The following is a 144,179-nucleotide window of genomic DNA, read 5'->3' as shown; positions in this document are numbered from 1 at the left end:
AGGGATGAGTGGGGAATTATTGTCTTGTTCTAACAAATTGGGATCAATCCCTGAACGTGCAAACACGACCTGCTTCAAGCAGGAATAAGTTGGAACTTGGAGAATAAAAAGCTTCTTTTTATCTTCCCACATTGTGGAGAAATGAATTAGGCATTGATAAGAGCAGTCCTGAGAAGGAAATAAATTCACATTGCATCTGTTTCAGGAGTGAAAGGAATGCTGCTCCTTCCTCAAATGTCAATTTTTAAACAAAATGTTCAATAATAGACTGGAAAGAATTGTAAGGTGACCTTGCCCTTCCTGATCTATTGAACTGGGTAAGAAAAAAAACGTTTAAGTAATGTCCAATTGCATGAGGAGGAACTGTAACTAAAATCCACAAGGGGTGAGTGGCACACAAAGCTGCAAAGTAATTTCAAATAAACCCTTCAATGGCTGGAATGAGCAGAAATCCAGGATTTCTGCTGAGGGATACATTATTTACCATGAGCCACAGCTTCCCACAGACTTCTGATGGGGAACCAAAGCAGAAAAGGGGTCACAGTTCTTCACACTTTATCTGACATTTTATTCCAATTCTAACACCAATTTTGATAATTTTTCTTGGTGGTTCATAATTCTCCAGAGTTTTGACTCGAGGAAGGGAGAGCTGGGTTTGGTTTCTATCAGCTGAGCCATGCAGGAATCCACAACTCCAGCCAGGTGCAGAACATTCCCAAAATTCTCCAGGCCCCAGGTCAGAGGAGACACAGCTTTTGGTGCAGTTTTTGGTGGTGGCATCTCATTTCCTCATCAAACTGTTTCACAATAAAACATCCTTCCAATGCCTGCCCTGACCTCCTTTCATCCTTTCCATCCTTCATCCACCAATTCCTTCTCAGCAAAACACAAAAGACAGAAGAAAAAAAAACAACCAGGGCATCACCCTAAAGATCAAAACCAATTTTTCCTCATTAAGTGCAAAAAGCTATTGAAAAAAGTATTGAAGTCCAGTTACTCCTACAGAGAGAGTTTTTATCTAAACCCAAATATTTAATAACCTCTAAATACATAAAATAAACAATCTGACCCACAAAATCCCTACTCTGCCCATAAATAGAAAAAACTTTTAAGGCCACTCAAGTTTTCTAAGCACTTGTCTTTATTTCAGGGTTGCTTTTCTCTGCAAAAGAGGAATGTGAAGTTCACTTGGAGAAAATCTCTCTCCTGGGGTTACTCTATAATGAATGACTTGGTTTCTCTCTGCTTGTACTATTTTGAGAAACAGAGATGTATTGGGGTGGTTACCAGCAGTTCCTTTTGTTGTAATTTCTGAAATGAAGCTTCTCATGTTTCAGGGAATAATTGCCTTTTTTTTTTTATTTAATTTTTTTTTTTTTAATAGGTTTCCTGTAGCTATACAACTCATTTTATTCTGGCTTTTTTTTTTTTCTTCTTTTCTTTTTTTTTTTTGTTTTGTTCCTTTTTCCTCCTCTCAGATGCTTAATTATCTTTTGTAATAGTACACAAAATCAAATTACCCAGCTGCTACAGAGGTGGTTTCCTGGTATCCATCAGCACTCACAAAAGAAAAGGATGTTTTTATAATTTTGTCAGAGACACTCCACTCATCTTTGTTTCTCTCCATTATCTTATTATTAAAATTGTGCTTTCAACTAGAGTGCTAAAACAATGCAAAAATCTTAATTTTATACAACATAAAATATTATCCCAGGATTAAAACTTTGTCTGCATTACCTCCCTTTGTGACCAGATCCTTCCCAGGCCTCAGTGCTGCAATGTAGATTAACATAAATAAAATTATTTCTATTCCTCTGAAGCACAGGAGGCTTCAGAGTGACTTGATAAAACCTCCAGACATCAAACCCATAATTTTGTATCTTCAAATCTTCAGGCTGCTGTTGTACACACCAATGAGCTTTTAGTCTCTGATATACATTTAATATCAATGCAAATAATCCATTCACAAATGCAAATAATCCATCCAGAGCTCTTACCTTTGAATAAAAAAAAAAAAAAAAAAACCAAAACAGAAGCTTTAAAGAAGCACAGGGTTTGTTTTTGCAGGTGTTTTGAGCAGAAGTGGTGATAGAAACCTGCCCACCCTCCTCTCTGCTCATTTCTCTCCCTGTCCAAAGTAGGATTTTGTCAGCATCATCTGCTGGGGAATGATTTAACCCTAATTTAAAATGTGACAAATGATGAAGGGGGCTGTCCCTGTGGGGTCACAGCACAAACCCAGAAAAAACCCAAAGAAAACTGGAGATTAACACAGTGAATGAGTTACTGAGGGTGGGACAGAGCTCTGAGCCCTGGATGTCCCCAAGTGCCACATCCCCCTGGTTTGAGACCCCTGCAGTGCCCTGGGCCACTGCTCAGCATCCCTTGCCATGAATTCCTTCCCCAAATATCCAACCTGAACCTCCCCTGCCTGCACAGACAGGGGTTTTATTCTCCCCACACATGGAGATTAAACTCAGGGAAATCTCTACTGCAGTGCTCAGCCTTTAACACAAAACCCTGGAGCAGAACCTGCCCTGCTGAGCCAAACCCCAAACATGAGGATGCAAATGGGCACAGCCATGCCCCAAACTCTGCAAATGAGAGCACAGCTGATGACTTAAATCCCCCTGGACCACCAGAGGCAGATTTTGGGTAATATTCCTGACATCACTTCTATTGTTTCTCCCTATAATGCACTGACCTAGATCTGTTGGTGTAATTTTTCAGCTCCTAATATTGCTTTTAGACAGTGGTTTCAGGGCCCTTTGGAGATGAGTTCTTCAAAGCTGGAGCTTAATCCATTCTTTATTAGCTCCTGTAAAGTGATTACTTCTTCAGGGCAGGATGGAAGTGCTTAAAGGAAATGAGCACTCTGCTCCCAAACATCACTGCTCCACTTGCAGAGCATTTGCTGGGATTTGAACACTTCAGCCTTGACTGATGGGGGCATAAAACAAGAGGAGGCACCAGCAGAGGAGTTTCAGGTGGTGAATGTGTTGCCACTGTGACATTTTTTTAGAGCAGTCCTGGGATGTGACAGGTGCTCAGGGACTGATGGCCCATGAAGGGGAAGCTGGAGGTCACTGCAGCTGCTGCTGAGATGTCATTTGATTGTTTGGTTCCAAATGAAAAAATCCCTCTCTGCATGCAGCTCATGGTGCAAGGAGATGCTGGGGAAAAGCCACACCTCACAGCATGGAGGGGGAAAAAAAAAAGAAAAAAAAAGAGGGAGATCCAAACCTGCCAGGCTGCAGTGAATGGGGAATTTTTATCTGTGTCCACTGAGTTTGTTCTGCTGATTCCATGATGGTTGTGCTCATTATCAGGCTAGGGTGGTTTCAAATTCTTTAAATAGCTATAGGAAACAAGAATTCTCTGTTGTCATGGAGAAGTGGCTGCTCCCAGGGCAAACCTGGCTGCCAAGCTGACCACAGCTCTGTCACTCCACACAGCAGATCCAGAGTAATAAAGGAAATAGGGGGGAAAAAAGAGGAAAAAATCAAATTTGTTTCAGAGCTGTTGAAAGCCAAAAATGTGAATAAAAAATGATGTAACTCCTGGATGTTAAATTTTATAAATATCTGTGTATCAGTCCAAAGCAATGGAGAATCATGGAATGGTTTGGGTTGGAAAGGACCTGAAAAATCACCCAGTGCCATGGGGACACCTTCCATTATCCCAGGCTGCTCCAATCCCAATGTCCAGCCTGGCCTGGGACAATTCCAGGAATCACAACTGCTCTGGGAATTCTGTACCAGGGCTCAGAACAGCAGAAATCACAGATTTATAAAAGATGTTTTAAAGCTGGACAAACTTTTGAACCCATTTATCAAAGTTCCTGCAATTCAAGGTGAGACAATAACAAATAGATAAAAAGTTAATTGCCTTTCCAAGCATTTTTAAGGAAAAAAAAAACTAAATTGCAGAGAATTTTTAAAGGAAAAGTTGTCATTGGGAAATCACTCTTGCAAAACTTTTCTAATTAATCATCCCCAGGAATTCAGGGAGCTGAATAAATATATTTTAGGATAAAAAAGCAGTGGACAAACCTGCTGGGGAGCTGGAACAGCTTTGTGGGGAGAGGGCTCAGCCCAGGTGGAAGGCAGAGCTCACCAGGGGGATGTTTAAAGAAAAAAATCCAGAGAAACTTGCCCAGTTTAACAAACTCTCTGCTCTTGCCCTCTCTGGCTCTAGTTTTGGTTGGCTCTGACTCTAAAATAATAATTTTAATTCCACACATATAATTTTAATTCCACTGTCTAATCTGGCAATTACAAAACATAACCCAAACATTTTCCACTTCCAATTCGACCAGAAATAATTTAAAGTTCTGTGAGAAATTAATTCACTTCTACAGGCCTCAGTCTGGGACGGCATCACATTTCTCCCTAAAATGTCAAAATTCCCTCTCTGTATCTTCTGCTGAGTCTAAGAAAAAAAAACACCAAGAAGAAGGAAATCTTAATTGAAAATCCAGCATTGTTAGTAATTTTTAATGTATTTCCTCAATTTCATATTTTGGCATCAAAGCCAAATAATGCATTATTTAATTTTAAATAAAGTGCTTTATTTTGGGGTGGTTTTATCAGCAGGGAAAACACCTCATTCTCTAGGACACAGCTTGGACACACCCCTGGATGATTATTCCAAGGAGGAAAATAAGGATTTTGCTCCTGCAGAATCCCTCAGGAGGGATGGGGAGCTTCCATCTCAATTAAACTGCATTCCTACCTCCTTCTGTCTCACCAGGGAGTTTCACAGTGGAAAATTTGGAAGTTTTCCACACCAGGCATTGAGGGGACAGAAGTGATGGATGGGCTGGATGAGCCCTGGGTTTATTCTCCTTGTAGCACTTGTAGCTGCTCCAGTTTTCTCTCTCTCTCCCCAAAACATTTTGTTCCTCACCAAAGCCCTTGGGGGGACTGGAGGCACCATCAATCAAAGGCAGACAATCCTAAAAGATCCAAACCCTGGTGAAAACGGATGGAGAAGAGCAGCTTTTGTCACTGCTGATGTGACAAATGCTGCAGTGGTTCAGTGCCAAGCCCTTCACCCCCCAGAGCTGCTCAGTCACTGCTCTGGCTCCTCAACATCCATTTGGGAATGGATCTGAGCACTTGAAACCTGAACAATTCCACATTCCTGCCAGGAGATGAGGTTGGCTCCATGCTGGGAGCAAATCTGGTGGAAATAAAACAAGCCCTAAGCAGAGGAAGCTGTGCTAACAGCGACTTTTTGATCTAAAAATAAAGTAAAAATCAGTGATGTTTACCCAGGACTTGCCACACTGTGCATGTTCCTTTCCATCTCTCCCAGCTGGATGTGACTTTTCTCATGTCAATTGTAACCCCACAAAACCACATCTCACAGAGAATCTAAAACTTCATTACTGAAATGGTGACTCCTGTGAGCCCTGCCACAAATTCTGTGCAACCAGAGAAGGGCAAAGTGCTCACAACACAAGGCAATCCACCCAAGGAGAAATTAATTACCTGATTAACAAAACAAATGCATGGATGTTTTATTCATATTTACTTTTGACAATAAAGTTAAGCCTAAATAATAATATTTCAGTTGTGTTTGGTTCACAAGGCTGGAGCCCTTATCATGCCACATCATAAACCCCAAGGTGCAATTTTTATTTAATGTATCAACCCCATAACAAAACCCAAAGCTCAGCAAATATCCATGGACATCAAATCCCACCCCATGTCTGGGAACAGGCTGGGCCAGCACAGTGGGGTTTTTATAGGATCAATGAGTGTTCTAAAAGGAAATGGTGTTTCCCAGAAGAAATTCAATTTAAAGTGGATTAGAGAACATCCCTGCTCTAAGTGCTGCACTTTGGGTGGCAATGGTATTTCAGCTTTGTATACTGAATATTCCATCCCATCTCCTCCTGTTTATAAATGCTCCAGCACAGCCTCTGCTATCCACAGTTATTAAAGCTGCTCCTTGCAATACATTAAAGAGTGGAAATGCTCTTTTAGAATAATCCTTCCTGACAGAACCAGAGGCAGACAAGAGCTCTGGGAAATACAAAGGATATGGCTGCAATGGACATGGATGCAAAGGATATGGCTGCAATGGGGATCTACCAAAAATTAGTGCAGGAATTGCCCTCAATGAGTTATTTGGCATCTGAGAGAAGCCAAACTCCTCTTGCACAGATTCCTGATAATTTGTGAGGCTGTATTTTTGTTTTCCTTCACATGATCATGTGTATCCACATATTCAGCTATTTCTTACCAAAAAATGTCTTTGATTGAACATGGAGAAAAGAAATATACCAATGGAGATCCCAATAGATATCCCAATGGAGATCCCAGTGAACATTCCAATGGAGATCCCAATGGACATTCCAGTGGAGATCCCAATGGACATCCCAATGGACATCCCAATAGAGATTCCAATGGAGATCCCAATGGACACTCCAATGGAGATCCCAATGGACACTCCAATGGAGATCCCAATGGACATTCCAATGGAGATCCCAATGGACATCCCAATAGAGATTCCAATGGAGATCCCAATGGACACTCCAATGGAGACCCCAATGGAGATCCCAGTGGAGATCCAGATTTCCTCAGTTCCCAACACTGTCCCAGAGCAAATCTTGTCAATCCTCCCAAAGAGAGCACTACTGGCTTTGTGATCCTTAATTCATGGAATCCTGGAATGGTTTGGGTTGGAATGACCTTAAAGCTCATCCCATTCCACCACTGCCATGGCAGGGACACCTCCCACTATCCCAGGTCACTCCAAGCCCCATCCAACCTGGCATTGGACACTTCCAGGGATCCAGAGGCAGCCACAGCTTCTCTGGGAATTCTATTCTATCACCAACCTCACAGGGAGCAATTCCTTCCCAAATTCGTTATCTTTTTAATCATCCTATTAATTTAAAAAATGTAGAAACTGAGCTTAAACTAACTTTTGGTTCATCACCCATGAGTTTTGATTTATGTTTACTGACTGTTAGAAAGCACCACCTCTTCAGCAGCTCTCCATCAAATAAAATCAAATTCCTGATGCTTTATTGCAGCCTGACTGTCAAAAAAAAAAGAATAAAAGTTTAAAAAAGGAAGTAAGGAAGATAAATGGGAAACTAAATGATATGCTGAAAATAGGACAGTGAGGTTTAGTTTTATTTTAAATTATCAAACTGGGATTGAGAAGATGAAGTGCACATATTTTAATGGCTTGTGACTGACAGTTTCCAGGTGGGGAAGCTCCAAGCACCTTAAGAAATAATTTAATGATTCAGTCACTGACTGCTGCAGTCAAGATATCACTTTAGCAGAGAAAATTTTATGTTAAGTTCTAAAAAAAAAGTCACAGAGCAAAAAGAAAAGTATCATTCTTCCAGGAGATTTGTTTCAAGCATCCTTCATCTTTTCTGCCCTGGGGCAAATCCATTTTTCTCCTGAGATGTTGCAGTGATCAAGTCTAAAGAACTTCCCAGGAATGCCCAGATGTTGGGAATTTCTGTGGTTTGGTTGGAAAAGGTTTGGTGGTAACTGGGCCTCTATTGACTGTTTTGGTGGGTTTGTATTTGTGAGGATTTTAATTTTTATAAAAGGAAAAATTCAACACCAGGAGTGTTGTTTTTGATTGTTCCTTTTCCCCTTTTTAATTTTTATAACTGGAATTAAGAACATTTTTACCTCCTCCATTAAACACTTTAAATATGGTCTCTCATTCATTTCTCTTGTGTTTTTACAGAATCTGCTGGGTTGGAAAAGACCTTGTAAAGTATTTTATAATATTTAAACAACTAACAGTGACTGAAACAAATTTTTTAATGGAAAGAGGGAATGGGGATGTCATAAATACTAAAATACAGGTAAGAAAGATGTTTAAAAGTGGTTTTCTTGAGGAAAAAAATCACTTTTTCTAAGCCCAAATATCACCGTTAGCATGGAAATCACAACCACCAGCATTAAATAATGTCCCTACTCAATAGATTTTACATCCTTTGTCCCTTCCACACAAGAATCTAAAATCCTGACAGCTCCAGTTTTTTATTTAATTTGTTCCTGACCTTTCTGATAATGCTGCCTGTTATCTCCTGGATTTGTCCCATGACTATCACCACAACATTGTCCTGAAAAATTTTGTTCAACCCTCTTGGAGGTGTGAATATTGAATGGAGACAAAAACTCCTCCAAGGGGTTTTCCCAGCAATGATTAAGCTACATTTTCCAGTTATGTATTTCTGCATTCAGCTCCAAAATGGGATTTTCATTAAAAAAAAAAAGAGAGTTCTTACAGGTGGATTCCTGCAATCCAGGCTTCCCCAAATCCTCCCTGGGCTGGCCTGGCCATGCTCACCAATCCCAACCCTCCTCCCCACAGTGAACACAACTCACACTTCCCACAGATCTGAGAGTTTTCAGTTATATTTCATTTTCATGCCCAAGTCCTCTCCTTATTCCATCTCAGCAATCCCACCTGTAACTCCATTTCCTTGTCTCCAAAAATCTCTGATGTCTCAAACCCCAGCATCTGCATCCCCTCCAAACCTCAGCTCCATTTCCACACCATTTTTAAGCTCATGGTTTTATCTTTGGAATGATGGAAACTTCAGCCAGATCAGACATTTCTTACCAATCCTGAGTGGTAAGAAACGTCCCCAACTTTTCCCAATCTTACTTTTAAAATTTGACTTTTTTTTCCAAGTCGCTTTTTATTTCAAACACAGCAAGAAAACAGAATTGAGGGAACATAAATGACCCTATCCACAGCTCAAGGGGTGACCAATACATAACAAAAAAAGATCTTTAAATGAAACCATTCCTCTCCTTTAATGACTTATTTGGGGCTGGTTCTGTTACAATGGCAGAATTTTAAGAGAATGGACCTGGAAAAAAGAAATCTTCCAGCCCCATGTCATGTTTTAACACCTAGAGTGCTAATATTAAATATAATAATTGTTATAAGACAAGTCATGGGTCAACCCTCATCCAAAGGGATGTTCCCTTCCTATTTCCATCAGTCTTGTTCAGGGAACAAAAGGTTTGGTTCCAGAAAACCCTGGCTGGCTGCTTCTCTCTTCAATAATGGGTTTTTCCCTGGTCAGCTTTAATTAAAGTCTCCTATGGACACAAAAGAAGGGTCAGGATTGACTTAAGAAAGCAGAAATAGTCACCTGAAAGGGACTTGAGAATGAATGCATTAAAAAGTTGGGTATGAAACATGAAACGAGTTTTGCTCTCCTTTCATTTCTCCTGGAAATATTTTATAGAAGTTGATTTTTTTTATTTTTTTTTACAGTCTTCTTCAGAAGAGGATTTCACTGAAGGACCTGACCACAGATATTTCTAATGGAAAACTAAACTATTTTCACCTTGCCTGATTTCTGCAGCTGGGCTTTAGAACTTTTTTGTGAGTTATAAAGTTATTAAAGTTTATTTCAGGAAGAAATAAAAAAAAAATAATTAAACAAGTGAAAGTTTTCAGAACTATTTTCTACTGAACTTGTTCAAATAATAAATAAATTATATAAGGAACTGGAATTTTTTTTCAGCTTTTTCTGATCCCCCATTACACATTTAGGGGTTTTTTTGATTGATCATTTACTGTGGAGTGTGGAATGAAATGATTCAGCTTTTCTCTTTAAACCATCTTCTCCCCACTCCAGATAAATGTTTGCTCCACCAAGACATGCAGAAATCTCCAGGATATTGGCATTAGTGGGATCTCCATTAAAGAAACTTTGTGGAGAATAAGGATGCAGAGCAATGAATCCATGGATTTAGAAAAGAAAATTAAACAATTTGGGAAGGATTACCACAATGGAGCAGCTGATGAAAAGCCCAGCACAGCTCTGAAAAGTAAAAATGTGCCTGATTTACATTTATATCGTGATTTTTCTTTGCAATTGTTTTTGTATTCCTCCTCATCCATTCCAGGGTTGTGTTTTATTACTCTCCATAAAGAAATAATAAAATATGGTTTCTACTTTATAATAAAAATAAATAAATAAATACATAGGGTCTGGCAACAAAATCTGTTTGCTTAAAGTGGGGAGGAAATAAATGAAATTTTAAAACTGAAAATCTCAGGTAGCTTCAAAATCTTGCTGAGTCCTTGCTCAGACTGAGATTGTGAGAAAACAAAACTGAATTTCAAGAAAAAGGGACAAAAGTGGGGTTTATTTTAAAGAACTCTCCTTGGGATGGGGATGTGCTGGACCCTGCAATCCAAGGGACACATGGAGGCACTGCCCAGGCTGGAATAAATTAATATCATTTAATTTAATATTAATACATCATTAATTTCACACAACAAGTACATTTCTCAATTTTGGAACCATGAAATATTCCCAAAAACTCTCCCTGTTATCCCTCAGCTCCTGGTGTTTTTTGGAAGCCCAATGGGAAATTTCCTGCTGGAATTAAACATGGGTGGGATTAAATCTTCCATCATTAAATCTTAAGAAAAGTTCTCTCACAGGTCCCCAAATTTTTGGGTCATTTTAAAATCAGCCACCTCCTCCCATCATGGCAACATTTGTGTTACCACCACAACTATTGCTGAGCAAAGGATGACTGGAAAGAAACTTTCTGTGTTTAAATTTAATATTTCATGGCTTGCTTTCAAGGTGGAAAGCATCATCTACAAGATGGAGCAAAAATCAGCTTTTCAGGCTTGATTTCTTCTGTCACACTTAAGGGCTTTGCCGGTGTTAAGTATCACAAGGGCTAAAAAAAATAAAAAATAACTTAAAAAATTAAAAATCCAGTTCCTGCTGCCAGCACCACATTAAGTGTTCAATCAAGCTGGGATTTACTGCTTTGGAACATATGGCTGTAAAAATAGGAGGGTGAAAAGGGCTTCTAATGTCTAGGAAAAGCAATTTTATGTCATAGCATGAGGAAATATATACAGGCCAAAATTCCTGGAGGAAAAAAAAAAAAAACAAAATATTTATGGGAGCTCTGTGACTTAGGTAGTTATATATCCGTTGTTTTTTTAAAAAAACTAGAATTGAGCCTTCAAACCTGTGGTAAGGAAGCTGAATTTTGTTATTTTGTCACTAAAAGGACTGAGAAAATGGTGCAGAAAGGAGATGGGGACAAAGCAAAATCATCCATACTTTATAATGTATATTTACAAATATCTTTATAAATATATAAGAATTTAGCAGAATTAAGTAGTGCAAGGCCCAGCCACACCTTCTGTGGGACAAAATCAGATATTCCAGGGAGGTTTCATACTCAGTGACTCCAGTTTATTTCAGGATGTTACTCTGGCAATTCTTTCCTTGTGTTTTGTTCTTTCCATGGCAAAACTCATCATGTTAAAAACCCATCCCAGTTTGGAAAGGATTCTCCTGTTCCTTCTAAAGCAGCAAAACCCCAAGGTGTCACCAGCCCACACTTCAGGTCACATCCCCTGTGTGAGTGACAGCAGGAAATGAGATAAAAGAACAAAAATACCCAGGTGGGGTGAAAGGTGAAATAATCTAAAACCCAACTGATTTCACTTCCCAGTGAGTGCAGGAATGGGAAAATCACTGAGTGAATTCCTGGACCTGCAAATCATGGTTGGGTTCCCATGCACTCAGAATTACAGCAGATAATGATGATGATTATTATTACAAATAATAAACGAATTGTTATTTGCAATGTGGATTATTGAGGGGCTGGAGCTTATCCAGGGAAGGGACCAGAGCTGGGGAAGGGGCTCAGCCTGGAGAAAAGGGGGATCAGGGGGATCCTTGTGGCTCTGCACAGCTCCCTGACAGGAGGGAGGATTTGGGATCTTATCCCAGGGGACAGGGACAGGAGGAGGGAACAGCCTCAGGCTGGGCCAGGGGAGATTTAGGCTGGATCTTAGCAAAAATTTCTAATTTATGGTGCTCAAACATTGCCCATGGAGGTGGTGGAGTGTCCAACCCTGGAGGGATTCAACAGCCCTGTGGATGTGGCACTTGGGGACACAGGACAGTGGCTGCACTCCATCCCAGAGGGTTTTTCCATCCTAAACAATTCTGTGTTTCTATTGCAGATCCATCAGACAGGTAAGAGTCACAATCTGATGTTTGAAGTTACACTTGTGGCCATCCCTGCCTGAAGGCAACACAAGGTTTCTGCAATGTTTATAAATAAAATCAGTTCTACTCTGGGTCAGGATGATTTATTCACAATTTCCTGTACCAATCTGAACTAGAGGATAAAAGTCCAGTGTCCCAGGCCAGGCTGGATGGGCTTGGAGCACCCTGGGGTAGTGGAAGGGAGAATGGGATGAGCTTTAAGGTCCTGTGATTCAAATCTTGGCCAAAGCTCAGCCTTACTGGCCCTTCCTCATGGAATTTTACTTCTCCCTGGAATGGAGCTCAGCTCACAGAATTCCAGGTGAATCCAAGCAAAGCTTGACCCATCAGGGATTTATCCCAGGATCACATCAGTGGGTTGATCAATTGGGAAGCTGCCAATTATTAATGTCTGATAATGACAGCTTGGTATTTATTTTGCAGAAGGATTTGAGGGAAGGCTTTGCCAGGGGCTGCAGGGACAGGCTGGGAAATGCAAATGGATCTTGGAATGTAATTATTGCAGTTGGAGCCCCTCACACACTGCATTGTTCACAAATTAGCTGCAGTGCCACAACTTTTAATGACCTCTTCACTTGTGTGGGAATAATTTCTGCAGCAGCCCTTTTGAGTTGCTGTAATTAAAGTAATTTAAAAGTTTTAACTAGAAAGTGCACTCAAGGCACAGGAGCTGATGAAGGGAAATGTGGCTTCAAGAGCTCTTTTTTTTTCCCCCCACCCTGTGCAGAGCTCCCACTGTGTCAGAAAATTACAGAATGTCCATCTTTCCATTTGGCTCCACAACAAAGCATTTCCACCTACTCACTCCGTGCTTTTCATATTTTTATTTTTGAATCTGGATGCTTTAATGGGGGAAGAAATGAAATCCACTGCTATGACCATGTGCCAATATTAAATGGGAACAGAGGGCTGGAAGAAAGTTTGGAGCACAAGGAAGCCAAGAAACCACAGAGGGCCCTTCCCCTGCTTCAACACCTGCAGGTTTGTGGGTTCTAATGTTATTTTTTCCTTTTCAGTCTTATGCAACTAATTAGTTTTTAATGCTGTGTTTGTTAAAAGCCCATTCCTGCTGTTAATTTGGATATTGATTGTTTTCCATATAAAGATTATTCCAAGATTCCATGGATGAGCTTGACTGTAATATCTGTTTGATTGGGCCAAGAAAACCATGGAAATGGGTAAGTTTAAAAGGGAAATGAAGCAAAGAAAAAGAGAAGAGTCAGGAACAATTCTCCAAATCTAATTCTGTACACACACTATGGGAATTGGATATTCCTGACTCCTGGCACTGACACAGAAATAACCTAAATATCCTGACAGAACTGTCCCAAAGAGCTAAATTTTGATTTTTTTGTGATGCTCCCCGTGTTCACTGTCCACCCTCCAAATGATGTTGGTCAATTCCAACCACAAACCACTCTGAAATACTTTTAAGACACAAATTTAATTTAATAAGCAAGGAAAAACCCCAGTATCCTAAAGGAGTTCTAGCACTGGGTATGACTATTGAAAAACAGAAATTCAAACTCTTAATAAAATATTTACCAGTATAAATCACAATGAAAGAATAAATTCATGACATTCTGCTGCAGCCTGCCTAAAATCCATGGATAGTTATTGTTCCCAAGGAGAGCAGCAGGTGAGGCTGGGCTGACTTTTTGGCTTTTCAATGTGTGTCTGTGAATAATCCCTCCAATTTCACAATTCTGCAGCTGCAGAGAAACCCTGAGCATCATTTTTAATAAAACATTCCATTGTAAATCAAGAAACACTCATATCCACACCATAAACGGGGGGGGGGGGGGGGGGGGGGGGGGGATAAAAAGAAAAATAACATTTCAAAAGCCAAAGAGGCCATAAAAACTGGGTTTTACTGCAGGTGGTTGACCCTGGTTCAAGTTTAATTCACTCCAGGAAGGAATTTTGGGAAGAAGAATTTCTGTCTGGTCCTTTGCAATTCAGGGGTTGTTCTGCACTTGAAAGAACAATTGCACAGCCTCTCCACACAGACAATTAAAGTGCATTCATTAGGAGATTACTGCCCTGTTAAAACCATCAACCTCTGGCTGATAAATAATCAAGTTTAACTAGGTGCACTCGCCTCGTGGTTATAATTAAATGAGTTTGCAGTTGGTGGCAACCATTAAATAAAGTCAATGATGATATTCTTTTATTGGTTGGAGGCAGTAACATAGAACAAATATCAGGCAGGGGGGTATTGGCCTTGCAATCAGAATTTGGGTGATTTTACTTTTGATTTTAAAGATTTCAGTATTAAGATTTGGTCTAGAGATAGAACAGGCAGAGGCTCCTAGAATTGTTTGGGTTTAAAGGGAAGTTAAAGATCACCCAGGGTCAGGGATACCTTCCATTATCCACTTTTAAAATTTGAAAATATCAGATAATTTATCAATCAACAAAAAGTGCTGTGCTGGCAAAAAGCTGCTGAATTTATCCACAGTGTGTCCCCTAAATCACCTCAAAGAAAATCATGTAATGGGGAGACAGAGCTCCTTGTTTTCATGGTGGTTTGAATTTCTAATTTGTGTGTTAAAAATAAATAAAAATCTTCAAGTTAACCTCATGGTTGGGGTTCCATTCCAGCTAGACTACAGCCCCCACATCCCATATTAATTTGATATTTTGCTCCACTTGTTGTCTGCAGGATTTTTGTCACATCCAGGGAACACCTCCCTGTGCACCTTCCACATTAACAACTCAAATTTTCCCTTAAACACCTGATAAAAAAAAAAAAAATCTGTCAAAAGAAAGCAGCTGCATGCAGAAATATGGATTGCTCTGCCAAAAACCCAGCCTTAAAATCTTGTTTCTTTTGGATTAAATGGCTTTTTTCAAGCTGAACGAAAAGTATCTTTTTTTCTTTGAGTGATATTTCTGTATTGGGTAACTCTGCTTTTTGATTTTCAATAATATTGATTGAGCCATGGCACAGAAAAAGGTTCTGAAAGCTTTTAATTGCTCCCATTCCCATTCTGTGGATTAAAAACTGCCTGTCCCACACCAGACTCAAATATCTTCTGTATTTCAGAGCACAGTTTATGAGATTTCTCATATTTATTGCTCCAATTATCTTGGCCAGTAAACAGAGATGGTGCAGAATTCTGAAACTCAAAACTTATGGAGCCATGGAATTATTTAGGCTGGAAAAGACATTTCAGATCAGGAAATCCCAGCACAAACTGTATCCCCAAGGACCAAAAATATTTTTTAAATTCCTCCAGGGCTGGTGATTCCATTCCACTGGGGAATCTCTTCCAATCCTTGACAACATTTTCAGGGAAGAAGTTTTTCCAAACCCCAATATCAGAAATTTCACCTCTTTCCAAGGCTGTGATCTCTATTTTTAAAGCTGTTCCTCTGTCACCACTATATAGATATTTTAAGGGCAAGAACCACACAAGTTTTGATAAGAGCCATCCAAGGAAAGGAAAACCCAATATTTACAGTTTTGAAAGGCCACTGTCAGGTTTTGATTTGGGAATTTGATGCATGTTGGAGGAAATAATAAGCAAGAGAGAGCAGCAATAAAGGAAAGAAGTTAGAGATTAATTCTCAAAGCAAGACAATGAAGTGGCTGCAACATGAAATCACAGGGGTAGCAAATCTCTCTGAGATTAGAAAGGAGCCTGGTGGACAGATGGATTGGCAATCATTTGATAGGAATCAGTTCAGAACCAGATAAAACAAAAAAGAGGAAAAGGAAAGGGATGTTTATGTCTGACAGGAGCAGGTTTAGGGACAGGGAGGTACCAGCTGATTTTGGTGTTAATTTGGTGGCAATTCTTTCACCAGGCAGGGAAAAGAGATGAAAAAAAAAGAGCTTGAAAAGGCAGGAAAAGAGGTGAAACTCAGAAAATGCAGGAGAAATCAATGCCCTGCTCCATGAGGAGCCATTTAAAGGGCAAACAGGATGCCAGGAAAATCAAATGGTGGAGGAGTTGAAGCAGAGATAAGGGAACCAACAGGAAAATGGGAAGAAAAAGAAGTGATAAACTTTGTCCCTGGACAAGCCAAAGCAAACAGAGCTCATCTGCAATGGAGAGAAGGCTGGGCTCCCTCCAGCTGTGCCAGATGTGCACCCCCTGGATTTCAGCCACAATTCACACAAACCCCTTGGCTCATCTGGGATCAGCTGAGAATTTGGGAGTGGGGAATGTGCAGGCAGTGCCCTGCTGCAGGTTTGGGGTTGGGGATTTTAGTAGCAAGTGTTGACATTTCCAAGTGCTAGCAGGTCAGGGTAATATTGAATTTGCATTTATAAACTCAGAGGGGGTTTTCCCAGTGTCAACACCACAGCTATTCCCAGTGACCAGAACATTCCAGGGGAAAATCCACAATTCAAATTTATTTCTTTATCAACATGCACATTTTCAAGCAGTAATTGATGCACTATCAATTTTGATGCACTTTTGCAGTAATTGATGCACTAATCTCTTTTCTTAATATATTTTTAAAATAATGACCTGACTTTCATTCCCTGGAGACAAAACACCAAAGCCACCTCTCCACTTTCACTGCTCTTAATTTCAAACCTCTTTGCCATATCACCTAAATACATCCATCATCTTTCTGCAAGGCTCCATAATCCCTTGCCAATAACACCTCCAATTTCATTTTGTACATCCTTCCCAGGAACTCCTGATGTTTTAAATCCCCAATCACTTTTCTCATTCAGCCCTGTCTCCCTTATTCCAATAATTTCACACTTATGCTAAAACATCTGTAACTCCCATTCAGCAATCTTGTTACATAAGATATGCAGCTTTTCCCTCTTAGCTCTGCTTTGATTTACATCCTTTCCAGAGGTATTTTCCTCTGAACATTGTTAACCTTTGGATAAATTACCTTGGGATTGAGGCAGTGACATCCAAATCTCTCTCCACCCTCATTACTTCAGCTGACAAAAGATGGGGAATAATTTTTCAGTTTAGAACTCAGCTGATTTTTCCCCTGAGCTTGTGAAAGGCAGGCCTTTCATAAATATTGTTCTGATTCTTTCAGTTTGGTTTTTTTTCTGGGTTTTTTCCTATGAAAACACACCCTGCTGGAGGAACATCTACAGCATCTCCTCAGTGCTTCCATGCAGGAATATTGCTGAAAACAATCTCAGAAGGAACCCCAGGGAAAATCTCAGGTTTTCTGGTGCTGAGCTGAAATTGGAAAAAAAAAAAGCAAACCAGGAACCTGAGAGTATTTTCCAGCTCTGCTCTTCCAGTGTATCCACTGCTCCATGCAGGAGCCACTCTCTGATTCTGGAATTCCTGACAGGAATTTCCAGCTGCACTCCCTGAAATCACAGCTGAACACATCCTGCTGGCACAGGATCACCCAATGCCATAAGATTTTACAATTTAATAAAATTCTTATTTTAAATCTGGCTACTTTGCAACACTACAACAAATTCAATTAAAAAGAAAAGCTTTCAGACATGTTTTAGGACATGATTAGTGAACAACCTTACCTAGTGCAGGGATTCAGCTGAGAACATTGGGAAGAGATATTCTTTGTGTATTCTTTGTTTCCACTGGATTAAGTTCTTTTTTCTCTACAGCTCTAAAAGGGCTAGAAAAGAACCTCAAACATTCATTCACTGAAAATAAAAAAGTTTAACACAGTTATCCACTTCAAAATAGGCACCCCAGGCTATGAGGAACCCTTTTTATGCCTTCCTGGGTCACTCCCTCCTAAACTTCTGGTGATGCTCAAGCTCCTTTTCCCCAGGTGAAGCAGCCAAGAGGGATTTTCTTGATTGCAGATTAGTGCCAGGCTCTCACTCACAGGAGCAGTGATTTATGCTAAGATAACCCAAGAGCACTGCAGCTAACAGAGAAATTTTGGAGAACTCACCTCCTGTTGGGTGCACAGGACTTCTCACCTTCCCAACAGCGTATTTAATGTTCATGGAGGAGACACAAAACTCTATAATAGGCAAAAACCCCCCTAAAACTTTCTGAAAGTTAAATTCTGATTTTAATTTCAAGTGTGGAGAAGGTCAAGTCACTAATTTGGAAGTTACAGTGGGATTTGAATAAGGAAACTGTGGCAGGTAACCTGTCAGGAATGGGAGTTCACACATAATGGGTTACACATTAAATTGAATTTTAAAATAATATCAAGGATGCTGTCATCCAATGTGTCACTAGAGTCAAGGCTAAAAATAACACTGGCTTAAAGAAATGCAGTAATTATATTCATTTCTTTAATATTCCCAGTAATAATTATGTCATTATAAAAGTTATCAATTTTATCCTGCTGGATTAAAAGTCTCGCTGTGCTTTTGAAGATGGTGTTGTCAGAAGCACCAAAAATTGGTTTAAGTGCATGCAAGCAAAACATTTCTGGCAGCAGGAATGGGAAATATTCCAACCAAAATTAGGTACAAAGATGATGAAAACATTCCCATTTCTGATAGTGCACTCTGCTCCAACATGGGAAATGTAAATCTCCAACCCTGTTTTAAAGCATGGAATGAAAATACTCTACAAGGATTTCTCTGGCCCTGATGACCTTTCTCAAATCGTTTGGACACCTAAAAATTTCCTGTGTCGTGACACAGCCACAATGTCCTTCCTCTCCTCTGAGCATTTCCTGTGGGTTTTGGACTCCCACACAAAAAATCAGAGAACATTTTCTGACCTGGGTGATGTTTAACCATAAATAAAGGAGATTCTGTGGATTTTACATGGGCTCAGGGAACATTCCCCAGTGGCTGCAATATCAAGAGTGTCACAGCTCAATGTGCAAGCTGGCCCTGAACCCTTTTTCCCCATCAGGAATCCCACAGATTTGGGATGGCACCACAGGAACACAGGCTGAAAAGAGTCACAAACACATCCAGTGTTTGCTTCAACACCCAGGGAAAGCAGAACCCTTCAAAGAAGGCTGGAGGATTTCAAATGAGTGGTCAAAATGCTGCAAGTGTTTGAAGAGAGAGCTGAGCAAACATTGACTCTTGTTGAGCTAACACCAAAATCCTGCTGGGGTTTGGAGCTGCCTGTTTAGAGCCAGGCAGAAAAAAAAAAAAAAAAAAAAAAAAAAAAAAGTGGTTCCTGTAACACATAAGACACGTTGGCTTTTTGTTAATTTGGGCTTCTCCTTCTCACCTGATTTTTGACACAATAATAAAATACAGAGATGCCAACAGACTGTGTTTTCTGACTTAGAGTAGATTGAAATGGCTCAAAAAGTCTTGTTTGCTTGTGGCTTTTGTGGAAAATTGAAGTGCTCAAAGCAAAAATAAATCTCAGTGGGTTTTGTGATTATTATGGTAGGTTTATTCCTTTGCTGGTCGTACAGCTAATCAAAGTGTTCTCATACCACCAGAAACTTCTGATTTTCCATGATGTGACTGAATGAATCCATTGCTCAGTTTTTTATACAGAAAATCCCAGAGGGATTTTTCCACCCTGAGCAAGTTTGATTGAGTGGATGGAGAGTTCTTGAGCTATGAGAATCATGAAGCCCATGAGGTCACCCCTGTCCACTGTGAGGTCTGACCATCACCAAATGAGCTTCACATTTCCTAAAAGACTTCCACAGAACTCCTCAGGACCACACCAGATGCTGTGGGATGGAGTTAGGATCAATTAGGATCATCCCTAATGGGGAAGCAGCACTCTTCATTCCAGTCATGACACAGAGTTCTGTTTTCTGAGGTCACCCCACATCCAATCCCAACTCATCCCTCTGGTAGCAGTGCTGGACACACACTGGGGACAAGTATTTCTGGAATAAATATGCAAGTGGCTGTCCTGAGTCTCAGTGTTCATCTTTCACCCTCACAGCTCCCACATCCATCAGCTGGTTTATGCAAATCCTATGGAAAACCCAAATAAGGGAGGACAAAATCAAAAGTGATGACTCAACACCCACCCAGCACCTAAAAACTGAAATTTAATTGTTGGGGTGCTTTTGTTGTGCCCATGATTTTAAAACACTTGGGATTTTGTCAGTACGTGCCCTGACTGGGCTCTTGGAAGACTTCAGAAAATTCCATTTTAAACAATCTTGAACACTCTGCTATAAAACAAAGAGCTCTGGATGTTTCCCTGGGCTATTTTGAATGGGTTAGTTAAGAACCATAATGCACAGATTTTATTCTTTGCTCAAACATCATCCATCTAGCTGGAAAAAGAAAAGGAACTTGGCATTTCTTGCCTCGTGGTCATTGAAATTGGCTCTCAGGATACCTGTGCCATTGGCTTTATTGTCAGGGAGCTGCTGACATGGCAGGAAAAGCCCATCATGCAGGATTTAGCAAGGGAACATTGGCAATTGTCTGGTGGAGATGAATTTTCTGCTCCTAGGGTTATGTAAGCCTTTTTATCTCTCTGTATGTAAATGTACATCCCAAGACACTCTTATCCCATCAGATGTGGTGCTGATAAAATTTGTTTGAAGAGAGGGATGGAGATGACCTAGTTAAGGAAGTGTTGCCAGGAGGTAGGTGGGTTATTTTTGGTGACCACTGTGGAAAGAAAGTCTTAATCTGCCTCTTATTCAGTCAATGTATTTAGGAAAACTTGGCTTGGACAGCTCTTGCTTTGCTTGAACTTTCTGTCTGGTGCTCATAAAATGATCCTGACTCTTTGTAAAGTGTTTGAGCTCCAGGAAAACCCAGAGAGAAACCCAAACCCAGAGAGAAACCCAAACCGAGAGAGAAACCCAAACCAAGAGCAAAACCTAACCCAGAGAGAAACCCAAACCGAGAGAGAAACTCAAACCCAGAGAGAAACCCAAACCGAGAATGAAACCCAAACTGAGTGAAACTCAAACCAAGAATGAAACCCAAACTGAGTGAAACTCAAATCAAGAGTGGAACCCACACCAAGAGGAAACCCAAACCAAGAGTGAAATCCAAACCAAGAGTGGAACCTAAACCAAGAGTGAAACCCAAATCAAGAGTGGAACCCAAACCAAGAGGAAACCCAAACCAAGAATGAAACCCAAACCAAGAGTGGAACCCAAGCCAAGAGTTAAAACCCAAACCAAGAGTGGAACCCAAATCAAGTCCTCTCCTTTCTCATGGCACTGTTGGGTGTTACAAGTTTCCATTCAATGTTGTCCAGTGATGGGACAGGGGGAATGGCTTTGAGCTGGGTGGTGGATTTGGATGGGATTTTGGGAAGGAATTGTTCCCTCTGAGGGTGGGAGGCCCTGGCACAGGGTGCCCAGAGAAGCTGTGGCTGCCCCTGGGTCCCTGGAATTGTCCAAGGCCAGGTTGGACACTGAGGCTTGGAGCAACTGGGGTAGTGGAGAATGTCCCTTCCCATGGCAGGGGGTTGGAATTAGATGACCCAAACCATTCCATAACTCTTTACTGGGGATAATGGCATTTTTCCAGTTATTTTAAATTATTATTTTCTTCCTGCTTTACCTTGAACATCAAAGTGCTGCCTGTAGTGTCAGTCCATCCTTTCTGGCACTCTCACAGCACCTTTACCCCACAGCAGACCCTGGAGTGGCACTGACATGACTGATGAACTGGATCACCACTCACTGGGTAATATTTAACATATTTCAGAACATCTGTCCAGTTAATGTGGTTTGCAAAAGAGCTTTCTGTCTCCTCCAGATAGCAGTGACTCCCCAATTAATAAAAGGGAACTAATTTTGGAATGCTTGAAATGAACAATTAGAAGCCCCATAAAGTCATTTCTCTATATGGTATTAAATATAGCAAGAATTAATTTGCTGGAGTGGTTAAAAGGTACGTGACAGGATTTTAGTGGGAAAAGTACATTCATGTAATGCAAATAAAAATCTAATCAGAGGAGTGGGCATAAAGCAGAATTTATGGTTGGGGACTGTACTCACCACACACAAACTGTGTACTTGCAAAAGTGGTCTCAATTAAATACACTATATAAAATTAGACCAGCAGGGGGTTTGCTGTAAGGCACATAAAACACGTTTAAATGAATCAAAACTCATTAAAAAGCTGTATAATTACATTTAACTAGCAGAGGGGAAAAAAATTTAAAAAGAGAGTCTGGACAGAAAGAATAGGATGTTAAAACAAAGAGGTGAAGTGGCTGTGACTGGACAGAAAGGAAAAAAAATAGGTCATGGGAGCAGAAAAATGAGCCCAGAGAGGATCAGCATGATGGAAATACCTGCAGAAGGCACTGCTGAGTGTCTGGTTAGTGGGAAGCGTGCCCAGATGGGAGGGTGACATGTCTGGGATTTTTGTCAAGGTGTCACTGAATTATTCTGCTCTCCCTCAGTGTTTTACTGATCCCTCTGGGCACATATCAGTGAGGAGAGCAGCCCCACCAATAGCAGGGAGAGCTCACAGCAGCAGGCAGGAGCTGTGCCCTCCTGAGCTCCCTTCCACCCTCAGTTTATTTTTATTTTATTTTATTTTATTTTATTTTATTTTATTTTATTTTATTTTATTTTATTATTCTATTCTATTCTATTCTATTCTATTCTATTCTATTCTATTCTATTCTATTCTATTCTATTCTATATTTTATTTTATTTTCTGGTCCTGCACATCCCAGCAGGATCCTTCCCCAGCTGGTCCATCTCAGCTGGGCTGGGGACAGGAGCTCAGCCCCTGGTGGGACACAGCACAGCCTTAGTCTGGGATGTGGCCACATCTTTTTTTAAGAAAAAAGCACAAAAGCTTTAGGATCACCACTGGCCATGACATAGCAGTAACTCCCCAACCATTGATGAAACTGCCAGCACTGGTTTTATCACCACTGATAATTATCACACCCTCACTGGGGCTGGAAATGCTCTCCCAGACCATCAAATCCAGCTGTGCCTCATCCCCACCTTGTCCCCATCCCAGAGCACACCCAGGCATTCCTTGGACCCTTCCAGGGATGGGAACTCCAAACCTCCCTCTTCCATTATTTTTCCATGAAGAAATGCATCCTGACAGCCAAGAAGGATCCCTCTGTTTATAAAAAACCCATCTAAATCCAGGCAGCCACCTCCTGATCCACATCTAATGCCACATCTGTTCTGCACCATGAAAAGACTGAGGTTACCTTGGATATAAAACCATGCTGGCCTCAGGAGCCTGAGTTTCCCTGCCTGCTCCTTGGATTTTCAGCAGGCTGAGTTACAGACCCCACACAAATGGCCACACACAGCTCTGTGTTAAACCAAACTAAAAACCAGAGCTGCCTTTTGAGGGTCTCTCACACTCACAGCAGCTGCCAAGGTCACTCCAGCTCCCTGCCTGGCTGGCAAAGATGAATTTGAGTTCTGTTCCTGCTCCAAACTAATTTCTCCCTTAGTTAACTCCATGCTTTTACTTAGCTCTATCTTTCTGGTCCAGCAGCTGATTCCAAATTTAATCAAACCTCTCATGTAGATCTCATTTTCCTCTATTTATCTACATTACTGGATTTCTCTCCCTTTTCTTCCTTTTTTTTCCCCCAAGACTCACAGCACTGCATCTCGAGATTCTTAGTGCACAATTTGAAATTCACACCTTCAGGCAAAATGCTTCTCAGTGATGTAAAAAATAACATTTTCCAGAGAGCATTCCCAAGGCAAACTGTCACATTTCCTCTGATCTGCAGAGCAGAATCAAACACCTTCAAAGACACTTGATTTTCCTGGAGATTCCAGCAGGCAGCAGCAATTCCTGGGTTAAAAGAACCTTCTGGTCCTGCCTCCAAGGCTCTCATCCTGCAGTCCATGGAATCTCCATCAATAATTCCCAGTGCTGCTCAGGATCTAAGGAGAAGAGCTTTGCAGGACCACTCATCTTCCCAATTGGGTTGTGGGGAGGGCAAGGCTTTGCCATTCATTTTTTGGGGATTTCAGGCCTGAGCTGTGAGCAGTTCTCTCTGCCTGCAGTGATTTTTTTGCCTGCATTGTTAAATAACCCAGTGCAATCCATGTTTTCCCCGTGGATGGACTCAGAGCTGCGTGGCACTTCAGCAAGGACATCAATTAAGGGAGATGCACCAGGACTTACTCTGAATTTATGGAACTGAGAGTCTATTTCTCATTACAGCTCTCAGTAAATCATCCTCCTCTTGCTTTTCCTTTGAAACTGCTTCAGCTGCTGCCTGTGTTTCCATTCTTTTATGTATATAAAACCTTTATGAAGTGCCAAACCAGTAAAGCAAAACAAACCAAAAGGAATAGTGCCTTAAAAATATAGAAAAGATTTGCAAGAGACCCTGAGAACTTTGCATGTGGACCACAAAGATGCAGTTTCCCACAAGATTTTTCTAAGTAATTTCAAATTAATTTATTTTTCTTCAGGAAGATGGTTTGGAAAAGTTGGTGACCATGATGGTCTATTAAATAAAAGGATGTTTTCACATTTGAGGAAGAGAGATCTCTTTGACCTAGCAGAGCTTCTAATCACATTTCACTGTGAGCAGAGCTGGTCTGAGCCAGGCTCCTGGAGAGGTAATGGGGGCATCAGATTCCCTCCTGTTATCAAAATGGATAGAAAGGAACCCACCTGTCCTACAGGACAAACTGATTTGTAACAGTTCTACACAACCTGGAAGCAGAAATCAGTGTAATTTCAAAAATCAAAGTGTCTTTGAACTATAATTTTTGATGTAATTTCCCTTTAGTAAAGGGAAACTTCAGTGGGGATGTGCCCAGGCAAATCTTGCTCCCTCCTCTTCCCCTGCTGTGCATCCCTCAGCCCTGCCAGGTTGAAAATCTCTAATTTTACTGCTGAGCCAGGTTGGTTTCTTTCCTTCCTGTGTGTTTCCCAGAGCAGTTTGTACCAGCCCATGCACTCATCTCCTTTTGGGCTGGAGCTCTCCTTGTTCCATGGGTGTGCTGGTCCCACAGGGACACCTCACTTGGATGGGAGCTGCCACCCCCAGCCCGAGCTCTGAACAGGTTTTAATTCACTTTCCATGCACAGCTGGCCTCAGAAATTACTCCCTGAGCATCCCTTTGCACAGGGATCCTGTGCCCTTGGCTTTTAAACCTTGTTCTAAACTACAAGGGAAGCACCACTTACCTCAAACATCCTTCCTGCCCAGCAGCTGACACACCATTCTCCAAATCTCACCTGGATTTGGAGCAGGGCTTTTCAGAGCTCTCCATTTTCAGCCTTGCTTGCAGGCTGGTATGAAAGTTCCAGTGGAACCAGCACGAGCCTTTGTGGAATCAGTGCTAAGAGGAAATTGGAAAAGAGTAAGGCTGGAGAGTACAATCCTGTTTTAAAAAGTATTTTAGAATCTCTGAGTCAAAAAATTAGAAAAAAAGTTAATTAAAAAAAAAAAAAAAAGGTAAAGAGAAAGAAAAACTTCACAGATTCTTTCTACTTTATCTGAAAAAAAAAAAACAAAACAAAACAAAAAAAAAACCTAATAGTTTTCATTTCAGTTCTGTGTCTTTTAAGCACATTAAGAAGTAATAATTTGCTCACATCCTAAAGACATTTTGACAGTTCCTTGGCTTCCTCCTCCCTGTTCTCTCCAGCTGTCTGTCCTTTTATTCTTCTCTGCCATGGAGAGTGACCTCTTGGCCCACAGGAGGGTCACCCTCACAAAGGACTCCAGCTTCAGCAGAGAGTGTTCCAGCAGGGCTGGTGTTATTTAAAACCTCAGCCCTGGTCAGCAAACATCTCCCCTTGCTCCTGAAGGCTGCACATGGCCAGGGTCTGACAGGATCAGGTTGCCACCAGGTCACAAAACATTGCCCTTCACATCTCACTGGGCTGCAGGAGCTGCTGGAAAGTTTTCCAAATGGAACTGAAATGCAGCATGAATAATAAAGGGGGAAAGGGCTTAAAGAAAATTATAATAGAGATGTACCCAGAATAGAAAAGGAAGAAACCCCCACCCTCACCAGCACTGAAAAACCTTTCCCCATTCCTCTTCACTGAACTATGAACACTTGGATCCACAAGGATGTTGGGGGAGCAGGACACCAAATAAAAGAAAGTTTTCTTATATATTAATTTTGAGTGTTTTATTGATAAACATTCCTGTATGGATTTTAAAGTGTTAGCATTATTAGAACTGGACTAATAGTTGTGTCTTGAAATATAAAATGGACATAATATCATTGATAGAGTGAATACTTTCCTCCTCTGCAAATAACAACAGAAAACACAGAGGTGAAAAGCACTTTTTGAGTTTAATTATTTACCCCTTGGCAATAAATATCTGCCACAGCAAATCACCTCCACGGTGGAGCAAATGAGGGGAAATGTTAATGCGAGACAATGACAGGAAGAAAATCATATTGGACACAAACCAAATAAATTATTCAGGCCATCCTACAGCAAATGAGGGTGGCAGGTTAGCCCTGGGAGATGGCCCAGCCTTGGCAGGTGATGGTTTTGGTGGGGTGTGATAAAGGAGAGGCTGCGGGTGAGCCATTCACCACTCACCCTGAAAACTGACAGCAAGATTCCTGAGCTGCAGAATGGGGCACTTGACATTTGGAGTGCCATCTGATGGCATTCATGAGATGATAACGACTCTGTGTCAGCAGTGACCTACACTGGATTTGGAGTGGTGACCTAGAAGTAAAAATCTTTCTGAGGCGTTACCTCACCTTAGACATGCCACCAAATTTCACCTGCACTCCTCCCTTTGGATGGATCCCCACATGAGGAGATCCTGCTCTCCACAGAGGTTAAAACTTTGATTTAAACAGGAGCAGATCTAAGCCAATATAAGAATTTCCATTATTCCCTCCTGCTCTGTGCTGCCCTTTTTCCATAACCTTGCTGATGAGTGACCCCCCCCCTCCTCCCTCCATGCTGACAAATTTTATGATCTGCTCTCCTTGCACCTTTTGTTGCTGACAGGATGGGAAGTAAAATAAAATATGTGGTCTAATTAAATCTCAGTATTATTATATTAATAAAGAGGGATAATCTCTGGCAAGAGCAAATCAAGAGCAATGTCCAGTGATCTGCTGGAATGAAAGAGAGATAAAATAAAATGAGGCCTCTTGCCCCAGAAAAACCTCATTTTACCCAGATTTTTGAGACTCAGCAACATTCTTTTGCACAATAAAATTAAAGCTGGCAATTTGGAAGGAAATGATTATATGGGACACACTAAACAATCCTAATAGTGTGAAACCACAATAACTTGGGTTTACTCCTTTTTGGGATATCCTTAATCCTAAATCCAGTCCCAGTTTACTCAGGGGCTGGCTGGACATTTATGAACTGGTTTGCATTATTGGCCTAACTGGTTTAACTGGAGCTGGGGGTGTTTGAGAACAACTTTTAAAGCAAAAAGTCTGGAAAACCCCACAGAACTTTTCCTCCACTTTTGGCACAGGATACCACTGCCAAGCACAGACCACACCTTCAACCCAACATAAAGCCAATACTAAAATGCTCATTAATAAGAATTAAATAATTAATATTTATATTTCTATATTATATAGATACTTCCCTCTATCACACAAGACATCTATTTCCATGTTCCTTCCACTGAAAACCACAAATGCAATTTTAAAGAATAACCAAAACACAGTTTTTGGCACAAGATTCTTTTTTCCTATCTTTTGAAAATGGTTGTGGAATTATTGTCACAGCCTGTATTTGTTTTTGGATAAGTATTTTGATCAGACTGCTGATTTAATTTACATGCTACACATTATTTGGCCATCTGGCCTCTTCCAGAATAACATCAGAACAGATTTTTAAATCATTAGGAATATTAAAATCATAAAAGCAATAAAAAATATTTATTATAGTCAAGGACAAGTCTTGAGTCATTCTTATTCCCTTGCTTGGTTTTTTTGCAAAGCATTAAAAATGAAAACCAGGGCTACACCAAGATGTTCAGACTCCTCCAGTCTAAAAGTACACAAATAATTATGAACTTCGTATTAGGTTCATTTTTAAAGATGCCATCAGATTTTTCTCTTATTTTTTCTGTCACTTTAAACCTATGTTCATTGGAACAGGTTTGCTGCATTAACAGTGGTAAACAGCTACTGAGTAACTGTTAGTTCTATTAAATTAGACTATTCATTTTATTAAATGAATGTAGTTTAACCTGAGTCACTCAGTAAAGAAGAAATTCTTGTGAGGAGTGAGCTGAACAGTGGGGGACAAAGCTGCAGGAATGGCACAACCATAACATTAAAAATCAACATGTGAATTAACAAAACTATTCCAACACAAACATTGCATCACATTTCATTCACCCACTCCTGAAAGGGGCAATTTGTGGAGTCACAGTGCAGAAAGAACTCAAGAAAACCCCTCCACAATCCACTTTGCTTGGAGGGAAGCTGAAGAGGTTTATTCCCTAATCCCCCTGGCCCTGCTGATCCCCAGCAGGGCTGACACTGATCCTGGGGAGATCAGCAGCTTAATCCCAGCTCAGCTTGGCTGCCCACAGCCCTGCACTGGCAGCCAAGGGGCAGAACTGGCAGCCAGAGCTCTTCCATCCCCTCTGGCATCCCTGGCTGCCTGTCAGTGCTGCTTTCCCCAGCCCTGGCTGCTGACAGGCAGCTGGAGCCACAGCAAGGGGGGTTCTGCAGGATGGGTGTTCCCTCAAAAGCTGGTGACAGCACCTGCAGGGACACAGGTGACAAGCAGATCCTTAATTTCCCCCTTCATCACTGCATAATTATTAATCTTCAAACCTCTTTCCCACCTCCAGACCACTAATTTTAAGCAGCAGAGATCACAATTTCCAGCACATCTTTGCTGCTGCAAAGGCTCTGGGTAATTTTTACAGAAACAGAGTTCAACCCTCAGCTGGCACAGACACAGCCCTGCTGTACTTGTCAGGGGTTTGCTGCATTCCAGCAGCTCAGCACCTCTCCCAGACATCAAACTTCAAGATATTACCTGGAAAACAACCTGTGTGTGATTTTGGGATGGGAACTTGGAGCCACATTGCCAAAGGCAGATGGAGCAGGAAACCCTCAGAGGGGCTGGTAGGAGAAATGCAGGGAAACAGACCCTGGGCAGACTTTGAACATTTTAAAAACTGTGATCCCTTCACAGGGATGTGCCCAGAATATCACCCAGCCTTTGGCACACCCTGCAGGGGTGTGGAACAGGCAGGGCATGCCCCAGATGGGGAAAGCAGCAGGAAGCATCAGGGGCATGTCCAGGTGTCATTTTTTGGCTTCAGAGGATTCCTTTGGATGATCCCCTCCATGACCTGCAGATCTCCAGCACAGCAGAGCCCAAGCAGCTTTTTGTGCAGTTAACCACCTGAGGCTCTCACTTCTCCATAGTTCTCCAGCTAAACTCACATGAAAACACCCAACACAAAGCTTAGAAACAAAAAAAGAGTCAAAAGGCTGTGTTCTGTGCTTCAGAGATATAAACTACACTCCAAAACCTGAAATATGACTTTTTGCCAAATCTTTAGGAGCAACACATTGCTCTGGAGGTTTAATTTGATTTATTCCTGGCTAGTCCAACCTAGGGGTGTGTGAAGAGCAACATCCAGCATGACCAGGATAATTCCAGTTTCCAGTTCCTGGGGAAGAATCCCAGCCCTAGAGTTGGATAAACACCCTCATCTCCCTTCATTACAGATTGATCCTGTTATTGATGCAGGACAAGGAAATCACATCTCACTGCTCCAAAGGAGCTGACACAATGGAGCCTCCAGATCCAAATTCAGAAGTGCCCTGCCTTGTCAGTTGTCCCATTACAAATCTTCTTTGGCAGGGGATAAGGGGAAAGGGCTATTTATAATTTAGCCATGCAATTTTAATTATGGGCTGAAATCAGCTGGGGTTAGAAATGAGGTTTGGCCGTGGTGCTGAGTGTGAGAGCAGCAGGGGCTTGACATTGAGGAGGCATTGGTTCAACTCATTAATAAATCAGGTAATTATTGGATTTTAAAATAAACACTTCTTTGTGAGGATAAACCTCGTTTAAAGAACATCTGAGATAGGTCAGGCGAGGTTTCACCTTTTCCACACCCATAAAAATTACTGGCATTTTGCTTTATGGTTAAGCAAAAACAAATCAGCTGGAAATCATTCCACACCTCATTTTTACACTGTCACTCGTGCAAAGGTCACACAAATCCTGCTGAAATCAAGGAAGAGATTTACTCCACTTGCCCACTGGGCACATAAAACTACCCACAGGGAGCCTCCCTTGCAGTGCAGGTGAATGCAGCCCCTCCCCTTGGGAATTCAGGACTTTAATCTCAATTTACATTCTCAAGACCTTCACATGAATCTCAATATGAATTTCAAACTAGTTGAAGATAGACCCTTCAAACCAGCAGGCAGCTCTGAGTAAGTGTGTTGGACATAAATAGGTTCTTTTAAGCAGAGGATACAGGAGCATTTTGTGTTATAGATTCTGAGCAATTTGAAGGCAGGATTAAAGCAATAATACAGGCCACAGATCGTTAATGCAAATGCTCAAGTTTGCAATTCTGGACACAGCCCTGGGCTCAGACATCAGTATTCACAAAAAGGACTTCACAAACAGAGCAGCATACTAATAAAAAAGGGGGAAAAAAGGAAAAAATATCACTCTGCAGAAGCACAGCTGCTCAATATAGATCATCTTTCCATTTGAATTTGTATCATCATCTTTCCAAGTCAAATTGACTAATACCAGGGTGCCTTATCCAAGGGCCATGTGGTCCTATCAAAGATCAATTTAAAGTGTGTTGGAAGAGATTGATTCATTTAACTCATGGACATCTGAAGCTTTAAGCTCTGCTCCCCTTGCCAAGGCATGGCTGCAGTCTCAGAGACACACAGACAACACCCAGTGGATGCAGATGAACTGAAATTAGCTTTTATTAACTCCCCTGGAAACAGAAGCCAGGGATAAATCACCCAGAGCCCATCTCATGGTGTCAGCCAGGCTAAAACTTCCCCCAGGTTTGCCTGCTGATAAATTCTGCAGTTCTGGTTTAGCCCCAGTGCTCACACCCGGCACAAAGCACAGAAAAGGGTTTTTTGGCTGTTCAGGTCCTGCTCAGCCCCAGCTCTGTGCAAATTTAATCACCTCCAGATTCCTCAGCCAGGTAGATTTGCTCACCTTGATGATTTACCTGCACCCTGGGTTATCATGAATCCCCCAGGAAAGCTTGTGGATCTCCAACCTGCAAAGCCAGGGAGCATTTGGGGCAGGCCAGTTTCTTTCTTGTTTATGTTCTGCAAAAAGGACAGAAAGCTGTGTTTGAAAATACATTTTCAGGAGATTTATAGCATGTCAGAAATTCTCTCAGCAGAGAGGTGCAGCAGCACAATCAGCAGTGCCAAGTGCTTGGGTCAGGTTAGAGCACCATAAAAATACCTCTGTCCCACTAAACTCATAAAAACCAGAGGTTTGAACAAAGAAATATGTTACAGATCCTTCATCTTCATAACCCACAGGGCCTGGGGGAGATTTGTCCTCCTTCTTTCACCTCTGGTGCCTCTTGTTCTCCACAGAGAGAAAACCCAAACCAGCCAAGGACAAAAAGAGGAATTCCCAGCCAGCCTTGATAGAAAATACCAAACCACAGATTGCATCTGGGTCCCTGAATCAAACAGCCCCAGGTAACCCTTATATAATAATTTTTACTCCCACTTGCTGGATTTTATGCTGAAATTAATGTCCTCTGCTAATGGATCTCTTCCTGATTTTCTTTAGGATGATTTGGGTTTTTTTCCCCAGAGTTTGTATTTTTTAAATTTTTCTCGGATATCAATCTCACAGCTCCTCTGGGCCAAGTTGGTCTTTCCTTTTCTGACCCCCATCTTTCAGAACTATTAAAACTCTTACAAATGTACTTTCAAAGTCTTAAAACATAATTTCAGATTATTTTTTATCCACTTTTGTAATGCAAAAATTCCTTCCAGAGGAAAATCTAATAATAAATGGGAAACAAAACATTAGAATTACTCAATACTCTCAGAGCAATGCTTTGGCTGAAAAGCTGATTTAAAACCCAAATTAGCTAATGTTTGATAATGAAATCAATAATATAATTATATCTTTCTGGCACTGCATTTAGCTGAAATTTTTCTTCTTACTTTGTTTATTTTTCCACTCCAATACCTTTTGCAAATTACTTATAATTAAGATAAAGCAGTGATTGCAGAAATACCACAGAACATGGTGATTCCATTAATTTGGGCAGCACATATCAGATTGTGGAGAAACTCATCTAAACAATCTGCACAATCCCCAAACTCTTAAATGATCCTTCTCAGGAATGTTTGCGGGGCAATGCATTCTGATTTAGTGAAATTTAGTATTTCTCCACCTTCTATTCAGATACCTGAACACACTGTGCGCACTTCTTATTTCATTTTTGGTAGAAAATTCAAATTTCTTTACATATAAATATATTTACAGTGGTTGATTGGAACAGCCTAAATTCCTCTGACATTTCACTTCTTGTCACAATAAAGATAAATTCACCCAAACAAATCCCATATTATTTATCCAGGTATGTTATATCTCTTCAGAATTCTGTATTTTAGCTTCTGTTAAAAGAAGTAAAAAAAAAGCCACCTTGGCAGAATTTAGAAAATAAAGAGATTGAAAAAAAAACAGAAATAAAGACAGATGTGAATATTATTTAATTTACACTATAAGATCCTGGGCACTTCTATTATGGCACTTAGAAAATTAAAAGTCCGTAAAATGTTTATTCAGCATAAATTCTGTGCTGCAGACTCTGATGGAGGTGCAATTCTATTAGCAGTTCATAACCTTAAATTAATGTTAGTGAGTGAGGATTTGGGGATTTTTCAGTGATCAACACTCAAAGGGTTTGAAACAAGCACAGAGGAATTGTTACATTTTAAGAGGATGATGGATTTAGAGGTCAGGTTCAATTTCCTGCTCAGTGAGAGGTTTCCTTGACAAGCTCAGAACTTTGGGGTTGGACTCCTAATGCCTCATAAAATCAAAAGTTTCTCTCTCCTCTTCATCTCTAGAAATGGAGGATGGACTAAAAGTGGAAGCTGCTGATAAGGAAGTTGAACAGAAATGTTTATTATGTTACAAATAACCCAAACTCTCCAGCAATGATGATCATTGCTAGAAATGTGATTTCCACCAAGCTGAAATGTCCCAAATTTTGACAAAAACCTCAACAACAGCAGCTGCAGGTTCACAATTTGCTATTTTAGAACCAGACTCAAATCTTGGTAAATGCATTCCCTGTTTCTCTCTGCTAGGATTCATTAATTTTGGGGGGAGGGGGAAATATTGTGGCTTGTAACATTATTATAAATCACACATTTTGCTCTCCCAGTCGTGCTCAGACAGAAGCAGAGCTTGCTAATTATGTGCCACAACAAAGATCATAATGAATGCTCTCATTAACTATTCCTTTCTGTTTGATGAACTAATAAGTAATTTCTTCCTCAGCCATTATAAAATCATTTGGCACAAAGACCCTTGATGTGCTCACAAGCCCCTCCAGGTAAGTTTTTATTCTGTATTTTTAATCACCCCTGGCTCATGATGGACTTTTCCTGACTCAGATATGTTTGCACCTTTTTCCATTGCCAGGGATGTTCTGCACCAGGAGCTGCAGCTGCAACTGGATTATTTGGATTTTGTGGGATTTTTGGGAATTCTCACTGCCCAGGGGGAGTCCCCTCTCTCCTGCTGGGTGAGGAGATGCCATGGTGGAAGTGAGGATGGGATTCTATGATTTTGAAGGGTTTTTCCAACCTCAGCAATCTGGGGATTGTCACTCTGAAATTCCCTGAAGGGAGGTTGGGGCCAGGTGGGATTGATCTCTTCTCCCAGGTAATGAGCAACAGAACAGGAGAAAACGGCTTCAAGTTGCACCAGGGAAGGGGTTTTTTTTGTATTTTAAAAAATGTCTTTACTGAAAGGGCTGCCCAGCCCTGGATTTGTCATCCCTGGGGGGAGTTTAAGCTCTGTGCATGTGGCATTTGGGGACATGGGGCAGTGGGAAGGGCTGGATTTGATGATCTCATGGGTCTCTTCCAATTTAAACCATCCTGTGCTTCCACCTCTCTGCAGCAGGGGATTTACCCACAGTGCAAAGATGGAGACGTTTCCTTCCCATTCTGCTTCCTTTTCATTTCAGACAGGAGCAAATGTGACAAATCCAGGTAGAAGAATCAGGATCTGCTTCATTCCAATGCCTCCTCTCCCTGCAAGAGCAAAGGGAGCCAGCATGAAATCAATTCCAGCTGCTATGCACAAGGGAAATCTGAAATACAAATGGGAATTTCTCCAGCTATTATAAACATTGGGTATTTTCTATGAGCAGTGTTGGCTTATCTGTGTTATTACCACAAAGCTTTTTGGAGTTCATGTGTGTAACAGCAGCCACAACAACTTGTTCCTTAAAAAAAAACACAAAAAAACCCCAACAGTGATGCAGAGCAGCTCAAACAGCAAAATTACAGATGAATCCACTCTGCTGCCCTAAGAGCCACTTGTGTGAGAGTCACTGGAGCCTGAGCAGGCTCAGAGCTGAGGGTAAGCAAGGCAGAAAATCCACAATAGGAGTGATGATTGTGTTTATTTGCACTTGGGGGGAGGGTGAGGTTGCCTGTCCTGCTGCAGGAATCAGAGATGCAAAGTGCTGCTGATATTTAAATAGGCTCCATCCCCATCCCCTGGATAAATGGAGCACCTGGGAGCAGCTCCTTGGCTCTCACAGGCACCAGGAACAGCAATCCTGCTTTGGGAAGAACTCCAGCAGAGCTTTGAGTGATGATGCCAGCCTAGATCTGTGATCCAGACCAGAAATCAGCCAAAAAATTATAATTTAGGGAGTTCTGACTCTGAACACACCCACCCTAGAGAAGCTTATCCAATGTAATGGGATTAAGTACTCACCACTTGTGTTTCTAGGAGTTCCACCCATAGCTTGCAGTGCTTGCTCAAGAGGGTTTTGGGGTTTAATGATGTGATGTTCATTAAATCAGTCACAATCTGAGCAATGCTCCCACCAGAGTCAGCACAGAGCCAAACAAATGGTGCCATTTAGCCTGAGAGGAGGAGGGAAAATGGGGAGATTGAGGTAGATTCATCATTTTAGCCATAATAAATCACAGAGGAAAGCTGAGTTGGAAGGGATCCTCAAGGATCATCGAGTCCAACTGCTGGCCCAAAAAAAAGGAAAAAACAAAAAAAGGAAAATGTTATTTGGGAAATGGTGAAGTGCCCCTTCCTAAATCAGGGGCACTGCAGATGGGACAAGGATAAAACACAGAAATACACATTTCATCAGCTCTCAGTCAACCCAAACAGGGTGTATTTGCAATAGGGTAAAAATGTATTTGTGTTTTGTACCAGAATTTTGTTCAATAAAAGTCAAATTTTCACCATGGGCTTGATACAAAAGTCACTGACAATGAGTCCATTGGCCTGCCTGGACTTTGGATGAGCTGGTCAGTAATGACAGTGATGAAGATGATGATGATGATGATGATGATGACATCATCAGATTGATGACATCACTCCATTGACTTTACTGGATTTTGGGATTTTTGACCAACAGCTGCAGAAATTCTTTCCCTGCAAACAACCCCAAGCCCAGAATTGAACACCCTTAGGTGACTGCAAGCCCCAAATGCAAAACCCCACATGGAATTTCTGGGCTTTGTTCCTTGCCTTTTAATAATTTAATGGTGCCCAAATTCCCCTTGGGCTCTTGACCCTTAGAGATATTTTTTATCACAAATCCCTTCCTTGTGTGGAGTTTGCAAAGGTCACAAATCCCACTCCCAGCTTTCCATGAAGCCAGATTTAAACCTCTAAGCACGAACCAAATGTTAAATCTGAAAAGGGTGTGAAATATCCTGAGCTAACTCATAAATATATAACACCACACAGTCAGAGGGTGGGAGTGCAGCCACGAGGGAATGGGGAACAGACCTGGTGATGTTATTTTAGCAATGTCCCAAAGAAAAATGCATTTGTTACAGCCAAGGAAAAAAAAAAAAAACCAACTTTACCAAATTAAAGCTGAATTCGCCAATATTTAAAAACAACCCACCAAATTAATTAAAATTTCAATCTAGAGTTTCCAGGCTGTGCTCCTCCTTAATTATACACACAAAAAAATACCAAAGGAGGTTGATAAAAGTAAAATATTCCTCACCTTCTCACTTCATCTTCCCCAGCCACAGGACAAACCCTGACTCCTCTTGGAAGTTGATTTTTAGTCCTGGCCATTCCAAATAACTCTTTTTTCTAGGATATTTGCAGCCTTGTCCAGCTTTTTGCTTCACATCCTTTGGTGATTTACTGAAATCAACTTGTAAATATAAATAAAATATTAAATATCTTTATATCATAAATAAAATGAATTCTAGAAATAATAAATAATAATTAAATAATAAATAAATAAATTTATACACTGAATATCAAGGGAATTCACAGGCAAACTTCAAGATCCATTAGTGACCATCTCATGGCCTGGAAGTTTTTTTGAGCTGGTTTAGTATCCTCAGCCTGGCTGAATATTTCTCCTCCTCACCAAGAAGAGCCAGGGACTGAAAGTGAAAAGAGATGTGCTTGTGAAGATGAAAATCTCCTTTACAAATTGAGTGTATTAAGCATCTGTGCTACTTGGCAGCCTGGTGCATCAATCCCAACATAAAATAGTGTTAACAGCTCTCCAAGCTTTTTATCTCTCCCAGCTCCTGCACTCTGGGTGAGTCACTTGGGCAAGAATTGGAGCTGGCCTTTCAGACAGGACAAAATAAACCCTAAAAATCCTAAATCAGACCAGCACCATGCCCAGGAAAGGCAATTTCCCTTTTTTATGCCATTTTGTTATTTGAGGAGTGTCTCTGGGCCTGGACATTTTGGGTCTGGTCATTGTTCCTGTCCCAGTGCTGGGGGATTTATTTATTTATTCTCTTCTCAGATTTGTGTCACTCTGGGTTGTTACAATCTCCTGGGGCTGAGCTGTGATCCCTCTGAATTTCTGGTATTTAGTTCAGGTGAAGGGAGGAGCTGGCAGAGCAAAGAACTCTGCTCCAGGACAATTCTGATTGGGCTAAAATACATTAGAGTTTAGATTTTTTGCACTTTATTAGCAACTATTTTTCTCTTTCAACTACAGCACCACAACTTTGCCCATTTTTTGGGAGCTCAAACCTAAGAGTGATGCACATATTGAATATACTGCAGTCATATATTCTTTTTTCAACAGATTCTACAAAATAATTAAAAATTGAAGTGCTGCTATTCCATTTTCTACAGCTTAAGTGAGCCACTTCAGAGGTGCCTTCAAACAAGAAAGTCAAAGGTCCAGCCTGATTGGTGAGGAAATAAAAGGTAAATAAAAGCAAGCATTTTCAATAGAAAAGCAGTTTTGATTCCTACTTTAAATTTGTTCTTTAAAATGATAACAGTTTAGATATACCAAAATTCTGCACTCTCTGTTTTGGAGCAAACTTGCTGCTGCACAAAGAACATTCCCAGGTGGATTGAGTGGATTTGGGTAGCACCAGGAGGAGGGCAGGACAAGGATGACAATGGAGCAATGAGCTTGACTTTGTTTTAACATCACATTGTTTGTTCTTCACCAGATCAGATTTTTAAATGCTTTTCATGATACAGATAAATGCTGGTGAGAATCACTGAGGCTCCACTGAAGCCAATTTAAAAAAAAAAAAAGAAAAAAAATCTGATTTTCTTGTTTAAGATGTAAATGCCCTGAATGAGTAGAACCCACCAAGGATCTTACTGGGGAAATTAGAGCAGCACCTCAGCTCTGAATTATTAACAAACAACATGCACTGGAATTATTCACCCAAACAAGTCATGTGTACATTAAGAAATATTCCCCACAACGAGGTTTAGATAGAAGGTGCTGTGATTAAATGGAGTTTAATTAACAGGCACAATTACCTAATCAAAAGGAAGTTCTTCCATTATTAGTCAGCACCTGCTGTAGAACAATTTTATTGTGAGCATCCACTGGATGCTGAGGAGCCACAGGGCCAAATTCTTTACTGAAACACTGATAATTGCTGAATTTACCTTCACAGAATGGTCGTGGTCTTTACAAATTTCAATTTTAAATGCTCTCATTCCACTGAAAAATAAGAGTCAGGTACAACATGTGTTGTTGGAATAGAGGAGTTGGTGATTAAAGAGAGTATTGGGAAAGTCCTGATCCCTAAAATTGGTTCAGGTAAATGAAATATATGAACTTACATTATTTGAATAACAGAATTCCAGGATGTTTTTAAATCCATTTCCTCTTGTCCAGTCACTCCAGGCCCTTGTGCTGTGCCATGGTCACAACTGGAAAAAAAGAAAATTAATAAATCAGGAAACTTCAATAACGTTTAGAAATAAACCCAATACTTTTCACAAAGGAATTATTAACTGCAACACATTTCTGTAGATCAATAAGCTGCTGCCACTCACTGAAGAATTTAATTTTGTATTAGAACCTTCATGTTCTGCAAATGAAAGCAGCCAGACAATCTCAGTGCTGCACCCCAACAAACTCCTCTGGACCAAATTCCAGCATCACAGACAAGGAGAACAAATTTTTCCAGACCATGGAAATATCTCCTGCTGGTTTGGCTTTTTTTAAGGTGAGGCTGAGACAGAATTCGGCCTGCCCTGGGCACAGAGCTGATATTTTGCTGTTTCTCTCACAGGGAGGGGGAGATCCCACATCCCCCTGGCTGAAATCAAGGAAAGCAGCTCCTGCTAGAAAGAACATCACCTCAAACATTTGTTCTACCTCTGCATTAAATTAAGAAAATGAACAAGTTCTCACCAAAACCAGCTCTCCACAAACCCCCAAGGATTGGCTCCAACTTTCCCTTGCTGAGGATCTGTTCCCATGGCCAAATCTCCTCCAAACCAGGTTTAAAATCTGGGCTTGCCTGAGCTCTGCACCACAGCTGAGTTATTTCTCTCCTTCTATCAGTCTCCCCAAATATTTGGTGGCTCTCAGTTATTTTACTGTTTCCTGTTTCTTACAATATTCTTTTGTTCTCTGCTTCACCATTAGGTCTCTTCAGCAATTTGTAGCCCTAAAATTCACTATATATTATATAGAAATGACCTTTCATTTTAGTGGGTACTCCCTGTTCCATTTACACTTCTACTTCCAGCTGCCTTAAGATCCTGAATTTTCCTCTTTTTATTGCTTGGGTGCCTCTATGGTGACTCCTGCGTGTCTCTATCACTCTTAAGAAAATAATAATCTGTTTTATAACCTTGCTTCAGCAAAGCTGTGTTTATTACAGCACAGTGAACCACAGGTATCCACAATTCCACAGGGAAAAGAAGTTTACCTGGTACAATCGTGCCTCCCTTTATTCTGATGCAAGTAAAAAATCAGAGTAAATCAAATAAATTTATTTTAGGCTGCACAACAGGAGATTTAAAGAAAAGAAGGTGCAGTGTGACCATTTCCAAATCAAAGTGGCAAAGAGGTTGAAGTCATGATCACAGTGCAATGAGATTTAGAGAACTCCCAAATTAAGGTTTTATTGATAGTAATGTTTTTATTCCTGCAGCACCAATGGCAGGGAATGGTCCCTCAGCACTCCCACAGGAGATGGGCAGCTGTGTTTTCCCCAGGAAAGCAACTGAATAACTTCATTTTTAGCATCACTAAAAACATATTTGATGATACATCTGAGTAACCACTCAAACATTTTGCAGCCCAACCTCTGATCATGGGGATTTCCAATTTCAAAAATGCAATCAAATGAAAAAAAGGACCCAAGAAATGAACTTTATACTTGAGGCAGAAACACATTCCTTTTACCACGGAATATAGGAGCTCCATACACTTTCTTTTTTTATTTTTTTTTTAATATCTCTCCTCCCCAAGTTCCAGATTTTTGGGATTAAACACATGACAGCTTTTGCTTGGATTTTACATCACTAGGAAAGATTTTCTAAGGCTGTGGAGAAAATGGAGATTAGTCCTGCCTTGCTCTACTTTTGTTCCAGACACATTTGGAGTGCACAGGGGAGGAGGGAGAGCTCCAAGGCAGTGCCAGGAAGGCTTAGCCCCATTTCACACCACTTAATCACAGATTACAAATAGCAGGGGACCAGAAATCAACTCCTTTTTCCCATTCCTAAACATTCTGGAGTTTGTTTTCCTCTGAGGAGGGAACAGCTAATTTAACATGCTTATTAAGACAAAGGGATGAGCTCTATCCTGTTTTTAATTGGGTTGTATCAAACCTAGATGGAAGGGATGTGTTTGTGGGTTTTCACTGCAGAGCAAATAATTTAATTTGCTGTTTCCATTCTGCTCATTATTAAATCCACTACAATTTAATACCTAAATTAATTAATACCTAAACAACCACGCAAAAAAAAAAAAAAAGTAAAAAGTCTATGAAGTTGAAGAATAAATAGCAGGGATGTGCATTCCACTAATGTTGGAATTCTTGTAGCATTAGCTGGTTTTCCATTGCAAGAGTTCTCAAACACAACATAGGGACCATAATGCACATTTCCAGCCACCTCCCAGCATCTCTCAGCAAAGTTTAAAACTTCTCAGAATCTGCTGCAAAATTACTTTTCACCTCCTGCTAATGCTGCACATCCAGATGTGCAAAATTCGAGGATTTCATGGCAAATAAATCCTGATTTTTTTTTTTCATCCCGATGGAATTAGGTTTGAACACAGGCAAGAATTCTTTGAATTCTGAAGCTCCTGGCCCTCAGTAAAATGCAGAATGCTGAAGAGAAGGAATTGGAACAATTCCTTATAGACAGAGAGAGAGGTTCAGGTCAAGGTAAAATTGCTGCCTCACAAAAGCTGCATTCACCAGGAGCAGAGCACGAGGAATTGCTGCTGGGAGATGAATGCATTCCCCTCATCAGATGATTAATAAAAAGATAATGACTCCTTCAAAAAAGGCAATGGTTTGATATTATTATTTTTGCCTCTGTCACACTGGAGCATGTGGGCAAAGAAAAAAAAATTCCTTACCAAGGCAGAACTCTAAATTCTTCTCCTGAATAAAAGTTCAAATACCATTAACTAACCCATTGTACAGATGAAAAAGGCCCAATTGAGACTAAGAATAAATACCTGGAATTCCCTCTCCTGCTCTTCATTTTGGAGACACATCACACTTGAGGCAAAGTAATGAGTTGCTTTTTTTGTACAGTTTAAATGCTCAAAGGGCTTTATGGATTTTATGATGCCATAATACAAAATTTGCAAATATGCAGAACATCTTTAGCATCAGGAAGAGATTTTAAATGCTGAGAATTAAGCTTAGTTCAGAAGTCCTAGGAACAAGTGCAACATCTTGTGAATGGCAATAGATAATTTATACAGCAGAATAAATGCAGATTTTGATAATTAATAACTTCCTAATTTGTTTTAGAAAAGATTAATGTCAAATAATCAATCATTTTGCTTTTTTTTTTGGAGGGATGTACACCTGTTTGGACTAGTCTGCCTGATCTGTTTTTAGCCCATAATGGATTTATTTGCATTGCTCATAAATAAAATAACACAGCCACATCTGCAGCAGATATTTTGTCACCAAGTTGTGACAGTGGCACTTCCAAAAACGTCTCCACCTCCTGCAAGCTTTACTGGAGTGCCACAGTGAAAGGTCAAAAATAGCAATAAATAATGATTCCAGGATCATCATAGCAGCCAAAGCACATCAATTTGGCATGGCAGAACCATAATTAATGGCATAATTACTCTGGTGAGCAGCAGGTGAGCACCCTTTGCTTCAGGTTGGGTTTTATAAACCAAAAGTTTCTCTGCTGTCCCCTCATAAGATTTGTCTCATTCCTTTGGGCAGAGCCAAGCTGAGACCTTGGATTGAAGATGCCAAATTTCATGGCACAGGATTTTAACTGTTATATTTCCAAATATTTGTAACCCTGTGTAACTCTGAACTCCATCCAGGGGCAGCTGCTGCTCTCCCATTTTGCTCAGACACAACAATTCCTCTCCAAGGGAATCAAGGACACCTCACTGCCTCAGACCCAGGGATGGGAACAAAAGTGAGTTGGGGAAGCAAACTTGGGGTAAATGACTTCATTACCTGGAGCTGTAATTGGGAGATTAACCCCCAGTGTGCAAATTAACCACATGGTAAACAATGGCTTTTCCATCTTATCCCAAATATATATATATATATATATATATATATATATACACACACACTCATTTTTTCCCCAGGATCTATCAAAACTCCCTTTACAGCCAGAGGAAATTTTCCCATAAATGCCAACTAAATTTTAAAAATTTTTCAAGTAGCAATTAGACTGAACCTAAATCACTTGGTAGTTTATCAGTTCTATCTAAAGTGGCCTCTCCAGATTTTTTTTTTTTTTTTTTTTTTTTTTAATGCAAAGGAATTGCTCTGTCCAGAACTTTGCTGTGGCTCTGAAAATTCACACAACAGATCCACAAGTGCTGGCTTTTAAAATTTTCTATCTTACCAGAAAGAAGATGAAGGTGGCATTAGCAGCACAATTAGCACTCAACTTGTTTCAAGCTGTTAATGCTCAGCTTATTTTTAAGTTCTTTTTATTCTCACCTCACCTGCAGCTACATAAATGAAATCCAGACAATTTCCACAACACAGACAGTGGAATGTGAGCTCTGCATTCAGCAGGCTTGGAGATAATTAAAAGCAACAAGAGACAGCTCTCAGCACTTTCAAGTTTAAGATCAGTTTGGGGAGGGATGCTGCTGATTTTAAAACACTGAACCATCAAACTCCAATTTAACTCCAATAATAAAATAATAAGTGGGGTCTGGGATGGGGAGCTCTGAGATGGAACTCAAAGCAGCAGTGACTTTGGAGATGGGATAAAATGGAATTGAGTCTATGGCTGTGCCATGGTTCACAAAACAAAATCATGGGCAGCTTTTTGTTGGAGTAAAAAAGAGGAGAAAGTGCCTTTTTCCCTCCCAATTAAATTATTGCCAGAAAATATTTCCTTGCTGACCAAGTGTGTCCTTCTAAAGGAATGAAAAGCTCTGTGCCAGTAACAAATGAGAATCCATACAGAATTTCTGATACATAACAAATTCTGTTAACCTGGAGGAGGAAGGATTTCTAATAGACAATCAGCATATTCATAAAGGAACTGGTGTTCTTTTGAAATAACCTTAAATGCCAACACATCTCAAAGCAGGAATGCTGTGTGTTGAAATAGAAAGTCTGTTTTGAGGAACTGATATTAATTGGGGGGTGTTATTTCTTCCTTTTAATTATGGGGTGGATTTTGGCCATGCAGAAATTGAACATTGGCTTAAACCTTACAGCTCCATAGTAATTCTTGTGAAAATTTATATTGCCCTGTACTGGAGGGCTTTAAATGAATGTCTTCATTACAGGAGTGGTTAATAGGATGGACATCAACAACAGCAAAATCAGCAGCACCAGGGTACAAAGCATCAATATGAAAAACAAGGATCATTCCATCTGTGTGATACATTCATCCCATTCCCACCAGAATGGAAATCTGGGACTGAATTAAAGATGAGGTTGGGAGAGTCAGAGAGTCCTGACAGATTCTGGAGCATTAACTCTTGCAATAAATGCAGCTGTCATGCCTGACAGCCATTTAACCAGGCAGAAATACCCAAATAAATTGGTGCCAGTGCTCCCCCTCTCCCACAGCCCAGGGCTGACCTTTGCAGAGCACCACAAATTCCCAGGAATATTCAAGAGTCACTTTTATGATGCTGGTACTGACACACCATCCCCAATAAAGATTTATGTCCTGCACAGCAGAAGCTGAATAAAGTTTACCTGGGAAAAGCTGAAGTGCCTGGAGGAGCACAGCAATAACATCCCACCTCCTGATGTTCCACTCATTAAAAGTATAATATAGATGATAATTACAAAAGAGGAATTTCTTTTGTACTCCTGTACTCATTTTAATTAGGGGCCATAACCCTCTTCCTGCTGTATTCACACCTCGTGGTTTTTTCTGTCACCAATATTAATTATTTCATTATAAAAAGAGCAGCCCAAGCTTTGAAGGCAATGAGGTGGAGATCCAAAGGTGGACTGTGGGGCAGGATCCACAAATCTTCAAAAGCTGAATAAACTCAACTGTAAAAACTGTGGCATCCAGCATGCACCCCTTGTTAGACCTGAAGGGGCATTTTAAAACTGAAAAAGGTGATGCAGGATAAGAGAAATGAGGGAAGAAAAATAAGGAAGCAGAATGGATTTTGGGTTTTAGCTGGAATGGGAGTGAGCCCAGAGAGGGGAGAAATGAGGAGGCTCTTGGGACCCCAGGCAGGGGCAGACACATGAACCCACAATCCTGGCCCTAAATCATCATTTTCATCATTTCCCTCCAGGCTCACAGAAAACAGCACTGCTTTGTAATTTAATGATTAATACCATTTCTGCATTATCCTTAAATAGGACACTTGGAGGAAGGAAATTCCAGTTAGGATGGGGATATTTTTTTTTTTCCTAGTGTTTATGTGTTCAACTGAGCAGGCAACACAGCAAAGTCACTTAGGATAACCCATCACTACTAGAAATCTGTAGGAACAAATCCTTTAACTGTGCCTACACAAATCCCACAGCTCACCCTTAATTATCTGACTGGCAGATGACCCAAACATGAAACTTCACAGGATTTGTGCACAGAAAGTTCATTGAAAAGTCATTTTTCTGTCTTTATCTGTTATTTATGAGCAGTTTCCAGCATTGGGAACCACAGTGTGGACAGTTTCACAGACCAGCCACCCAGTTGATTTAATGCACTCAAGAGTGCAAACAAACAAGCAGAATCCTGGTTTTGCAGATTTGAGTCTTTGAGTAATGTTTGTGGCTTGCTGAAATTCCTTTTTTTTCTTATATTGAAAATTGAATATGTCAGCTCAGCCATCACTTTAATTTGTTTTAAAAGATTTATTAGGGTTTGATGGTTTTCCTCTTGCTTGATTTTCATGTGTTTTCCTGATGAAATTAAAATCATTGGAGCTTCCACTAGAGAAGAACTTCATCAATGTGTCAGGAGGAGCACGATTTTAATGAAACACTTTGGGAAAGCTTCCCAAGGAAACATTTCTTAAACTTTTTGAGGAGGCACAAGGAGCTGGTGGGGCAGGAGAAAGGGAAAGCACTAACAAGTCACAGAGCTGGGCTTTACATTCTGTATTTACTGCAGAGCTGTAAATCTGAGTTCTGCTTCTGTTCAGCAGCAGGCACAGCTCTCCCCTGCTCCTTGTGCACATCCAGGCACTGTAAAATCTCAATATTAACCAGCTCTCCTGGCAGCATCCAGGACGTTGTTTTAACACTCACTGCAAGCCTGAAATATTCAGGCACCTGGAATAAAGCAGGTGATGAATAATAATTCATCATTCATGGTGTTGTTCAGTTTGTGTCTTTCTCAGATTTTTCCAGCTGTGGGAACTGGATGTCACCCAGCTGAGAGTGACAGAGGGTGACCTTGTTCTCCCTGTCCCACTGGCTGGGTATAAGATTTTCCATCCCAGCTGTTTTAGGATTAATTTTAGTGTGTCCCTCATCTTTTAACATGTCCTTTATGTTTTAGTTGCACTCACCATCATCATTCCACCCCTGGAATTCTCTCAGAGGAACTCTCCACCTTCAGCACTGTGGAGAATTAACAGAGTGCTCTGGAAAGTATCTGGGAATTAAATATTAAATTAAATATTGGGAAGTCAATTAAATCCTGGGAAGGATTTCTTCCCTGGGAGGGTGGGCAGCTCCTGGCACAGGTTCTCCAGAAAAGCTGTGGCTGCTCCATCCCTGGGAGTGTCCAAGGCCAGGCTGGGATGGAACAAGAGCTTTAAGATCCCTTCCAACCTTCAAAATCATCAAGTCCAGCCATGCTTCAAAATAGAATTTTCAAAAATCTAATTGAAGAGCAGCTAAAAATATCTATAAATTAAAGGTATTGTAATAAGCCCAGAAATCAAAGCTTGAAATCTTCTTTCATGAAACTTGACATAAAATACACCCCATTTATATATGTTTCAAAGTGTTTTACTTCCCTTTGGTGCTGAGCTGCAATAAAATATAACTCCACGTGCTCTCCAGGTAACTCAAGAAATATAATCTGTACCTGCAAAGGAATTCCACTTTGATTTAGAAAATTGTCTGCCCCTCACAAATTACACTCTGCCAGCAGAAACGTTTAAAAAATAAATTTGAAATATCCTTCCAGCCAGTTAAAATTACTTAAAGTGAACATTTGGGATAAACTGTGGGATAGAGGCTGGAAAACACAAGGGAGTCCCATCCAACATGGAAATGAGACACCATCACCAAAATTCAGGTGCTGTCAGGTCTGCATTCCTGAGCTTCCCTCAGATCCAGCCTAAATTAATATTCAGGAAGAGGGAAAAAGGAACTGAGTGAATACAAAGTGATGGGTACAGGGGAGGACAGTCTGAGTTCAATGTGAATTGCAGCAAAGCAGGAAAATGAATCATTTTTGCTGGAAAAGCAGCTGAAATTTTAGGATATTTAAATAGGGTGAAAAATAAACAGAAAACATTAGAATACATTAAATAAATCCCTGATTCTCTCCTGAAACCTGATGCTCAGGAACATCCCATGGGGCTGGTGCCTTTTGGAAAGAAGCAATAACAATCATTATTGACATGGAAAACTTCCTAAAGCAGCACTGTTTGCCTTGGGCACAAGGGAAATAAGAAATAAATAAAAACCCAGACTTACATCAGCAAAGGGATGATGGAATCCTGTTCTCCAGTCTCCTGATGTAAAAATTCAGGAAGAGTGTGAGGAACTGAAAGGGTACAAAGCAGGCAAGAGGATTTCTGCAAAAAATTTCATACAAGACTGAATTAGACACCTGGAATCCTCACCACAAGGAGAGCTTTACAAATCTATATTTTTTCATAAAGACAGTCAAAGTCACAATAATTTTGTTTTAATTAAAAATATTATATTAAAATTAATTTCTAACCAGTTAGGACCAGGTATTTTTAAGAGCCCAAATTATGTCATTTTGCTGAATACCTGCAATGGTTTGAAGGGAATTTGGTGTTTTCTTCATGCCAAAGCAGAGAGGGGATGGTCTGGAACCAAACTCTGCATCTCAAACCAGTTCTCTCTGCCAAAACCTCATCTCAGCAGCTCTTCAGCTGGGTTTGGTGGTTTGGAAGCTTCTGGGTGGATTTCCCATTCCAGGTTTGGTGCAGCTCCTTTCTGGAGCACCAGAAATTGATTCCCACTCATCTGAGGCCACCCTGGGGTGAGAATTAACAAAAACCAGGAGCTGCTGGAGAGAAAATTCAGTCCAAAATTCACATGGAGCAGCACTGGGAGCACAAGTCTCTGATTTAAAGTGCAGGTTTAAATTTAAAAGAGCAGGTTCAAAAGGAGCAGAACCAGAGGAACACAGAGAAGGAAAGAAAGAAAATCACTGGGAAAACAGAGTTTGAAAAAACCTTTAAACCCTCTGGGCCACTGCAGGGTTTGGCCCATCTCCTTTTCCAAAGGAGATTTCACTAATCTTAAATCAATCCTAAATCTTCATTTAAAGCATCAGCTGGCTCTAAGCTCAGCCTAAATAAATCCTGTGAGCAGCTGGAGCCACCAGCATGGTCCTGGCACACTCCTCCAATCTTTCCTTCCTCCCCTCCCAGTTCAATTCCCAGTTCTGTTCATCCCCACACAGGAGTTCGGTGCTGAGGTCTCCCTCAAAAAACAAAAAAAAGCTCATTTATCCATTCTGCCAATTTTTAAAAGTCTGAAAGTATTTAACATTTAAAAAAAATATTCTTAGCTGCAAATAAGATAAGGAAACACATGAATTTCATGTAAATACTGATCACTTTGTGATAAGGAGAAGATGGGAAAAGGCACATTATTTTTACAAAATTATTTTCTGTGTTCAGATCAATGTGCAATTGATTAATTTGGAGGCAAGGACTGAGATTTCTCTTATCTCTTATTGATGTGGTAGCTGCAATATTTCAAACTAACAGTCTAGACTTCCAATTCACATGAAAAAAAAAAGTGGATTTTTTAACCATCTCATGCATGCTACTGAGCATTTTTATTTCCATTTCTGGCTGGATATGAAAATTGGCAACTTGTCCTGTTCTGAGCTTCTCTAGTGGATGAAAGGATGATTCTTCCTCTCCAGCACAGCCAAACCCAAATGTGCAGGCTGGGATTTTGCCAGATGACAATGAACTCCCAGCTTGTGTTTAACAGAGCTCCCAGATTGATCATTAAATGATTTCTGAAAGGCAAAGGGAATGCTGTTGGGACCGACCTAAATAGGGAAGTGTCAGTGTTGATAAATTCTTCAGCAAAAGTCTAACAGGTGAAGGCTCAAATTTCAGCAATTCCCAGCCACAATAAATAATTGGGAACTGCTTTTTTGCAGTTTGTGCCCTGATCAGAGCAATTGCTGGAACAGCAGTTAAGGTGTGAACATATTTCATATTAATTTAGCTCCCTATCCCACACTCCTGCATCCTGCCAAAGCTGTGGTTTCTCTATTCCCTTGATCTTCAGCCCTAAAGATGCAGCAGCAGCTCTGACATGGATCAGAGTTTCTGGACTCCCACCTAAGCCAGCCAAAATCCAATAAGCAAAGCCCAGCCAGGAGCTGGGAGATGGAGACATTCTTGAATTTTGAGGTGAAATAACTTAGGGGAAGCTTGGTGTTATTTTACATATTCTGCATTTTTCTAGGTCACTTGTCCTGTCCACTGGCTCAGCACCCTGTAATGGCAACAACAATGAAAGGGAGGCATTAAAAATGAGTAGAAATAAAACATTTTTATGCTTTTCTTTTCCTATTAGGGAATAGTTTTCCCATGAAGTGTTTATTCCTTTTGCTGGACACAGAGTAGATATTTATCCCTGCCTCTAAAACATGGAAAGACCATTTACAAAACTTGTAGGGGCAGGACAAGGGGGAATGGTTTCAAACTGGCAGAGGGCAGGGATGTTGGGATGTTGGGATGGAATTCCCAGAGCAGCTGTGGCTGCCCCTGGATCCCTGGAAATGTCCAAGGCCAGGCTGGACATTGGGGTTGGAGCCCCTGGGACAGTGGGAGGTGTCCCTGCCATGGCAGGGGTGGAATGGGATGGGATTTAAGGTCCAACCCAAACCATCCTGGAATTCAGAGAATGAGAAATCCAAAATCACTGCAATCCCCAAACCTGAGCAAACACTTTTTGTTTGTTACATACAACAAATTCCTCACCTTCAAAAAGTCTAGAATCAAACTGAAGTAAACTTGAAAAGGAAAAAAAAAATTCAACTCTTCCATTTTAAAATATTTCCATGAAATCACTACTGATGGTTCATTTCTTGACATGGCACTCTTTCCTTTCAGCCAGCAGCAGAAGCAGCAAACTCCACTAGAAATAAATGGAAAATTTTATTGTAGGTTAACTAAACTGCATATGGAGAAATCAAAAGGAATTAACAATTAAAAAAAAAAAAAATAGTCCCTTTGTTCAGCAGACATGAGGAGCTGAAGAAGAGATTTTGGGGCACAGTGCTGGAGACTGGGGAAGGTTTCAGCAGAAAAACCATTTCCATCAAAACTCTCCCTTTGCCTGGGCTCTGGGCATGAGCATTAAAGCAGCATGGCAGTTCTCCAGAGAAACTTTCTGGGAAAATTAGGAGCTCCTTCCATCAATATTGGATTTTTTTTTTTTTCTCTCATATTCTAGCTTGGACTCAGTTCTGATAATTTTGCTCCAAACACTCTCAGCCCTCGATTCGGGCAGCTCGTGCCACGTGTACAGATGCCAAAAAAACCAGGAGAAAATCCTTTGCAATCCCCAAATGACAAAAACCAGTGGTGCAGGACAGCACTAAACACCAGCAGTTGGGCCTTGGCTCTGAATTCTCAAACAGGATCCAAAATTCAAAGAGGAATTTGGAACAAAACTCTGAAACTCAGACACCACCCTCGAAAAGCGCCGAGAGACACAGAGAAGGTTGTCAAGGTTTTTTTATTGTTATTTTTATGATTTCCCCCCCCCCCCCAAATTAAAGCTATTTTTTTTTTTTTCAGCAGAGTGTCAGCTGTGAACATGAAATCCATGGCATGAGGGATGGTTTGTTCAGGGCTGGGATTGCTCAAGAGCAGCTCAAAATGAGCCTCCCGTGGTGGCAAAGTCGGTGTCAGCTTGAATTACAGGTTACATAAATCCCAGTTACACAAGTTATAACCCTCCAGCTCCTGCCCTGAGTCATTTGCCCAAGTTTCTCTTTCTGTTTGCAAATCAGACTGGTTCATTTGATGCTTTTTTTTTTTTTTTTTTTTTTGCCCATTCTGCCATTTTCCCATTTTTTCCCTCTCTGTTTTCAGGAAGAAGCACTGACCAAACTCACCCCATCCTGCTTTTCCCTGTGGGAATTCTCCATGAATATTCCTTGTCTGGAGAAAGAAAATATCTAGAATAACATAGGGTAGGTTAATTGGGTCAAATAATTAATCTAACCCTCCTTATGTAACCATTTCTTCTAAAATCCAATCCCATTTTCTGGGAAAAAAAAAAAAATCCCTCATTAAACTACTGCTTAAATCTGTGTTCAATGTATATTTAAGTACAAGAGGGCAGGAGTTTTAGCAGAGCATCTCCACATAAGTTGGCCTAAATACTTCTAATATTGGCATTTTACTCAGTAATTAACATAATTTACACTATGGAGCTTATTTTCTTTCCAAAAAATCAATCCTCTGCTCTGATATGTTCCCGAGGAAAAGAAAAAGAATCAAAAAGAAAAACGATAAAATCTATTTCCAAAGACTTTTATAGAGTAAAGTCATTTAGTTGCTGGATGGATTTAGCTGCCTTGCTGTGAGGTCAAACCTGGGAGGCAGATAATGTCCTGATGGCTTTACAGTTCTTTTCTTTAAGCACTCTTCTCCTTATTTCACCATGAAAAGAGCATTTCATTTAACCACTCCCAGCCTCTAGGCATTGCAGGTTTGCTCTAAAGAGAAAAATTACATGTACAGTTCATAAAGATAACGTGCAAAATAGGAAAATGCAGGAAGCTGCTTAAAAATCTACACACAGAGAAATAATAGAATTTTTTAAAAGTGCAATCTGTTGAAATTCTCTGCAAAGCAAAGCATCACATCCCTCCCACACCTTCTCTCCAAGCCTCCATCATTCCTCTCACCTGCCTTGGTGACTCCTGTGCCCTTCCCAGGAGCAGGGATGGAGCTCTGGGCACAGCCAGGCTCCAGGAGTGACAAATGATGCTCTGGGCCTTGCTCTCCCTGGATTTTCCTGATTTAGCTTCGTGGAAAGGTCAATTTTTGTGTAAGACACCAGAATTTCATGGCAGATTCCTGTTTTAAACATCTCTTTGGCAGATGTTTTCACCTCAGTACATCAGAGCAGGGGAAGGAGTGAGAAATAACCTGCTCATCCCTGCAGGGTGACAAAGCTCATTTTTTGGGGACATTCAGCTCCCAAAGCATCCAAATTCCCAACCAGGAAACAAAACAAAACAAGTTTGGTTTTGTTTAATAATATTTTTTATACCAGCAAATGCAGCCATGCATTAGGGCAAAATATGATTGATTCATTAATTAATCAGAGCCCCTCAATCACAGCCAGTTTAAAAGAGGGGCTCCAAATTAATTAATTAACACATCACATTTTCCTCTAGCACATGGCTGCACTGGCCTGTAGGAAAAATATTATTATTTTCCAGCAGTGTGATCAGTCTGTCACCTGTAATAAACTGGAATTTGAAAGCCCCTGAGCTCAACAGGTGCACAAGGACAGGCTGGATCTGCATCAGGGAGATAACACACCTTGACTGCAGCAGGGCAAGGGTGAGTGCCCAGCACTGCACAGCACATTTGTGAGAGGGAAATAGAGCAGGACACTAATCCTCCAGAGTGCTGCTATTTTATTTGAGGAGATTTACTCCATGCTCTGTTTCACCCATGCAAAAAGAGTTGTTTGAATTCAAGATGTTTGTGCTCTACACTTCTTTTTTTTTTTTTTTTTTTTTTTTAATTTAGAATAAAAATAAAAGTTTTTTCTCTTTTTCCTGTGTATAATTGGCATGGCTGAAACACAAGGGGTTTTTTTGTGTGCAGTGTGTGACTATCAATGAGTTTTTGGGGTTAAATTCAGATACAGAGCATGCTCAGATTCCTCTGAAAACAGAGTGTTCACAAGAGCCCAGAAAGAATCTGTCTCCTTGTTGCTAAAAAATTGTATTTTATTGTTTAAGAGGCTCAGAATTTTGATGCAATGTTAACATTCTGTCCATTCTGGGCCTGAGGCAAAACCCTCTAAAATCAGGAGAAATTCCATTGATCCAATGGGTTTCTATCAAACCCTGCCTGAGCAATTTCAGGGTGAGATCTGAGCCCCACAGAAATGGGAAAAGTCTCATTGACTTCAAGGGAAGCAGAATTGCTCCTACAGCAGTTAAAGAACAAAAAAAACACTTTTTTTTTTGCTTATTGTGTGAGGAGAAATTCTCTGAATGACACCTCTGATCCATTTTTTACTTTCTATGATATTTTATATTAAGGACACAGGAAAACAAGAGAATTCCTGAGTGCATCTTAAAAGCATCAATTGCACTTTCAAAATATTTTTTCTCTAATTCCCCTGCTCTGTGTTTTTGAGGATAAGAGAACAGTGCTACCTTTAACCTGATTAGATTTGGGGTGATTTCCTTTTAGCAATGCCATTAGGCAGTGGCCTGTCCCCAGGAGATCACAGCCAGTGATGTACAATTCCTCTGTTGAACAAAATCAGAGTTCTTGCTTTGTTAGGATTTTTTTTTGGGGGGGGGATGTGTTTCAAAGAGCCAGATGTCAAAAAAATCCAATCTTAGGATTAACTCCAGTCACTGTCAGAGGTAAAATATGTTATTATGCTTGTACTGCATGTGTCTGTGAGTGATTTAAATGATGCCTTCCACAGACTGCTTAAACCAAATTTAAATCTCTATTTATAGTGTGTAATCAGCTGTCTGGCACCATCCTCCCTGTGGAGACATTCCCATTTTTTCTGGTGCCTCTATGGCTATTCCTGGAATGCCACCACCATCCACAGCACACTCCACCAGTGAAGCTACAGCCAAAGCAAATCTAATTTCTGCTCAGTACACACTGCAGAAATATTTAGCAAAATGCTCTTCAGAGACCATTTCCCACTGAAACACATCTGACACTTGAGAAAGCAAACAGAGCCAGGCAGGAAAAAGCCAAAAAACCCCCAAAATTATCCTTTTAGCCAACAGCTTCCTCAAAAGATGGACTGGGGAAAGGGATAATTGCTTCAAACTCACAGGGGGCAGGTTGGGATCAGTTTTGGGGAAGGAATTGTTCCCTGGGAGGGGCTGGGATGGGATTCCCAGAGCAGCTGTGGCTGCCCCTGGATCCCTGAGGTGTCCCAGGCCAGGCTGGACACTGGGATGGAGCAGCTGGGATGGTGGGAAGTGTCCCTGCCATTGCTGGGGTGGGATAATGGGATAATGGGATGGGATAATGGGATGGGATAATGGGATGGGATACTGGGATGGGATACTGGGATGATAGGATGATAGGATGATGGGATGATGGGATGATGGGATGATGGGATGGGATGGGATGATGGGATGGGATGATGGGATGATGGGATGGGATGATGGGATGATGGGATAATGGGATGGGATAATAGGATGGGATGGGATAATGGGATGGGATAATGGGATGGGATGGGATAATGGGATGGGATAATGGGATGGGATAATGGGATGGGATACTGGGATGGGATACTGGGATGGGATAATGGGATGGGATACTGGGATAATGGGATGGGATAATGGGATGGGATAATGGGATGAGATACTGGGATTTATGGTCCCTTCCAACCCAAACCTTTCCATGATTCTGTGTCCAAATCTTTGTGGTCTGTGTGGTCTAATGAGATTTTTATTTCAGCCTGCACCACCACTTTGCAGTTGTTCACCCAAACCTTGACACCACACAAAAACAACCATGGAAAGGCCCAGAAACTCCCTGAAAGCTTCAGAGCAGGAAAGGCACAGACCTGCTGCTCTTGGCTTGCTCTCACCTCCAGCACCTGAAGCTCCTCCAGGAATTTGCCAAATTTGTGGCTCCAGCTTGCCCAAAAACAGGACATTGCCAATAGTGAGAGCAGCCTGAATGTGCTGCCTCAGATTTTACCACCCAAATAAAAAAAAAAAAAAAACCAAAAACCCCAAAAACACCACACCAAGAACATCTTTGGAGACACTTCTCCCAATAACCCAACGTGCAGAATTGATAATATCACCACCAAGGACATTTTTCTACCTCATCCTGGGTACAAAATCATTTTCTGTTCTTCTGCTGCACTTCACAACATTTTAAACAGCAAACTACAGCCTTCAGAAAGTTAAAAAGCAAACCCCAACTTCCTTTCTCATTTGAATCCTGTTCTTACAGAGCAGGAGCAGATGTGCAAATGTTTGTTTACTCAGTTCTTGATAGTAGGCATTTGCCAGCAGATGCATGAAATTAATTTTTGCCCTAGTATTAAAAATCATTTCCTCCATTTAAATGTCTCCTTGATAAAGAAACAGGATCATGAAGTGATTCAGTTGATGAAGCAGCACAAATAGAAACAATAGTTCCTATTTTAGGAGTGCTATTTCTATTTGCTTAGATTGCACAGGGTGTCTTGCAGGAAAACAAATAATTATTTTTCAAGTCTCCCATCCAAACATTTTCCTTTGGAACGTGCTCCCAAGAGCACCATAGGAAAATGTGGATTTTTAACTGCAAGGAAAGGAATTTGGGTGTCAGGTTTGACAGAGTGAAAGGAGAAGGTGGATTTCATACCTTTGTTCTCCCCTCATTTTTCACTTTTGGGGAGCACTGGGAAGTTGCAAAAGAACATTTTATTCCCAGAGTACTTTTATTTTAGGATGTGTCCACAGGAAACTTTTGTGGGCTGATGGAGAGAAAATGAGGGGAGCTTGTCCTGGAACCAATTCCCCTCCTGGGCTCCTGGTTCTTTTGCAATTTCCATGTCTGCAATGGGATTTTAGAGAATTATTGATGCTCACATGCCTATACTCCATGGATTCCCAAATTCCTGATCATAATTAAAAAAAAAAAAAAAAAAAAAAAAAAAGTGATCTTACCTCCTATAAATCCATTCTTTTTAAGCAGAGCTGCCTCAAAAACTGGGAAATAAAAAAAGTGGATTTAATTTTCCCACATGAATAACTCACCCAGTCCCCAGACTGTCCCTGGGCACGGGCAGAGGTGTCACCTGTGGGCAGGTGGCCTTGCTGCAGCCACAGAAATTCCCTTGGGAGCTGTTCCCAGAGCAGGAGGGGAGCACCAGCCTGAACAATTATTTTATTATTTTCAACGTGGACTAGGATCAGCATCAAAAAATCTCCCGGAATTTCTAAAATAAGGGATCAAATTTGGTTAATTTTGTCATTACAAGCCTGCAATAACTCTGCTGTTATAATAAATAAGCAAGAAAGTAAATAAATAAAAGGTTTTGTTTTCTGCAAACATCCTTTAAACCTCAGAAAAGTGTGGCTGAAGAAAGTAGGAACTGCAGAACTGGAGCAAACAGGAAAATTGGGAAATGATGGTCTGAATTGTATCTTAAATTGGTTACTTTGAATTTTTTTGGGAATGTACCTCCCATCCCAGCTGCACTTCACACAGAACTTGGAGCTAATTTATTTGCTTAATTTGAAGTGAGAAAGGAGCAGCAGCCATCAGTCACAGGCACGTTCCCATCTGGGAGTGTCACCTGTAAATCCATCCATTGTCCCTGAGCTGGCACCAGGCTCTTGGCACTGATGGATGTTTGTGTCACCCTGAGAGGGAACATTGCAAAATGGGACAGCTTTGATACAGGCTGAGAGGTCTGGGCTTCACCATGCCCCAAAACAACCCAAAAAATCAAAAAAAAAAAAAAAAGCAAAGAACTCCCAAAAAACAGATGAGAAGTTAAAGTATGACTTGTTGTGCAGCCTTTCCATGTTGTGATCACAAAATTATTTCAGTTGGGAAAGATTTACAAAACTATCAAGGCCAACAACACCAACCCCCCCAAAAACCCATATTCCCAAAAAACACATCCTAACATTTTCTGAACATTTCCAGGACTCCAACCCTCCCTCTGCAGCCTCTTCCAATTCTTGATCTTTTGAAGGAATTTTCCTAATATCCAACCTAAACCTCCTCTGGTGTAATGTGAGGCTGTTTCCTCTTGTTCTTGGGAGAAAAGAACAATTCCCACCTGGTTACAACTTCTTTTCAAGGAGTTTTAGGGGAGAAAAAATAACTTAGTGAGATTCCACCTCAGTTCTACAAATACAACCAGAGCTCCTCTCAAGAAAAAAAAACCAAAAAAACAACAACATAGCACTTGATTAATTAACTAATTAATTTAAGCTCCACATTTGAAGACATTTTTTATCTGGGTCCCATTTCTGTTCCTGGATCGCTGGGTGCCATCCTATGGCAACACCATGGAGTAATAAATAAATCAATAAATATTCCTCTAAAAATTATCCCTGCACTGTGGAGTAATAAATAAATAAATAAGCAAATATTCCTCTAGAAAATATCCCTGCACTGTGGAGTAATAAATAAATAAATAAGCAAATATTCCTCTAAAAAATATCCCTGCTGCTCCATGCTGATCCTATCACTCCTCCAGACAGATGAGGGAGGGTGGCAGCTCAGAAATCCCGAATATTTTGGCAAACTGGTCCTTGCAACGACATCTGCAGGAAAGTCTGACACCAGTTCTGCTGTAAACAAATTAAAAATTGCTTCACTTGCCTCCATTTTATCTCAGGTGAATCTCTGCAGCGTTCAGCAGCACCTTCTATTAAAATTCTGCTTTAAAATCCAGCTTAATTAAGCAATTAAGGATGGCAAGGCTGATTTTATGGCATCATTTACTCCTGGATGATTGTGCTGTGAGGTGAATTCCACCAGCCATGTTTTATGGCCTTGTGAAAAGCTGTCTCCCTTTTCTCATTGCTTTTATAACAGATTATAATGAATTCTTCTTTATGTATTTTAAATTATTTGCTTGATAACAAAGTGGTGTTATTATTTGCCACATTAGCAGAAGGTGCTGTCAGCTGGAGTTCAGCAGTAGTTAGAGAGATATTTGCACTGGTAGCAAATTAAAGCACTCAGGATAAAAATATAACAACCTAGAAAAAACACAGCAGCAGCATTCATCACAAATTTAGAAAGAGAATGGATTTTAAAAAGCAGAAAATTCAGTGTGGGGAAGGAGATATGGATTGGTGGGCATTGCTGGGTGAGGCAAGTGGGTCAAAATTATGATTTTAGGCAGAAAATATCATTTGGACAATGCTCCAGGCACAGGGAGCATTGCTGGGGTGTCCTGGGCAGGGCCAGGAGCTGGACTGGATGATCCCTGTGCTCCCTTCCCAAGCAGGATGCTCTGTGATTCTGGGAATTTTGGGAATTTGGGGACCAAATCTGTGTGATATTTCTTATTATGAGCATTTTGCACTGAAGAACCAAACAGAAACACTCTTTAATAGAATATCATGAGCTCCAAACACACTCAGTTCCCAGTTAAATCCCAATCCAGCTAAATTGTGCAATGGACATTTCTCAAAATTAGTAATAAGGGCAAAGGGGGAAGAATATAAAATAATATTGCTTTTACTAAAAATGTGATTCACTTTACTGCTGTGCCTGTACATGGGCATAATAAATACATTAAACATGAATAATTTATCAGGATGTGTTTGGAGTAATGTGCATGCCTGGAAATATTGGTAATATTTTTAAATTCCTGTGATGCTTTAGAAGCACAACAGGACAAATGCAGCCATTACTCATCTCACACACCACCAGAACATCTAAACTCACCTTCCTTTTCTAAAAATAGAGGAAGCAGGAGTGACAGCAGGTTAGTTCTGAAAGTGTGGCAGTGGCACAGGGAGGGCAGGAATTCCAAACTCTCTGGGACAGGGGATGGGCTGAAGTGAAGCAAGAGCAGGATGGAGTTGTGTAAATAATCACCTGCACAAATCGAGCCAGGGCTTTAGCAGGGACTGTTTAATCCTCCTTTTTTGACTCCATCCTTAACTAGAATGTGTGCTGGGGGTGATGTCCCAGTGGTCCAGAGACTCCTGGAATCATTAAAGCTGGAAAAATCTCCTGGAAAATATCTGCAGCATCATCAGCTCCAACCTGTGACTGCATTCTGCCCTAAATCACATCACAAAGTGCCACATCCTCTCCCTCTTTGAACACTTCCAGGGGCTCCTCCATCACCACAGGAGTGTCCCCAGCCTGGCAGGGTGCACTAATTGGGAATTGTGTCCCTGTCCAGAGCCAGGCAGGATTATCTCAGGCTCCTGGTGCCATCTCAGCAGAAGCAACATGAACAGGAACATCCCTCCCAATGCCTTAAACAAACCTCCAGCCACGGGCAGAGCTATCCCAAGGGAGCAGAAATGGGTTTGCTGGATATTAACAGAGAGAGAGGCAGAGCAATGAGTGGCTGGGAAGGGCTGGGATGCTGCAAAGACAATCAGATCTGTAGAGAGTGTTAGTCACCAGCCAGAGATGAGCACTGATCCATCTGGGGAGCCTTTTCCTTCAAGTTCTGCTTCCTGCCCTGCTCAGAAACCCAGCAGGACTGAGGATGCCCTCCCAGCCTGGCACATCTGTGCTTTTCACTGCTCCTCGTTTGGCTTTTTCAGGCTGAGCCTGTGCCTTCAATTTGGCCATTCCCATTGTGCCCACTGCAACCATCAGCCCCTCAGACAGGGACAGGGATTGCTCCCAGCACATTCAATAAAACTGTGATTTTAGGAGATTCCAGAGGAGGCCAAGGAGCTGCTGCAGGGCTGTGCCAGGCTGGGAAATCTGGGAATGTTCACCTGGACAGGAGAAGGATCCAGGGAGAGCTCAGAGCCCCTTGCAGAGCCAAAAGGGCTCCAGGAGAGCTGGGGAGGGACTGGGGAGAAGGGAATAGGACACAGGGAATGGCTCCCACTGCCAGAGGGCAGGGCTGGATGGGATTTTGGGATGGAATTGTCACCAGCACCCCTTTCTCACTCAAGTGGACCTCTGAAAGAAATTCTCAGTGTAGCCAGGCCATCAGCTGATGAGCTTAAAACATGAGAGTCCTGCCACAACCTCACATCAAATAGAAATAATATCCTACATTTGCTCTAAAAGCAGCTGAAAAACACCTTTTAATTGTCACTGTGGCACTGGGGGTGCCCTGGGGAAGGTGGTGTGTGCACTGAGTGCATCTGAGGTTGGATTTATCTTTGAGATGAATCATTGGAGCAGGAGGATATCAGAATTCCTGACACCCTTTCAGGGCTCTTATTGCAGCTGTAGCTCACCCTGCTGAGCTGATGGTGCTGAGGAGATCCAACCTCTGGAAATGCTTGCCCAGTTTTGCCAATCCCCTTGGTCACATCCATTGGCAACTCCTCTTTAACACAGTGTTTTCTTGAACAAAATCCAATTCCATCCCATAAAGAGCCCTTCTCCTCTTTTAGGCACAGTTAGACTATAAATATCATGAATCAGAGGTCACAAGGAAAATCCAAATCCCATTTTTAAGGGTGTTATAAGCAGCATATTGTTTAAAAAAAAATTTTAATTGTGATCTGGACAGATTTCAGCCTGAAGTTCACAGAGGGAAGAGTCTTCTCCCATTTCCAAGATCAAGTACAAAGAGGTGTTCCCATTTTGAAAGAGCAAGATCCATACATTCTTTATATAGCACAAATCAATGCCTCATGACTAGATAATGGTCCAATAACTTTGTCTCCTGAAGGACTGCTGAGGATCAAATGGATACAATTAAGTGGAAAATATAAGTACTTACAGGAAGGGTTGAAAATGGATTAAATCATAAACCACCCCTAATGGCTGGTGAAATACTCTGTGCAAACCCACTGAGGTCACAGCAGTTTTCTTCTTGGAAATCTCCTGTAGGTGCTTGGGGAAAGCAGTAATTTAAATTTATGGGAAGATAAAACATCCCACAGTCACTGCAACATTGAAAAGACAGGGAAAAAAAAAATCAAACAAAGACACAGAATGTCAGAGCAGGAACTCTCAACACCAACCCAAATCACCAGCTCAGAGGGGTTTCCTGTAAAAATACCCAGAAAAACCTTTCCCAAAATCACCTTTCACCAATCCTGGCTGTCAACTCTGTGTCCTTGCAAAAACCAGCTTGGAGGAATGATGGAAAGGCCAGGGCATTAAAATATTAATATTATTAATAATAATAATAATAACATCAAAATAATATATGTTGGAAAGGCCTGGTTCTTAAAAAAATTAAAATTTACCTGCTATTTGAAAGGGAAGGAGTTTTCCAGAAATAAATGAGCATGAGCATTCTTCATTAGATAAAATATTATTGAACTTTTTTCAAAGATGACTGGGGTTTTTTCCTCAAGTATTAATGAGAGAAAAAAAAAAAAAAAAAAAAAAAAAAAAAAAAAAGATGAATTTCAGCAATTCCACACTTTGCATTTATAAAATAAAATTGCTCAGGTATCAGATTGATTGGACTTCTCTGATCCAATCTGTCTTCATGTAATGCCAAAAAAAAACCCAGCAAACAAAATTATTGCAGGAGCAACTTCACCTCATGCAACATAAGTTCCTCTTAAATATTTTAAGATTAGAGTTGGTTCAATTAGAAAAATATTTGGAGGGAGATGCATCTGCTGCTACTGAATTTCAGTCACAGCACAAAACACACCAGAAAAATGTGAAAGGAAATGAAATAATGAAATGGTTTTGGTCATTTTTTAGTTTTTTAGCTTCACTCTGACAAAGCCTTTCCCCAGCTGTGGAACAGATGTGAACCCAGGAAATCTCAGGTGTTGTTTTTGTGCCATCTTTGCTCATGAACCACCTTCTTCCAAGGATTTTGAAAATTTTGTCCCAAATTTTCAGCTGGCAGGGAAACCTCTCAATGAGGTCAGATGGGAGAGAAACACAGCCAGGAGAAAAAAAAAATAAATTAAAAAATATAATCCTCCAACTTATCACCATCTGTTTGCAATTGGATTAATAAACAAATCACTGAAGAACCCTTGTAAATTAAAAAAAAGTCTCAATTATTAGGCTGAGGGCATGTTTTTCAAATTAACCTTGCAAATTGCAGCAGTAATAAAACATTGAGATGCATGTAAATCCTCTCTAGCTCCTCAATCAGGAGAATGCTGAAATTGATTTTAGGATATACATCAGCTCCAGTAAGCATAAGCTGAATAAAATTCTTTCTTTTCCCAGCAATAGGTGTGAAATGTTCCATCAGAAAAACCTGTGAAATGGCACAGAATTCCATCCCTCACTGTGGCTGTGCCAGGAAAATAACCTCACTCAGGAAAATCTCTCAAGCATCATCTTAACTTGCCCTGGATCCCACCCAGCTGCACACTCAGAAATAAAATGTCCTTTCAGCTCTAAATATTTGGGGTGTTTAATGAAATGATTAACAAACAGAGCTGAAAGGAGAAACCACTCAATTCACACCAGATGGATTTGATTTTTTTTTTTTTTTTAACACAATAGACTGAACAAATGGACTAAATAAAAACTAGAAATTGAACCTCAGCAAATCTTCCAGCACACCTAAAAAATTACTTCTTTCCAATATAAAGGTACTGTGAGCCTGGAGTTGCTGAGGCTCATGATTGGTTTCTTATATATTTTCTTCCATAATTCAGGTTTCCAGAAGCACTTTTAACTCAGCAATCACAGAACCATTTGCTCTGCCCATAAAGCAGTTGCCTACCTGTGCTCACCTGCTGGTTCAATTTTCCAGCTCGGAATCAGAGATAATGTTTTCCACTCCAGCCATTTGGAATTGTTGCCTGAACTCCCAGAACAGCCTGAAAGGTTGCAGAACAGATGTAAAAATGGAATGAGAAAACGTGCTGAACAAACACCTGGAGGTTTGATCCTGCTTTTTTTTTTTTTTTTTGCTGGCTGTTGGTATCCCAGATTTCCAGCTCTGCACTCTTCCAGCCTGAACTTCTCATTCCACTGCAGTGAAACCCTTTTATGGGAGTGTTTTTGGGAAATCTAATCATTATTTCATAAGTAAATTACTGATTCTGGCTTTGAGTTTCTCTGCCCATCCATTTATCAATATAAACCATCACATATTTCAGCAAGAGTTTGGTTGACATGCAGACATTCATTTCTCTTTTCTGGAATAAACTCATTTTCTTAGGAACAGTTACTGGAAGGGAAAATCAATGTCTTCCATTCAATTCTTGGGTTTCATGTGCCTGAAATATCAGAACACTCTTCCAGTTATTGCTGTTTTCTAATCTAGCAAGTAGGAGATGATACTTTAATTTTTTTATAACTCACATACATTAGGAAAGAGATCAAATCTGTGAATTTGTGGCACGCTGGCTCAAAAGGAAATTTGATGAGTTTGGGTGCTTTGAAGCCTACACAATTTCATAGCTCACTGTAAACAAAATCATAATTGTTATCTTCTACAGAATTCACACCACACATCCTCCACCTTAAAGAAAAAAAAATAAAATCCAATTATCATTTTCTTATCAATTCAGGATGACTCTTCCCCACAGAAAATGGTAATAAAATTTAAAAGCATCATTTCTAAAGCCCAAAGGATAAGAGGAATTTTTGCCATGGTTCTGCAGGTTCAGCTGAAGATTTTCTACAAAACCAAACCAACCTTCTCCCTATCCCAAAAGCCACAGGACTCTTAAGGCTGGTGGAGACACAAACTTCAAGAGTTGCAGTTTTAACATTTTAACAACAAAAAGAATTGTTCAGAACAAAATATTTCAGCTCACAGGCCATGAAGAATCTGGTTTCATTTCTTCCTTAGTTTTATATCCATAGCCCAACACCTGGATGGAGGGTTTTAACCATCCCACAATGACAAACTGATTTTAAACCTGGAAAATTATTTTTTAATCTGAAGCATTTGATCTAAAATCTATACAAAAGATATTGGAAGCACCATTCTCTAAGCCAGATTTATTTTTTTGTAAAAGAAAAGTCAAAGATATTTTAAAAAGTCCCAACTGACAGGAATTATCCCACCATGGGCTCCAAGAAGCTCTGGAGAAGCACACAGATTTTTTAGCAGGAGTTTAAATGTGGTGAAGAATCTGGAACAGATTTCTGAAGATTTATTTTTAATGTCTCCAGAATAAGCCTGTGACAATCCCTTGATCTAAATCAGATCTCTCTCTTTGCTCTCTTTGATGCCAACCCCACAGTCCATTCCAGATTCTGGAATGAACTCCTTAATTCCCACTTACCCAAAATAGAATTCAAGTAGGAATTGATAATTATTACAAAACACAGAGTTCCCAGACATGGGAATTGTACAAGTCACTCTGGATTTGGGAAGATGAGGACAAGCCCTCCAACCCAGCTCTCAGGGAAGATTAATGATAAAAAAGTAGCTGCCAAGTACTTCCCAGGAATCCACTGAAAAAACTGAATTTAGAAACAGGATTGGGCAAAAGCTTTTCCTCCCACTCCTAAGAGAAATCAGGGAGAGGGAGGGCTCACAGGACATTGTTTTCCTGCAAAGGTTTGTTTTCCACAAGAGGAGAGTGACATTTCATCAAAAAGGAGACTTCAGGGTTCAATTTTTATAAAAAAAAAAAAATAAAAAGTGTTTGTTTCCATAGAGAGCAAAATCTAGAGCATTGCCAAAAACTCCACAGACCCACAGACAGATATTGGATATTTTGTTCAATGTACTGGTTTCATGATTTTTTTTTTTTTTTTGGTTTCACCTCTGTTAAAATGACCTGAGGTCTTGCATTTGACACCAGTGACAAACAAATTTTTTCTCCTCCTGTGGGTAAAGCACTGGGTTTAAATTGACAAATACAAGATTTATTTAAATTTACATTTTTTCTCTGCTTAGCCATAATACACCATTGGAAGGAAAATTATTCATAAATTCCTTGGATGCTGTTTTGTCTTTTAGGCAAGGGCTTCTCCTTTTCTTTCTTTCTGTGTTGTTTTTTTGGTTGAAACAAATTTCAGGTTTTCAAAACTGGATCTAATTCTGCTGAGATTTTGCGGTGTTATACAAGAAGTGAATAAAGCTTAGAAAGATTTAAGGAAATCCTGGCTGAGCTGTTCAAACTGAAACCCAACTTTTCCAGTCAGCAGAGTTCTGCCTGAGTCACCCCCACTGCAATTGGGGCATATCAGGGGCTAAATATGATTTAATTAAAATCAACAGGACTTTTGAGGCTGAAGAGAGGACACTGAGATTTTATCTGCAGTTATTATATTGTGGTTTTGTCCATATCTGAACCCAAGGAATGGTAGAGAGAAGGAAGAGCAGTGATAGGAAGTGTAATCTTGGCTTTACCAAACTCCAAAATTCCTTTCCTTTGCAATTTTGTGTGTTCTTACCTTGCAGGTTATGGCAGGAAAGAGAACTGAATAAATTGTGGCTAAAAGGAAAATGTGGGATCATGGAAACATCACAATGGGAATTACAGACACCATGGTCCCAACAGAGATGGCACAGGCTTAGGAAATACCATAATCATGATTTTTTTTGGCTCTAACTTCATAAAACCCACAGCAGGCACAAGAAATTGTCCCAGCTCATCAAACCAGCAGAGTTTTAATTCCCTGTGGCCTCCCATGGAAACCAATGCCCCTCCAAGCTCTCCTTCCACCCCACCCAAGTGTCCTGAAGATTCTGCAGTTCATTATGTTGTCATCATCATTTGTAATCTTTCCTGGAATTAGGCACCAGTGGGTTTCCTTGGAGAACATATGATTGAGTCTGAAATTGCTGCATGTTCCCAGCAGCATATGCCTGCAACTGGAGCAAAGCTAGGTCGTGTTTCTCAAGTGTATATTTAATATATGGAGAGTTTGGGGTTTTTATTTTTTGCTTGTGCAAGAGTCTGCCAGGAGGGTTTGCTCATTACTGAGTGTGGGTTTAATGTCTGACAGGTCTGGGGTTATTAATAAGCTGCTGGATCCTTCCTGCCATAAACTGGCACATGGAGATGGGTCCAGACTGGCCAGGAGGGAGCCCAGGGCAAGGCTGGGGTAGGAAAACCATTCTTTAGTCTCATGTTTTAATTAAATTGATCTCTGCTGCAGCTTAAGCTGTGAATAAACCAGTTTGGCTGTTGTCTGTAAAAATCATGGGGTATCCTGGGCCATCATTCCAGCTCCTTGCCCTGCACAGACCCCAAAAATCTCCCTGGGTATCCCTGTCCCAGCTCTCCTGGAGCTCTGGGACATTCCCTGGGGAGCCTGAGCAGTGCCCAGCCCCCTGTGCATCAAAACCTTTCCCTGAGCTCCAAACCTCCCCTGAAAATCAGATATTTCCATCGTGGCCCAGCCCAGGGATCCTGCACCACATTCTGCATTTTTATTTATTAGTGCACAGGCCCCAGTGCTGGCAATCTTTTCATCTCCTGTACAAACTCTGTCAGCTCTCAACAAAATCAGGATTAACACTCTCTCCATGTCCTGTGAGTGTCCCACTGGCCAGCAGCTCCAGTGGCCCCACTGGAGAACACAAAATTTAATTTTAGCAGAAATTTAAGTGAAAATTGAAGAAAACTCCCAGTGATGTCCATTCTTCTCACACTAATAGCAATGCTTTGTCTGTCATCCTTAAAACAGCAACAAAAAGTCCAGTTAAAAGTGCTCAGGGAGTGCTCCCAGCTGAGGATTCACAGGGAAAATGTGAATTTTCTGTGCTTTGCCAGGGGCCAGGAGGATGCCAGCAGAACCATCTGACACCAAGCACTTCAAGCAAGCAGTGAATGATCTCTCCCTGTTCTTGCAGAACTGAAATGGGCTGTGAAAGAAATATATAATTTTTTTTTCTCATATTGCAGCAAGAATTGCTGAAATCATGAATGCTCTAATTACCTGCATATTTATATTTATTAAATCAATTCCTGCCATGACACTGGCATCATTCTCCCACTTACACTCAGACCCTTTATCTCATCCATCTCCAAAGTTGAGTTTCTAAAAGTTTCCACCTCCTTTCTGGCTTATCTTTCCTTTCAGACAGTCGTGATAAAGTTTTTAAAAATAACTTGAAACGTCTTCTAAAATTCAAATGAAACCAAGAGATACATCTCATTACCCAGGATTGCTATTGACAAAAATAACCCTCTATCACAGGGTTTCTATCTCCCATCTCAGAGCCTGATCCTGAGCCACCAAAGTAAAAAAAAAAAAAAAAAAATATAAAAAGAGTTGCATAAAAAGGAAATATCAGACTCCTACTCGTGAAATGAGAGTTCCCAACAGTTTTGATAACAGTCCCTTAAGAGATCCATTGTAGGCAGAAATTCAAAAGACTCAAAATCTCTGAATTTTAAATATTTTTTTTAACCTTTTGCAATTTAAAATGTTAAATATATTTAGCGTAGTGATGTCTTTTTGTCACAGAAGTTGCTAATTTACAAATGTTGCCCCTAAAATCACAAACTCTAAAAGTTGCCTGGGCCTGCATGTTGAAAATCAGCAAATTTCTCTAAGGTTTTGGAAGTTGGTTTGTTTTAGTTTTTTTTGTTGCACCAAAAAAACAGAAGCCTAAAAAGACCTTTGCAAAAAAATTCCTCCAATCCTTATGTTTATGAAAGATCTTGATATTTTGCTCCTGCAAATCTTTAGCAAAAAAAAAACCAAAAAGAGAGCAGCATAAAGTTATGGCAGAGAATTTTAAGCTTTTTTTTTTTTTAATGGTCACAGGGGCCAGGAGTAGATATCTGTAATAAAGAAAAATGTTTTTAAAAATGTGGATTAAATTCAATTTTTGGCTCAGAAGGGAAGTTCTCACTTTCATCACCAGGGCTCAGAAATATTTGTTAATAGAAGTCTGAGCTCCCCTGAGTTCCCTGTCATGAGACAAAACATCTGATTTTTTTCCCCTCCAAAATGATGTCCAGCTGTTTTCTTTCTACCTCCAAGGAAACTGCTTTTGATGATAATTATAATTTGATAATTCATACAGATTTTACAATACTCCTGATACCCTTTAATTCCTGTAAGAGATATTTGACAAACTCTGCTGTACCCAGTTACTTGGGAGGGAAAACTTGGGTCATAAAAACTAAAAATAATATTACAACATCCATAGTTGATCCATCTAATTGGTTATTTTTTGAAATTTCTTTTAGATTTATATAATCCTTTATAGTTCAGTATTTAAACAACATAAGGTCACTATTTTATATATAATTATTGGTGAACAAGCAATGCATGCACACAATGGTTGGGTTGGAAGGGATTTTCAGCTCATCTTTTCCCAATCATTTATTCCCAAATGTTCCCAAACATTTTTCACCATCCCAGGTTGCTCCAAGCCCATGGAAAGGGCAAGAAAAATCACATTTCCAAGTGTTTTCCAGCACAACACCTTCCCCACAGAGTGCCTGAAATCAGAATTTAGCCCTGGCTAAATTTTTGGCTGTGGGATTTTGGCTTTTGGGTTTTTTTTTTTTCCCATTTGAGCACATGGGAAAAGCCTCTGGACCACGTGAGGTGTTTTTACAGAGATCTTGAGGATGTTCTATCAAGAAATCAATGGAGCTGATAAAACACACTAAAAGGGTAAACACATTTTTTTATTTTGTGTTCATACAAAGGAGGTTTTGTCAGCAGACAGGGAGAGGAGGTTGTGTGAGTTCACCCTGAGCTGCCACAGAGCTCTCAGCTGTGGAAAGATGAAAATTCCCTCTCTGTAAAAAAAACAAAAGCACACCCCTTCCTAATCTATGGGGTGAGAGAAAAAACCCTGTTCTGAATTGAAATTAATTTTTACCCAAGCCAAGAAAAATGACCAAAGTCAAGGTGACTTTTTAAATTCAGCATTTGCTGAAGCCAGGTCTCCTGGTTCACGTTGGTTTAATCCAAATTGCTGCTGATTTAAGCCCAGGCCCAATGAGATAATGAGATAAATCACTCTGCATTGCTGTGCCCCAAGGAATGCCACCAAAAATTTGGGAATGGCACCATTATTAACCACTGATTTTCCCCTGTGAATATAATTTTTTAATTATTTAATAACACATCTAACAAACAGAGTATTCATGACTGTTTAACAAAACATTTTAACTCAATTTTTTAAGTGTCCCAGTTTTGCACTCTCTGGAACAATGAACTCCCTGGAGTTTTTTGGAATTGCAGAAATTCCTCTGACACATTTTTCAAGGATTTTTTTTACAACAGATAGAGAACAGACCTTTTATCCTACCACACAACTTCTCAGTTAATATCCACAAATCCCAAAAGAATACAGAGAGCACCATGTGCTAATAACAAAGAGTAAAAACCCATCAGATGCACCCATGAGTAACTTCCTACTCATCCCAAATATTATTCTGTTGCACTGGAAAATCATTTGGAAATCACTGCATTTCCTCTTTTTGTTATACATCTCATTGTCCTACAGTTTGCAGATTTTCACACCTGAAATAATAACAATAGAAGGCAACAGAGACACAGAAGCAAAGTTCAATTTCAGCTAAAAATAAACTTAGCAGGGGATAAAAATAGGCCAGGATGGAGATGCCAGCAACCCTCAGTTTGAACAGTTCAGAGTTTTCCATATCTCAAATCAAGTTCAAGTGATACCTGTAAACTCTCCAGGAGGAATTTTGTGCTCCTTTTCATTTCCTTTGGGTGAAAAGGGTTAGGAATGATTTGGAAAAGTTGATTTTCCTCACTCCACTCGTGTCTTAAAATATGGAATTTAAATGTCTTTTTTATTTTTTTTTCTCCTAAAAGATCACAACCAAGAGCAAATTCTAATTGGGACAGAGCTGCTGCTTTTCACTTGTGACTGTCTTGTGACGTTTCTGAGAAGTTAATTTGAACCCAGAGAGCCAATTTACATTGATAAATCCCTGGCATTATCCTATTCTACTGGGTTTGGTTTTTCTTCTTTTTTTTTTTTTTACACAAAATTTTACACAAAAAGGACAAAACTTCCTTCTTTAAACCTAATTCTGAACATGGAGATGTTTCACTTCTCCACAGAACAGAAAAGCCAAGCATCCCTCTCTGCACACCATTAGTGAGATGCATCAAAAAAAAAAAAAAAAGGAAACATTAACATAATTAAAAATGAGCATCCCTCATTTGTGTTTATTATGGCAAAATACAATTATCAGAGGCAGACTGTGCAGCCCAGCCCTGCAAAGAGCCCCAAACCAGATTTATGTGCTCGTTTGTGAACATTTCATTTTGATCATTTTCATTGTCACTTTCTGAGGCTTTAAAGTGGTTTAATTAAAATCCACAGACTTAAAAACAATTCCCACAGTTTGGAATCTGCTCAGCAGCCAAGTTGCTCCGTGTGCCATCACCATTTTTGGGAACCATGAATTGTAAATTAATGAGAAGATTGAGGGGGGATAACTCAGAGGAAGGAAAGTGTTAAGCACACTGGTGAAGTAATTGATACCAGGAGGAAGGGAACTGACTTTGTCCCCATTTGGGGAGATTTCCAGTCCTACAGCTGCCCCAACCAAGCAGGACTGGCTGAGTTGTTGTACATTGGGACATGTGGTCAATGTCCAGTCCCAAAGGATGAAAGCTGGGTTGTGGAAATCATAGAATTCCAGGATGATTTGGGTTGGAAGGACCTTAAATCCCATTAAATCCCATCCAGTGCCACCCCTGCCATGGACAGGGACACCTCCCACTGTCCCAGGTTAGTCCCAGCCTGGCCTTGGGCACTGCCAGGGATCCAGGGGCAGCCACAGCTGCTCTGGGATTTCTATTCCTCACTAATAACAATTCCTTCCCAAATCCCATCTCAATCTCTCCTCTTTTACTTGAAAACCATTCCCCCTTTCCCCACCTGCCCAGCTCAAAAGTCACTCTCCCTTTGTCCCTGCAGGAGCAGCTCCCAGGCAGGGACATTCACTGGAGAAATAAAAGCTTTTCTGTGGCTTTTTCCAGGCATGCAGAGGTTTCCCTCTGCCCTCTCACATCCCCTTCTCCAGGTTTTTAGGAGGATAACAAGGTCAGTTCTTGCAGGGCACAACCTCTGCCCTCCAGCTCTCCTCAGGGTTAAACCACCCTGAACTCCTGCCACTCCAGCCTGACTCCTTTCCCCTCTAAACTCTCAATTTTAACACAATTTGTTGGGTAATAAAGCTCCTGGTTTGGGCTGATATTGATTTGAAGCTGCTTTGCAAATCCTGTTGCAATATTTTAAAGCCTGGGTGGGCAGCAGGACAATGGAAGTCAAAGGGGCAGAGAAGGGTTTCAAAAGGAGCTGGATGTTAAACCCAGAGCTGGGAAGCCAGAGAGGAGCCCCAGAAGGAGCAAATTTAGAGTATAAATGTTGGAGCAACCTTTTTTTCTCAGAAGTCAGCAGAGAGAGGGGGTGATAAGGAATTCTGTTACAGGCTTGAGAGACAGGGGAGCAGCAGAGGGGAAGATAAGGGTAAAGACTGAAGCAAAGGTGAAAATGTAAAGAAAATTATTGTTTTAACCACACAGGAAATCATGAAAGAGAACTTGGTTTTAATCACCTCAGCATTACAAAATAAATCCATGGAGTTTTTAAATGAAAAAACAGTTTAGAAAGGAAAATTCATCAGACTTCTCAGTCTTCCTGATTGACTGAATGAATTCCCACAGAACCAGACCCTGTCATCCCCTAAAGCATCCCACCCTCAAGACAATCCTTCAGGACAGCAAATTCCACTCATTTTTAGGGATCCTGGGCATATTGGCCAGTGCTTTGAATTTCCAGCAATGCAATTCCAAAGGAGCTCCCCTGAGATGCTCTCTGAATTTTCAGGAATTTCTGGGGGGCTCTGAGGGTGCCACATCTTTTTTGGGTCACAGCTGCCCAGGGGGATGTGGCTCACACAGAATCTGCTGGTTTGGTTTATGTGCCCATAAAGAATTTTATTATTTAAAGTTTTATATTGATCTGCCCTTCAAAATAGACACATATTTTAACATATCAACATCCTTTCCCACTGAAGAAATTCCAGTTGCCTAAATTCATTAATTTTATTATGAGAATTGTAAGTTTATCAAACACTGATTGTTATTAAGACTTCCATGATAAAGCACTAATAATTTACTGATATTAGTTACAGGTCTTAGAGAAATCATGAGAGATTTTGCTGCATCCAAAGTCAATGGAAAAAAAAAAAAAAAAAGAAATACAGATATAAAAGTAATATTGAGACAGCTCTTTAAGCTACAAGTCAACTTGAGAAATCTTGATGGCATCAATTCAGAGCTGAAATGTCATGGAGGCAATCAGGCACAGCAAAGGGAGAGCCAGGACAGGGTCAGAAAAATAGACAGAAAAATAGATTTGGGAGTTGTCAGCAAAAATGTGACACTAAAACCTGTGAGCATCAACAATAGTGCCCTAAAGAAGGAATAAATACAGGAGAGAAGAGCAAGCAAAGTGATATCTCTATGGCTATGAGCAATTTGGGACACTCTGAAAACAAAAGAACAAATATCAGATTGTCAGGATAAGAACCTGAGGAAGGCCAACATATTACAGACTAAATAAAAAAAAATAACAATCAGAAAATGCATCAATCTCAGTGCCCACAGCAGTGAATGGACAAGGAAAAACCACAAGGTGCAATTCACAGAAGTGGCAATATTGAAGTGGGAGCAGCCTGTAACCCACAGACAATATTTGGAAAGAGTTCTTGTATATTTGAACAAAAATAAAATTCATCTACAAATATGACACACTCTTGGAGCTCTTTTTCCTCTCCATGGCTTTGGAGCTGTTGGCAAATTCCCCAACAGCTCTGTGAGGGTTTGGGGCATAAAGGAAAGTGAAATGATGTTTCATTATTCAGTGAGACACAGAAGAGCCACAGAACCCTGAGCTTGCTGGGACACTGCACCAGCAGCACTCAGGAAATGTTTTAGTCTGAATTAAACCTCTGCACCCACTGGGTTTTACAAGGAAAAAATCTTCTTTTTCCACAGTGCTGCTGGAGCTAGGCTGGCTGCCCCCAAAATTCTGCAGGTGATGGAGCTGGCAATGAATAATCAGGTTTTGCACTAAAGAAGGAATTAGGTTTTAGTACTGAGCCTGAGGATTTCTTCCTTATCAAAAGTAATTAAAATGATATCTTTTTTAAAAAAATGAGTTTATAGCAAGCTGTTTTAAAGCTGTAGAAACTGAAAAAAAAATTCTAATGGAAGATGAATGTTTTGAATTAAAAATTGGTAACTTTTGAAGTTGTCTGCACTTCCAAAATCAATAATTACCAAGAGAGTGAGATGATGATAAACTCAGAGTTTCTCTTTTACTTATTGAGAGGCTGAAAAAGAAACCAGAGCCTTTGGAGCAGCAAGCTGCTGCTTTCGTGCTCCTGGGAATGGGTTCTGGTACCAGGCTCTGGAGAAGGAACACAAACTGGAGTTCTGTGCTGAGTGTGGACACAGCAGCCAGTGATGGCAAAGAGCTGAAATATGAACTTTGAGTTATATTATAACCAAGCTTTAATTGTGTTTCCTCTATTTTTATTTTATTTTTACTCTTTTATCAGCCTTCTCAACCCTTGCAGTGTTAATCTGGAGATGATTTAAACTCTTCTCACTATAATCAATTGTTTTTTCCCCTCTACAAAGTGAATTTTCTCATCACCCCAAACCTCTCTTGGAGAAAAATTTTAGTCCAGCTGGAGTATTTTGAAAACATTTTTACTCAGAGAGGGTTGTTAATGACCAAGAGAGTTTAAAAATGATTGTCACAGTAGAAGAGTCCAGCAAGGGTATCCAAGGAGTTCACAGGGTCAGAAAACCAAATTGTGATGGGAGTCTGGATTGCAAGGCTCTGTTTCTTCCACCCTTGCAGGGAGACTCTTTTCCAAGGGAAAGCAGTGAGGATCACATCCTGAATATCCAGCAGCTTTCCCATCAGTGGCAAAGGGAATAAAACCCATTCCATACTAAATGGACACGTGGAACCAAACCAAAATGTTCATTTTTACTACAGACAAAGGGTATCACACCCTGCCCAGGGCTGCTCCCACTCCAAACCTCAAACCCTCCAATCCTACCCCAACATTCCTCCCATTCATTTTCTTCCTATGACTCCCACTTTGTTGAGACACTTTCCACAACTTGGATTTAACTGACTGAAAATCGAATTACAAAGCAGAACAAGTTCTTGCTCTGATCCTGGAAGGGACATGAAACATGTACAAAGATTTCCTACAAAACCAGCAGATATTTCACTCTTTTGGGTAGACAGTAAGAGGTTGCATAAAGTTGACAGAGCCTCCTCAATTTTCCAGCTGAATTCCAACCTGTTCTGGAGTGATTTGAAGCACAGCATATGATTTCTAGCAGATGCCTGGTTTAGCAGATATTATTAGCTTTGAAACTCTGCATAAACTGCCAGAAGGTCAGAGAAGGATAAAAGCTGACAGTGAGAGGCTCGAGTAAATGAAGGTAAAGACATCAAACAATCTGTTTAACACCACATGAGGCAGAGGTGTCACCTCTTCTCTGCAGTGGAAGTTCATTCTGCACAGGAAAATACTGATTTTGGAGACTCAAGGGCAGCAAATTTTGTTCAGATTGGAAACAAGGGAAGGAGGAAAAGAAGGCACCAAAGCAGTTGGGAGTCACTGCAGAGCACTCCCAGCTCCACCATCCCCATCACAGGAATCCCAGGATTTCTGTCCATGGAATAAACACACCTGCAGTGAAAACCCCAAAAATTCTTTATTAAATGTAGCAGGACATAAATCACCCCCATTCCCAGGCCACAGCTCTCTGTTAAGCCTTTGTTAACACAGGGACTAAAAGTCAAATATCTCCTGGTTACAAGTCTGCAAGGATTCCCAAAAAAACCTTCCCTAGCTTTTAATCTAGTCCAAACTTGAGCTATTTCCATAAAATCCAGAACTGCCCATGAAATCTCTTGGTCTAGAGAAGGTTGAGGTCCAAACCACAGTGGGACCATTCAGACTGGTCCAGCAGCTCAGGAGATTTCAGCCCTGCCTTCTGCTCTGTAGCACCTTCTCCTATAAAACCAATCCATTTTATTGAGAAATCCATCCCTGATGTGGTGCTGTGAGGAGTTCTGGGGATGTTTCCTGTAATTTCTGTAATATTTGAGGCCTTTAGAGAAGAAACTACTTAAAGAATCATGAAAGTTTGGAAAAAACCTTTGATATCATGAAGTCCAACCTTTGACCATCATACCCACAAAACCCTAACATGAGTGTCACATCTACTCAGTTTTCTGGACACTTATTCAGACAACAAAAGTCATCTTCAGGCAAAGCTGCCTTCAGAATTTTTCCCATTACTTTGAAGAGTGTTGTTGAGTCCCCTATAAAGTTCATGTCACAAATCTTGTGTATTATTCTCTTTCATCAAGTCCTTCACAACAACACTCATTGTTAAGAATGAAGGGAGGAAGAACATCCTGGCACAAAACCTTCCCCAGGTCAGGATAAAAAGTCACACCCAAACAGAAGTTGGGATGCAGTGAAAACTCAGAGTTCCACTTTCCTCTGACAAGTCAAAACCAAACAAACAGAAAAATCCAGATGAAGAATAATTTCTGTTGGCAAAACACTCGTATTTATTCCATTGTTAATACATAAGGAGGGATTTATTTGCTAGATTTGAATTTGATTTCAGAACATTCAAAGCAAAGCACGCTGAATAATTTAAACTTTAATGTATTTCCCTGAATGGAACATGTTCTCATGAGAGGGGAGCAAAAGAATCAGTTTACATTGCACAAATGGACAGTGGTAAAGAAAGATTTCCCTAAACACAACACGTCAATACAATTTACCATCTCTGGCATTATAGGAACTACTATAAATCTGCTTTTCATATTTTGGCTAATGTAAAACTCTTGTAGCTGAGCCATAATGGCATTCAATTCTTATGCCTGAATAATTTGAATGGTTGGAAGGAAACAAGGAGCATCTAACATATGGATGGGGAAAGGGAAAACAAGTTCAAACAACAAATCAAAACTGGCAAAGAATATTAAAGTAGTTCTCTGATACTTTGAGAGTCTGAATTTAGTCCTAAAGTTCTTCAAATCTAATCAATAACATCAGCATGGGGACTAAAATACTGTAATTATTTATGAGGGTGATGGTTAACGAGCAATAGGTTCTCACCAAAAATTACACAGACAATGAAAAGGCTGAAATGTCTGAAATGGCAGAAATGTTGGCTTCTGGAGCCCTTATGTAAAACTGGAAATGGATCAGGTCAAGAGATGAATTTTACATGTCAGGACAGTAAATTCAGCCAAAGAAAAGAAAATTCTTCACCCTCATTAGCAAGTCTGAAGTTTGGCAAGGCTGACACGATGGGAGAGACAGTCAAAAGCATCAGTGAGTCTCTGTTGGAAATTTGAGGGCTCTCAGGTTTGATTTCCCAAATGCCAGAACTCAGGAGTGGGGCACAGCCAACATTTTTAATGTGCAGCACAATCCCTCTCACCTGGAGGAGCACGGTTTGATTTCGGAATGGAAGCACTCAGACATTTCATTATTCCAAATAATATAATTGATGTGAGATGCAAATTAGTACATTTAGGGCTTCCACTGAAGCCAAGTGTTTGGACAAGGAGCCAAGGGAGGGCAGCAGCACATCTGTCACAAAAAAACCCTTCCTTGGTTCAAGGCACCACTGGGGGCCAACCAAATGAGGGGCGAGTGGTCAAAGAAGATGCAAGAGAGAGCAAAAACTGACAAGGCCTAGATCAAATCTCCTGAAATTCCCTGCAGGGAATCTGCTTGGAAAGGGCTGCTGGAAATGTCACCTGCCTTATTAGAATCCAATGAGTCTTTTTGAGGAGCTGTGGAAAAGGGCAGAGAGGTGGGGGATCCTCGGTGTGAGGTGACAGCCGGACACGGCCGGGATCCCTGGCACCAAAAGGGAACAAGGGAGGGCAGGAATGGGCTTTGCACCCAGGGAATATCCCACAGGGAATCCTCCCCTGCTCCTGAACGAGCCACCCAAAGGTGGTGAATGCAGAGTCAAAAAGGCAGCACCAAATTTCATCCCCTAGGAGGGCAAACGGGAAATTTAAAGTCGTAAAGCAAGAAAATCCTCCCAGAAATAGCCTGGAATGGCTCAGCTGTGGGGGTGTTTAGGGATGCTGTTCATCACCTGTAAATTTAGGATATTCCTTCATAGCAGGTGTACAGGTTAATCCTACAAATGCCTCACTCATTGGACAAATACACTTCAACCCCCAACTCATTACAGGATGACCTCATTCCAGGAGAAATTCCATCTTGCATTTATTGATGAAAACCACAAGGAGAAAGAAAACAGAGAAAACCAGCAGCTGCTAAAAGAAAAAGCAGATTTTGGATCACCCAACAAGTTCTTATGTTCTATCCCATCCCATTTTCACCAATGAAAATTCAGAATATCCTAAGGTTAAAAGGAGGGACTTAAAGCCCTTCTCCCCTCCTGTCACAAGAACTCAGCTTTTCTTCCAGATAAATCAAAAGGACATAAATCCACAAGGGAGGTTCCCTCTCTCATCTCTTTTCTTTTATTTATTTTTAATTCTGCCTTTCAAGTAGCTTTTGCTATTGTTTCTTGAAACATCCATTATCCTTCAAATCTAAAAATGATAAGAAAACTTTTCAACATCCTGATTTATCATTCATGGCTGAAGTTCCTCCAGTGGGAAAAAGTGAAAAATCAAAGTGGTCTTTTAAATAAATTAAATGCAGGTATGTATTTTGAAATAATATTAAAAAGCACTCCTTGGGAGTTAAGTGCATTATTTTATTTTTTAAAATATAAAAAAAATTAAAAATATATTTTTAGGGATCTCTCATTGTGTCTCAGTAAATAAATTATGGAAATTTTACTTTGCTTTCAAAGGAGAGAAATTAAGAGCACATTGGTCTTCCTATTCAAATTCGATATTTTACCTATTTCATCTCTTTTGGCCAAAATTTCTCTTGCATTTCAAGAACAGATATGGCAATTCTGATCAAGCTGCACCAACTTAAAACTTTGGTGAGGTTGAAATCAGTGGTGGCTGCATGTACATATTTTCAGTTTTAGTAATTAGACATTCAGTAAAATTTCTGACAGACTTTTTAATTAGAAACAGATCTTATAAACCAAATTTCATAAACAGGACAACTAAGTTTCATATGAAAATTGTGAATTAAAGTGATGCAAATCCAAATCTCTACATACAAAACCATTCTATGATTTCATGCAGCAATTGATCTGCATCCTCATTTCTTCTAGAAGGTTCTCACCTAAAGAAACAGAAACTCCTTCACACCCAAGACTCACCACAAATAACACCAACTCTCAGAACTCTAAGAAATAGATACTCAGACTTCTTAAATATCTAATTTTAAGAAGCTCTGCTTAAAATTTCCTAAAATTAATAAAATTCCAGATTTTTTTTTACAAAATCCTGTCTTATTTAGACTGCCCATTTATGCACGAGGCTGAGCTGCAGTTGCAAATTCCTCCTGTGCCAAAGCCCCAAACCTCCTTTTCACTCTGTTTATATTTGGTGAGCAGCATCTGAGCAGTTTCATCTCCATTCATACCCCCTTCAGGCAAATAAATATGTGCATATACATGGATTTCTCTGTATATATGCATTTATTCACACAGATCCATATTTTAATAGCATTATTTTCTGTTTTACATCACAACCACAATGCTAAGCTGAATTTTAGTTGCTTTCCCACAATTTCCTGGGGTCACAACACACTAAACATGTCCTGGAGAAAAGCTATTTTTCACTCACCAGGGCACCATCTCCTGCTCTGTCCTTTCAACTTTTCACTTCTGATAGCAACTAAAACTCCCAGTTTTATTACAGCTCTCTAGCTCCTGATGTTCTATGAGCCTGTCTGTCTTCAAGGCCAAAAGAGATGTAGATTTTTTTATTTTTGTTCTCTTAGATATCACTTCTATCTGAAGGTGCTTAAAGTATATTGCCCCAAGGTGAGTGCAGAGCATGTCCTGGACATTTCAGTGTTTTCCATGAAAGCTCAAGGCAGCTTTGCCCCACAGCAGAAATAAGTGCAGGATTTCACTTTATTTTTTTACTGGTAAGAAAAAGTAAACTAACCTCATGGTGGAAGAAATGAATCTGAAAGTTTTTAACTGTTGGAACAAGGGGCTGACAACAGTGCTGAGCAAACTGAGCATTGCCATGAAGTGTCATTAACTTGTTTATTTTAACCATAGAACCCTAGAATGGTTAAATATCATCAATTATCACCCCCCTGCCATGGCAGGGACACCTTCCACCATCCCAGGTTGCTCCAACCCCAATGTCCAACCAACCTTGGACACTTTCAGGATCCAGGGACAGCCACAGCTGCTTTGGGAATTCCATTCTCACAGGGAACAATTTCATCCATATCTCCAACTTAAAATTCCCTCTTTCAGCTTAAATCCATTCCCCCTTTTCCCATAATAGTTTCTGATGAACAGCCAGTCCCCCTAAGCCCCTTCAGACACTGCAAGGCTGCTCTGGAATCTTCTCCAGGCAGATAAAAAATACAAATAAATAAGTTCAGGTGGTCAGCAGAAGTAACTCCACAAACTCCCACGTAAAAGAAGCTCCACAAAAAACTGTGAGTGCTGAATTGCCACGAGCTGTGCTACAAAACAGCCTTAAGCACCCATTTACAAACAAATCTTTTAGTCACTCACTTTTAGTTGTTCTAGAAGTGATAATAGAGTGACAGAGGACACGGGTTTGGAGTTGGAAAAGTGATAGAGGAGGAAATGGAAGAGCAGAGCCTGTGTTATTACCCAAACTAAATGAGATCAGCAATGATAAATCCTGCCTTGGAGGAGAGAGATGCCAGGACAGAGTGAGGTGGGGAATGAGGGAAATGTGATTGAGGTCACCTCCACTTAACCTTTGCCAGGGAGGAAAACACAAGTAAAACAGAAAGCTGTTCAAAAGCAGCAGCAAATGGAAAGTGATTCCACTTAATAAAGTTGCCTAAAGGTCAGTGCTCAGAGCCAAAATAAATCAGATGGAGAAAAAATGGTTTTCCAAGGAGCTCAGACACATCCAGGCACTGACACTGTCATCTCTCCAGAACAGCAGCTCTGAGATTTCCTTGTCCTTTGGCCTTGGGAGGTGGAGAATGGGAATGGCTGTGACATTCCTGGGGCTGGGAAGGGTTTTACACCAGCACTGCACACTGAGCCCTTCACACCAATAATCACTATCAGACAGCATCATCATCATATTTCAAAAGAAATAAAAAACACACACTCATCCTAATATCCTTCCAGAGCATAAGATTCTTGCCAAGAATGGGGAGTTGGTATCAATCTAGGGCACCCAAACACTTTTCACTTTTTCAAGAAAGTTGGATGAGTCAGAAAGTAAAGTCTCACCCAGCCTAACTATTCTTGACATTACTAAATATAAGTTTATAATATAAAGTTTTGCAGGATCAAGGATGCAGAACAAATTAGTCCTCATTGCAAGAATTGAGGAATTCCTATAGAAAGGATATTCATGCCCTGAGAAAAATAATCACTATCAGTTTGAATCAAAGCATTATTGGAAGATCTAGTTTTTAAATTATGGATATTATAGAATCTTTTAAAAATTAAAAATTAAGAGCATGGGCTTTAATATTTTTCCATGAAAAAAATACTACTACAATCAATAATATAAAAAATCCAGATTAAATCCAAATTTCAATATGCCATTTAAAAATAACATGCAAGCATCTCTGAATCCATCAGCTCTTCTGCCAAATCCTCATGCAATCCTATCAACCAAAACCACTGCACTGGGATGTTTAGAAGTCAGTTTTAGGCTGATTCCTGGTTTTGTTTAACTGGATTGTGCCAAATTGTTTAGAAAAATTTGATAGCAATTCATTAAATGGAAGCAGCTTCATTTTGAGAGTGGGTTTTATAGCACAATATTGCATTGGACTGCAAAGATAGATTAGCTTGAAATTTGTTCTGTAATTAATTCCCTGGAGAGAAATCCATTTGCATGCAAAAAGAAGGGGACTTAATTAATGGCCAAATATATTTAAATTGATATATCAGCTACCCACAGACAATTGGAGCTTCATTCCTTATTGAAAGCCAGCAAGGCACTGAGGAGCTTTTGTACAATGGAAAAGGAAGAAAAAGTCAGTAAAGACTGATCCTTTTCTTGGGATTCCAGTAATTCCCTGGATATGGAATAATCGAGATTGATACTGATTATAATGGAAATTGGGGTGGATGGGGCATGGAGCAGCCTGGTCTAGTGGAAAATTCCCTGCCCATGGAGGGGGTTGGATCAAGGTGATTTTTAAGGTCCCTTCCAACCCAAACCTTTCCATGATTCCAGATTTTCAGTTATTACCCAGTCATAAAAGGAAAGCATGATTAAAAATCAATAATAATAATTAATGCTAAAGACACAAAAGGTAAATTCAGGTAGGTGGAGTTGAACTGTTTACTGGAAGTACTTTACTGGAAGTACTGTTAGTACTAACTTGGGTTAGCTCCTAAAACCAAGGAATCAACCTTGGTTAATCCAGGGAATGTTCTCATCTCCCACTGTATTCAGTATAAAGTCAAATTTGGGGATTTAGGGGTGTCCTGAGACAGCCACAGGTGGGAATGTCCCACGAAAAGCTGACACTCACAGAATGCCCAGGAATTTTAAATTTTTAAAACTGACAAATGTGGGATTTGGGAACATCAAAAAAATATGAAGTCCCTTCCACAAATGACATTCCAAACACTCAGAGACTTCCCCAGGAGCTAAAACCCCTGACAGAGTCCAAGTGCACACACCAACTTCCAACCCATGGAAAAAGTGCTGTGGAGAAAGGTTTTCCTGGCACAATCTGTGCTTGTGGCTGAGAAAATCCAGAATTTCATTCTCCTGAGTCAGCCTGAATCCTTTGGGAAACCATCTTTTTATTGAAATAAATTAAAAGCATCACCTTGAAACCCACAGGATTTCTGTGGCCATGATAAATCTGCTAAAATTCCTCTGGATAACAGGAACCAGGGTATGTTCCACCACTTCAGCCTAAATAGGTCCTAATATCTCCAAATTCTGCACTATCATGCTTTTTCTGGATATCTATAAATCAATATCACTAAGAGAAAAGATAACAGTGCCTTACACTTCCCCAAAAATTACCAGTGTGGGGAGTTGCAAACACATTTTTTTATAAACATTTTTATTGCCTCTATAAGTACAATAAAATATCAACAATGGATGCCCAGGAGACCAAACATCTGGGTTTGTTCCCTTTTTTAAAGAGTCAGTGACTAAAAAGTGCATTGGAGTCATAAACATATAGAAATTCTATTTAGGGATGCCAAAACAGACATTTTCAAGAATGGAGAATGAAGAGACTTCAATTCCTTGAAAAACTCTAAATAAATCAAATTATCAGGTTGGTTTAAGAGAGAACACACAAATTCTGATGCTTCCATTAGGGCTTATATAAAAATATATTTTTTATATCATATATTGCTCCTTGGACAATCAAAAATACTGATTTAGTTCTAATACTCAGGAAGAAGATTCAGGAAGAAAAACTGACAGTAAACCTTGATAAAAAATTTGTGTAGAGGAGTCTTTTCATTGCTTTCATTCAGCAATGAACACTGTTTAATTAGAAAACACAAAGTAAATATTCAGGCTCATTTTGTGCAGTGCCATCCCTCAATCAATTTTCCATGTAAATCCCACAGAATTGAAATTATTATCACACTCACCACTATCTTGTGCATAGTCTTGATGACGATATTGATGTTTATCACTAAATACAGGCAGATAAAGGAAGTTCTATTTTGAAATTAAAGCAGAAAATTGCTTGATATGGCCTTAATATTTCTCCAATTGTTGAGAACCAGGCTTCAAGCTACAACAAGCACATAACAAATCAAATTAAGGGAATAAAAGCACTGAAGCAGAAAACAAAAATCAGTTTGAAAATCACATTCCCCATGGCGTCTTCCCCTGTTCCTGAGATTTTTATTCCTACAAAAGCTTCTCATGTCCAGGGGATGTTTTCTTTCCTGGAGGACACAGAGCAGGGTGACATGAAAGATGCCACAGATCCTTTCAGGGAGGAGCTGTTGTGGTGTAAGAGGAGAAGTTTCCAAATGAGTTCAATAAAATAGAGATGTAAGAATTGGAAATTTTGCCATATCAGATCTCCCTGCTCTGATTTTTTAAAAATTTCTGGGAACACTGCAGCCTGCTGGAATAAAAAAGGTATGAAACTTAAACAGAGCAGTAGCAGATGGAATTATTTGTAAAGAATTTTAATAGCAGCTGGTAAGACCTTTGAAACAAAAGCTTCTTCCTTTATTGTTACATGGATTTGGAAAGGAGGATTGGGGAGTTTTGTTCACTGCTGTGTCTCCATGAGGATTCTCAGAGAAATGTGAGATAAACACCCTCAGACCAACTGGAAGGAGAGCTCCAACTCCAATATTTATAAATACAGCCCAGACCCCCTGGACTGACAGGAGTGACCTTAGTGGGGTGATTTTTAAACCTGGAGCAGCTTTGGTCTGGAGACAGGCTGGGAGAGCTGGGCTTGTCCAGCCTGGAACAGAGAAAAATTCACCAAGGAACTCCTGGTGAGGTGTCCAGGACCCGAACAGGGCTGGAGAAAAGAGAGAGGGACTTTTCCACAGGTGGATAGTGACAGGAAAAAGGATAATTTTTAAAATGAATGAGGATTTAGGTTGGATATTAGGAAGGAATTCTTCCCTGTGAGGGATGGAATTCCCAGAGAAGATGTGGCTGCCTGGAAATGTCCAAGGCTGGGTTGGACAAGGTTTGGAACAACCTAGAATTGTGGAAAAGTCCCTGGCCACAGCAGGGGGGGTGGAATGACTGCAACTTCCAGAGTTCAATATTTCCCAAAATTTCCCTTTCCTCAGCACAAGACTGGAGGGTTTCCAGAGAGCTTTCATCCAGCCTGCTTGGAATGTCTCCCTTCAATAATTAACACAAATCCTCGACTTTCAAGGATGTTTGCATGTCATTCCTTGTCACATAAGCTGTAGAGTGAGGTTCCTGCAGGGGTGTGTTTGAAGATTGCTGCTGAGAAATTTCCAGCAGCCATGAATAAGAGATGGGAACGTTCATATTTCATTAGCCAGAGGCTAATGAAGGTTTCCATGCCTGGGAGGGGACAGTGCTCAGGGCTGCTCCTGGAGGAAATGCTCACTTTGGACAGGGTTTAAAGCCACTTGGGCTGAGGCAGCAAAGCCCAGGGTGTGTCTGGCCAGCCTCATCCACAGGGAGCACAGAGAAATATTCAACTTGGAAAAGATCTCCCAAGCTGTGACACTGTGCAGGAATTCCTTGGACACCTTTGGGGATGGGGACTCCTCATCTCCCTGAGCAGCCCCTCCAGCCCTTCCCATGGGGAAATTCCTGCTCATGTCCAAACTGAGCTCCCCTGGCCAGGCTGAGGCTGTTCCCTCTCCTCCTGTCCCTGTTCCTGGGATAAAACCCCAAATTCCCCTCTGGCTGTCCTCTCCTATCAGAGAGATTGTGCAGAGACACAAGTTCCCCCCAATCTCCCTTTTCTCCAGGCTAAGCCCCTTTCCAGCTCCTCAGGAATTCTCCAAACCCTTTCCCAGCATCTCAGGAATTCTCCAAACCCTTTCCCAGCATCTCAGGAATTCTCCAAACCCTTTCCCAGCCTCTTTCCCTCAGCCTCTCCTGGTGCTCCAGATCCTTCCCCAGCTCCTTTCCCTTCCCTGGACATTCTCTAACAACCACCTAAATTAATAAAGCTCTTTTTATCTTTTTCTTTCTTTCTTTTTTAGGCCTTTGTTGACCTAGAGGCAGAAGTCAGCCCTGCCTGTAGTTTGCTACAGAACAAACCAACTTAAAATTAGATTAGTGTAGAAGATCCAATTTTTATCCTATTTATTTCCTTTAACATCAGCTATAGAATCAGTTGGCAGGTCAATGGGCTGACTTTAATCTGTTCACATCAATGCTCTTTGCATCTCCCTTCCCATTCTCCAAGGAGACATTCCCTGGTTTACATTCCAGCAGATCAGCCTGATGGGAAGAAATTCCCTTGCATTGCACAATTTACTGTAAAATTCAGTGCTGTGGGCCCTGGGGGAGGCACTGAGCTCCCCAAGTTCCTGGATCCCCACCTGGCTCTGTAATTCCACATCCTCTCTGCCTCAAGGAGGGTTTTTATTCACTCACTACCTCTGGTGTTTATGAGCTGCCATTTGGCCACTCCTTGCATTTCCAGCTTGAGCTAAATGAGAAAAGTTTTCCAGCACTTTTTGCAGCTCCAGCTTGAGCTAAATGGGAAAAGTTTCCCTTCCACAGAGGGTTTGATGTCCTTGGAAAATCTGAGTTTCCAGTCCTCTGAAAAATATAAAGAGAGCCTGTACAGGGGCACCAAGCACAGCAGGGAAAGGACAAAGGGAATTTTCAGGAATGTTTGCAATATCCATAATTTGTCCAGCAGTGAACACACTACAAGTTCAGACGTGTGGAAACAGTGTAAGGAGGAAATGTTTGCACTGAGCACCTCTGAGAGAGCTGGGAAGGTGGAAACTCCAGAATTCTGTGCTTGCTTCCATTAAAACAACACTCTCCAAAGATCCTCAGCTTCCAGATGTGACCCCAGACTGGGATCACCCACATCTGGCCTCCACTGTCCCTAAAAAATCCCATCCCATCCCATCCCTCTTCCCAGAAAAACTTTTTCTCTCTCCTCCTGAACTTTCCAGCCAGCATTTTCCAACCTTTAATGAATTAGCAAAACCCCAAAGCAGGGAGCTCACAGCAGCTTTTCCTCCAGGGACAGAGTAAAAGAAGAGCAAGGATGCAATTATTCACCAGGGGAGTGTTGGAAGCCAAAAAGTTGGTTTGATATCACTAAATGACCAGGCAATTTTTAATATGAATTCTGAATCATGGGCCTCCTGCCTTAATTTGTCTTTTGTTTAAGTAAGTGAGTCATGAGGTGAGGTCTGGCTTTGAGGCAGGGAAAATTCCCCACTGCAGCTCAGATTTTCAGGATCAAAGGGAAGGATCTGCTTTCCTGCTTAACTCAAGGCTGAACAGAATTTTGGTGAATGCAATTAAGTGCAGGATAAATTATTACTGATCTGTGGAGAGGCAAAAGACAAAGGTCTATTATCATAATTGACAGTGGTAGAAACTGGTTTTGATTTCTGAGTCTTAGCTGCCCAATCAAAGCTTGAAATGGAGGGGAAATGCCTCTTATTAATTGATGGACAGGGGAATTATCATTTATCTGCATGATTTACCTGCATCATGGCTAGACCAAGAAAAAAAAAAATCACTAATTTTTCTGAATGCCCTCCTTTCCCTTCTGATACAGCCTAATAGAGGACCCATGAAATGTAATGGATGAATTACATGCAATAAATGTGGCATCAAAGTGTGGAATTCTGCATGTTCTCATAGAGAAAAGAAAAATACTTCTACCAGCACAAGGTGGGGTTTTCCTTTACAGTTTTTCAAACAGAATGTGCAATTATGTATTGAGAAAAGCAAACACAACTTCCTCTTCTGGCCAAAAATGGCAAAATAATGTAAAACCCAAATATTCTACAGCAGCTGGTGAAAAACTCAAAAAAAAAAAAAAAATATATATATATAAAAGCTCTGTTTAGCACAGAAAGCAGCTCTGAAAAGTCCATTTTCCACACACAGCCACACATCCACTCCTCAGCTTCTCCAGCTGCCAATTCTCAGGTCTTTAACTTCTTCCTCTGCTCTTTAGAGACAGAACCAGATGGCCAGACCTGAATCTCCCTCCCAGCAGGGCCAGGGGATGGCAGGACCTGCTCCCCATGCTGCCTGTCACACAGCTGGAGCCCAAGCTAGCAGAAATCTTGGAGAAAAACTGGGAAAAATGGCATTTTTTTGAAGGAAATTAAAGGCACCCTGTTTTCCTTGCAGTCTCCTAAGAGCAAGATGAAATCCAACCCAGGCACATCAATATTTAGCTGATAAAGCAGAGCCAAAGGGGAAATGAAGGGTGGAAATTAGTTTTAGGCTAAATACCACAGGAAAAAAAGAATAAATAGGGGCTCAGAATATTTTTAATTGACACAAGTAGCTCAGATATAACTCTGGGATAAATCCAAGCTTCAGGCTGGGCTCAGTTTTCCCCACTGTGCAGGTGTGGGCTCTTCTCCCAAGTGACAGGATGAGAAGAGGAACCAGAGGAGGTTCAGGATGGAAGAATTTCTTCCTGGAAAGGATTTTTAAACACTGGCAGGGCTGCCCAGTTGCCAAAACATTTCTCCAATCCACCTTAATTCCAGAGACTCCATCAGCCCCCATCCAATCCTGCAAATCCCATTTTCCCCCAGGATCTTTCATTACAGGTGATTTGCAGGTGGCAAAGGGGTGGCTGGGGGAAAAAATGAGTTCCCAGCACCAGCAGGGCTGGAAGTTCCTGTTGGTTCTGGGATATTTTTAATCTTATATTTATATATATATGTACAAACAGTGGGACAAGTCTGCCAGAGCAGCTCAGCCTCATTTTACAGAGCCAAGCAAAGGGAGATGGAAACAGCTTCAGTCACTTACAACAGCAGACAAATTGTTCTTTGTTAGGTGGTCTTTTAAAAATTTTTTAACTAAAAAAATAATATTAAAATCTAGCCAATTAGTAAACTTACATGTGCCTCTTGTTTCTAACCATGCTAACTTGTAATGGCTTAAAACAAAGGATAAAGCTTCATTATTAAGATTACATCATTTACTCTCTTGCTTAACATATTTTCCATCTCTACACAGCTCTGTTATTTCATGACCTTGCATCCCCAACTTTCTTGATTTCTCCACTCTGAGATTTGGTTTTCCCACAGCTTTCTGAGAGTCTTTTCTATTTCCCACTGTTCCTACTCTCCATGGAAATTTCTGTCTGCTCTTCCCACCATGCCCACAAGGAAGGAATTCAATGGCACAAATGTCCCTGAATTTGTACCAAAAGCCCAGACTGGCTTCATTTTGCACTCCTGCACACTTCAGTGGCATCTTTAATCCTCCAGGATTCCAGACATCCTCCTGCCCACATTCCCCATGGCCAGGTGTTTAAAACACAAGAACCCCAAAAATATTTCATTTTGAGCTTTCATATCTAAAAGTATCACTCTTCTCCAGATGTAAATTTTTTTGGGGGGGGGGGGACTATCCCCAGAATCTCTGAGACATTTCATGGAACAGGGTCTCTCTACAGCTACACACCAGCCAGAGTAATTAGGGACACAGAGCCACCACTGCAATAAAATGAGAGATTGCAATTAAACAAATGGATTTCAGCCCTCAGGAAACGAAATTACCATGGAGACAGACAACAGGAGAACAAACCTGCAGCAGCCCCTCTTGCAATGGGCACTGGTGTTTTACCAGTTGGTGCAGAATGTTCTGGAGGCTCTCAGCAATATTCCTTTTGTTTCAATAATATCATCATGTAGATTTGTCACCCCCAAGTTTTTTCTTCCTTTCTCCATCCACCATTAATGTTTTAACCCTCCCCATCCCTTTCCTTCTCTGATACAACCCCAAACCTCTGCTCTCTCTCCAGCACCACCTCGAGTTCTTTGGTGCCCAGACCCACCAAGGACCTTCTGATGTTCTGTTTGTCCTCTTGTCCCCACTCAAACCACGGCCACCAACACTGAGATTTTCCATGAAAAGTCTTGGAAGAGCCCCTCTCAGCCTTGTCATCCTTTGGCATTATCCTCTGTGGGTGTTTGGAGCCAGCAGCTCCATCATGCCTTGACACTGCACCAAAATACAGAAAAAAAACCCCAAATTTGGGATATACAACTAGGCATGACAATCAATTTTGGAGGAGCACTTTGAGGACATTCACCCCTCCTCTTGAGGCTCAGATCACTTCCCAATATTACAAAGTTAATTAGTTACAAATATTTACCACACAGCCACATAAATATTCCAAACCTGAACACTTGGGGCAAAGCACTGACCTGCCAAACCCCTCAGCACAGCCACTCTTTACACTCCAGCCTGCTGACATGGACTGATTAACTTTTCAAGGAGCTATTAATGGTCCAGCCTCTTGATTTTTTCACTTTTCAGCTCTGTTGCCCCTCAGCCTTGTAAGCCTATTATTGGATTGCTTCAAAACCTATTTACCTCTGAAGCCTCAAATTCCCAGCTGTCAGGCAGGAAAAGACATTTAGCAATTAATTTAATCCTGGCCAAGACATCTGTCGAGGCAAAGGGCACAATATAGAGATGGTTAATATTCCTATTGTAGGATTATCAGAAATATAAAATGCAGGTTGCATCACTGAAGTTATCAGTCTAAATGCAGCATTTAATGAAGCTTCCAAAGGTTTTCCTCCACTCCATTAAAAACAGTGTGTTTTTCACCCAAAGGGAAATACCTTGTTTGATATATTGGTGTACAGAAGAGGCCACAGTCCAAACCATCATTTTCTTGTGTTGTTTTTACCAATAACACTCACTCTTGCCGTGCTCTTTGACAAAGAATCACAATGCTGTGGCTTTACAGCATTTCCAGCCTCTGAAATAACTCACTTTCATCACTCCCCCAATTTTAAGCAATTCCAACAAACCCTAGCACTGGCAGAGGAAGGGGCAAGGCCACCTCTCTGGAATTTTTAGCATTGAACTGGACTTTCCATCCTTTGAAATTTCAAGGCTGGAAATTCACAGCAAATGTCCTGAAATCATCATATCCCAGCTCTACACTTGGAATTCTTTGATTTCTGCCTCCTGTCCCAGCCCTGAAGCTGGTGGGCTCTGCCAGATCTGTTATTCCTCATCTCATGTTGAATGCAGATAGAATTAATCTGGATTTCCTTGGCTCCAGACTGGACTGGAGCAGAGCAAATCCCTCCACACTCCTGCCTGTCCTTTTCCAGCTCCAGTGTGCATTTGACCATGCCCTGCATGAAACTCAGCTTGGGAAATGAGTGTGGAGAAAGGCTAATTTATTCCCACCCAGCACTGCAGGAATAACCCAGAGTTCCAGTGAGGGAACACAGCTTCTCTCTGATACACTTGGAAGGGCAAAGCAGAAATGAAACTTGGGGTCTGGCTTAAACCTGTATTAAAACTTTGCTCAGTATTTGCTTTAAACAGCTTTTTGTGCTGGAAAAAATCCTGTTATTACATAATTCATTATTGTGACCTTATTAAATGCCATATTTGTGACTATCATCACCTTTTAAAGTGAGAGGTTGACTGAAGTGTCCCTGCCTCCATCAGGTGAATTTTCTCTGTGATGACACTTGGGGAGGGGAGAGAACTCCACACTTATCAACTTAAAAAAAAAAATAAATTGATGAGTTCCACCCCTCAGCTCAGCATTTAAGCTACAACTGCTCCTCTCCCATCCCCTCTCCTTGCCCCAAGAACATCAGTTAAGGGAAATCAGCCTCAGCAGCTGCCACATTCAGCTTTGCTCCTTGCAGGGCAGCTTTTCCCTCAGCTGATGGCCTCATTACAGACCATCTGCAGCTTTTCCTGCCTGTGGGACCAGGGGAGCCCCAGCAGGACCCAGGGACCCCTCATCCATCATCTCCCTGCTGCCAGTTCCACGTCCTGCCCCTTTGCTGGGTGACAAATGGAGCTGCCAGGGGCTCTCTGGCCTTCAGAGGGGAGCAGGACCTTCCAGGCAATGTGGTTTTGGCTGCTGAGCTGAAGTCAGGGGGTTTTTTGCTTTATTTTTTTTTTTTCCTTTCCTCTAGTTTTCTGCCAGAGGTGTCCTAAGGAACACTGGCAGGAAAAGGAGGATAAACTTTGATCTGAAAGGATGGTTTCATTTGGATGATTCTCATTATCTAAAAACTCTTTATTCATTCAAAACCCACTTTCAAAAGCATCATTGCTAAAAATACTATACAACTGCATCACCAGCCCAGAAAACAGTGGGGTTTATATTCAAACCCCTGAAAATGGCTGCAATTCCTCTCAGGATTTTTTCCTTTGCCACAATCACTGGAGTTTTTCAGTTTTCCATTGTCACCTGGGTCTTGCCCAGAGTCACAAAATGCTTCAGGCTGGATGGAACCTTTAGGTTCCCTGTCCAAGCAGGGCTGGGAAGGAGCCCCAGGGATTGGGGTGTGATGCAGGAAGGTTTGGGACACCCCCAGGAAATGCAGGCTGCAGTCACAACCCTTCTCCTGCTTTTCAAAGAGTTTCCTTTGTTTAGTCCTTCAGACACAGCTGTAGAATTGCCCCTCATGTTGTAATCCTACTCAGGGAGGTTTTTTGGCTCAAATTTGGGAATATTTCCCATTAGTTGTGTTTGTTTATCTCAGAGCACTGGAAGCCATTTCACACACACAGATATTTTCATGTAGGCACTTCACATTTCTCAGTTTCATCTCTATTTTATGCTGCTGTTCGCAGCAAAACCAGAAATTCCATCCTAGTTCACTTTTTACATTAGAGATATGAGCTGGCCTTACAGGGGAATTCATCTGGATTTTCACTAAAAATAAAACCCTTCCAATTTCTACACTAGCCAGGAAAGAAATATGCTCACCTGCAAATCCACCAGATGCAGAGGAAAGAGAGATAAGGCACAACTCATTCTTAATTTTGATGAAAGATTCAGATTTGCCCAGCATTTCATAAACAGAAACCCTGGGAAATCCAGCAGCACTCCAGCTTAGGAAGGAGAGGAGCAGAGGGGAAAGTATAAACTCAGCCAGGGCTCTGAAAATATGAACATCAAAATGAAACACTCTCACAGAAAGTGATGACAGAGAATCTTCAAAAGCCATCAAATTGCTCCACTAAATTACACCAAGCAAAGCCATTCTTTGTTCACTGTTCATTTTACACACAGAAAATTCTCTCCCAGGCACCAAGGGCAACAAACTTCACTTGTCCAACCTGAGCAGAGCTCAAGAACTGCAAAGGCAACAAACTCCTTTTGTTTGGTCAGAATAAAAAGGCACAAGGGTTTGTAAATCAGTGTTAGCAAGGTTTGCAGCTCTGCATTTCCAGGTGTGTTTGCTGTCAGGTTGGGAAAGGGAATATAGTTTATTATATAAGAATTTTAAGTGCAAAAATATGTGGGAAAATGTGCAACTATTTCTTCACTTGGGCTTTCCCCCTGTACATTTTTCTGGCTGGCACCACAGGTTCATGTTCTTTTTTTTTTTTTTGCTGCAGGAGATGCAACACCCACAGACTTCACTATTCCCACACTTTCACAAATGACTCCATATGAGAGATAATTTCTCATTTTGAAACCAATTCTGAAGCCAGTGTTGGAAAAAATCTTTCAAGAGCAGATTGTGTCGAGGCACTTATTGGTGAAATTAAAAAATGATGTTCTGTTCATCTCTCAGTGTTTTGATTAATTGTGTACCTGGGTAATTGCATGTTTAGATGATTGATATCAATCATGATTGAAAAGATTAAAAATATTTTCCTGTCTCTATCAAACCTACAGAAAATACATTGGGTGCCAATTCAGCATTTCCACCCCAACTTTTATTTTCCTTCATAGTGATTATTTTACCTCTTTCTCTCCTAAAAACAAAGCACATGTATTTTACTTATATCTCTGAATTATTTTTACATCTTTAAAGACAAAAAGGAAACTTTTATTTCCCTGTGCCCTAACTGGTGATTCCTGGGTGTTGGTCAGGCACTGTTTGGGGAGGCAAACTCCATTTTCTGTGTTATTTCACCCCCAAATTAATTGCAAATATTCCACATCAACCCCTGGTATCTCCCTGCCTGCCCTTGGAAGCTCAGGAGGATTCACAACATCCACACAAGAATCTTCCTGGGGTCACAGAGACAAACAAAATACTCAGGATGACCTGAATTATCCTCTCTGGCTGGAATCCACACTGGTTGGGGGAGTGCTGAAAATCACAGGAATTTACAAACCCAATTAGTATTCCTGTGATCATTGTGTGCAGCAGTTTTAATGGACTGCCTGATTTTCCCAAAATGAGACCAATTATTTTCACAGATATCTTTCATCACAATCTACCCAAGCTAATAAATCCCCACTTCCCAACTAAACCAACCATTCATTTACCACAGCTTCTGAAGGGCTCTCTATCTATTTTTATTTGAAAATATGATTTCTGTTTTCAAGGCCCATCATTTGTTTTAGGCCTTTTCCTTTCAGGCAATTATTTCAATTTGATCCTGGATGTAAAATGTTAACATTCAATAAGACCTTACCTAAATGGGTAATTTATGCTGCTTTATTCAGTTTGCAAAACTGTTGAGAAGCTGAGGAACGAGTCATTTATATAAAGTGGGAAAATTTAGATTGCTGTTAGCAGGAGGTTATGGAGCAAGTAAATCTTAAAAAAAAAAAAATAAAAACAACATTTCTGGGATTCACAGAAATCAAGAGACTGGATTTAAGAGAAAAATTAGAGATGTAATCTTGTAGTTCTCCAAGAAATTTTGAGTGACCAGGACTAAAAAAAGGGTGGGGATTACTCTGATGTACCAATTTCCTGGAAAAATTAACAAAAACTGAGCTACCTGCTGGGCTCTGGAAGTTTCTGTGGCTTGTTTTTTTTTTTTTTTTTCTGGCTTTCCAATCCTACCAAGAAATGCCCAGGGAGAGGATAAATAACCACAGCATCTCCATTGAGGAGACCATCCTTCAGCAAGGAAAATGCAGCTCTGATTTACCAGGGCAGCCACAAAATCCCCAAGTTTCAGTGTGCAGCTGGCAGGAACACAAATATTGCTGTTGTCACGTTTGGAAACATACCTGGGAGTGTTTCTGGAGAGTAAATTGGGCATAATTAGCATTAAAAATAACCTTAGGTGATGCTAACATCAGGTAATTATCCCTTTGAACAGCTGTTAAATGGTGTTAATTGGCTGCTATGGACTCCAGCTTCCATAACCAAGCAGCAATTACCCAAAAATGACATTGGGAATAATGGAAATGCCAAAAACACTGCTTGGAATGAGAGGATTGAATTAAAATTTTGGGGTGAGGTTGTAAAACCGATTTGGTTTGGCTAGCTGAGCCAAGGCAATGGGAAGCACTTCTTGTAACACTAAAAAAACAGAATACTTCAGGATGGGTTTGCATCCCATAAATCTGTCATCACTATTGACATATATTTGAATAAAAAGTCACAAATACCAACAAAAGTTGATTTGTTGATCACCAAGAGCCACCACAGATTGTTTAAGTGTTGGGATTTCTGTAAAAAAATCTAAAATAATGGAGTAGAATCAAGACCAGAGGTTGGTGTTCATAGGTGGTTCCCAGTTCAGCTAATTCCCATGGAATTTATTTAATTTCCTACCCCAAAACTTAAGCAAGTAGAATTTGAATATTTTATAAAGACAAAGCAAGTGGAAAAGAAAGAAAAATTAAAGGAGCAGAAGGAGCTTGACTGTAAAAACTCATCCTTTTCTGACTCATTTAAGGTAATTTCAGTGCAATCAGCATTTCTACTGCAATTCTGATACTTCCAGTAAATTAATCCTCCAAAGCCCAAATGAAATAACATACAGAAAAAAAAAAATATCACTCCAATTAATAGCAGGGGGATTTTTTGATAATTTCTTTGTGGACTTTATGACTTGTTTTTGCAGTCAGGTGTAGAAACCCATTCTTACAGACAAAACCTCTTTTTAGTGCTACCAAAACCTGCAGGGTGACCACAAAAGTAAATACATTAAAATCTGAGAAGGAGACTTGAATTTTAACCAGCTATTCCAAGAAATTAAAATGTAAAAAGAAACAAAAATAATTCTTCCATTATAAACTTTTTTTTCTTACTTTGTTTTTGCCTAAAAACATTAAATATCAGCCAGAACAAGCTACAGGACCAGAGGAAGGCTCTGTATTCAGATATCCAGAGTTCTGCTGGATTGTGATGCCATGGGTGAATTGATTTTTTGGATGAAGTTTTATTATTCATGGAGTGACAGGACAGAGGGAAAGGGCAGGGATGGGATATTGGGAAGAAATTCCTCCCTGGGAGGGTGGGAATGATGAGAGAACCTGTGGCTGAGCCATCCCTGGAAGCCTCCAACTTTCTGATTTATTCCCCTAAAAATGCCCATCAGATCAAGGAATTCAGCACCCAGAGATGAGCTTTGCTCTAAATCTTCTATTTACAAATTACCCCTCCATGATTTTTATGGAGCCAGCGCCCTCTCACAAACAAAATCAAAGCTCCTATCGGGTCCTTGCAGCTACTGATGGGTTTGGGATTGTTTTTCCAGCAACCAGAGCTAAATTTTAAGCAGGAATTAGTGGGAAAAGCCACAAACAAAGCCCCAGCAAGAAGAAATTGTGTATATTCATTTTTCACCCACGTGTCTGATTTACGAGCGGCCGGCGCGGTTTAACCCAATGCCAATTTTGCAACGCAGTATCAGGCAATAAAGCTTCACCATTTCACTCTGCCCTGATGTATAATCCAGAAACAATCACTGGAGACTCAAAATCACCTTTTCACCCAGCAATTTCAATACCAGCCTGGCCTGTGAGTGATGCCTCACACGGCAGGAATTCCTCACCAGGACGCTCTTAATAGCTGGGTGAGGATATTTTGTTGGAAATAAACCTTCAGCCCCTGACTGATTCAGTCGTGGTGCCATTTGAGTAAAGCACCTCGTTTCTCCTCTCCCCCACAATTGATGGATTTCTTCTCACATTCTGCTTTCTCCCCTTGTTTCCAAAAAAAGCTTTTCCATCACTACAAAATCTGTGTGAACGTCTTCGCCTGTGCTGCTGACCCTTCCTGAAGGTCTCGTGGAGATGAATGATTTGTGCAAGGGAAATGTTTAATTCATGTTTGAAAACGACCCAGGTGAAACCTAAAATAATAATTCAGCCCTCTCTGTTTGTAAGGAGGAGGTTATAACTTGGATTTAACTGGGAAGTTTTTAATAATTGCTGGTGACAAATCATTTCATGGCTGGGGTCTATTTATAACTTGTCTATAGATAGGGCTGGACTAAAATGCTCTTGTTTTAATAGCCATGAAGGTGTTAGAAAAGTCACTTTTGAGTTTTCTCCTGAAGTCTTCACTCTACTGGAATATATATGCACATAAAATCTGTATGTACATAAGGCAGGGAATGGTTCTCTGCTGTAAAATCAGAGATTACTGCTCCTGGGAGGCACCCAAATAATTGAGTGACCTCAGGCAGACTGGCCCAAGGAGGAACCTCCACAAGTCAAACCATGGGAAGGACTTAAAAACATCCACAAGATGATTTTCTTTCCAGTCATTCCATTATCTTTTTCAGCTTTATTTGTACAATGAATACCCTTAGAGCAGAGCTAGAAAATAATTACTAAATATTAACAAGGAATCTCATTTCCCTCCATTAACACCTCATTCCAGAGCAAAGCTAAGCAGGAAAACAAAACTTCTTCCCATTTTTATTTCCATTATTTTTAGTGGAGGAATTTACCTGGAGTTTCTAAACTTATCTTCCCTTTAAAGGAAATATTAACATAAATATTCCTGGTCTTTTGGGGTCAGCACTCTCTTAGTCTTAAGAGATTCAGATTCTAAATTTGATCCAGGATTATTGTTTGTTTCCTTTTTTTAACCAAAAAGAGCTCTTTCTTATTTAATAATTGTTTTGGTGTAAAAATCTCACATGAGACACACAATACTCAGACCACAGATGAGAAGAGCACCCTCCTAAAACCATTTAATAAGAAAACATTTCTAACAACTGTATTGGTAAAATAGGACAAAATATATCTCTCACACTTCATTTCCCTTTAGCAAGCAAAAAAAAAAATTAATTTTTTTTTATTGCTGCTTGCATTATGATGAAAAATTGCATTTTCTTACATTCCTGAGGTAAAGAAGGATCCCTACCTATGGAAAAGCTGTTTGGATCAGCTCAAATTTGAGCTTCTGTTACACTTTCAGGCACTTCCACACTTAGGGAAGATGCTGAACAGTTTTCATAATACCCAATCATTGTACTATCAATAAAGTCACTCCAATATATTCACACATAAAAAGACTAAGCTGATGTTCCAGCTTCTTCAGAGTAGCATAATTATCCCAAGATTGATTTCCTTGTGACATCCAAAAAGCTCCCAGAAGTCCCACTATTTATAGCAGTACATCCATAACCACCAGACATGGGGCCTATTTTCAGACTCATCTTTTATTATGACTTCCCTTGGAGAAAACAAACAACAACCAAAAAAAAAAAAAAAAAAAAAAAGCACCACAGAAAGGCAGCAAATGACTCAATCAGAGCAGCCTCACTGTAAATGATCTCTCCAAAAACATTTGCTACTCACTCATAAAAATATCTCTGCAATCAACATCTCAGTATTTGTCAGAAGTCTGTAAACATTCCCATTCCAGCGTTTTTAGAGGCTCGTGGTTGATGTGCTTCAGTTTTCATAAGCTACATAAAAACTCAGGCTAAATCCTACTCACTAATGAAGTTCATTATGTGAAAAAAAAAAAAAAGAAAAAAAGCTAAAGTAGGAAAAATATAGTTGGGTGAGAAGGAATATATCAATATATCTAATATAATATCAAAAAAGTGGTAATAATGAATAGAGAGGTAACAAATAATTCTCCTAAAAGCAGAGTATCAATACCCAGAAATTCTTGAGCCATAGTTAAGTCTCTTTCATGTCATTAAACAGTAACACTTGGTTTAGCTGACATTTAATTTTATTCAGGCAGTAGCAGCTCAGTTACTCAGTTGCTAAAAACAGCTGTAAATATTTAAGAAGCAAAGTTTATTCCAAGGTATTGAAGTCCTGTTAGTCCAAATTCAGGTAAATTGCCAAATTTACCACACCTTAAGAGACTGTGCTGAAATCCTAAAATTGCCACCAATTTATCTTGAGCTGCAAAAAAATATTTGTCCCTAAATTGCCTCTTCTCATGATCAGTGGTGGGAAACAGAGCTCCCAAACTCTTCCACTGAAGAGACGCTGGAATTCCAAAGAAATAAAAGAGAGCCAAGCCCAAACCCACAGGAACCACCTGACATCCTTGAACTCCCCTGCCTCCCTTCCACATGAAACCTAGGGAAAAAACCCAACTTATCCCCAAAGATCAAGTGGGAAGATGATTGGCAAGATTTTCTAGGGCACCCAGCTGATATTCCAGGGTGGAAACGTCACCCTGGTTCGATCTGAACGCGCGCTGCTCGCCGGGCGAGGAAAAACGTCTCTCAAAAGAGATTTTGGAGGAATTCAACTGTGAGAGAGCCCTTCCCTCCCAATATCTGACTTAATTTGATGGCAAATTATCTTCAGAAGCCAATGATTATTTAGTAGTTAACTTTTACTTTGATTTCTTAATGAACTGAGGAATCTTTAAGCGCAAAGGTCTTGGGATCCCCGATGAGCCGTTACGGATATTTCCGAGCTAATTCCATCACCTTGACCATCTCCACGGGAATATAAACTGGGAAAACTCATCCCCACGGATCATCCTCTGTCCAGGAGCCCCTCCTTGGCTCCAGATCTGCTCCTGGGAGAGCTCTGCACATCAGAGATCCCAACGAGCTCAGGCAGGTTGGATAAATGAGCAGCGGTGACAGCAATGTCAGAGCAATGGCAAAATCATGAAATGCCACCCAGGACGTGACTCGGCTCTTTCTGAACAGGCTCAGACCCAGCCTGAGCACAAGCTGAGCTTTTCTCCAGCTTTTCAGACCACCAGAATAATTCTTGAATGTGTTTGGAAGTTGTTACTCGAGTTGTATTATTTATAAAGTTCTGTAAATTTTTTTTTCAGGGGTGTTTTATATCAAGTGTTGAACATGAGGAAATCTCTGAACGTACAAAGCCACGTTTTTGAATTTATATTTTAAAAAATTCAGGACCACAATAAAATGATACAGTTTTGAATTTTGCCTGACAAAATTAAGGCTGGTTATGGAGAAAAAAAAAAATTTCACGTTCAGCCCCTGAAAAATCAATTAATTAGAAATTGGCAATTAAAATTAGGGATCCAAGGCACAACTATTTGCCTTGTCACAATTCCAGCAAGAGAGAAAACCCTCTGGATTTCAGCAAAGTGGTGCCATTCCATTGAGATGCACAACAAAATTCCTCTTTATCCCCACAAAAAGCTCATTTTAACACGGGTTTTATATCAGGGTTTGTCAGCACAGCAACACTCAGATACAAATCCAAATTAACTGGAAATATCAAGTTAAAGGGGATTAGTTCAAATTGTCTTAACAACTATGAAGCCTCTCAGACATTCAGAATTTGAAAGCTTTATTTCAGTTTTTCTTAATTTATCTCTAAGGCCAGTTAAAACTTGAATTTTCAATCTCTGGTTACCCACAATTCCAAACACAGTTCTAACAACCCATTTGAAAAATCCACTTGGATTATTTTTCCCAGCTATGCCCACAAAACAAAGCCTAAGAATAAGCCTGATAAATTCCTTGGAAGGCTGCTAAATAGGAATCACTGCTCCTCATTTCAGGAGCAATCCCCTCAGTCTCACCATCACTGAAAAAAATCATTATTATAATTAGATTTAGCAATAAAATTCCATGGTAAAATACACCAAATGCCCTCTGACAGCTCTTATGTCTCCTCTACTGCTTCACAGGAACAGATAATTACCTATTTTAATGTAAAAATCATGGTTTCTGTGAATACAACACTAATACCAGGCTCAACTGCTGTAATTTCTGTTAATTAGATTTCCCTTGACCTAAATGAAGCCACAGCAGAAATCCATCTGTTCCTCTGCTCCAACACCACAAAATCCCCATTTCAGCCTTTTTACCTTTCCAAATATTTACTGACATCCAAATGCCAGTGTGAGCCCCTCCCTCCAGCCCCAGTTTGGTGACTTTAGGTGGTGACACCTTTTTATCAGACTGATCTAAACTGATACCAGAAGTAAGGGGGGAGGAGAGATAAGGATGTTCCTTCTCCCTGTGTCCTTGAGTTGTCACCTGGAGCACTGAGCTGCATTTTGGGCATCCCAATTTGTTAAAATATGGAGTGGATGGAGAAAAACCTGAGAAAAGGCACCAAAACTGGTAGAAAGAAAAGTGGTGGCAATGGGGGACACAGGTTGGCAGTGCTGGGTTAAGGGTTGGATTCAGTTCTAGAATTCCACAGCTCTTGGCTCCAGAGAACAGACAACTGAAGGGAAACACAGGAGTTTCCAAAAAAGCAAAGAACTGCAAGGATGGAAACAAAATAAAATAGAATTTTAAAATTAAATTTAAAAAAAGAAAGGAAAAAACCAAAAAGAAAGTAACCTAAAACATCTGCTTTGGTTGAAAGAAAAATTTTGTATGGCTCAGTTTGGAAAACAAACTCAAATTCCATTTTGCCACAAAGAGATCCTGGCCTTTACTCCCTTTTAAATACCCAAATCTGAATTTCTATTCTTTCTCTCCAAAATTCTTCCCTGCCCAGCATTCCTGGTGGGATTTCAGAGCTGTGGGGATGTGACATTTGGGGACATGGGGCAGTGGTGGGGAATGGTTGAACTCCAAGATCTTGGAGGGTTTTTCCAACCTGAATGATTCCATGATTCAGGAACCAAGGAGAAGTTTCTTGTGTTCCAGCAAGGCCCTGAACTGACTCCAAGAACTTTTTCCCCTTCTGGAAGGAAGATCCCACCCTCCAGCCGCTGCTCCCTTCCATTGCTGAGATTTCTCTTCTGCACATCTGCAAATTCTTCACCCCCTGCCCAGATTTTCACTTGGTTTTCTCTGCTTGTTTTAATTTTATTTTATTATATTTATCATTTGCAGTCATCCTTTTAATTTATGGAGAGCACCAAGGGCTCACATCTGTGTTCACAGAAGGCACCCAATGAATTACAGCAGGAACTGCAGTTACTCTATGCAAATTCTCCAGTGGATTCAAAATCTCAAATTTCTGACATATTTTCATTTTCTGGGGGTGTTCCAGGAAAGGAAATGGGGATCACATAGCTTATTTTGGGGGGAATATGTATTCTACCCAGTCAAATAAGTTCTCCCCAGGTAAAATAATCTGGTTTTTTCTCCTCATTTAAAACATATTTGAGCCAAACATGTCCAAGTGTTGCATATCCCAGTTCTGGCTGCTGGAAAACCAGCTTGTTTCTCCTTTTCAAAAGTCCTCTCCAGTAGTTTTACCCATTTGATCAACAGAAAATTATTAACGAGTTCAAAGCCTCCTGAAAACATACAAATCTTGTATTTCACCTGAGCAGAAGTGGTACAGAAAATGCTTATCAAGCTTTCTTGAATATTTCCCAGAATCGTGGCATCATTAAGGTTGGAAAAGGCCTCCAAGATTAAATCCAACCATTAAACCAGCACTGCTAAATTATGTCCAAAATCACCCCATCCACACATTTTTTGAATGTTTCCAGGGATGGTGACTCCAGAGTGTTCCAATGCTTGATAACATTTGGTGAAGAAATATTCCCTAATATCCAATGTATCCCTGCTCCAAGAAAGAAAGATGAATTCCCTGGGTGGGATTGGGTCGTTTTTACTTCACTGTTGTCACAGAATTCCAGAAATATTTTGGTTGGAAAAGCCCTCCAGGACCATCAAATCCAGCCTGTGACCATGTCCAGCAATTCCTTGGACACCTCCAGGGATGGAGACCCCAAACCTCCCTGGGATATTTAACAACTCTTCCCATGAATTTTTATTCCTCCTGAATATCATGGCTTAGTCTAGTGGAATTTGTCTCTACCCATGGCAGGGTGTTGGAACAAGATGGATTTTGAGGTCCCATTCCAACACAAATTATTCTACAAGGATTCCATGAATTCTAAGATGATCTCAGAAATCTCATCAAAAACTTACTCTGACCTACAGAAATAAAATTTAAAGAAAAATATAGAAAGCAAATTAATTCCTGGATATTTTCCCACTCAATCCCATTTTTTCCAGCTATCATGAAACCCTTGTTCCACTGAAAGTATTTCAGAGTTTGCTCTGTTCAAACACCTCCAGTATAAAATATTGATCCAATGTTTCCACCAGCACACAGAGGGGGATTTTGTTGGAGTTTTAATGAATCCAGGGAGGTTTGCCATGGAGGAAACAAACAGACACACACCATCCAGCTGCACTGTGAGGGCATTTCAGAACTGCTTCACCTACAAACACTGCTCAGGCTGACAAGGTGAGGATCAGACACAGGCTTTGGAGATCATTTTCAACCTTTTCTGTGGTAGAAATGAAATAAAAAAGGCAAAAAAAGGCACAGGCCTTCCCCTGGAAGAGCTGCAGATGAGCACAAGTTCCAGGGAAATCCATGCTCCTGTTCCATCACCAGCCTGCTTGACCACAATTCCTTCAGTTCTGAGTGACTGCCAAGACACAACTCCCTGAGTGCTCTTTAAAGCCTGTAAGGTGCAAGACTGACACAGGACATCATAAATCTCCTCTTTAAAAAGTCCCCATAGCTCAAGGACTTGAGGCTTGTTGTATTTCCTCCACCAGCACAAAGCAAAACCCCATCTCCCATCTTAACATTCAAAAATCTATTCCCAGCGAGAAAACAACTTATTAGTAAACAACCAACATTTCCCACCGTGAAAACAATTTATTTCCCACCGAGAAAACAACTTGTGAGCAGAAATCAGCCTGGAAAGGCAATCTGGGCTCTGCAGAGCAGCAGCTCATCAATAACACCACTTCCAAAACAGGCAGGATAACGACCTCTATTAGAGCAAGCATGGGATGGGGTGTTGCATCAAATGCCTAAAATTGCTGTGACTCCCCATCCTGACAAGAAAAACATCTGAAAGCTCCTAATGCTCCATGTGTAATCCTGACACACCTGGGAGTTTCTCTCTTTAGAAGCTGGGCAGTGAAGCCTGGAGTGTTTACATCTCCAACAGGCTCCCCAGGAAATGGAGCCATCAAGGGCAAATAACAATTTCCATTTTTTATTCCACCAAGAGTGCCTGAATGATAATAAGGCTGCTCTCAGTGCGTGGTTACAATGAAGGTATGGAGCAAAGAGGAGTGCCAAGGTGTGCTATAAAAAAAAAGAAATGAAAAGGAGAAAATTAAAGGGTGAACCATGAGTTCACCTTTTAGTGGGGTAAAAATGAGCTAAATAAATCCTGTAAAACAAATAAAAACATACAAAAGAGATCAAAGCAGGCATGGCTTTAAATTAGAATTCAGTGTTAGAAATTCCAAATTGTTTTGAAAATAAGAAATTACTAAAATTGTCTTTGCTCACACATTTTTCCAAGTGAAATTTTCCAAGCCCCAGCTCCAAGGAGCTCCTGGTTCTTCATGGAGGGAATCCATGAGTGTTCCCATGTTTGTGCACCATGTTCAGGGTGTTTACAGAACCATTCATCATTTCATTCCATCCTGTCCAGAATCACTGAGTGCTCCTCCAAGCAAAACAGCTTCAAGAAAGATTTCAAAGCAGAGGAATGGAACTTGCAATGCACTGGTACCTTTAAGTAAAGCCATTCAAGAGAGTGGTTGTGATTCATCAGTCAGAATGTTTTCTAAACTCCAAGTCTGGTTTCTCCTACATTTTTTTATTAGGAGGAAGGGAAAGATTCATCTTCCACCCTTATTTTACATTCTATAAGTTTTGTAACTTTGATTTTCTGATGTCTAACAACTGCAAAAGAGCTACCGAGAAATTTGAATTATTTTCCATATTTTTGTTTCATAACTCCACTAATCAATATTCCCTTCATTAGGCATCCCAATCATGAACCAACTGTAAATTAGGACCTCCAAATTTCATCCCAGAAATCCCACCACAGCACAGAAGCTTTGGTATTCCTTAATTAAAGGGCCAACATTCACACAGCTCTCTGGATGTGGCTCACATGCAATAACAAAGAATCTGTTTTCTCACTTGGAAGCAGACAATAAAAATAAATAAAACAATGAAATCAATACTGCCACTTTTCCCAAGTGCCTGTGGATGGGCTCCTTGCCCCCAACCCTGAATTCCCAGCAGCACAGGGCATTGTGTCCATGAGCAGTCCCTGAATTACTGCTGGCCCTTTGAAATTTCATTTTTCCCATTGCATTTTGTGTTGTGGAGGCTGAGCTTTGTTCTTGGAGTGTCCTAGTGGGACCTCATGCAGGCACAGCTGCCATTAGTGTCACAAGGAGCTCCTGAGCTCCTGCTCGTGGAGGGGAGAGGAGAGCAGCCCCCCTGGGATGGGACTTTATTCAAAGAAAAACCTCCCAGAACTATCAAACAAAAAAATACTTTAAAATTTAAAGCCCTTCAGGCAATGATTACAGCCCTGCTGGCCCCTCAGAGGAGCACAAAGGGTTCCATTATATAAAATAATATTAGTATTTGATAGCTGGCAGCAACTCAAAGCATTTGAGACACAAGAGGAGACCCAAGTTCCTTTTCAAACAAGAGCAGGAGGCTCCTTGGCTGGGCTGTCTCTGGCTTGCTGGGCCAGCAATGTTTGTTTTTCCAAGCCTGGAGCTCTCCATTTCCAGCCAGGCTGAGTGCTGAGGGCTTTCCTGGCCACAGCAGGACATTCCTGGGCTGCTCCCAGCACTGGGGCTCTCCACTCTGAAGAGCAGCACTTGACCCAGGCCAGCTTGGAGCAGCAGCAGAAAGGAAGGAGAGCTCTGCTCTAAACTGAAAATCACCTTCCCTGCACTATTTTGGGCACAGCTCAGCTCTTCTCCTGTTGGATTTCTCTTCCAGGGGTGGGAGGGTGGCAGTGTGGTCAGGAGGGCAGCAGAGGAATGAAGAGTTTATTACAAGGGCACAAGGTAAAATTCTTTTTTTTTTTTCCACAGAGAACAAGTAAGCACAGCTCTCAGTGCCCCTGGAGAGGTGGTGACACCCCCTCCTGGGTAAATCACAGCCTGGCCTGTTGGCATGAAAGCATTTCCATGCAGATAATTATGGGTTTCAGTACTGAGAGCTGAAGTGGTTGGGTTAAAATGCATCAGCATTGGAAAGCAATTTCCCTACACTCTAAACTACACAGTGCAGTGGTGGGAAGAACTTTGCTTTTCCTTTCACCTGAAAAAGAAAACAAATCATGTCCCAACCAATCCAACACAATCATCTAATAAACTTAGCAGCAGCACTGATTTATCCTCCATTTCCACTTTCCCTGTGCTTTCCCTTCTCTCCCAGCACTGCTGGAGCTTTTTCCCTCTGCAGCACACAAGCATCAATCTCTGTCCCAGCCAGAGTGGGAGCTGTCATTTTGGCCAGTTGTGTGAGAACAGGCTTTGCTCTGTTTCATTAACCCAGAACTTAAATTTTAGGGAGATTGCAGAACAAGCAGGGATGGAGCAGCAGGAGGAGGTGCAGCAGCATCCCTGGCAGAGCCTGGCTGCCTGTCCTAGCAGGGTAAAGGGTGAAATACTGGAAAAATTTGTGCTGGAGGCCTTATGGAAGACCTGCAAATGTGTTTTTGTACAACTCTTGTGCCATTACAGCTGTTCACACACCCAGCATCCAACCCCTGCTCCAAGCACTGCACAGCAACAGCTGGAGGAGATTCCAGAATCAGAGACCCCAAGTGCTCACAGGCAGAAAGCAAGAGGAGCAGGTGATGTGGAAAAACTCTAAAATATGATACAGGAACATCTGAAGAGAAATGCTGAGATGCTGCTGGGTCTGACAAGAACAGGCTCTCCCCAGCAAAAGTGCCCCCAAACCTGTGCTAAAAAAGCAGGAGAAAACCTGTGCTAAAAAAAAAAACCAGGAGCTAAATGGAGCAGAGAAGATGGCCAGGGCTCAAATCCACTCGTGGAGAGGCAGACAGCAGGTTTGCAGTCCATGTTCTGGGCTGTGTATTACACTGCAAATAGATTGCAAACAACTCGCTAATCTCGGCGCGGCTCAGAATAAACCCGAGTTAATTAAAGCTGGCAGGACCTCTGAAAGAAACGCAGCAGTCACCATCAACAACTATTTGCTGCAGTCACACACGCAGAAATCTTGTTTATTATTCTGCAAGTCTGCCTGCTGGAGCAGACCATGAACACTGTGGCCAGTGACACAAAGCAGGGTCTGCTCGCTGAGATGGATGCACTGAAGCAGCTGCCTGGGAATTGCACACTCCTGCTTTTTCCTCATGGATCACTCCCACTCGAGCCCAGTTAACCACTCCTGCCCATGGACTGGCAGATCAAGCATTTCTTAAAAAATCCTCATATTTCTGTGCCTCCAAAAGTTGTTTAGCAGAGTGCATCCCTGGCGTGGAATTCATTTTTTCCCCTATTTTCTTGCCTTAGCTTTGCTCAGAGTCAAGACTTAAGTCAGTGTATCCATTTTCTGGATTAAAAACTTGTCCCAGAAGTGGTTAATTATTATCCTTGAAGTTGCTTCTTTCTAGGCATATTTTCCTCAGGAATTTGCACAGTGTAGTTACTATATCACACATCCATTACACAGTTTTGGTAGCTCCCAGCTCAGCATCATTTCCTCCTCCCTTTTGTTCCTGCAGTAATTCCTCCAGCTCATTTTAGCCACTTTCATTACCATGACACAGACACTGATCAGGGAATCATGGAATATCCTGAGTTGGGATACACAAAATTCCAACTCCAGCTCCTGCTCAGGAAAACTCCAAGAAGCACATCCCATGCCTGGGAGTGTTGTAGAAATGAATCCAGGGATTTTTGTGCACACAGATCACAGCCAAGCAAATCCAAACCCAAATTCCTGAGCCCATTTTATGTGCTGGGGTTGTGGAAAATCAGGTCCTCTCTCTTCCCTAGTTAAGCTGTTCCTCTCCACACACAGCACTCACAATTCTCAACCCACATGAACATCACTAAGGACCTTTAAATTTTCTCCATCATTCATTAGATGGTTGCAAGGAGTTCTTGAAAACTGTTTTTTACCAACCTGGACAGATAGAAACTCTTGACCCTGATTTAGCCCATTTATTTTTAGCTAAAAACAAACATAAAAAACCTTAAACAAGGACAAATCAGTTCCCCAACAGCATATTTCAAAGCTGAAATATTTCAAATATTTCCAAGCTGAATATTTCCCACCTGCTGCACACAGACCAAGAATTTTCCCATGTCTCTTCTCTTAGGAAGTCAAAATATGAACAACATGAAATAAATTTGCTATTTTACTCAATGTTATAACTGAATTATAAAACTCTGTCCTTTTTTCTTATTCCATTAGAGAATTCACAGGTGATATTGCCACGTGGGCCCCTCTGAAGAGTCCTGGGTTCTTGGTTTAGGAGCAGTTCAGTTCCTCAGAGGGGCCTTTCTCCTCTTGGACAAGGTGGAAAAAGAAGAATATCTGACACTGCCAGGGAGGAAAGTGTTTTGAATATGTGGACAACCACCAAGCTGATATAAAAATATCTTTTATTAACCTAGAGAATAATGAGAAGCAGGGTAAGATTCTGTACTTTGTTGTTAGCCCCTACACATGCTTTCTGAGAAATGCTATTGATGTGCTTTAATTACTTTTTTTGTGTTAACCATGCACTCCTGAAAGGACTGGGCTTGTTTATATGATCTCCAGCTCAAATATGAATGTAATTGACATTTCTTCTGATCAAAGGCAGCGAATTATTGCTGTGCTGAATTCAAAAGAAGCTTTCCCCTAACAACAATGCAGCTCCAAAAACTCTCATTACCATAATGTAATCAGGTCTTTACAGGAATGGGATCAAATGCACCTTTGCACACTCAGATATCCAAGGGATGTTCATATTTTGCAGTGACTCCATTCCATTTTAGGCCATGCTGGTTTGGAGAAGCTGTGGGAGTTTTTTTTGGGCAAAGATTGCTCGTTTAGGTGTTTGCCCTTGGAAGGGGGTTAAGAAATTTGGGATATTTAAAACCAGATCTTGGCCACTAAACATCATCCCCAGGCTGTGCTGGAGAGAGCAAAAGGTGTCTTGAGTGTGAGCAGTGAAAATAAAAGTAGGATTCCTCCCTGAGGAGAGATTTATGTTGAGCTCACAGGGAGTGAGAGACAAAGACAGCAAAAGGGTCAGGAACCAAAAATGTTCAGCACCTTGCCAGGCTTAAGATTTCAAACTCTGCATCAGTCAGATCAATCTGGGATTGTTCTCAGGTAGTGTCACTATTGGAATAAACAGCTTTTTTGGGATAAGTGAGATGAGAAGTGAAGAAACTTTAACCACGGTCACAACAGCAAATTCCTCAGGAATAAAGACTTCAGGCCTGTGCACAGAAGTGCTGCAACAAAACCATCAGTGCAACAATGATAAAATCAAACTTCAGCTCATATAACCAAGGTTCACAGAACAGACTGGACAAGAGGAATCATCATCCTCCCAGCTCACTGGGAAAAGCAGCATTTTTTAAATTTTGAAGCAAGCTCTGGCCCCTGCAGAGCAGGAAAGGGCTGAGGACAGGAAAATGTGCCCAAAACAAGGAGAGAAGAGTCAGGAGGCTGCACTGAGGGTCTGGAACCAGCCAGGGAAACAGAGCCAACAGCAGAGGAGGTGACAGGAGAGAAAACACAGAGAACGCCTTCAGAAATAAAAATAAAAGTTTATCTTGATGCAGGAGGAAGAAAAGGGACCAGTGAAGGGACAGAGGATTGATGGGGCTGTCAGTGCCAGAGACAGCAGCAACAATCCAGCAGCTTCCAAGAGGACTGGAAGGGATAAGAGATAAAGGATGGGAGATGAAGCCCCAACAGCCTCGATGGCAGATAAGATGCTGGGCATTTGTTTAGAAAGGACAGAATTTCAGAAATATTGCAGAAGAAGAACTGGCAAGCTTAGGGCAGAACAACAGAGCAAAATCTCCAAGATAACTCCAAGGAGCTGGGCTGAGAAAGGACAGAGTCACTGAGCTTGAGGTAATCTGTATTTCTTCTTGATGGTTATGAAACTACAGAGTCGCTGCAAAAATAATTTTAAAAAATATTTCCTCTGAAGTTTAGGGTTTTCAAAGAGAAAAGTAACTTCCTGAGCTCCTTTGAAAATGCAGGGCTGAGCAGTGACATCCATTTGTTCTAGTTAAGGTATGCAAATATAGATGTGCTCATGCCCAAATGCTGAAACTTTTTGGTGCCTGCTGCCTCCAATTAATAAATTAAACTTGTTCCTGCTGTAGCCTAGCCTGCCAGACAAGGGCTGGCTCAAGAAGCAACATGAGGAAATGAAATTTGAAAATGCTGGTTCCTAATTCTGGAATAAATTCCGAGATAATGAAATAGCTCCCATGCTGTTCCACTTGAAATTTAATTCCAGAGCAATTCAAAGGCACGGTGCTGATTACTCTTGTCATTTTGGGGGAGAAAAAAAACACCCCAAACCGAGGGGATTTCAACTCCAACAAAACTGAAAACTGCATCTATATCCCTTCTAAAAGAAGAGGAAGGAAAATATCTTGAATAATACCAATTCTTGTGTTTCCAGACACGGCAGCCTTGTGCATAAATATTCCAAAATAAAACTTGCAGTGCTCCAAATCCAACAGACACAAAGGCTGGAGGCTCCTGGCTGCTGGAATCCACCGCAGGCACCAGCCCTGCATAAGCAGCAGCATTTTCTGATACAACCATCAGGCATCTGAAGCAGCTTTGAAACAGAATTCCTGTCTCCAGCTCCTCAAGCAGAAGCCTGAGGGTGTCTGTTTTTAGAAAACTGTGTACTTTTAAACTGCTTAAACATTTTAATGTGCAGAGAACCACATGGAGAGCGGCTCTGAACCACAGTTACCCCGAGGCTTCGACAACATCTGACTGTGGGGAGGGCTGGGAGGAGAGGAAAAACCTCCTGTGCTGCAAAACATTGCTGAGGGCTTTGCCCCAGAGCAGAACATTGCCCCAGAGAGAGCTGGGGGCACAGGAGAGCCCAGACTGGAGGGAGCTGTGAATCACTTGGTCCTCACCCAGGTCCCTGTCCAACCATGAGCAGCCCCACATTTCCCTGGAAACTTACTTCTGTGCTTAATATTTAATATTTCATTCCTTTCTCCTCCTTCTAACCACTCAGATTTTCCTCTGAGCCAGGCTGTAGCTGGTGCCTCTGATTCAAGTCCTTACCAAGGAACAAACTTCATTTTCCCTTCAATTACACTGTTGGTACTAAGGATAAACTTTTTTGCATCAGCTCCTTAAACCTTTATTCATATGTCAAGATCCCAAATTCTCTGATCATCCTGACATCCCTCCTCTGGCTCTCCTGTAGTTTTTCCTCCTTCTTGAAGCAGAGGAGCAAATCTGAGCACAGTGTCCTGTTGTGGATAGAACAGGGGAATGGCTTTGAACTGCAAAGAGGTTTGGGTGGGATATTGAGAGGGAATTTTTTCCCGGGAGGGTGAGCAGGAATAGAATTCCCAGAGAAGCTGTGGGTGCCCCTGGATGTGTCCAAGGCCAGGCTGGAGCTGCCTGGGCTGGTGGGAGGTGTCCCAAACCCCTCTGGGATTCCACACAGACACCTCATCCTGCTGAAAGGTTCCCCACCAGGTTACTTTCCTAAAACCAGCAGGGAATGAGAGTCCCTGCTCCTCTCCTTGCCTTCACAGTGATGTTTATCCCATTCCCAATCATTTCTCATCACTCTGTTCCTTTAAATGCATCCTATCCCTTACAGTAGGAACAACCCTTCAAGTCCTGAGCACCATTCCCAGACCTGCAACTGGCATAAAACAACAAAATTAAAAATACCTCACATCTATAATGAAAATAATACAATAGAATTTTAAAAGGGGACGAAGGAGGGGGTTTTTACTTCCTGGGAGATGTAATTCTTCTATCAAAGGAGTTTTAGGGCAAAATTTTATGCCTAGCAGTGCCTACAGAACAGATATTTCCATATGTTTTTTCCACTGGAAAGTCTTTCCAGCTGCAGGGCTGCTTGAATCCCTCCATCCATCCTGCATTTCCTTGGAGCCAGGGATGAGCAGACCCATCTGTAAGGAGCTGGGCTGTGTTTTTCCACTTGAGCTGAGAGCTGTCTGAAGGTCACAGCAGAAATTACATTTCCCACAACAAATTTTGATGGGCTGAATCAATACCCATGATCAAGCACCCCCAGGCTGGCTCCCAACAAGGACAGATCCCCATTCCTGTCAGGAATTCCTCCTGTTCTTTAAATCATGGTTATCTCCATTATTCCTCTGTCAAAATAACCCTGGGTTTGGGACAATACAACAAAACATATCCTGCAAAGAATGACATTCCTCTCCTAACTCAGTTTAATGAATTCTCTCAGGATTTTGCCACAAAGGTAACAGCAAATAAAAGGAGAGAAATCTGAAGAAAAAAAAAAAAAAAAAAACATTGCTCTGCTAGAGAATGAAAAACTTAATTTTTTTAAAATGTACAACCATATTCACAGTCCTGTGATGGAATCTCAACACTTCATGAAGTGCTCTGGATATTTAGGGGATTAAAAATATATGGAACAAACCCACACACATCCATGTGCCTCTAGGACACACCACTTCAAATAATCAGGCCTAAATGGACTTATTTTGCCAAATAAACCCCAGAGTTTTGGGTTTTCATGACTATGGGAGGTGCATTTCAACATCTCCATCAGCCCCTGGAGTGGGGTTTTAGCTGTTCACTTTCCAGGTCATTCTTGGAAAATTCCCCCCAAAACACCAAAAGTAAAACTGCAAATCCACACAAATAAACCCAAAAACCAAACCACACACGCCCATCACCACAGAATTCTTTCAACAGTACCTAAAATACATAAATTTAATATTTTTCATTGGAAGTTTTGGCCAAGTTTTGTCTACTCCCACTACTGCTGGTCAAGGAAAGGAATGTAGGAATGTCCTAATTTTTCCTCTTGTTTCTCTCCTAACAACCTCCCCCTTCAATTAAGCAACTGACTTCAAGAATACAGAATATTTCTGCAAAAAAAAAAGCGACTTAATAAATGGTTTAAGCATACATTATAGCCCTGGATTTGATTGAAGTGTTTTCCTGAGTGTGTGCATCATTCCAAAATTGATTCCAAGTGCTCTGAATAATTAACCTGAAGCTGGACATGGGATTAAAGATGATGATTAAAGATCTGGAACTTAATTTATCAACAGGAAGTGGCTCCACAACTGCCTGCACATCCACATTTGCTCTCCAAAGGATTCCTGGTGATCCCTGTCAGCCAAGGGATTTAGAATCTATTTAATAATGTGGAATTTATAGCATCATACCTTTCCTGGAAAGATATGGACTGACCCAGAAAACTCCAAGAAGGGATTTTGTCACAGTCACAGCTGTCACATGCTCAAAAAACTTCACACAACAGCAAAGTAAGGGCAGAAATCTTGTACCATAATTCAGATATTGGCCTGAGATATTTAAAAGTCACAAGTCAAATACAATTGAAAGACAAAATATCAACCTTTAAGTCACTAAAATATATTGGATTTTTAGGAATGGGTCTTAAGGACACCTCATCTAACACTGGGAGATGTGAAGCTGAAAGTTTAAAGGTGTAAAATTATTGATATAGAATGTTTCTCTGATATATCAATAATTCTATTACTATTATAAGGGAAAAATAAGACCAGAGCAGTTCCTTCCATCCCATCCAAGCATTCTATGATCCTATGGGAATACAGAGTTGTTTGGCAGGGGTTTTTTGGCTTGAAAATTAAAGAATCAGCTGGCAGAGCTTGTGATTAACTCCAAGAGGAGACAGAAGAAAAGATTTCAGGTTTGGGGTTAATACAGATGATTTGGGAAATCTGCAGCCAGGCAGGACTGAGAGAACAAATCCAAGAGTGTCCATGTCAGCTCAAGAACTGAAAGTATCCCAAAAAATATCTGGTCAAAACCTGTCAGAGCAGGTGCTGTTTGTCCTGGAGATGCATGTGCATATTTCAAAGATCAATTAGCATTAAATAATTTAATTCCCAGCAGTCACACTTCCCAACACTTGGCAGCTTTGATCACTGACCATTCATTCCCCCCCAAACCATCAGTGCAAGGATCAGCTTTCACCACTCTGCACTCCAAACTCCTGAGTGAACTAAATTATTCCTTACACAACAAAGTGACCTCTCCTCATTACACAAGATCAGGGAAGCTGCACTAAAAAACCCTCAGGGCTCCTTTCCTGACTTTTGCTGCCACCCATCTTCACCTCTCCTCCCCTTAATTCTCTTATCCATCACAGAGGGGTGAGGAAATATCATTGCCTTGAGGTGCCTCCATATGAGCTGCTGGAGCAGACCTGGGTATTGCACTGAGGGTTATTAAATAAAATTTTACAGGCCCTCACCCCCCTCCTCAAGAATTATTTCAGCTCACCTAGGATTTTAAAAGAAGTAATCCCAGATAAATCTCATCTCTCCTCTACTTCTGTAACATGTTTTTCACCCTGTTGTTTTTTTTCACTGTGAAAGCTCTGGAGTAAATTCCACCCTTCCTCTCTCTCTTTTTTTTTTTTTTTTTTTTTTTTTTTTTTTTTTTTTTTTCCCTGCAGTGGAATATCAGTTGTCTCTCAGCATTCAGAAACCAGAATTTGGAGTGATAAATGATTCTGCCTCACCCTCAGGAATTTCAGCTGTTTGTCTTTGGGGTTTACAGGGATGAGTGACTGAAGGAAAGAATGCATTTTTCTTCCCAGCTTTGCATTGTATAAAAAGATTCTAACATAAAAGTGGCACTGATAGCAGCAATACTTCTCAATAAAAGAGCTGCTCATAGGAATTATACAGGAGAAGATACAGCTTCAAATGAGGATATCAATTATGTGTTAAACTCCAAGTTGAAATAATCACCTCTTTCTTCCTTTTAGTCTTCATTTTTTTTTAAATATATTCATCATTTTTCAGGGGGAAAAAAATTGTCTGAATTGTAGAACCAAAACAAAATCACTGCCTGTTTTGCCATCTTATATTCCACTTAAAGATATTTATACCACTGCAGATGTCCCACTTTGTGGGGATAACTTCTCAGGAATGATGGGTGCTCCAGGGATGAATTCCTGACTTTGGAATATCCATCCATTCAGAAGAGGCCAGTACAGAAAAAGTTGTATTTCTGTATTTTTTTCCACCAGTATCACCTTTTATGCTCTGTCCAAGATCATCTAGCACCAAACCCACACCATTGCTGTGCTGATATCCAAATGTGATGGGATATATATGAAATAAATTATGGTTAAAGTACCCACATGGGTTTTTCCCAACATTTCACCAATGTAGGACAGAGAAATATTTTTTAAAAGCCATTAACTCTTATATTTCAGCAGTGTAGCAGAAGAAAAGCCAAGGTATATTCAGTGTATTGTGATGGGAACACTCAGTCCTTCCTGTTGAAATGCACAACTTGGGGAGAAAAGTTGGAAATATGAAAGACATGGAATCAAACTGGTTTTATTCCAATTTTTGTGTGCAATGATCAATAACATTGATGATCAATAACACTTGTGGTGCCATGCACTGCTCCCACTGAATGTATTGGGAGGGAAAGTCTTGTGCTTCCCAACAAACTGAAATTTTAGTTAATATCCTTTTCTGGTATTTTTTTGTCCCTACATTCTCTCAGTTAGGGTTATGAATTTGGAATTAGGAAATTAAGGGCAGATTTGAGCACAGCAGAGCTGAATTCCAATGCCTGGTTATCAAAGCCAGGATTGAACAAACACACCTGGTTCCACAACCAGGGGAAGCAATAACTCCACAACCACATTCAATGTGAACACTTAAAAACCAGCTGAATTAAATAAAATTAAAATTAAATGAAAGCAACAAAGGGATGGATGGCAGCTGAAGCTTTCCAGTACACCCAGCTGAGCAGAATTTGGGATTGCAGGGGTGCCATGAATTCTTCATTTAAGGAATATTCTCCTGGCTGTGCAGGTCAGCACTCCTGGGGCAGCAGGAGGGGTTGCTGTGCCAACACATGCTGGATTATCTTTAATATTAAAAAAACCTTACTGGATAGGAATAGATCTTGATGTTAGAATTAAGCATTTAATTAAATGACAGGATTTCCTTAATGATCTAAGGATGATCCAATGGGGGAGATCAGTGGCAGAGAGAAAATATTCCAATGTAGGAACGTGAAGATGCACAATGACAGAAAAAAAACCAAATTAAAGTGAGACCAATGCAGAGCAGGAACTTGGCTCTGCCATTCCAAACTCTCCAAGAGCTCATTTTGTGTCTGCTGCTGAGTGGAATTCTTAGAATTATATAATATAAATAGCAGAAGGTTAGCACATAAATATATATTATATATGCAGATAATTATATAATATATAATTTATATATACTATATCAATAGCAGAAGGTTAGCACAGAAATATATATTATATATATAATTATATATATAAAATATATAATTTATATATACAATATAAATAGCAGAAGGTTAGCATAGAAATATATATTATATATACACATATAATTATATATATAATATATAATGCATATATACAACATAAATAGCATAAGAATAGCATACAAATATATATACTATATACACACAATTGTATATATAATATATAATTTATATGTACAATATAAATAGCATAAGGTTAGCATATAAATATATATTATATATACATGTAATTATATATGTACTATATACTATTATATATACTATATATACATGTAATTATATATGTACTATATACTATTATATATACTATATATAATATATATTATATATACCATACTATATATAGCATATATATAATATATATACACTTACATAATTTATAATTATATAAGTATAAATAACATAAGGTGCCATTTCTGCCTCTTTGCTCAAGGAAGGCATTTGTGATAATGAACAAAAAATTGAATTTCACTGATATTTCAGACCTGTTAGGTGCCTGTAGCGCCCACACTGAACACAAGCAACATAAAAATAATAATAAAAAATAATCAAATTTTTAAAAAATAATAAAAAACCAGAGGTTCCTTTCATGTTTTAAGAGCAAACCTTCCCTGGCAGCAGTGTCCCCAGGCAGCCCTGCTGCATTCCCACTCTCAGCCTGCCATCTAGTGCTGGATGTCAGCTGGCAGAGCCCATCCTGCTGGAATCTCCTCTCCCAGCTCCATTCCCTCCCCACACACTCTGCAGAGGCAGCACTGAAACATCCAGGAGAATTTTTGGTCACTCTCTGACATCCTGACCCCAGAAATAAAAGCAGCTCCTCGAGGGTGAGCTCCAGGCAAAGCACTGAGGGGTGGCAAAAAATGGATGGTAAAGGAATAAATGCATGCAGAGGATAAAGCAGCAAAGTCAAACTGAGCCATGGCAGTGATTTTTGTGGGAATTGAATTTTCTGGGAGTTTAAGAGGCACAGCTCAGGTTTTGTTCTTTAGCCACAACATGCTGAGCCAGGGGTGGGAGATGGAGCACGCAGGAAAACAAAGCTGCCAGAGGATTTAGAAATTCTGTGAACACGTGCACAAATGCATTTTAATTCCCTCGGGATTCATGCAGAGTAGCCAGCACTTTTTTTTTATTATTATTTTTTTTTTCTTTTTTTTCAGAAAACTTCAATATTCTAATAGGAACAAACCCATTGTAATCACAACCCATCCCTGCCAGCAGCCCAAGTTAGTCTTCAGCCTAAACTCTGTTTTATTCTCGTTTATAAACAAGGATTAGCATTTTCATATGGCTTGGAATAACACCCTGGATGAGTCTGAGGAGCAACTCTAAACCAAACTGAATTTCCAAGCAACATTCTTTAAATCACATGGACCCAAACACCTCCAGCCCCAAACAGCAAAAGGACAATTATTTATTAAAGCCATAAAACACTAATAACCTTCTAATGACAGCTTTCATTTGTATTTTTATCCAGAGAAAATAAGGGATTTTTTTTTTTTGTCTTTACACCTAAAACATTCTGCATGTCTGCCATAGAAACAGCCTGTCCTTATTAATGGTGTCATAGTAACCAACACCCAGGCAGAGGCTTATTAAAACCCTCATCTCTAGAGAGAATCACCAAAAATCCCAGAAAAATCCAACTTTCCACTCCAGTTAACTCCTAATTAACATTCCTGAAAACAGGGAGCACAGGGAACAAGTTTCATTTGACTCCAAGCTGTCACAACTCCATTGCAGGGGCTGTAATTTGGAATTATTTTTCCTTAAAAAATATCAGAATTCCCTGGCTGTGATTATTTTTGCAGCAAGATTGCTCCAGAAACTCTCATTTTGCTGCCTGATTTTTTTTTCTTTCCTTCCCCTTTTAGTGATTCCTGGGCACAAAAATCCAAATTTTTTAATCATCCCAGTGCTGAGCAAACCCCTCCTATATCAGAAATTATTTCCCTGATTTTCCAACATTTTTGAGAGCAAAGAATTCAAATCCCATCTTTTCTCTGTACAAAAAACCCCATTAATTATTGTTCAGGCAGGGAGGTCAAGCCCTGGGGTAGAATTACCCCAAACAGCTTCACCCAAAGAAAACTGAGTCATTCTCACATATCACAAATATTTACAACCAACCACCTCCAACCACCTAACCCACTGCCAAAATTCATTAATCCACCAGTCCCAAAATTCATTAATCCACCAGGTTCCAGCTGAACCCCCAACACTAATTTTTACTATTTTTAGCAGCTTTGTCTGAACCTACTCACCCTGAATTTTACCAAAGCCAGACATTCAATATTTTTTTCTATGAAACAATAAATTGAATCCTTCAAATTAATTATCAAAGGACGTTTCATTAGCCAGAGTACCTAATAAACATCTCCTCTGAAAAGATTTGGGGCAAAATGCTGCTGGAAACATAAATTCTGTTTGTTTTTAACACTTTAAAGAATACCTAAAGCATTTTACCCAGAATCTCTGTGGCACAAGAGGGGATAAATGCCCATTAACACAAATACAAAAAAAAAAAAGGAAAAAATAACCATAAAAAGTATTATTTTAATGACAATGGATATGTCAATCAAGAATATCTCCTTCCCTACCTTCTCCAGATGTGGCACTTGAGGACTCTGTAGCATCAGGAGGATTCTTGGACTGGAATATTTTTGAGGTCTTTTCCAGCCTGAATGATTCTGTGAAAGAAAAAACCAAATTACTCCTCATTCCTTTTAAATTTAAGCCTAAACCTAAACCCAGCTGGGCCTGGGTCCCTCCCTCTGGCCCTCCAGCCACACCTGGACTATCCCAGTGATTGACCTCACCTCTTTTCCTGCAGGTTGGCACAATTCCCCAATTCCTATTGCATTTTTGGGAACCTCCCCAGTGCTAAAAAAGCCTCTCAATACTTCTGGTATGGCACCAAACGGTGGATACTATATTATTTATTGTTTATATTTGGTGTCATAATTTATAGTTATATAAAGAATATATTTATATAAATGATATTATTTGCTAATGCACCCCTTTTCCTCCATCAGAATCTTTTCAGCATGGGGAGATGTTTTAAAAAACTGGGGTGAATCAGATTTTTTGTGTCATTGAATCACTCTTGCCTCAGAGCTTGGGTTCAGTTGCTGCAGACAGAAATGAGCAATTGTTTGTTGTCCAGCCTCCAGATTCCCTGATCAATCTGCCAGTCCCCAGTGTATCAAACTTTTAGTGTGCTCTAAAAATGAAGAACTGGATGTGTGTCTGCATTTTAACGGGTGTTTGTCATCCCCCAGAGAACAATTATTTCAGTATTTGTCTGCTGACAGCAAAGCATTTCTTTAAACATAAACCCTCCAGAATTTAAAAGACTAGGCTGGAAGATTTCTGGTTTATATCACACAATATATTTTGCTCAAATAAAAAACCCACTTTTCAATGCAAAGCCTGACCCAAAGTTCCCCTAAAGTTTGAGGTTGGCAGATATGAGGATGTTGATGGGCAAATCCATTCTGCTAAGATTTGCTATTTTGCTATTTCAAAACTAAAAATCAGGTTTCCCAATGGAAAGCTCTGACAGGATCATGACTATCTGTCATTTAAAATGAAAATGTACTATTAGATTTTATTGTAGGATAGATCAAGAACTCTCAAAAGAAAGAACAGATCATTTGTGTTTAATTAATCCCTGGGGAGGAGCTTCCCAGAGCAGTGTGGGTGCCTGGGGCAAACGTGGGATCCTTTCAAATCCTCTTTGGACACAAATTCCAGCCTGGATCTGAAAAGGTTTGAGCTCAGCATGGTTATTAAAACACTGCATTGTTCCATAATTTCTACATACTTTTAATAATTTACTCAAAGGGATTTTTTTATTGCAATATTTTTACAGCCTCTTCAGCCTCAGATGCTCCACTTACCCTTCATATGTTCATGTGCTTTTAAGCAAATTTCTCTATGAAACATTAATGTATCATCATGTAGCTGTACTCTGGCCAGAATGAAAGTCAATTTTGATTTAATGTGATCACCATTTTTATTTCCACCCTTCAAGAACCATTTTTTTTTTTTTAAATTTGACTTCTTGACTGCCAGGATATTTCCAAACTGTTGAGATCCTGTGTGAAAAATCCCAGGTCAATAACACCACCAAACACACACTCCCTACTCCACTTTTCCAGTAATTATCTCTGTTTGAAGTAGTGAAAAATTCACTCTGCACCTTTTTCATTTGGTTTTCACTTGCTCTTTTTTTTTGTTTTTTAATCAAATACAATCTGGAGGAGTTTTTTGTTTGTTCATTTGTCTAGTTCCTAATTTGCCAACACACTGAATAGCAGCTTCACCACTCGACTTTAAATTTCCTTGGTGTGTCCTCCTGCTCACCTGAGCTGCTGGAATTTAAGGAAAAATTCAGTATCTCAGCCTTCCAAGGAACTTTATTTTTCCTAATCACCTCAAGTGTCTCATGGGCCATTACTTCTCCTGCTGGGCTTTGAGCAGGCAATTAAAATAAAACCTGCAGAAGAAGCTGTGGCCACACGTGGATTTTGGGGACAGCACACCCAAGGAGAGCTCAGCAGGATTTGGAACAGCATTTTTTCCTTTCCCAGTACAGATTTGAAATCTGAGCACTCCGATGAACATCTTTATTTGGACAAGAGGAATAAATCGTGCTCAGGGAATATTCTGGATGTTGGGAAAGAGAAAAAACTTTAGAATCATCAAAGTGGAGCAGCCACTGGTGGAAATATCCTCTCCCTTGCAAGGGGTTGGAACTGGGTGAACTTTAAGTTCTTTCCCAACCCAAACCAAATTTTTTGAATTGTAAAAGCAAACAGCCCCAAAAAATGCTGAGTTTGGGATGAGCCCACCAGGACAGTTCTTTGTGCAGGAGGCAAAAATCACTCTGCAAGGCTGGAATCCAGAAAGGAGAATTTTACCAGATATTTTTGAAACCAGGAGATTCCTTTCTTTTCAAACAAAAGGAAACCTGGACAAGAAAACCATAGGGAAGGCCAGGCTGTGGGATAATTGGTGAACCATTAATTATACCCAGTTCAACTAATGGATTCCAGTGAAAAAACCACCTTGATAAAAATAACCTTTCAGTGGTCAGAAATAAATGCCAAAGTGCACTTTAATATATATTTTTTTTTCTAAAATATTTTTTTTTGCAGCTTCAAACAACAGAAGGAGGAGCTGGGGACAAAGGGAAAACCAAGCAAGAGAAATTCCTGTCTCTGAGGAAAAGTGTCTTTCAAAGTATCCCCCTTGATTTTCTTCTAATCAAGCCATAATTAGAACACTCACCGTGATGTCAATAGAGTTATTTTTATTGCTACTTAAAATGACAATTTTATTTTCAATGGGGAAGAAGGGAAAGGTGGAAAATTCAGGCCAGGACAGGATTTCCAGCTGTGCCTTCCCATCTTTGGGCAGCAAAGTGATGTCCCTGCAGAGCTCAGCATGGAACAGGGATGTGTTGAGTGTTTGATTTGCTTGGAAAATCTTCCAAATTTGTGTGAGCAAGGCTCTGAGCAGCCTGGCCCAACTTTGAAGTTAAAATCTGACTTGGTTTCAGTCCTGGCTTGAGCAGAAGGTTTGGCCAGATGTTCTCCAGAGGTGCCTTCAGCAGAAATTTTCTGAGCATCAAGGAACAGTTACAGCATCAGGGCTTGAACTGCTGGTGGCTTCTGTTGCTTTATTGAGTTAAATCAGTTTTATTAATATGGGATGAGATTCTTTAGCTGAATAAAGTAAAACCCAGAGTTCAGACTTTTCTCTTCTCTTCTCTTCTCTTCTCTTCTCTTCTCTTCTCTTCTCTTCTCTTCTCTTCTCTTCTCTTCTCTTCTCTTCTCTTCTCTTCTCTTCTCTTCTTCTCTTCTCTTCTCTTCTCTTCTCTTCTCTTCTCTTCTCTTCTCTTCTCTTCTCTTCTCTTCTCTTCTCTTCTCTTCTCTTCTCTTCTCTTCTCTTCTCTTCTCTTCTCTTCTCTTCTCTTCTCTCTCTTTTCTCCCCAAGCATTTTCAGAAGAGGAAACACTTGTAAATCAAAGATTACCAGAGTCCTTATAACCTTTCTACAAAGGGATTATATCAAAATATAAACTATACTTGCCCAAGGAAATGTTAATTAGTGGGATCTGGAAAGGTTAAATGTAAATACATATAATTACAGCTTGCTGCTGACAAGAAATTGGGACTTTCTTCCTCAGAAGACATTGCTCCAAAACACTAAAGGTAAATAAAAGTAGATATTCAGTAGATACACAGTAGATATGTGATTGTATCAACCAGAAATAAGTTGAATACAGCTCTGTATTCCCTCAGTCCATTCTCTATTCCTTCCTTCTAGATGATGGATAGACATTAGTCAGAAATGTGCTGGGAAAACTGGAATTTCATAATTGCATTGAAAAATCATTTTCATTTCCAAAATTCTAAGCTCAAAATTGAAGAAGGAAAAAAAAAAAAACCAAACTCTTTAAAAATTGAGCACAAAGAATAAATCTATTTTCATTCATAGGCAGGACTGAAAAATGTGTTTGGGAAAGGAATTATTTAAATGCTCTAGATTACATTTGATTGGAGGGGAAAAATTCATTTCTTCCCCTGAAGGGAAAAAACTAATATGTTCCAAAGTGCAGTAAAAACAGAGCCATTCTGAGCTGTCATTTGCAATTAAAAAGAGAAAATATTTAATGGGAGCTGGTGAATACTCTGCAATGGCAAAATTGCTTTTAGCCTTTAGAAAATTCCTCTTTTATTAGAACTTCCACAGTTTTTTTTTGCTGCATGGAAAGTGAACACTGGGAAATAAAGATGGGCTGGTCCAAGCAGGGTTTGAAGATGCTGGAATTTGGCAGCAAGAAATGGATTTTAAAGAGAAGCTGCCCCTGAATCCCTGGAAATGTCCAAGGCCAGGTTGGATATTGGGGCTTGGAGCAGCCTGGGGTAGGGGGAGGTGTAGAATTAGGAGGGTTATTTATTCAGATTATGGGTTTTTTCTGCTTAAAATGCATAATTAATGATTTTTTAAAAATTTCTACAGCTACTACATTTGTGTTCTCACAATCCTTCATGAACTTCAACTGAGCACATGAGTGTAGGAGGAACAGAGGCCATGAAAAGGAGAAGAAAAAAATGTCTGAAAGTATTTAAAATGTGAGTAAATCTTAATGAGAGCTGAAAACCTGGATCCTCTGTTCACCAGAATATGAATGAGTTCATCAGAAACATGAAACCAGGTGAAAAAAATCCTGCTCTGCCTGTAGGGCACTGATGGGTTTTTTATAAGTTTTGGTTTTTTTTCCTTAAGGGGTGGAAAATGTGGAAACCCACCAATATTTTCTTCTTTTTTTCTTATTTTATTTTTTTTATTAGTCTCTCTTTTTTTCCATTTTGGTAACACCATAAATCTTCCTCAAGCCCCTTTATTGAACTACCCATGTCCTGATTAACAACCTAAAGGTTCTGAGAGATGAAACCCATTAATTTTGATTATAGGCCCTTAAAGCAGGCACTGAGTCTTTCTTTAATTTGGAAAAAAGCAGAGGTGGCTGAAAAACCACACTGCAAGCTGCTTGTAGGAAATTCCACTCCTGCTGCTACTCAGAGTAGTAACTCCTCACTCTGATGTTTTTCAGAGAGAAATTCCCCATTTTTGCCATTTTTCAAAGCAGGAATTCCCCATTTTTGCCATTTTTCAGAGCAGGAATTCCCCATTTTTTGACATTTTTCAGAGCTGGAATTTCCCATTTTTCGCCATTTTTCAGAGCAGGGACTCCCCAGGTCATGTTGGTGGCAGGTGGGATGTGGGAGCAAAATTTATGGATATTCCTGAAAATCTAGATTAACAGGAGGACTAAACAATAAAATTTTAAAAATTCCAAAAAACTAAAAAACTCAACTCAAAAAAACCCAAAAACCAAACCAAAAAAAAAAAAAAAATTAAAAAAAAAAAAAAAAAAAAAAAGCTGGGCAAGGAATGGGTTTATTGTAGTGATATTTGGGATATTTTTCCTCCCAAATTAGGACTAAAAGTAAAAATCTATTTATTTCTCATAAAATGATTATCAATAAACAGATTTACAGCAGTTTGGCAAAATATTTTCTTCCTTTCTCTTCAAAGCAGAATCAGTGTTGAGCTGCCTGAAGGAAAAACTAAAGTTTAAAGAACTAAAAGTTTTTCTTTCAGACACATGAAAATAAGCCCAGGATAACTGAGGCTGGAGAAGGTCATGGAGTCCAAGCTGTGCCATATTCCCACCTTGTCCCAGCTCTGAGACACATCCAGGAATTCCTTTCCATGAGGAAATTCCTCCTGATCCCAACCTGACCCTCCCTGGAATTCATAAAATCAAGGCTGCATTTCCCCTCATGTTATTGATAAATAAGGAGTCACAATTTTTATGGTGAGACCAGGAGCTGGTCTGAACTTTTAAACCCCAATTTTATATTTTCCACAAGCTGGTTTGAACTTTTAAACTCCAATTCCACATTTTCCAGGAACAGCCCAGGAGCACATTTGGGCTTTTAAACCCTAATTCCACATTTTCCAGGAGTTGATCTTAACTTCTAAACCCCAATCCCACATTTTCCAGGAGCAGATTTGGACTTCCAAACCCCAATCCCACATTTTCCAGGAACAGATTTGGACTTTCAAACCCCAATCCCACATTTTCCAGGAGCAGATTTAAACCTCCAAACCCCAATCCCACATTTTCCAGGGACAGATTTGGACTTTCAAACCCCAATCCCACATTTTCCAGGAACAGATTTGAACTTCCAAACCCCAATCCCACATTTTCCAGGGACAGATTTGGACTTTCAAACCCCAATCCCACATTTTCCAGGAGCAGATTTGGATTTACAAACCCCAATCCCACATTTTCCAGGAGCAGATTTGGACTTCCAAACCCCAATCCCACATTTTCCAGGAGCAGATTTGAACTTTTAAACCCCAAACCCACATTTTCCAGGGACAGATTTGGACTTTTAAACCCCAAACCCACATTTTCTAGGAGCAGATTTGAACTTTTAAACCCCAAACCCACACTTTCCAGGAGCTGCTCTGAACTTTCACCCCCAGCCCAGGATTTCCCCGTGGATTTGGGCACTCACTCCCTGGTGCCAGCTCCTCCCAGCAGCTGACAGATGTGACAAGAGGGTTCCCAACAAAAGCCACACACAGCTGGCTCTGCTGCTTTGGCCTCCCACATCTCCAACCCCATCCAAGAAATGGGTAAAAGCCTCATTTGGTCCCAAAATATTCCCCATTTTCATGGTAATTTGTGAGTCAGAGATTTGAAATGTTAACCGAGTCACAGCGTTTGATAATTCCGAGCATTGTGTGCTGCAATTTGCCAGGTCACAATAAGATTATTTTAAATATTCCTGATTCCAAAGCCTGTTTAAATCTTCTGCTTTAAAAGTGTAATTAAAGCTTTCAGGGAAATCCTGCCTCACTCCCTTTTTATTACCCAAGCCCTCCTCTCACTCCTCAGTTGCCTACACCAGATCCCACACAGGAACCTGAAATATGGATTTGTCTCCTACACCTGCCATGGAATATGGGCCTGGTAATCGAATTAAACTTCTCCAAAATAAATTAATTTCGTGCAGCAGATGGCCAGCATGGATTTCAGCTTGCTGTGTGGCAGCCAAGTTGATTTAAATCAACTGGAGGAGAGGTGGCTTTAATCAGGTCAGCTGACAGTTATTAGAGCAAACCTGATGGAAATTCAGAAATTTAGGGAAAATAAATCCACCACCAACCCAACATTCCCCTCCCACAGGGGCCCAACAGATAAAACTTTTAAAACATTCAAATGATTCTGGTTTGGGTAATAAGATTTAGCAGAGCATGGCAGGTTTTTATTTTGCTGTTTGGCCTCCTCTGTGCCTTTTTAGTGGAAAAGGTGCCCCATAAAACCAATCACCACGGAACAAGAGAAAAGGGAAAAGGTCCAACTCTTGGCTGCCTTCAATCAATTTTTAAAACCCTTCAAACGAGACATAAAATACTACAAAATCAAAATAGTTGTGTTTTATATCCAGCTTGCACAGCTGTAAGTGAAAATAAAGCTGAAAGCAGAGAATTTGTGCAGCAAATATTTCCTTTTTTCCCATCTTAATGTTACTTTTAACCATTTTTTCCAGAAAAAAAAAATTTCTTTGCTAAGCATAGAGATGAGTTTATTGCGCTACCTGAGATGCCTCATTAGTGGTTTTTAATAATTATGTTTTTCCTGGCTCTGGAACAGGTAGGAATGAAATCTCCATCCTGCTTTCACTTTTATTCTGAGCAACTTGTACACAAAACTGTTCAGAAATAGATTTTCCAGCTTGTTGGCCAGCTCCAAAACTTAAATATTTATTTTCACCTCATAATCCTGATGAAAAGAACACTTCAGAAATATTTTGGGAAAACACATATTCAAGAAAGAGACTGACTAGGAATAATGGATTTTTTTCAATCAAGTGGGATATTTAAACATTTTCTATATTAAAGAAGAACAACCTGAGACTCAGCTTCATGTCCCCACCAGCAATTTCTCAATGAGGCATGGAAGGTGTGTGTGGTGTGGATAAAAACATCTGAAATCCAGGAATCATGAAAAGCCACCAAGAACTGATAAACCACAGATCCAAATGGTTCTAGTTCCAAACAAGACAGAAAACACCTGCAGTGTTGCTTTAATTTAGTGGCAGTTTTTAAAATTCATTTTTTACCTGCAGCCTTTGTTTCATTAATCACAGAATACCTGAAGTTGGAATGGGCACGTGGGATTATCAAATTCCACTTCCATATATTTGTGTATAGGATATTCTGTGTATTTTTTCCTGTAGGAAGTTGTTAGAAAATCAAGTGAGGTAGGGATGGATTCACTCATTAGTGCTGGAGGTGAATCTGACATTTCTCTTGAGGCAGATTAGGCTAAAAAAAAATTGTTTACATTTGATTTGGCTCATTCTTGCATGCTCTTATTAAAAATATTTTCCCAGGATCAGTTTCTGTTGCAGGCTGCCATCAAACTCCACTTCCAATCCTTGCTGTCTAGAGAGAAAAAAAATATGAAATTGTGGGGTGTGGGATTGATCAGGAGGAGATTTTTCACTTTTTTTTTTAAATATCAGCACTAAGCAAGGACTTGTGTGTGCTCCTCATGCTCTTCAAGGTCACCTCACCTCACTTTGTGTTCATTGACATTGACTTGGATGAGCCACAAAATTTGGATGTGAGCAGAGGGTGAATCTGTGGGTGCAGGTGCTGGGGTCAGACTCTGCACCAAACACCCCAAAACCCCAAAACAGCAGCACTTGGCCAGTCTGAATTATCCTATAAATTCACATTTAAAATATCAGCAGGGTGTTGGAAACCCTCACATTCCTCAAGTCAACGTGCTTGCCCAGAGTTGGGACAGAGAGAATCCAAATCTCTTTCCTATTTTATCTCTTTGCTTCTCTCTCCCCATTTATCTGCTCCCCCTTCTTGTGATTCAAAACATTCCAGGCACTTGGGAGCCAAAGAAAAGCAGCACAAAAAAAACATCTTGCAGAACCAAATGCTTTGAGTGGGTCTTGATCATCAGATCCCATTGAACTCCAGATTATTCATATGCAGAAAAAATTGCAAAAATCCCAGCCTCAGATGGCTTTGCTTCATTAATGGCATGAGCAGTCACAATTATCAGGCTGTTGTTTCCAAAAACGAGCTTGGAAATGCAGGGAAATGGCCACAATATCTGGATTTATTGGGTTGGATGTTTGAAATGTCATCTCTGAGGCAATTTTTTTTTTTTTTCTCCCAGGCAGCTCAAAAAAGAAATCTGTTCTCAAGTTTTTGGGGAAGAAAAATAATAGTCACACCAGAAAAATCGAGCTATTTTTGTACTGACATGAATGACAAATATGTATCCAGAAACATTCAGCAAGTGGGTTATTTTTATATTTCCTTAATTCAATAAGGCTGAATAAGGTGAATAGGAATAAAGTGAGCCAAGAGATTATTTGTTAGAATTTATATCTCTGTGTGAATGGGATTTCCAAGTCCCAGAAAGTCCAATTTCAGGTTGACAGTGCTGTGATAACAAGAAATTCCTTCTGGGATGTTTGCCCTGAACCATTCTCTGTCCTGGAATACAACAAGCAGCCACTTTTCCTGTCAAAGGTGCAAATTAAATCCAGAGATATCCATCCATAATTCGCCATTTTCATGGTGAGTTTACTTAGGAAAAAATCTGGCAGAAAATAAATCTGCTCAGATATTTTTGTGCTGAATATTTCATATGTGCCACCCCAAAATCATGGAACCACAGAATCAATTAAGTTGGAAAAACCCTCTGAGGTCAAGTCCAACCTTTAACCTCATCTCTTGACATCAGAAGCTGAAAAACTCCAAAAATAATCCCAAAACTCCAAAGCAGGGGGTTCCTGCAGTGAGGATCTCTGGTTCTGCAGAGTTTCTTTGGCAGCTCCAGGAATTCTTTGATTTCCTGTAAATTCTGTTGCTTGCAGGGTGTTCTCAGTGTCGAGGATTTGCATAAATCTCCTTATATAAATAAACCACTTCTATAAAGAAATGAGGTTGGCAGGAGTGTATCAGCTTTGGTCTGCCCAAAAGAGTTGCTCATTTTTTCATGGATTTAAGAATAAAATAAACTCAGCACTTCCATTTTTCCTGGAAAGTTGTGATTCCCACAAATCCCCATGCAGGGAATCCTCCTTCCTAATGGGTTTTTATTGTGAGAACTTTCAGGTGCTTTACAAAGAACACAGGAGAAATATTTTGTCCCAAGTCTGGTTCTCCATATATTTAATATTTATGCTGAAAATGTTTTCCCTCATTTTTATTTTTCAGGTCCTGTTTGGAAAAAAAAAATATTTTAATTTCTTAAATGGCTTAAAAATTAATTGTATCAAATCCATGAAGTATCATAGGATGGATTTCCCTGTCCCCACCACAAAAAAATCCTCAAAGGGATTTCTTTGTCCCCAGCAACCTAAAAAATTCCTCAAATATTCTGCTTTGCCTATGGATAGGAATCTCTACATTTTGCACAGAAGTAATTTTTCTCTTTTAATCAAAGGAATTTCAAGGTAGAAGTAAGAGGAAATCTCACCTTTGCTTTGTGTTATGAATCCATAAAATCACTCTTATTATCCTTTAGCTTCATTTTCCACTGGCTGGGAAAAAAAAAAATAAAGAGGAAAGATTCTTGCACCCCAGAATCCTTTTAAAAAAAACCTTAAAAATACACAAATAAACCAACAAACTAAAGAAATCAATGCGATTTGGGAGTCTAGAAATGGCAAAATTTAGTCAAGCAGAAACAAAAGCAAGCAGGAGGATATAATTGCCCAAACTTAATTGCTTAAATTCCTTACATTTCTGGAGTGAAAGGTAATGTATTAAGGAAGCTAATTAGATATTGATTTAAATAAATGCAGCCTCCTGGTGGCTAAGCACTGGTTATTAAGGGTTCTTGTAGAAATTAAAGGCTACGAGGAAAAAACACAAATATTTTTGCATCCCTGGTTGTAAGAAAGGGAAAAATGAAAATCTCATTCAGCCATTATTAGGAAACAAGCTCCTGTTATTGCACCAAGACCCTCATGGAATTCAGAGGGAGAGAACTGGCTGAAAACATGGAGCCAGGGGTTGTAAACATCCAGGCTGGAGTCTAATTACCAGTTAGAGGATTTTTGTAGCATCAAATCCACCAAATTTAAGAATTTGCACTCGGCTGCAATGGTGGCAACGAGATTAAAGAGCAGTGAAAGAGTGAATGGAATTTCCTGGGAAGGAGAGGAAAGATCCTGCATTTCTGCTGGCTGGAAATTGGGAATGTCACTGGCAGAAGGATCCAGCTCCCACCCACCCCTGGCCCAGGGGAGCCTTTGCTCACCCTCTGGAGGGAAATTGTTATTTTGAGAAATGAGGAGGGACTAGGAGCTGTCCTGATAATCCAAAATTCAGAGAAGGCTTTGGATTGATTTCCAGGAGTCATGGGCAGAGCTCTTCCCTGATTTAAGGTTCCCCACAGATCTCAGCCAATGTTTTGGTGCTTGCTGACACTGCTCTGTGAACTACAACTCATTAAATTAGATGGGAGTTTGGGGGAGATTAATTACCTTGTGGGGTGTTTGACATTCCCCATCTGGAGCAGAGCTCCAGCTGTTGAGTGTGGGGTGAGGATCCATCCCATCCATGGAAAGGCATTTCATTCCTGAATTAAACATTCCCAGATTGAGCTGTCCCCACAAGGACTCAACACTCCTGATTTCATCCTCTACAACCCCCTGAAGGACAGGAGGATAAACCATTCCATCCATGGAAAGGCATTTAATTCCTGAATTAAACATTCCCAGATTAAGCTGCTCCCACAAGGACTCAATGATGCTCCTGATTCTGAAAGACAGGGGTTTTCCATCCATGGAAAACCATCTAATTCCCTGAACACTTCATTCCCAGATTTAACTGATCCCACAAGGACTAAAGGATGCTCCTGGATTGCATCCCATAAACACCCAAATTTCACTGGACAGGGGGATGAACCATTCCATCCATGGAAAACCATTTAATTCCCTGAATACATCATTCACAGATTTACCTGTTCCCACAAGGACTAAAGGATGCTCTCCAAATTTCACTGGACAGGGGGATGAACAATTCCATCCATGGAAAACCACTTCATTCCCAGATTTACCTGCTCCCACAAGGGTTAAATTATGCCCCAGGATTCATCTTTTGCACCAAAGTTTCCCTGAAGGACAATGGGATGGAGGAACCATTCCATCCATGGAAAATCACTTCATCCCTGAACGAAACATTCCCAGATTTACCTGTTCCCTCAAGAGTTAAATGATGCTCCAGGACTGCATCCCCTGCACCCCCAAATTTCACTGAACAGGGAATTGCATGGCCTGGATCTGTGGCAGCACCTGAGGAACATTTCAACTGTGTTGTTTCCTCCCCCTGTGCTAAATAGAAATCCTCAAAATCCCATTGAAATGATCTAAAATTCCCTACAAACACCTGGGAACTACAGCCAGGGGTTTCTTGTTGATGGGATCAACAAGCATCACATGAACTCTGTGAAATCAGAAAAGATAAAACACAGATTGATCCTTTTTATCTGTAATTTTCAAAAGAATAAATACAAATTTAATAAATAAAGCCACAAAGCCAATATTATTCTGTGGTCTGGGCAATGTGTTAATTTTTTAACCTGATTACACTCACATTTCACATTAGAAGAACAATTGTGTTTTCTCCTGGTGGGTTTTTCCAGAATCAGATATTTCAGGGCCATCAGGAATATTGTGAACATTTTTTCCTGTGCCACAGATTGGGATTTTATTTCTTGGTGCCTCCATCTAACCCAAGAGCTCGTGCTGAAATTAGATCAGGCATTTTAGGAAGAGATTCAATCTTATTTTAAGGCTCCTCATATCTGATGCTGCATGAACCACATCCATTAATAATCTCTTCCAGTGCTTAATTACCCTTGTTAAGAATACAATTAAGAAATTGTCTGCTTTTTGTTTGACCTTTTTCTGTGTTCAATTTTCCTTCCAATTCTGTCAAAATTTTCTGATAATGTTTCTCCCAGATTCTCTCAGAAATAGCCCTGCTCATACATAAATCTATTTAAAATACAAGCTCTCCTCTTCCTTGTCTAGAGTAAAAGTGGTTTATGTAAATTTTTTAAAAAAAGAAAAAAGAAGGAGGAAAAGAAAGGACAGAGAAACATGAAATAAATTTTTTTTTAAAGTGGGTGATTTATTAAAAAGAAACTGAGTGGCTCATCTTGCACCCTGGCTACTTTTAGACAAAAATTCAGCATTTAAGGTTCAAATCCTGGTGCACCTCAACTGCTAAATCCATCACCCTTTGGATAATAATGATATTGATTATTGATTATTGATCCCTCCCCACACTCACATTACTCCAGTGTGGGTAAAACACAAACCCCAAATTTTGCTGGCACCCCTGGGTGACAGCCAGAGCACATTTTGTTGGGTGTGTTTGTATCTCCCTGACTCCCACCCAGAGTTTCCATGGGAAAACTGCAGAATTCCTCCACCTGGGAATTTTTAGTGCAGCTCCCAAACCTATCATCTCCCCCCTTCCCAAAAAAATCTCCTTTTATAGCCTTGTCAATCAGTGTATAATTAACTGGATTTACATGCAGAACAGATGGGAATTTTGGAAATGGTGCTTTTACTAAATGTATGTGAGGAGTTAAAAAAAGAAAAAATAAAAAAAAAAAAGAACCATGACTTAGGGATTTAATATATTTGTATTCCTAAGGTGAGGTTGAATTAAATACAGTTCTATAAATACAGCCAGCAAAATGTGCAGCAAAAATGCCAAGAATTATTAATTACAAACAACAACAGCAAAGTTTCCTGTTATTCAGAGGAGAAAGTAAGAAAATATCACATTTTATGAAATGAAATAAATGAAAAATAAACATCAGGTTAATGGTGGTCACTTTAGATATCCTCTTTAAGGAGAATTTCCCAAGTTTTGGGGAATTGGGGAATTAAATTCTGTCATTTTGGGCTAAGAATTTCTATGCCCCCTTTATGATCTCACCACAATTCACCAGCAATCAGCAATTTAATAATTCTGATTGAATATACAGAATATATAAATAGTTTAAGTCTTATCCACCAAAATATCACATTTAATAATTATTTACTCTTTTCTTTTTTTTTTTCCAGTGTTGTTCTAAAAATTTATTTTCTCCCTGTTGAAGTCTTGGGTCAGACTGAGTTTCTTGGTAAATTAAGGAGCTAAAAGAACATAAAAATGTGCCTTTTTTTTTTTTCCCAGCATATTTCCCAGATACTACACTGATTTTTTAAAGCTGAGTTTAGAACAGGAAGAGAAAAAAGAATGCCAAATTAAAAATGAATAAAATGAATAAAAATATCTGGATGAAAATGAGACCAATATTCACCATTTTGGGAAAAAAAAAATCCTTTCAGTCCCTGTAAAATTAAAATTACTCACAAAGTTACCTGGAATTGCTAAAATAGTGCAGACAGTTACAACAGGAGCTGCTGGCAAAGGGATTTTTGCTCTTCCACTGCCCACAAAGGTTGAATCTCTCAGGTAAGAAGCTGAAATTCAGGTTCCTGAGCCAGTAAAAAAGAGCAACATGAGCTGGGCCAAGAATTGTGCAGATTTTCTTGCCCTGTGCAGAAACTCTGCATCAAAAAACACTTTAAAACACTTAAATTTCAGATTTACTTTAGAGCAGAGCCAATTTCTGGGCAGTTTATTTTGTATTTTCCTATTTCAGTGGATACTCACCTCCCTCCCAACCAGCTACAGTGGAAGCACCAAAATCAGCCCTTTTTAGTCTGAATTGCCATGATAAAAAGTGGTTGTAACATAATTAATGCCAGAATTTGATTTATTATGCTCAAGAAGGAAATGAAGACCAAATAATTTTGCCATGGGTATTGGAATAAACACAATAAAATCCCCCAAAAAATAATGATGTGAGTGCTAGAGCATCACACTGATGAGCAATGCTTGGGGTACAAACTATAAATTAATTTTACCTTGGAAATCATCTTGGCTGCAGGGGCTGGGGAGATGAGGGGAAAGAGATGGAAAAGACTTTTTTGGCTGCTGGGAATATCCAAGGATGACAGAGGGATTATTTTTATTTCCAATATAAACAAGGAGACCTGAGTAAATATAGAAAAACACCCCAAAAGATAATTAAGATAAATTATCAGGAAAACTGGACCTGCTGGCCTAGCACATCTAATGATTTGTTATTCTGGGAATATTGTTCAGGTTTTTTCCCCTCAGAAAGGCATCAAACCCCACCAGAATAATTGTGAAAAATAGTTAAACTTGGATTTTAACACATTTAGGTAATTCCTAAAGGTAGAGAGCAGGATTTATTTCCTTCCAAGCAATATCTTGTTGTTGAAATAAATTGGATCAGATCAGAATATAACCATGAACTTATCTGGGGAGTTGAACAGAATGGAATGTGAAGGACACAGGAACTTTTTAAATCAATAACGCTGCCAAAGTCTGTGTATCACAAAACTTCAGGTACTACCATGACAGGCAGAATGGAGAGATAATATTCAAAAAATAGAGGGAGAGAAAAAGGATCTGTCAATTGGAGACAAGTAAAAATGCAACATTAAACTCTTGAGTCTGTTTTCAGAAATGACAGAAATTTCTGCTTGAATTACTGAAACTCAGCAACAGGAGCTTTCAGTAACAAGAGAGAGATTTATCTCTGTAATATGTTAAATAATAACTTTCAAATGAATCTAGCATTTGTTTTCCTGGAGAGATGGTAGCAATACGAAGCTTAAGATTTTGATTCAGAAAATTATCATATCTTTATTGAGACAGAGGGAAAAAAATTAAACTTTCTGTATGAATTACTCTGTACATATTTGATTTGTCTAAGTCAACAGGCTTTCCTCTACTTCTTCACAGCTTTTTTTTGTATTTAAACAGACCAAAGCAAAGAAAAAAAAAATCTATCCAAAATGTTATAAGCAGAAATGTTATTTTGTGTCTAATGAAAAATATGGGATTATGAGGGAAATGCACTTGTGAGATGTAATTAAAGTTTACACCACTCATCCCCAGAATTCAGTGTCTATTTAAAATGGAATATTCATGTCTGCATTACAGGGAGTTATTGTATTGAAAGGACAAATGTTAATTATGGAGGCATTACTGAGACAGCCACAGAATTATTATCACCACTTGCTCAGCATTCTTTCCACTCTTGAGTCCTGGAAAAGGATTGGAGTGAGAGTGGAACAACAAAGTGGAGATGAACAAATGTTCTTCAGATCCTGGCAAAGCTTTGCTGAGGTGCTGCAGGAGCCTGGGAGGAAAAATTCCAGAATTCCAACGTCCACAGTGACCCAGTCTGGCACATCCTAGCTCTGCTGAGGCCAAAAAAAAAAGGCAAAACCACATGGGAATCATCTCCCCTTGGGGTTTAACAAACACACAGTTCTGTGCAGTCAGCAGAAAAATCATCTCCATTCTTCCCCTGCTCCAGCTTGTTAACCCAGCTTCAGACTGAGGATGAACATCAGCAGGGTGCCCTTGGGCTTCTGGTGCCTGAAAGTTGTTTTCTGATGGTTAAAAGTTGTCTTCAGGTTGTACCCAACAGAATCCATGTCTCCTATATTTTTTTTCCAAGAACAGAACATATTTCTCCATTCTTTCTATCCCCCAACTCCTTAAACCAGGTTCAGATTGAAAATCAACCTCAGCTTGGCGCCCTTGGGCTTCTGATGGTAAAAGTTGTTTTCTGTTGGTAAAAGTTGTTTTCTGCTGGTTAAAAGTTGGCCTCAAGTTGTACCCAAGTGCTGCAAAGTTTCCTACTCTTCTTTAAAGATGTAAAGAGGGAGAAAAGTGCCAAAATATTCCTGTCACACGTTTCTGGGCATGCCCCAGCACAACATATTGATATTATATCTTTGTATTTGGCACGTCCCATTTTCTACCAGGAAGATTTTGTCCTTGCCCTTCTTTTGGCTTTATGAACCCCCTACTCACACAGATATCCAGAGATATTCCTGCACAATCAGACATTTAATCCTTTCAAACAGGTGCCACAGATTGAAAGAATCATTCCCAATTAATTTGGGGTCATTTTGCCTACGGAGAGATGCAGCAATTCCAGAGGAGGTTGGGGAGGAGATGGGAGGTCGTGGCTCTAATGGGAAACCTTCAGGCTCTCCAAGTGCTCCACGAGATCACCAGGGATGAAATCCACATTTCCCCAGTGAGTTAAACACGAGTTGACAATGCCAATGAACTTTGAGAGGGCTGACAGACAAATTGCAGCGTGCGTGTGCTGAGCCACGTCGGAACCTTCATTCCTAAAAGCCATCCTGTCAGGAGCTGTAAACACAGAAAATAACACCCAGGGTTTTCTTCCTCCCTCCCACAGCACGTCCTTCCTGCACACAGACTGCTTCCAGACCCTGCAGATGATTCAGTGAATTGCAAATTTCATTTGTCTTGACCTGGAATAAAGTGAGGAACGGTGAGGTGATTCTGGCCACAGTCAGGGAAGGTTTGTTTGAAGATCTCCACCATCAATCTGTCCCACATTATGCCCTCTGTGTTTAAGGATTTGTTTTGTGGAGTTCTGTGCATTTATTTGTTTATTGCTTTTAGCCCTTCTTCCCAAAGGCAGCCCACAATCTAGGTGTTCATACATCAGGAGGAATTTCTCCATGGAATGAAAAGGGTGGCCAGGCATTGGAATGGGATTCCCCAGGAGGCTGGGAGTGCCCATCCCTGCAGGTGGCTGTGGAAGGTCTGGACTCAGGGCTCTGGGCTGGGGACAAGGCACAGGGTGGACTCAATGACCCCAGAGGGCTTTTCCAGCCTGAACAATTCCAGGATTCAGGATGAAGACCTTGGAGAGGATGCATGACTACAACAGGATTTGGTTGGATCTGTCTTCAGCTGAAGCTGGCTTCCAACTCCTTCCACACTTTCAACCACACAATCCAACACTGTCCCTGGGGGGAGAAAAAAAGAGAGATGTTGGTGACTGAGCTCCAAATCACCTTTAAGATCTGTATCACCCCTTCTCCTGCCAATATTCATCCCTCCTGTCCCCTATTTGCCATCCTGTCATTGCCCATTTCACCTCCTGAAACGCCCCAATCTCAAATGGGAACACTTGAAATTCAGAATTCCCAGCTCTGAGCCAGCTCCAAGACAACTCACCCACTTCAGCCAACACTGCAAAATGAAAATGAACATTTGCCCTCTTATTTTTCTATTTATTTTAATTTAATTTAAGTTAATTTATTTTATTTATTCCAGCATCTTCAAACCAGTTCAGTGCAGAACATCTGATTCTGCAATCATTACTCACATCCCAGGATGTTTTATTCACATGCCGAGCTCCTGTCAGACCAAATAAGACAATTTCAAGGAAAAAATGTCTTTTTTGGGGAGAACAAAGAGCAGGGAGCTGGGCTCACAGTACCTTGTGCAATGTTTGTCCTGGCTGGCTGACACAGCAATGCCAGGATTTGGCTGGGAAGAATCAAATATGGGTTTGGATTTTTTTGGAAAAAGTTGCACAGATTCATTGTTTCTCCAGGAAAGAGAGAAATCCTGCTGGGAAAAAAAAATAAATAAAAAAAAAATCACTCAAAATGAACAAGGAAAATGTGATGATTTTCTGCAAGAAAAAAATGAAAAAAGATTTAAAAAGGGATTTATTTTCAGATCAATTTTTTTGCTGTTGTTGCTGTACTTTTGGTGGTGAGATAGCTTTATTTAGTCACCAACCCAATTCCCAGAGTGTTTCAAAAAATGAGCTCTGGTTTGGCTTCCCCTCTTGCCTTTCCCTCCTTTCACCATATGCTGATGTGACATTCCAATCCATCACTGAGCAAGGCTGTCAGATCCTCCCTCTGGAGCTCTCACCAAACACTCCTGAAAACAACAAACAATTAAAAAAGAAATAAAATGGAATAGTTGAGATTAACCACGTCAAGATTCCAGGGGAGACCTTGCAAGTTTTTCTCCTGAATTGACCTGGATGTGAGGTCAGCTCCAATTTGGGACAGAGGAGAAATCAAATATCTGCAGGGGAAATTCTGTGCTTGGGGTGGGGATGAATTCCACAATTCCACAGCCTGTGCTGAGCAGGAGATCAGACAAAATCATCCTGGTGCTGCCATCTCCAAAATCCACAAATCTGCATCGAAATTCTCACTTGAACTCAGGTGACCTCTCCCCAAGCCCATCTGTAGGTTGAATATTCCCATTAAAATGGAATCCATCACACTTCACCAGCCTCAATCAGCTTTGTTTGATGTAGCCACTGATGCTGGATTTTGGCAATGAAAAAAACAAGAAAACACAAGAAGAAATAAAAAAAAGCAAACATTTCTACCTAGAAATGCAAACAGCAGGAAAAAATTATAAATTAACAGCCCCAACAGCCACCAGAACAATTCAGGGATTGCCACCCCAAGGAGCTGCTGGCACAGAGTTCTGAAGGATAACCCAGTGCTGATATTTGTATGGGATAATAAATAATAAATAATAATAAATAAATAATTCCAGAAGTTATTCTGGCTGAGGTGTAGAGGAAGATTTGCACAGAAAGTGGCTGGAAGCTCAGGAAGGGCAATCCCACAGGTTTTAAGTGAGGAAAGTGTAAAAGAACACATAAGTGTAAAAAATCTTATGCTTCAAGTTGCAGAGATTTTTCTTTTTTCTGTAATAATTGTTCACCCAATGACTGGTTTAAAATCAGGAATTAAGAATCCAGCAGAATGGGGATTTTAAAGAGCTGGGGTGGCAGAATAAGATGGAAATCCTCCAAGGCTGGTGTAGGTTCCACTCTCCTGGGGCCAACCAAAACCAAAAAATTCTCCCTCTGCTTTACTCTGCATAACCTGCAAAAATTTGGGACCAAATATTTTTGATGGTTCCACAGGAACAGTGGGAGCCTGATCCTGAATTTTTTACTGTCTACTTTGCATTTAGAAAAAACTAAGAGTGAAAGGAAGGAAAAAAAGGGAAAAACAGGATATCAGCAGGAACTTTTATTCCTGAAAGTTGGGTTTGCTGGGGGAAAGTTGGTTTGTTTTTTTTTTTTAATTTATTTAGTTCCTATAAATATATCTTTTGGATCTCAGCTGGATTTCAATCCTCATGAAAACATTTTGTGTAGGATCAAATGTGGGCTATTTCCAGTGATTTTACTGGGGGAAATATATTCAGGGAGAGACTGGATCCTGCTGATGGAAAACAAAACCAAAGAAAGAGACAGGCCAGGAAGGAGATGTGAAGAGAAGGGAGTAATGAAAGGAGCATTTGGGGTCTGTGTCCATCCCCTTCTCCCTCTGTGGGTTTTAATTGTCCCCTGAAGAAACATTCTGTGGAGAAACCCACAGGGAGCAAAGGCTCTGTCAGGGACAACCAAATTAATTTCTCTGTTGGAAGCTTGAATGTGACTTCAAACCCCAGAAAAAATGTATTTTTAGCAGTCTGGGCCTTTTTTTTTTTTTTTTTTTTTTTTTTTTTTTTTTTTTTTTTACAGCAATTCTTGTCCTTTATCCTTTTGGAGGCTGAAAATACCTGTTTAGAGACACACTAATAATGAGGATTGGGAGGGTCTGGCTGCAACATTGCCTCAGTTTTGTCAAATCAGGATCAATCCCATTAGAATTCTTCAGAGGTGGCATCAGCAGCCACTGCTGCAATGGGTCTCACTGCTGCTTGGGCTCACTTGGAGCAAAAAACTTGGAAAATCTGGGAAAAATAGAAAATTCCCTTCCATGTTGTATATAAATATGTGTTCAGAAAAAAAAAAATGTAAAAAAATCCTCTGAGAGCTCAAATGGGTCTCAGAGATCTCAGTGCTGCTTGGGCTCACTTGGAGCAAAAAACTTGGAAAACTTGGGAGAAATAGAAAATTCCCTTCCAGTGTTGTATGTAAATACATATTCAGAAAAAAAAAAAAAAAATCTGAGAGCTCCCTCCTCACAAAGTTAAATCAGAAAAGTAGCAAAGGAGCCCTCACTCCTTCAGCCTCATTGTCCCATATCAAGGATGTTTTTAAATCAGGAAAACTTGTTCTTTTTCCAAAAATAATCCCCTGTGAACCCTCATTTTTTACAGGAATTCCCATGCAGAGGGCTCAGCCCCAGGGACAAGGGTCCCAAACTTTCCTGGGTTTCACAGCAGCTCCCCAGAAATGTTACAGATCCCTTTCCCATGACCTCAAAAGTCCCTAAACTGGGAAATTCCCAAATATTCACTGGCAGGAAAACCAGGAAGAGAAATTAAATATCCTCAGTGGTATTTCCATCAGAAAAAAGCTTAAAACACCTTTCTGCTCAGAAGAAATACCTGCACCTCTATAGGATTCTTTCCCATAAAAGATCTTTTCCCAAAAATGAGAAAACACAGCAAGACATGTCCAGCTGTCTGACATTTGAGTCTATTTTATTCTTAGTTCTGTATATTTCTTAATTATGAAAACTTCCTTTTTTTTTGTACTGGATACATGGGACTAATTAACATTTTCAACAGCATTTTAGATGCATCACAGTGATTCCCAAAAGATTCCCTACATTTGTACCACACGTTTTTTCAAAAGCTGGGTTTTTTTGTGCATGTTCTGTTTGTTCTACTTTAAATTGTATTATTAAAAAAAAAATTATATATATATATATATATATATATATATATATATATATAATCCCTCACAAAAATGAGAGGAAAAATAATCCTTCATGCCCTCTGCTTTTTCTGAATTGCCCAGTGCAATTTGGGAAGTCAGAGAGCAAAGTTTGGCTCTGCCTGTCACCCCCATGTCTAAAAAAGCTCTTATGTTTAAAACAATATCAGCAACTTCAGGGCACTCAGGAAAATCACAATTCCTGACAAAAGTTTCAGTTTGGTTGGCACAAACCTATTAACTGTGCTGAAAAGAGTGACAGTAATTGCAACTGGCTAAGGGTTGATAAGAAAACTCAGGCTGCTAATTTGAAAGAAAATTTACAGACAGGCAAAGCTGTGTCAGACAAGGGAACCAAAGATAGCTGCACTTGGTGGGTTTTAATTCAAGGCAAAAAGAAGAAAAAAAAAAAAAGAATGAATTCATAATATTTGTGCTCTAACAAGAGACTTTTTCCAAGTGATAACTTTATCACCTTTTGTATCTTAGTCCATCAAAGTCTGCTCACAAAGAAATGACCTTTGCCACAGACCAAACCTGACCCTTCTTGCTGAGTTATAAAATAAACATAAATAAAGGACAGCAGATCTGACCTAGTAACACTGGCAGAGATTTTGTGCTGCAGGCCCTGAAGCTGTGGCTCATGAAAGAATTGAATTCAAGAGAGGGAAGAATTGAACTCAGCAAACAGAAAATAAAACTCTCCTCCTTGGCCTCAGGGGGTTCAAGAAAGAGAAGGCACCAAGTGCCCCTTCCCAGGGCTGGCACAGCCTCACTGCCCAAATTAGCCAAAAATGAATTAAATCTTAAGTCTATAAAGCTGCATTTCCTGGAGCTGAGGGTTTGGATTGCCCTGGAATGGGATGTCCTTCCTCAGCATCTCCATGTCCACACAGTCTCCCCATCACCACCATCCCTTTTCTCTGCACCTTCCCCTGCAGCCCAAAAACTTCCTGAGGGCAGGGAAGGCTCTGAGTGGGCTCCCCTGGTTTGTAGGATTGAATGAAAGCATCTGTGGCTCCTCTGTAATGGGATTATCACTGTTCCTTCATCTGAGTTTCAAAAGCAGCTCAGCACAGTCACCTTTCCTCAAGTATTTCCCTCTGATTAATTCTGATCTGCTTTCTTTGTTTGTTTGTGGGTTTTTTTTGTTAGAGGAAGAACTAAAAGATACAGCAGAAATCCCTGGATGTGGCAGAAATCCCTGGATGTGGCAGAAATCCCTGGATGTGGCAGAAATCCCTGGATGTGGCAGAGGTTTCTGGATCCCTGGCAGTGCCCAGGTTGGACACTGGGGTTTGCAGCACCCTGGGACAGTGGAAGTGTCCCTGCCCTTACCAGGGGGTAAATCCAGATGGGATTTAAGTTCCTTCCAACCCAAACCATTCTGGGATTCATCCCTGCAGGTGACCACAGCTGCAGGCCCTATAAAAACCTTCTGGAGGTTTCTAGGAGTTCTCTCTGCCATGAATATGAATCACAGCCTCTGCTTATCCTTGACCAGACACAACTCTGCATTTCAATGCCCCCAAAGCTCTCGGTGGCAGGCAGAGAGGAGCACTTTTGTAATAAGGTTTGATAAAACATCACCCTGGGGACAGCTCCTACATAAACACCTCCAAAAACTTATGCAAGCCCAGCATGCAGCTCTGATGACAACACATCCATCCAGCATCAACCTGGGGCTCAGAAAGGTTCCACCTCTGCATAGCAATCAGCTTTTCCTGGGGGTAATCCTCCCTTCAGTGCAAAGGCCCCTCCCTGCCCTAAATCTTGATTGAAATTATTGTTTTGCAGGAGGAGGATTAAAGTCAGCAATAGAAAACACGTTGTTTGCACAAGAATCACCTCCCCCAAAAAGGCAGCTGGGTGTCATCTCTGATTTTTGTGATGCCAGCTGACAGCCAGGGTTTCTAAGGAAACACTGATATTGGGGGAGCTGCAAGGAGAGAAAGAAAAGGACAGAACCTAAAAATAAGTGTCACACGCCTCTTCCAGACATGAAAACCACCTGATAAAGAAATTGTAAACATCTTGGGACAGTAACATTTCTAATACACCCACGAGGCTCCACCCAAGCAGGATCATCTTGCACTGAACAACATTTTGCTTGAAATCACCTTATCTTAAATATACTTAAATATGGTGATTGGATTATTTCTGAAATTATCTGGAATAAATGGAATAATTTTCATTTTGTGCCACTGCAGCTCTCATTAGGACTTGAAGTCTTAAGTGAAGCATGAATAGGAATTTCCCTGATTTTGAGTGCTGATGGTTTTCATGCTGGAAGTGTCAGTTTTCTTTAATTAAACTGGAATGGGACTGGGGAGAGAATAATACCCCTCTCCTGGAACACTGACAGGCCAGGCTGGACTCAGACATCCAGAGCACTCCAAACTGCATTAAAAATTCCCAAAGAAATTATATTGTAGCACAGCAAGTTAAGCACTTTTTAGATCAGGCTGTGGAAGCAAAACATCCCCAGAATATTTCTGAAATGGCCAAACCTTTTAATTTTTCAAAATGTCATTGTTTATCCAATTAGCCCAGGAAATCTCCTCTCAGAGGGAGATGATCAGAGAGATTTCTTCATTTCTTCTAAAAAGAGGCTCCAGCTGGGTCTGTAACAACACCAAAGACAAATTTCTGATGAAATTACTTTGACACAAAACTCACTAGAAGCACTTAAGTGTTTCACCCTCTCTCCCAATTATGTGGGCAACCACAACCAGTGCACAGGCAGGAGATGATTTCACTGAATGTGACTACTGGGCTTTAGGCTATGGATAAATATTCAAGGTTTTACTGCCAGACAGTCACTAATGAACTCCATGTACACACCAGGAGAGAAATGTTTGCAGAACTGAAGTCAGAATGTTTCAGTGGGTTTTTAGAAATAGCAGCCAGACTTTTTTGGGGGGAGTATAACTTTGATGATTTGTGCTGTTGGTGTTTAGACTGAGATGCAGAGGGCATTGGTTTCTAAATTACACAAATTGATTGGTGCCATTCCCCAGTTTGATGTTTTTCAGGTTTGATTCATGACAGCAAAGCAACAGAAAATAAATCTGTGTGTTTGATTCAGCAGGTGGGCAGGACACCCCCAACCTGAGTAAGCACACTGATTTCAAATCCTGCATTTCCACTGCCACTCCCTTCCTTCCAGGCTGCTGAGGCTGGAATCTCCAGCTCACCCACCACAGGATGCTCCAAAGATTGAGGAGATGGAGTGGTTGCTCCAAAGGTTGAGAAGATGGAGGAGTTTTTCCAAAGGTTGAAGAGATGGAGTGGCTGCCCCAAAAATTGAGGAGATGGAGTGAGTGGCTGCCCCAAAAGTTGAGGAGATGGAATGGCTGCTCCAAAGATTGAGGAGATGGAATGGTTGTTCCAAAGGTTGAGGTGATGGAGTGGTTTCTCCAAAAATTGAGGAGATGGAATGGTTGTTCCAAAGGTTGAGGTGATGGAGTGGTTTCTCCAAAGATTGAGGAGATGGAATGGTTGTTCCAAAGGTTGAGGTGATGGAGTGGTTTCTCCAAAGATTGAGGAGATGGAATGGTTGTTCCAAAGGTTGAGGTGATGGAGTGGTTGCTCCAAAAGCTGAGGAAATGGAATGGTTGTTCCAAAGGTTGAGAAGATGGAGGAGTTTTTCCAAAGGCTGAAGAGATGGAGTGATTGTTCCAAAAATTGAGGAGATGGAGGGGTTGTTCCCAAGCTTGAGGAGTTGGAGTGGTTTTTCCAAAGGTCAAGAAGATGGACTGGTTGCTCCAAAAGTTGAGGAGATGGAGTGGTTGTTCCAAAGGTTGGGAAGATGGAGGAGATTTTCCAAAGGTTGAAGAGATGGAGAAGTTGCTCCAAAGATTGAAGAGATGGAGAAGTTGCTCCAAAGATTGAGGAGATGGAGAGGTTGTTCCAAAGATTGAGTGGTTGTTCCAAAGGTTGAGGAGATGGAGTGGTTGCCATTCAAGATGTGATTATGGTGGATTAAACTCTTCATTTTTGTGACAAAATCTTGATGAGGGCAGGAAATGACTCTGAGGAGGATTAGGAATATCTGCAATTGCTTAGGGATTCTTGGTGAATGAAAAAGGGAAGGAGAAAGCATGAGAGGATGAAAAAGAGGAAAATTTCTACTTGTGTTATAAAGAACTCTCCAGATTTCCAAACCTTCTCCAGGATTCCATCCAGGGACACTCTGGGGACCAGGACAACAAATAACAAGTTCCACAGAATTTTGTGCCATTTGTTCTTGGTTCCAGTAGCACCAGGGGATGTCCTTCAGCTTCCCATGGTGCTCCTCATTTCATGGAATCATTAAATCCAAGATCGTTAATTCCAATCATTAATCACAGGACTCTTCACTAGGAACCCAGAATTCCTTTAAAATTAAAATAAAATATAGTAGACCAATAAATACGACACCTTGTCCTAATTTTTAAAAAAACAAATTTTTCTAATGGATGTGCATATTTCACTTTAAATTCTAAATAATGGGGAAACACCTTTAAAATGCTAACTGGGAAATTTTAGAATACACATTCTCTTCTTTCCCCCTTCTCATTTTCCTGGTAAATTTTTGCATATCTCCTGGTCTCTAAAAATCCCTTCCATGTTTCTCCACACAAAATAAGAAATATGATTCCTTTTATCTCTGAGCACATTTCCCAGGGGAGCAGTTGCAGCTCCAGCCTCAGCTCGCTGGCCACAGTGCCTGCAAATTGATTTATTCCTCATAATGGTCAAACTTTGCCATCCAAATGCTGGGAAAATGCTGTAATTCAATCTTTGCATGTCCTTTAACATTCTTTTATCTCTCTGGCTGCTTTAACAACTGCTCAAATGTTCAAGGCAAACTTTTATGTATTTATGAAGCAGCCCAAAAGCAAGGCAAGAGGTCAGGAGGAAGCTGGATGTGTTACTTCGAGCAGCAAATATGCAAAACAATATTTTTCTTTGAGTTTTTCAGCCCAGACTGAACATTAACAATGAGGCAGCACAAAATCCCTCAAAAATCACTGAAAAAAAAAAAAAAACTTTGGTTAAAATTGTGGCCAACTAAAGGCTTTAAAAACCAAAAAATTCAGTGTTTATTTCTTTTTTTCTGTCCCATAAGTTGAATTTTGGAGGTTTTTTTTTTTATCTATATACAAATATATTAATGCATGGATGTAAGAAATACATAAATGTATTGCCCATCTGCGCTGCAGATTTCCAAATGCACAGGGACAGACATCCCTCACCTTCACATGCCCAACAAAATCCCTCTTTTTAACTGCAAAATGTTGCTAAGCATTTGTTCATGTTTTATGGAACACACCAACTTGTCTTGCACTTTTTTCTATTCCCAGTTCTCCTCACTTATATTTATTTAATGTTCTGCTCTCCACTTGTGGCTTCGTTCCTTCCACTGAAAATCACATTCAGCAAAATCTGCTTTTCTTGAAGTTTTGTCATTATTTCCTCTATTTTGAGATCATTAATCAACTTCTCCACTTTGGAATTGACTTTCAGACCTCAAGTTTTTAACCTGTCATTCCCCTGCCTTTTAGTGGTGATAATATCTGGTTTTATGTTTTTGGTTTTTGTTTTTTTTTTTTGTTATGTTGTCATGGAAAACCTGGGTTTTTTTAAACTGAGATTTAAGGAGGGAATGGATTTGGTATTGCTGGCTTGAATAAAACAAATCCCTATTTCTGTTTTAATTGTCTATAGTTTTACTGCCTGAAGCAGCTATT

At 40.3% G+C, this 144,179-nt stretch overlaps 2 long non-coding RNA genes across 3 annotated transcripts; both read right to left on the bottom strand.

Annotated features, from left to right (window-relative positions):
- Positions 1-49,220: 49,220 nt before the first annotated feature.
- LOC306806513 lies at positions 49,221-116,911 on the bottom strand. 2 transcript variants are annotated; one of them, XR_013775487.1, is made up of 4 exons: positions 116,822-116,911; positions 61,748-61,844; positions 59,816-59,981; positions 49,221-49,315 (listed from the first exon to the last, which is right to left on the bottom strand). It is a non-coding gene; the product is annotated as an uncharacterized lncRNA (long non-coding RNA). The 2 variants fall into 2 exon arrangements; XR_013775488.1 differs by lacking the exon at positions 49,221-49,315 and having other exon boundaries at positions 59,517-59,981.
- A 10,244-nt stretch (positions 116,912-127,155) lies between these two features.
- Positions 127,156-128,937, bottom strand: LOC306806668. The gene is made up of 3 exons (XR_013775521.1): positions 128,914-128,937; positions 128,339-128,506; positions 127,156-127,390 (listed from the first exon to the last, which is right to left on the bottom strand). It is a non-coding gene; the product is annotated as an uncharacterized lncRNA (long non-coding RNA).
- Between the last annotated feature and the right edge of the window lie 15,242 nt (positions 128,938-144,179).

Source organism: Erithacus rubecula (assembly GCF_903797595.1).
Source record: "Erithacus rubecula genome assembly, chromosome: 11".
NCBI lineage: Eukaryota > Metazoa > Chordata > Aves > Passeriformes > Muscicapidae > Erithacus > Erithacus rubecula.
This window is presented reverse-complemented; position numbering and strand designations above follow the sequence as displayed.